Source organism: Microcebus murinus, chromosome 8 (genome assembly GCF_040939455.1).
Source record: "Microcebus murinus isolate Inina chromosome 8, M.murinus_Inina_mat1.0, whole genome shotgun sequence".
NCBI classification, from domain to species: Eukaryota; Metazoa; Chordata; class Mammalia; order Primates; family Cheirogaleidae; genus Microcebus; species Microcebus murinus.
The window spans coordinates 104,580,685-104,685,432 of NC_134111.1; the positions used below are offsets into that span (position 1 = coordinate 104,580,685).

Genomic DNA, 104,748 nt, shown 5'->3' on the forward strand with positions numbered 1-104,748 from the left:
CCGTGGCATCAGCCTAGCTCACAGCAACCTCAATCTCCTGGGCTTGAGCGATCCTGCTGCCTCAGCTTCCTGGGTAGCTGGGACTACAGGCATGCACCACCATACTCGGCTAATTTTTTGTATATATATATTTTTAGTTGGTCAATTACTTTCTTTCTATTTTTAGTAGAGACGGGGTTTCCCTCTCGCTCAGGCTGGTTTCGAACTCCTGACCTTGAGCAATCTGTCCACCTCGGCCTCCCAGAGTGCTAGGATTACAGGCGTGAGCCACTGTGCCCGGCCTGAGTGTCCTCTTTAAAACTGCCTCCCTTACAGCACCCCCGCAGCCCTCCTGCCACCTGCTCAGCGGCTTGCCTGCAAGCAACAGCATCTCCATCCTGCACAGATTACTTATTCGGCAACCTGGTAACACACTCGATGTCGGTGGTCCTGTCCCCTCGTGGCACAACATCCTATCTCTATTCCCAAATCCCTATCAACCTCCATAAGGATGGCCGTGATCACTGTTTTCAATAGTTTGAAAGGCTGACATACGAAAGAAAGATTTGCCTATTTCTGTGTTGTGCCAGTAGCATAGAGAGGGGGCCGACAGTGGAACGAGCATTTGACAAACTTACGTTCAGCACAGGAAAGAAATTTCTAACAATTCTCTGCTGGAGCAAAGAAGAGTCAAGGGCCTAGAGAAGGATGTGGTTTCCAGCTGTCTTGGTGTCAGGGTTGCCTTCCCATGGACACACTTCCAGAGCCCCCCCTACCAGGGTCACCCTGGCTCAGAACTACAAGTCCCGCCCTTGGGGCCATCTCCCCGGATAAGTGGAGAGTGTCCAGCCTAATGTGATCCTCAGCCTGAAGCCGTTTTTATCACACAGGCCAGACTTCATTCCCTGTGAAGCTCTGGCCTGCAAGGGCACGGCCACTGGGCTTGAGCATGTCACAACAACATGCTGCTGCCCTGGCCACCCTCTTCATCCACTAATATTAACTTTAAATGATACAGTGATTTCAAAAATGAAATCCACTGCAGAAGGACAAGACTTACACTTTGAGAGGCACTCCAAGGCACCTTGGATAAGGGCAAGACTTGCCATAAAGTATATTAAGTCGCCCCAAGGTGACTTCGGGTAGACCCATGCTCACTGTTCACTCACTATTCGCCAAGCCCAGCACCTGGTCCCTGGTAGGCCAGTCCGAATCTGTGGAACGAAGGAATGAATGCAGTGCATTTTAGAGGCAGTCTCCCTTGAGGGGACAATTCTGTGGCAAACATAGCTTTACAGCTCCCCCCTCCCTCTGCCACTTATCCAAAGAGCCCTCTCCCTTACTCCTCAGCAGTCAAGCACATGTTGAGGCAAATAAGCAAACAAAGCCATCTGCCTCCCTTCAGGATTCATTTGGTGCAAGTTTAAATTTGCTATCAGGGACGATGAGGCACAAAATATAAGGGGGAGGATGCAAAAAATTCAGTAATCAGATAATTTTTTTTTTTGAGACAGAGTCTCCCTTTGTTGCCCAGGCTAGAGTGAGTGCCGTGGTGTCAGCCTAGCTCACAGCAACCTCAAACTCCTGGGCTCAAGCGATCCTCCTGCCTCAGCCTCCCGAGTAGCTGGGACTACAGGCATGCACCACCATGCCCAGCTAATTTTTTCTGTATATATCAGTTGGCCAATTAATTTCTTTCTATTTATAGTAGAGACAGGGTCTCGCTCTTGCTCAGGCTGGTTTCAAACTCCTGAACTCAAACAATCCGCCCGCCTTGGCCTCCCATAGAGCTAGGATTACAGGTGTGAGCCACCGCACACCGCCTCAGATAATATTTTAATTGCTTAAAAAATCAAAATGCAATAACTCCATGATGAACAAAATAGCCAAATTTTAGATAAGGACGGTGTGCCCTGTAGAGCCATTTAGTCTGAGGCAAGAAAAAAAAAATGGAGTGCTTATTTGGATATTTTGTTCATCTTGGATCTTTTTTTAATTACTTTTGATTTTTTAAAACAATGGCACTACAATATTGTTTATCTTGATTGCTGAGGTTTTTGGCAACCCCTTGAATTTTGCATCCGTGACAAATAAATGCCTCACCTAGTCCCCGGGCCCTGCTAAGGGTCAAAGGACAAGCTCGTCAACACTACGAGGGCGCACGCCGCGCTGGACACAGCCCCGCAAGGAAGCAGGCCAGGCCCCCTCCGGCCACTGAGGGCTGCGGCCCGCCGGGTCCCAGATGCGGGCAGTTTGGCCTGAGCACGTCCCAGCATTGTCACACGGTGGCTTTGCAGAGCCGCGCGGTCCGGATGAGGGTCCTGGGCTGCAGAGCAGGAAAACCTTCGCAGGTGTCTCTGCCCGCGCGCTCGGCCCGCGGACGCAAACGCTCTTCTCCCGCCAAACGTGCAAACTCCAAACAGGCGGCCTCCATCCCGCGCTTTGGCGCTCGAATACCGGGCCAATCACGGTGTCGCCCTGTTCATGAGGACCAATAGGAGCGCTCTTCGTCAGGCGGTGGGCGGGCCGCCGGGAGCCGTTACCCAACGGGCGCCGCGGCAGCGATCGGAGCGCCATTAGCCCTGAGGCGGCTGTGCGGGGTGGACGTAGGGCGTGTGGCGGCGGCGGCGGCGCGGCTCCCGGGGGCGACGGGCGTGGACGCGGGGCGGTAAGCTGGGCAGCGAGGCGGGACGCGGCCGCTGGGCGTGAGCAGGTCGGGGACGGCGAACCCCTGCGTGGCCGGCTAACAGCCGGCGGGGCACGCGGGACGCCCAACGGCGGCGGGGCGAGGCCGGCCAGGTGCGGGAGGGACGCGGCCGTGCGCGTGCCCCACGCGGCCACGGGCTTCCGGGACCTCCGCGCGGCTCCAAGCGGGCTCTTCCCGCTCGGGTTCGCGGGTGCACAGCGACCTGCGCCCCAGAGGCTTGCCCAGCTAAGCCCGAGCCTGCCTTTCCGAGGCAGTTACCGCCCCCGCAGGACGGGGCCCGGCTCCCGTGCGTGCCCGCACCAAGCCGCAGCAGGCCCGGACCGCCGGGCCGAGAAGGGAGGTCGAGCCCCAACCCGAGCGTGGGCCGCAGGGCCGGGCAGGTTTCCCTAAACACGTGGGTGTTCGAGATGAGGGCTGAGCGGGGGCTAAGGGTTGGGCGGGCCGTGCGGGCAGGCGGGAGCACGCACGCGGCCCGGCTTGCGGACGGAAACGCAAAGGCCGGTGTGTGCCTGGAAGACGGGAGTGCCGGCTTTAACGCAGGGTCCAGCCCGCCGCGGGGTCTCACTCACTGAGATGTTAATCTGGAAGCAGTGACAGCCCTTTGCTGAGTTTTAGGCAGTGCAGTGTGACGTGGTCCGATAAGCATTTTGCAAACAGTGCCGTGTTTCCCCGAAAATAAGACAGGGTCTTGTATGTGTTTTTCCTGAAGAAGACACCCGAGGGCTTATTCTCAAGGGATGTGGGTTTTTTGTTGTTTTTTTTTTTTTTTTTAAGTACGGTACAACAATCCACATTTATTCAAATAGAGTTAAGTCGCGTCTTCTGGAACATCATCGTCACTCTCCAAAGCCGGAATCCCGTCCTGAATGCCTTGCGACTCTGTTTCCTTTAGAACCACTGGCCCCAGTCTCTCAGGTCGAGCACTAGAGCTCTCACGGGGCAGGTGAGAAGGGCTGCTCGTCGTCTTTGCCACTCCCCAGCGACATGCATGGGTTGTGCAGCCCGCCACTAGGGCTTATTTTCGGGGTGGGGCTTCTGTTGCGCACATGCTTAGAAATCCTGCTAGGGTTTATTTTATGGGTAGGTCTTATTTTCAGGGAAACATGGTATTTTGGCCAAGTGGGAGATTATTGCCATGATAGCTGTGAGAGTCGAGTGTTAAATTGACAAGACCCGGTGAGGATGAGGGGCGTGTCAAGGGAGTGTCCTACAATTTCTGGCTCGGTTCAGGTGGTACCATTCACTGGGATTGAGAACACTGGAGGAGCTAGTTTGGAAAGTGAGAACTCCAAGAACAATAAAAGTGGGTATGTGTATAGATGTGGAATTGCTGGGTCATGTGGTCATTCTGTATTTTACTTTATGAGGGACTGGCAGACTGTCTTCCAAAGTGGCCACAACATTTTACATTGCTACCAGCAACGGATGGGAGTTTTGAATTCTCCATATCCTTGCCAACACTTCTTATCCATTATTATTATTGCCATGCTAGTGGGTGTGAAGTGGTATCTTGTTGTGCTTTGCATTTCCCTTGTGACTGTGATATATTTTCATGTGTTTCTTGGCCATTTGTATGTCTTTGGAGAAATGTTTATTTAAGAGCAAGACCCTGTCTCCAAAAATTTTTTGTTAAATTACATAAACATAGACATGTAGTCCCAGCTACTTCAGAGGCTAAGGCAAGAGGATTGCTTGAGCTCAGGAGTTTGAGATCCAGTGAACTGTGATGACACCACTGCACTCTAGCCTGGGTGACAACCAGACCCTGTCTCAAAAAGTAAATAAATAAATGCATACATACATATATATGTACATTTGGGGTCGAATACTTCAGTTTAGCTAATTACTAAGCTTCACATCTGTGTATGTATTATAGGCACCTAGAGCTTATGTATAAAAATGAACTCATCATCTCCATTGCTACTCACCCAAAAGCAAAATAACATTAAAAACAGAAAATTGTTTCGCTGTGTAGTTTCCTAGTTCAGTGAATATAAATCAATGATGATTATTTCATTTTTATATAAAAGACATATCTCATTCTATATCATTCCTCCTTTCCTTACCCTTTCTGTCAAAATCAATACTAAAGGAGTCCTTCCTCCTGCGGCTCCCACTTGCTCATCTTTCACATCTGTTTAAATGACATTCTTAAAGGCCTTCAATAACCCTTACACTGTTAAATCTGTGTTTTTATTGAGCACCCCAAGTGATTGTTATGTCGGGTAAGTTTCAAGAAAGGTACTCTTGAAATAATAAGATTTATATGCTTCCTTCTCCTCCTCTCACCCCACTTTTGGAAATTGTATGCCTATTATGCTTCATACAAGCAGAGACTGATCACCTGTATGTCCTGAACATTTAGCAAATAATAGAGGTTCAGTCACTGTTGAATAATATATCAAAGAATGATTCTCCAGAGAAAGGCATTCATTCCTGAAAATGGAAATGTACTTGCTTGGTAATAGGATAGGTATATGTTTAACATCATTGGAAATTTCCAGACAGTTTTCCAAAATGGTTTTAACAATTTGTATTCCCTCTAGCAATGTGTTGAGTCCCACATTGTCCACATCCTCACCAATATTGGGTGCTATCGGACTTTTTTTTTTAAGCTATTCTAACGTGAAGTGGCACCTTGGGTGGTTTAAATTTGCATTTCCCTGATGATTAATGATGTGGAGCACTTTTTCATACACATGGGAGCCATTCATATGTTCTGTGTGTGTTGATGAAATAAATGCTTGAATTTTTCCCTTTAATATTTTTTTAAAAATCTATTTTTGCAAGTTCTTTACATAATCTGAATAAGAGCCTTCTGTTGGATATGGAGAGTGAATATTTTCTCCCAGTGTTTGGCTTGTGTTATCATTTTTTTAATATCTTTTGGTGAGCAGAAGTTTAATTTTTCTGAATCAAAATCAACAACTTTTCTTTTCCAAGACAGGGTCTCCCTCTGTTGCTCAGGCTAGAGTGAAGTGGCATCATCATAGCTCACTGCAACCTCAAACTGCTGGGCTCAAGCAATCCTCCTGCCTCAGGCCCCTGAGTAGCTGGGACTACAGGTGCCTGCCACCATGCTTGGCTAATTTTATTTTATTTTTTTACTTTTTGTAGAGATGGGGTCTCACTATTACCCAGGCTGGTCTTGAACTCCCACCTGGGCTTCCCAAAGTGCTGAGATTACAGGTATGAGCCACCAGGAAATCAGCAACTTTTAAATTAATGCCTTAGTGTTCTAGCTGATAAGTCTTTGCCCACCACCAAATCATAAATATATTCTCCTGTGTTTTGAAAAATGTGATAGGTTTGTTTTTCACATTTAGACTCATCTTGCTTTTATTACTGAGTGTAGTGTGAGATACAGATCTAGGCATTAATTTTCCTCTAGAAAAAAACTACATTGTAAAATCTAGGTGTGCCAGTACCATTTATTGAATATGCCTTATGCCTTCTTTTCCACATTGAATTGAAATTATGACCTTCTCAAAAACTAAGTGACCATATACATGCAGCTCTCTTTCTGGACTCATAATTTGTTACATTATCTTTTTTTTTTTTTGAGAGAGAGTCTCACTTTGTTGCCTAGGCTAGAGTGAGTGCCGTGGCATCACCCTAGCTCACAGCAACCTCAAACTCCTGGGCTCAAGCGATTCTCCTGCCTCAGCCTTCCAAGTAGCTGGGACTCCAGGCATGCGCCACCATGCCTGGCTAATTTTTTTTCTAGATATATTAGTTGGCCAATTAATTTCTTTCCGTTTATAGTAGAGATGGAGTCTCGCTCTTGCTCAGGCTGGTTTTGAACTCCTGACCTCGAGCAATCCGCCCGCCTCGGCCTCCCAGAGTGCTAGGATTATAGGCATGAGCCACGGCGCCCAGCCTGTTACATTAATCTTTTAATCTGACATACTATACTATCAATAGCGGTAGCTTTATAATTGAAATATATGTCATCTAACTTCTAGATTGTTTTCATTATTATAGGTTCGTTGTGTTTCCATATTAACTTGCAATTAATTTGTCAATTTGTCAACTTCTAAAAAAAACAGATCTTAGCAATATTGAGTCTCTTGGTCTGTAAACGTGGTATAGCTCTCCATTTATTTTAGTTCCTCAATTTCATCAGTGTTTTGTAATTTTTAATATAGAAGTCTTGCACATATTGTATTACCTTTAATCACGAAATATTTTGTTGTTATAAATGGTAGGTACTATTCTAAATTTTCATTTTATAATTATTGCTAGAATATAGAAATATAGTTGATTTTTTTGTATATTGACCTTTGTATCCTTCATCCTTACTAAATTGACTTAGTCTGATAATTTCTTTGTATATCTGTTTTTTCTCTGTACATTATGATGTGACCTGTGAATAAATACAGTTTTACCTCTTTTCCTTTATGGCACTGGCTAGGACTTCTGGTATAATAAATATAAGGGGTGAGAGAACAGATTTATTGTTTTTGACAAATTATTCATCATTTCACTACCCAATGTGATATTGGCTATAGGTTTTGGGGTTTTTCTTGTAGATAGCCATTATTAGATTGAGGAAGTTTCCTACTATTCATGATTTGCTGAGAGGTTTTTGTTATGAATGGGTTTTGAGTTTTAACAAATGTTATCAAAATTCTTTTTTTTTTGCATCTATTGAAATGATAATGTGATTTTTCTCCATTCTTTTACTGTGATGAATAACATTGATTTACAAATTTTGGAGGTGATCTTCATCGGGTAAACTCCACCTGATCGAGATAGATTAGCCTATTTTTGCTTTGTAAAGATTAATTTAGCTTATAATAGTCTGTGTATAAAAGGTATTGCTTTTATTTTCTTGGAATGTTCTTTTCAGGTTTTGGTATCAACATTATGGTGGGTCTGTGAAACATACTGAGAAGTCTTCACTCTTCCTCACTTCACTAAAGGAGTTAGTTAAGATTGAATTCTGACTTTATTTCTACCATAATTGATTGATGGATTTCAATGAAACCATCTATGCCTGGCATTTTCCTTGAGCAGGGGAAATTTTTAATTACAGATTTAATTTTCTTAAGAGACGGAACGGTTCATATGATTTATTTCTTCCTGTATCCATCTTGGAAGGTTGTGGCTTTCAAGGAAGTATGTCCATCTGAGTTATAGAATTTATCAGATGAAGTTGTTTGAGTCTCACTGTTGCTGCCATACTGTTTACTTTTTAATATTTCTCAATTTTGTAAGATTGTTAAATCATTTTCATAAATTCTCTAAAATGCCTATTTTTGTTTATAAGTAAACTTAGTTAATATTCTAAAAACAAATCATTAAATAGTTAATCTTTAAATCAAGAGATTTTACTTGTGTCACATAAGAACTGTATTTAAACTTTTAAAAGTAATGATAATGGCAAGCTAAGTAATTAGACCTCCTACCCATTGAAGACAATTCAAAAGCCTAGAAAAATATTTTTAAAATCTTCTTTAGGCCGGGCGCGGTGGCTCATGCCTGTAATCCTAGCTCTCTGGGAGGCCGAGGCGGGCGGATTGCTTGAGGTCAGGAGTTCGAAACCAGCCTGAGCAAGAGTGAGACCCCATCTCTACTATAAATAGAAAGAAATTAATTGGCCAACTAATATATATACAAAAAATTAGCCGGGCATGGTGGCGAATGCCTGTAGTCTCAGCTACTTGGGAGGCTGAGGCAGTAGGATTGCTTGAGCCCAAGGAGTTTGAGGTTGCTGTGAGCTAGGCTGACACCATGGCACTCACTCTAGCCTGGGCAACAAAGCAAGACTCTGTCTCAAAAAAAAAAAGTCTTCTTTAAAGCATCTAAGACAGGGGTCCTCAAACTTTTCAAACAGGGGGACAGTTCACTGTCCCTCAGACCGTTGGAGGACCGGACTATAGTTTTAAAAAAACTATGAACAAATTCCTATGCACACTGCACATATCATATTTTGAAGTAAAAAAACAAATGGGCAGAAACACCCGCATGTGGCCCTCGGGCCGTAGTTTGAGGATGCCTGATCTAAGAACTGGCCAGATAAGGAGAAATCACCAGGCCACAACCTGGGAAAGGATGGTAACCCTGAGAAGTAAGCCTAGCATTAGGAACAACTTCTGCCTTGAAAAGCATAGCCTACTCTCTGTTATAATTTAGAAGAAATAATGGAGAGTACGCTATGCTTTTGACAACCTCCTGGCAATAAAAGGACAAAAATCAGAGTCCTTGGTCTGTCAAAGGTGGAAGCCAGGTAATCTACCCCTTCCAATGTGCTTTACTAGGATTGGATCCCAAAGGGCTGTGTCCTAGAATTGTAAAGGAAACCAGCCCTTCCTTAGACTATAGTTATCTGAGTAGTCTAGAGAAATCTCAAATTTTGGTCAGAATAAAGAGATTCCAGATAACTAATTCCCTGGGGCACCTGGCGGTAAGCAAACAAAAATTCTCTGAGGAAAAGTGACATCATCCTTGGCTTCAAATTATTTATGTGCACAACTTATCAAATACAGGGTCTAGCACTTAATCAAAACATAATTAGGAACCCAAAATGACATCATGAGCCAGAAAACAATAGACAATACAAACAGATCCACAGGGATTCCACTTAATGGAATTATTAAATACAGACTGTAAAACAACTATATTTTCTATCTTTTAGGAAAGAACAGCTAATGTTAAAAACTTTACCACAAACTAGACAACATTAAAAATGGCATAACAGACTTGGAAAAAACTGGGTAAAATTCTAGAACTGGAAAATTCTGGTAAACAAACTTAGAAACTTAATAGACGGATTCCACATCAGAATTAGTTAGAACTGTAGAAAGAATTTGTGAAATGGAAGGTTAAGACACCGTCCAGACTGAAGCATGGGGAAGACAAAGGATGGAAAAATACAGAAGCAAAGAGATGTGATGGATATTGAAAAGGTCTAATAACATGGGTTTAACTGAAATTCCATAAAGGAAAGTACTTCTAAAAATCCTCAGTATTTTATAAACTGTTCCATATTAGTAAATAAAGATCTATCTCTTTTGTTTTTATAAGCTGCATGATAGGTATTCCATTATATTTAAAGGGGTTAGGAGAATTTGAATTGTCATTGTGTATGAGTGTCCATTTCATCACCCTTAATAGTACAACATATGATCTGTCTTTGCCAATTTGATAGGTAAAAGTCCATCCATTTTAATTCCTATTTTTGATAATAATGCATTAATCCATGTTTTTAAAATATATTTGACTCTACAAGTCTTAGGAGTTGTCCAAACATAGCTTTTATATATTTTTGTCATATTACTAGTTTGCAGGAACACTTTATGCATTAGGTCTATGACCTCCTTGTTTGAAATAATTTCCTTAGTTTAACATTTTGTTTAATTTTATCCTTGGTTCTTATTGTTTCAAAGAAATTTTTTAATTTTTCTTGAACCCCCTTTCACATCTCCTTATTTCCCTTTATAGCAAAAACATTTTGAATGGATTGTGTGTACTCATTGTCTCCAGTTCTTGTGAATCTACTCCAAATAGGCATTCATTCCCATCATTTGACCAAATTAGTTTTGCCACCACATCCCGTGATGAGTTCCAGTCTTCATCTGTGATAATCATCCCCTCCTCCTTTACACACCCTCTTCTGTTGTTTGCCACTGTTCCATATCTACATCTACTGGTTTTTCTCCTGCTACACATAACTCTTCCTTCTCAGTCTCTTTGTTGGTTCCTCTTCATCTCTTCAACCTTTCAACTTTGGAATGCCTTAGTCCTTAATCCTTGAGTCTCTTGTCTGTTTCTACAGTCAGTAGGTGATTATATTCAAGTTCATAGACTTAAATCTCCATTCTAATGAATCCCAAATTTACATCACTAACTAGATCAGTGTTATCTAGTGGAAATATAAGCAATATATATGACTTTATATTTTCTAGTAGCCACATTTAGAAAGGTTAAAAGATATGGGTAGAATTAATTTTAATATGTTCTATTTAACCTAGTATATCACATATATATCAACATGTAATGAAATTATGAGATTTTGTATATTTTTTCATATTAAGTCTTTGAAATCTGGTGTGTGTTTTACATTTACAGTACATCTCAATTCAGATTAGCCACATTTCAAGTGCTTAATAGCCACATGTGGCTACTGGACAGTGCAGCTCTAGTTAACATCACTGATTTCCAGACCTCTGTATTTCTATTTGAATGTGTAATATATATCTCAGAATTAATGTGTTTCTCGCATTCATATCCATTTGAACAAAAACAAATCCTTTCAGTTCTAACCTAAATAGATCCAGGATTTAATCAGTTCTTACCTCCTCTGCTGCAGGTACTGTGGTCCTGGCCATCACTATCTCTTGCCTAGATTATTACAGTAGCCTCCTGACTGGTTAGATACCCACATGACTCTCTTCCTCTCCTCCAGTTTTTTCAAGTCTCACCTTATCAGAGAAGTGTTCCTGGACTACCTTATTTGAAGTGCAAACCTGGCTGGGCACAGTGGCTCATGCCTATAATCCCAGAAAATAAAAAAATTTAGCTGGGTGTGGTGGTGTGCACCTGTAGTCTTAGCTACTTGGGAGGCTGAGCCAGGAAGGTTGCTTGAGCCCAGGAGTTTGAGGTTATAGTGAGCTATGATGATGCCACTGCATTCTAGCCCAGGCAACAGAATGAAACTCTGTCTCAAATAAATAAATAATACAAAGTGAAAACCTCTCCTTCTTACACATATCAATACATACCCCGTAAATCAGTATTCCCTTATCCCTTCAATGCTTTATTTATTGTTTTAGGGTTTTTGTTTTTATGGCAGTTTTGCACTCCTGGGTTCAAATGATCCTCCCACCTCAGCTTCCCTAGTAGCTGGGACTACAGGCACCTGCCAGCATGCCCAGCTTAGTTTTTAAAGTAGCCTGTCACTATTTCTCTTTGTTCAAAGAAGGTTTGATAAGAATTGTTACAGGATATATCTTTAGCTTTTTCAGTTCTTTCTATGGTTGATTCTCTGTTCACCTGTTTTTCTGAGTCTTTTTAAAAATTTGTTTTCCTAGAAAATTGCATTTTTTTTGTTTTCAAGTTATCCATCAGAGGTATATATGAAATGGCATCTTAGTACTTCTTTGTCTCTTGTTAAAATGCTTCTTTTCTCATTACTAATTTTTGTTTTAGTCCTCTCTTAGATTTGTCTGGTATTTATCTGCTTCTGTTGTCTTTTAGATGCTATTTTTACTGTTTTTAAATTGGTCACTTCTGTTTTTGCCTTAACTAATTGTATGCTCCACCTTTTTGGTTTATGTTTAGTTCTTTTCTAGATTCTTGAGTTGACGGCTAATTCCAGTTTTATTTAATAACAAGCCTCTAAATCTATGGCTGCTTTTGGTGGTAACTTTGACCATGTCCCATAGGTTTTGGTAGTCTTTGTTCTTATTATCATTAATTATTTTCAGTTATTAAAACCACGTTGCTTATGCAACACCAAAGTCAGGATTCAAAGCGAGATAGGCTGTTTGCATGGAATGAGATCTTCTGCTTTATAATGTCTTCTCATAGTATTATAGAACAGTGAGAGTAGAGTGAACTTGGATGATTTTTTTCAGGATTGTTTATTGAAATAGTTCATTGAGAATTAAAGTCAACTTTTTTTTCCAAACTCATCAGGAACCTTTCTAATACCTGATCACTAGATTTCAATTGAACATACTTCAGCTTTTTGGAAGTATGGACAGTAAAGATAAGTAGGGATAAGAGGCTCAAAATGATTTTGTGAGTTGCCTGAACATTTATCCTATCGGTGTCCTTTGGGACTATTCATGTATCCATTGCAGTGTCTTGGTTTTCCTTTTAGTGACTAGCTTGGGCTTCCTCATCTAAATAGCTTTATTGAGGTATATTTTACTCATTGCAATGACTTTTTTAGTAACTTTATCAAGTGGTGCAAAATCACACCATAGATCAGTTTTAAAACATTTATGTCATCCAAATAGGATCCCTTATGCTCCTTTATAGTTAATTTCTTTTCCCACCTCCTCTTCCATTCCAGGCGGCCACTAACCTACTTTCTCCATAAATTTGCTTTTTCTGGACATTTTATTTAAATGGAATCATGCAGTATGTAACCTCTTTTGTCTGGCTTTCATTCAGCATAATGTTTTTGAGATTAATCTATGAGGTAATGTGTCAGTAGTTCCTTTTGCTGAAACATACTCCATTGTATGGATATACCATGTCACTAGTTTTTAATAATTGTACAATTTGTTTTGAAAATATTTTTTATCTAGATTTGACATAAATAGGGTCACATTATAGTCTTTAAGATTCTGTTTTTTGGTTTTTGACTTTTTTTGGTGACCTAACACATTGGTGGTTTCTTAGATGCTCCTTATAAATTTTAAAAGAATGTCCTTGTTCTCTATGTCACTGTCCATTCATGCTTTTTTAAAAGTTACTCATATGTCCTACCAGTTTGATTTATTAGCCCTCTGATACCAGAATCTTTAACTATAACTGCTACTCTATCCCATTCTTCTTGTATTTCTAATAGTTTTTTAAGAATATGATGTCAAGTATAACAATAGTTTAATATTTATACCTTTTCTAGACTACATACCCTTGAGTGATGCAGGCCAGTGCAGTGGTGGAAGCAGCTTCTGATAAAGGCTACCACAGTAATGGAGGAAACCTCCAAAAAGGTGAGGATCCAGGGCAGTTGCCTTTATTCTGGGTGGGAAGGGGTTATAAATGTAATTATGTCAAACAGTTCCCCTTCCAATGTTGGTACTTTTTAAGCCTTCCTCCCATGAGGTAGTGAGATTCAGTGTGTTTTTAACTGGGCAAATTCACTGAGGTGATTTTTGGTGGATATGGGCAGTGTAGGCAAGACCTTTCAGGGAAAGGGAAGCTTTAGGGAGGGGAAGGTGAGCAGGAAGCAGGGTTTCTGTCCAGCCAGGCTTTCCAGAACTATTGACAGGTACAGTTGCATTTGGGTAATAGGTGGAAAGTGGGCATGTTGCCTTCTGCTGCCTAACAAGTTATATATGTTTTTTTCTTCCCATAAATCTGAAATGTCTTTTTGCTAATGGTAGAAAGAAAATAAGAAATACCAAGAACATAAAAAGCAAGTGACTAAACTTTATGTGCCCATGAATATATGTGCTTAAACGATTTTATTTTTTTTTTAAGATGGTGTCTCGCTCTGTCTCCCAGACTGGAGTGCAGTGGTGCAATCATGGCTCACTGCAGCTCAAGGGATCCTCCCACCTCAGTATCTCGAGTAGCTGGGAATTTAGACACACACCACCTTGCCTGGCTTGTGGTTTAAACTATTAAGAAATATTCTAGGTTAAAACGAAACTCCATCCTATATTGTTCATGAGACACATTTAAAACAGGAAAGAAAGGTTTAAAATAAAAGGGTAGGCAAGTTAAGAAACAAATGAACTTAAAAATCTGGGATGATAGTATTAATATAGTATAATTGATGCAAACAGCATTATAAGAAGATAAAGAGGGCCATTTAAAAGTGGTAAAGTATTATACAATGATATATTATACAATAAAGACATCAGCCAGGAACCCTGATAGAACAAACAGTGTACTTTCTATTGATACATTACATGTTGAAATTAGAGAAAGGTGGTTGGAGATTGAATATGATAATGGTTCTCTCTTTCCCAGTAAATAGCAATAGGATTTTTCACCCAATTCAAAATGTTTCCCAAAAAATGAGTTTAAAAAATTTTATTTGGGGGAGAGAATGTAAAATAAATAAAAAAGTAAGACGCTTAACCTACCAGATATAAATATGTGATACTATAATAATTAAAACAATATAATACTGTTACACAAAAGATAATGAAACAGAATAAATAGAAATAGACTCTTAGAAAATTATGAAACAGATTTCAGAATATGATAAAGATGCTGTTTCAACTCAGAAGGAAAACAATAGATTATTTAGCAAATGGTGTTAGGACAATTGACCATCCATTTTGGAAGGAAATTAAGTTAGATTCCTACCTCATGCTAGAGAGAAAAATAAATTCTACATAATGTAGAAAGGCTAAGTGTTAAACATACAGAAACATGTAGAATTAAAATATAGGAGAATTTTTTTATAATTTGGTAGGGAAGGCCAAAGACACAAAACCCAGAAGTCATAAAAGACCAAGTCATTTCTGTTTCAAAACACTTTTTTTTTTTTTTTTTTTTTTTTTGAGACAGAGTCTCGCTTTCTTGCCTAGGCTAGAGTGAGTGCCGTGGCATCAGCCTAGCTCACAGCAACCTCAAACTCCTGGGCTCAAGTGATCCTCCTGCCCAGCCTCCCAAGTAGCTGGGACTACAGGCACGAGCCACCATGCCCGGCTGATTTTTATATTATATATATTAGTTGGCCAATTAATTTCTTTCTATTTTTATGGTAGAGACGGGGTCTCACTCAGGCTGGTTTTGAACTCCTGACCTTGAGCAATCCGCCCGCCTCGGCCTCCCAGAGTGCTAGGATTACAGGCGTGAGCCACCGCGCCCAGCCTCAAAACACTTTTTAAATAGAAAGTTTCTCTGAAATCTACTACTTCTCAAGCATTTACGTGCTGTGTCAGCACAACTCTGTCAGCACTTTTATCTTTAGTCCATTTTTGTGTGCCTATCTGTGACTCTTAGAAAATCCATAAGCATTTGAAGACAGCACTCATGTTTCTTTTCCTTTGTTTTTACAATGCCTAGGGCTGGCACTAGGAGGCACTCAGATTTATTAAATAATTTTATAAGAAAAAAGTTTCTTATTAGGCCTGCCTACAAACTGAGTGGCTGCCCTATAAATAGTCAACTCCTTGCCATTGAAAATTCAAGCAGAGCAATCTTGGCTATCTTAGTCTTCTCAGGCAACCATAACAAAATACCATAGACTGAGTGGCTAAAACAACAGAAGCTTATTTTCTCATAGTTCTGGAGGCTGGAAGTCTGAGATCAGGGTGCCCCTATGGTCAGGTTCTGGTGAGGGATCTCTTCCTGGCTTGTAGGTGGCTGCATTCTTGCTGTGTCTTCACATGAGAGAGGGGAAGCATGCTCTCTCCTATCTCTTACAAGGGTACTCATCATCTAAACGTAATTACCTCCCAAAGGCCCCACCTCCAAATATCATCACATTGTGGATTAGAGCTTCAGTATATGAATTTGGGAATTGTGGGGGAACACAGTTCAGTCTGTAACAGCTACTTATAAAGGATATTTGTCATGGGTAATATAAAAAGTATTTGTGTACTGGGAAAAGCTTGGAGCAGAAGGTATGTAGGTTTTTTTTTTACTATTTATATAATGTTGCTGTTTTTAACATTTTATCTTTTTTTTTAATCAGAAAAACCTTCTAAAACTAAGAAAGAAAATTTGTTATCTTCGAATGGCTGTAATGCAGTCAAATTGACTTTTCCTGATGATGACTGGGATTCCTTGGCACTAGAGCAAAGAGCTAATGACAAAGAAATTGGCAATATTGACAAAATAGATTTATTGGACCCATCTTTTTCAGTGAGTCAAGATACTAACAGAGAGAGTACTCAGTCTCCGTCAAGTGAGTTTGAAGACAGTACTAACTATGCTTCCTTAAATGAAACATACTCTATTCATTATTCAGAGTCAAAACTAAAGCATGAAAGTCTTATTCTTTTAAGTTCAGAATTAGATCCTGAAATGCAGAAAAGAAAGGAGATGTTTCTTGATATTTTAGAACATCAAGGTAATAAGACTGTTGACTTCGAAAGAATCTACAAGATTTCAGATGGTGAATATAAAGAAACTGCTGAAGATATGCAAAAGCATGATACAGATGAAGACTCACAGCAGGAATATCACAGTGCAGAAGAACAAGAATATATAAATAATCATTTATCTTTTGATCATACAAAAACATTAAGTATATCTAATCTGGAAGTTGTTGAATTAAGAAAGTCGGGTTATGAAGTTAAATGTGCTAGCAATCTAGAAGATAATCATGTTAAGTTGGAAAGTGGTTCCATCTTTTCTTTAGATTCACTTGATGTTTATGGAGAAGAAGATTCACCTCATATCTCCAAATTTCAGAATTCTGTCATGTTAAGAGAATATTATGAACCAAAGCATGAAAGGTGTAAGGAACAAGAGACTAATTTAATGTACCACACAGTATTTGATGACTGTATACTAAGAAGCAGTTCTCTTGGAAACCAGGAATCTCAATCTAAGAGTGGTTTCTTGAACCCTCAAAAAGCATTAAAAACTAAAATTTACACTGAAAAAACAAAATCTCAAATAACTGAAAGTAAAGATTTTTGTGGAAATACAATTGTTGAGAACAAAATATTACAGCACCTTAAAAATTCTAGTGCATTACCACAAGACAAAGCTTTAGAGACATTACTACAACCCTGTAAAGATTGTCAAACTTCCTGGACCTCTGTTTTTGATGATTCAGTAATTTCTTCCTGTGAATATTCACATTATAAAAGCCTACAAAACACCCCTGACCCAGCCTTAGGTTTTTCTATTACACTACCAAGGGATACAGTCAGAGATACTCAGGCAAAAGAAGAAGGTAGCTCCCCAAAAGTTGCCAGTAGCAATGCCACAAATAAAACATGCTTTGACAGTATGGCAGGAATAAATCCTAAATCAGTGACAGATGCAGCAAGTTGTCCAGTCACAATTAATCAGACTGTAGATGTTAGCGCTGATTTTAGGGCTTGTTTCACAACAAGCAGGGCAACAAGTGCAAGATCTTCTGTAGTATCTACATCGAGCAACACAGAGATTACAATGATGAATAAAAAACGGCCTGGTGAATGGCAGAGTGAGCAACAAAGAAGTGTGGCTTGTAATACAGAGTGGTCATGCAGTCAAGACTGTGTAGATGCTCAGGTGGCTATGATAAAAGGATCAGGAAACTCTCCCTCAGTTGACAGTTTAAAACCTAACGGAAATTTTCTAAATAAGGTAAAATCAATATGATTACAAAATTTTATTTGACTTTATAAAGAGACAGTATATGCTAACATAAATGTTTTTGGTTCATTGATTATATTGAGGCTTATGAGAAAATGTTAGATGAGGGGAAAGGGTGTATAGATTATTACCAGCTCTATCTTCTCCTGGCTGCTATTGCCACAAAGTCCACTAGAAGTTGAATTTTACATTTTATTAATACTAGTTTGGAACTCCAGATAGACCATATGTTATTTGTCATATATTTATAATTTAATTTAAAATCATTTTCAGGATTCCCTGGAATTAAGAAAAACATCTGATATCACAGACTTAAAGAAATATCCTGAGAGGTAGGTCAGATGTATGCACTTGGAGATACGTGTGGGGGGGAAATTGAAATAATAATTGTTTTCTGTGTAGAATATTTAACCATACAAAATACTAGCTAAAAGGGACCTTAAGAAATCATCTGCTTCAGCCGTTTGCCTTCAAACAAATAAATAATATAGAATATTAAAGCTCTTCATTTATTGAGATTTCAGTCTCAATTTCTTCAGAAACTCACAGCATCTTACCTGTTCAACCCTAACTCATACTGATTTAATTTTCCATTTTCATTCATTTTATTCCCCGGTAGACAAAAGCAAAAAGTATTTTTTGAAAATGTCATAAATTTGAAGAGGTAAATAGCTACTTTCACTGGTGCATTTGAATGTTGATTTTAATTTATTATATAATTTGCTTTGCATTTATTAAGTACCCTTATAATTCAGAACACAATGAAGAACCAGGAAGTGGTAAGGGAGAGAAACAGGGAGGCGTCTAAGAAGCCAAGTTAGTTATAATGTTCTGAGGTCATTTACTTTTTCCTTCATTCATTCATTCATTCATTCATTCTTCTAAGGAGTTTATTGTGGCATCTCAACTCTATAAAATTAAATGGAGGAGTTGGTTTCCAGAAGCAGAAGTATTGAGAACAGCTGAAAGTGGCAACTGGAAACAAGGGTAGACTTCCAATAGCATTAACACTCACTGTAGTGACTTGGGGCTTTTTGATATATTGTAATAGCACAGCAAAATATTTGCTTAGGTTAATTACTCTTAATTACTACAAAAAATGTAAAATATTTTCTATTAAAAAGATAATATGTTTAAGAACAATTTCTATCCAAAATGCTTATGACTTAAAAAAAATCTTGGCCAGAGTTTGATTTAGGTTGAAAAATACATTGATTCTGGATAAAGTTATTACCTTAGATTGGAATCCTTTTTTGGTAAAAGAAAGTATGAATTTGAGAATCGTTTACTTCCTTGACTTCTAGAAAGAATATATTTAGTTGTGATTCTTGATGTCCTTGTTTTCTGAAGCTGTTATGTGTTCCTATAGCCTGTCTATCTTGAGTAGAATCAATTTAAACTTGACAGGGAATTGCAAGAAATTTAAAATGTTTCTAGAGGCCTGTCATTACTATAGAAAAATGTTTGGAATCTTACCTGATCCTTTCTTTTATTTTAAAGGGAATTTCAACTTTTTAAAGAGATGGAGAATTTGCCGTCAGTGTGCTGTCAGAAAATAATGCAGAGAGCCATGAAAGCAGAGCTGCAGCTTTTAAATGTTCACTATCAGATGTGTCATCGTCATTGTTGTGATATTTACAAACTTGTAATGGAAAATAGGGAGGGATTAAATAGGTGTTTATTGATTTTAAATCTGTATTTTTTTAAGAAATATATCACTACTTTTAATTTTATTCTGGAAAATGTTTTTAATTTTCAATTTTGAAGGGCAGAATGAGGGGTTAATTGTAACTGGGCTTGTTAGCTGACTTAGGGGTAATAGACTTTTCCTAGAAAAAGTAATGTTTGAACTTTATATAAAGTCCAAGTAAGGATGAAGTCAGGGGGTTTTTGCATGACATTCTACCACATTCTCTCGAGTTTATACATTAAGAGTTGTTTGTACTGCCCTAAGAAAAACACACTAATTGTGGTTCACTTTCTTTTGGTCAACATTTGAAAGAAAAAAAAATTTTAAGATCTAGAGAGTTAGAACTAATATATTCATATTAGTGTTAAATGGATGAGTTGGGCCTAAATAGTTTTTTGAATTTAAATTTTAAACAGGAATTTATCAAGTAATTCTGCTAAGAAGGAATTAGGATCGGCACTACTATCTCTTTTGGGAGACTTAAAAGTTAGATATGAGAGTTTGAAAGAAAAAATACACAAGGGCATACCACTGGAAGAGCTGCCTCCACTGTCAGTAGAATCAAAATTGTTATCTACCTTCTCTACTTTTGCTTCCAGGGTATGTATATATGTTTTAGGAATAAAAATTTTACTTTATTTAGAAAACATTTTAAACAGAGATTTTTCTTTTCTGTCTTTACAGCTGATGAAAGAAGAATCACATGTGTGAGTTGATTTCATCTAATTTAGAACTCATTAAATCTTTAAAATCACTTAATCCAGTTAACTTTAAATTTTCTGTTTTGGTCCCTATTTAAAACATTGATGAATTCTTTAATGAAGTGTTTATCTTTTCTACTGATAGTAATATTTGTACATATTTATAGAGGATTCATGTAATATTTTGTTACATGCACTAGATGTATAATAATAAAGTTCAGGATATTTAGGATATCCATCACCGCATATATTTAATATTTATTATTTCTGTGTTGGGAACATTTCAAGTCCTCTCTTCTAGCTATTTTGAAATATAAAATACATTGTTAACTATAGTCTGCTATCAAACTTTAGATCTTATTCCTTCTGAAGTGTTTATCTTTTTAGCTTTTCAGGAGCAGATTCTGAAATAGATAATCAAAGTGCTCAGGATGTTGATGTTTCATCGAACCTAAAAAAGACACTCTCTCAAGTAAGATTTTTAGAAAGTTCATCTGTATAAATCTTTAATTTTATGGCTTACATAAACTATAATTTTCAGAGACTCCGACATCCTTCTTTTCACTCAATTAGCTTACTTTGTATACTACCATTTGAAGGATATAACTAATTAGAAGAAACATAATGGTGTATTTAAGTCCAGTCCTAATCAAACAGATATCAGCAATATATGTTGAGTAGGGTAAACATATAATTTATCATGAAATCAGTAGACTTTTGAGGATGAAAGAGAGTAATGTTAATCATTCACTACAGCAATAGGTATAAATCTGGACTATCCCAGACAAATCCATGATATATAGCCACCATCAAGTTGAGTGAGTATAGTTAAAACTAGTATCTTGCACCTTCATCTCATGAGGTAGAATAAAGTAATATTCCATTTGTTTGGAGCAGGGCAAAGTTTTAATTTCTCTTTTGTTGAAATGATGAAAATAGTTTTTAAATGCCTCTCATAGGTTTTCTCATTCTGTCTTGTTCCCCCAAGGAAATCTTGATCAGATGACAATCAAGAAAGATGATTTAATCTATGTAAGAACATCCCACAAATTATAAAGTGTTATAGTAGCATAAGTTACATTCCATTATCAATTGAGGAGGCAATGGGATAGGAAAGCTGAAGATTATTTCTGCTTTTCTGACTTTGGTCATAACCTTAAGGTTTCATTATTTGAGTGGTCTTAAATCCCCGAAGATGGAGTCCCAAGTCCAAAGGGAAATATTTGATTAATGTATGTTTCTTTCTACTAACATGAATGGTAAAAAATAAATTGCTTTAACAAATTATTCTATTGTTAAATTCTTTTTTTAAAACTCAGTTATCCACAAAGAATTAAGATTCATAACTAGATTTTTATGTACTTAAATGTCTTACATATTAATACTTTGCTTAAACAATTTGTCTATTTAGTACTATATGATGCTTCTTAAGGGTTTTATTTTCATTGTAATGGTACCAATAGTATAACCTGCTTATTTAGGGAGAACAATAAATTTTTAAAAGTAGAAGATGCAGATATAATTTTTATAATCTTAGTTTTGGTTATAAAACAATATCTATTTTAAGTTGGGATTACATTTTAGTCCTTGTCTCATTAAGTTAACCAGTTATGCATGAAAGCCAGTATAGTGTAATATAGTATTTCTATATTTCAGCTATTCATGTACCATCTTCACAATTTACCATAGCCTTATATCACCTATAATGTTAGTTATTCTGTATTTTTCTTTAAATGACTCTCCTTTTTATAAAAATTTTAGTGTAAAGAATAATTCACTGTTACATATAGGAAAGAAATATTACTTCCCATAAATAAAAGATAAACATAAGCATACACTAAATTAACCATGTAATTGTTAAAGGTTAATGTTACCAATATTTATATATACCTCCAAAAATTATCTCAAGTACTTCTGGTATGTATATGTCACATTTTGCAAAATACTAGTGTTAACACATAGTAACTATACACCGACTGGATTCAAATCCTAATTCTTGTTAACTGTGACTTGGCATAATAAGTTTCTTAGTTCATTTTTCCCATCTGTAAAGTCAACTGATGGTTTTACTTTCATAGCGTTCATTATTGTAAGGGCCAAATAATGCCAGTGAAGAGTGCCTGTCACATAGTAAGAGCACAATAATTGTTAGTCCTTATTGTTTTTATTATCTTAATCCTCAGATATCTTTGTTACCTGACAATAGTCATCATATACCAGATATATCACCCAAAAAAGATTGTTTAAAAAATGGTGATATAAATGTAGACTTTGATCAACTGAAACTTGATGATAAAGGTTAGTATAAAAGTATATTATCTTTTATAGTTGCCAGAAAACAAACAAGGTTTAAAATATGTCTAGTGTTTATTCATTAAATCAAAATAAATATTTTTAATTGACTAAAATGGCATCATTCTGATTGTGAATGTTAAGTATGTTCTTATTATTTTTGCTTGACTTTTCTTTAAAGTCACCTAATATATCTGATGATGCTGTATAATAATATGGATTTTTATTCTTCATGTTTTCAATATGAAAACTTTGTGTCTAATTGTATTTATGTAAATTATCTGCATTTTTTAGTTTTGTCCTCTATGAAAAGAGATTATGGTCATTCCAAAAAGATCATTAATTTTAATGATATATAAAGAGTTGCAGCACTATTTAGTCCTTTTAAAGTTTTCTGTTATTCTATATATAAAGATAAAAGTAACAGTTTCCATAAACTGGGAATTAGTATTCATTAAAGGGAAACTAGGAAGCAGTTTCCCATTAAAGGGAAACTAGGAACAGTTTTCAGTTTCACTCAAACTGAAAAGAACTTTTTATTTGGGGACTGCTGAAATGAAATCCCTTCTCACAGAATCTTTATTCTTGGTTCTCTTATTTTGCTGATATTCATCTTTAGATTTATATATAAAACAAGTAATCATAGTGATTCATCAAGTTTTTTACATAACTTTTCAGAGGGTTAAGCATTATAGGTAATTCATAGCTCATTGTTTTCAATTTATTAGACTGTAGAAATTACCAAGAAATAAGTCAAGACTGGTTTGATGCTAAAGAAAACCTGACAGGAGTTGACTTCTCAGGAATACAAGAAAATCAAATAGAACAAGATAGATGGAATCCGAAGTTTACATTAGGTTGGTTTAACAATTTACTAAGAAATCCTAACCTATTTGTAAAATAATGCTTACCTGCTTCTGTGTTGTGTTGGGTGACTGAGCTGTTTTAATATAATATTCCTGTTTGTGGTTTTTCTTTATACAAAATGAGAAATTGGCCGGTTGGAGGTCAATTTTTTAAAGAGCAGAAAATTGCTAAAAGCTTAAATCCAAGATTTAGTTAGTAGATAAACCTGCATTCTTTTCCTCTGAGCCCTCATTGAACACTTTCCTGATGTGGTTACCTGGTAAACAAAACCAACTTCTCAGTTTTCATCAGGTAACCAGTACTAATCTATCAAATTGGTGTTAGTGATGAAAACTATTTGCTTTCCCTCACTTTAGTAATTTCATCTATTTCAGGAATATTTTCATCTTTAGATAGTCTTGAAATGCTTATAATAGTTAGAATTTTCTCTAGTGCCTGTGATTATTCTATCATTTCTTATGATAATTATGCTACCTTCCTTTATTTTTATCTGTATATTTCTGTGGTTTTTAAAATTTTCCATATTAGCATTGTTTTTATTCTGCTTGTATAAATAATGGCTTATTAAAATTTTTAAATAAAATATGAAAATATAAGAAAGTTAAAATTATCTGAAGTTTCTCCAACCTACAGTAAACACTATGAATATTTTAGTGACCACTTCAATGCATTTCTTTATGCATATATTTAATACATATATACAACTTAAAATAATGGTATTATATCATCTGATTTTATTGTAACTATTTTTCCTTTCCTTGCATTATTATTTTTCTCCATATCACTTGTCACAATACTGTATGTTTTACTTACTTGATACTTGATTGATTACTAGGTTGACTGCCTTCCCACCCTTAACATACCAGCTCAGCAAGATCAGGGATTTTTGTTCACTGCCAAGTACAGCATGCAGCCCGTAGAGTATTCACTAGATATTTTGTATTGAATTAGTGAAAGGTTAGGTGATAGGTGTAATGTATACCCTCTGACTCTTTTACTGTTTTATATCTCTTCTTTTTCACTGCAATATAAAAATGTAAAGCTAGGTAGTTTCACTATTTTCTCTGTAGAATACATTTATAATCCAAAGAGATTAACAAATTAAATGAAGTAAGTTAATGAAGAAGGTGAGGTATTAATTACCTAAAGATGAAAGACTCTGCCTGAATTCTAGCACTAATACTTAACAAATTTGTGACCTAAACTCCTATGACCTCAGTATTACCATCTGTAAAATGGAAATAATAATAATAATAGCTACCTTATGGGGCCATTGGGAGAATCATGTGAGATGATGTACATGACGTGCTTAGCATATTGCCTGGAGCAAAGCATTCAATAAGTGTTAGGCTACTCTTATTACTATTATTAATGAAAAAAGTAAAGTTTACAAATTTCCCATTATTTAAAAATTATTAAAACATAAGTAAAAGTACTCATGGATTCATTCAATAGTATTTGCGTACTTCCTATGTGCCAGGTATAGGATTTGCTAGTAATTCAAATCTCAATTTAGTGAATTTTTTAAAATTTCAGACCATGTTCCCTTTACAATATTGACTATGAGATTGCAGTCCAAGAATTTTGAATTTGCCAAACAAGAAAAAATTTATAATCCTAATATTTGTGATTTCCAAAATTATGCCGTCTAACTCAAGTAATTTGTCTCTTTTTTCTTATGTGCTCTTAATATTATCACAAGCTGTAAAATATCTGCTGTTGATATTTGTCTGATTGAAAGGTTTTCTTGGTGTGATGTTTCCCCAGCAAAGGAATGTGTGTAAAGAGATCTCTCAAACCACTAGCTCTAGCCAGCATTAACACTAAGGAGTTAATAAGATCCTATATACATCCAATATTCCTATAGCACTTCTCTGAACCAGGGACAAATGACAGACTCTTTTAGTCATGATGTACAGTCAGCCTATGGGTTCTGTATTCATGAATTCAACCAACTTTCTTGTCATTATTTTCTAAACAATACAGCATAACAACTATTTACATAGAATTTACAATATATTAGGTATTATAAGTAATCTAGAGATAATTTAAAGTATACAGAAGGATGTGTGTAGATTATATGCAAATACCATACCATTTTATATAAGGGACTTGAGCATCCTTGGATTTTGGTATGGAGTCCTAGAACCAAATCCCCCAGGGATACCAAGGGACTGGTGTAACTAATTACTCCGTTTAGATGTAATTTATTCATTTGAGCTATGAGAGACTTAATACCAACTAATCCAACCCATTTATATTTAAGATGATATGATTAAGGCCCAGAAATCTTAACACTATACTGCAGGCTTTTGGTCTTCAGTCTAGTCATGCTGATATTTGCTGATAACCTTATAATAAGCTTTGTGATAGTAAAAATAAACCATGAAATAGTTAGCGGTTTTTCATGTTCTCTTAAACATCTCAATACAATAATGATCATTTCTGTTGTACATTTCTGCTTGTTTTTCTACAAGCAGAAATGAATGTTGAACCCTTACGAAGAGATAAAGGTTATTTGATACATGTTGGTGGTCTCTGCCCTTCAGTATCTGAGGTATGACAAGATTTCTTTTTTGAACTTCATTTTTAAATTTATTAATTGTTCATATTATGATTATTTGTTTTTCTATTTTTCACAAACTTATTTCTCTTTTTTTTAGGCTGATTTAAGATCTCATTTCCAGAGATACCAAGTTTCTGAAATTTCAATTTACGATTCTTCTAATTACAGGTATGTTTCCCAAATTCAGTCAAATGAGCATTACTGTGTGCCTGCTATTCACTAGAGGTTCTGTATCAGACATCGCCACAGTGATGATAAAGTCAAGGGCTATGCCCACAGGAGCTTCCCAGGCTAGTGTAGGGGACACATAGACAAATAGCTGCAGTCATTAGTTCATGCTGTTCTTAATCAGATCTTTCTCTGATTATACTTTGTAGCTTGTTATTGGTGGTATATAGGAGACTTACTGACTTTTGTGTACTTTATCTTGTTACATACTGTTTCGTAAGGAAAGTAGAGTGCCTTAAAGAGAATGGGCTCCAGAAATATATAACTTTGGTTCAATTCCCTGGTCTGTCAGCAACTTGATGAATAAATTTGGGCAAGTTACTTAACCTTTTTGTACCTCAGCCTCTTTGTCTATGAAGTGAGGTTAATAGTACTGCCATAGCATTGGTGTGAAACTATATGAATTAAATATATAAAACACTAGGAGTAAAGCCTGGAACATAGTAGATGCACAGAAAACTGTATTTAATTCTATTATTTCTGATTTTAATTACTTTTTAGATGACACTTTTATACTTTTTAGATTGATAGCTACATCATCTATATATAATTTCTTCCAATATGTGTGTTGCTACTTTCTATTTTGCGACATTGTCAGATCATTCAGAAGTATCAAATCACGATGGGGATGGCTTAATGGAAATCAATTAAGAGAGAATCCTGTTTGTAGTTGGGGTTGAAATTTGTTTAAAAATATATGTTTAATTTTATTTAATTGAATCACCTAAGATTTTATGCTTTTAAAATTTTACTCATTAAAGTAGAATTCATACATTTAATTATATTAAAGTAGTATTATAATCCTATGATTATTACCAGATGTGAAAGATTCTTTTAGTATCTTGTTGAATCCTTAAAAAAAAAACTTTGTGGGTTTTTGCTTAACTATTATACATTCTGTGTGAAAATTTAGAAAATATAGTTAAATGCAAAAATACAAGCAGGTTATAAAAAATCACTCATAGTCCCATCATTTGAAAACAACCACTTTTCAGATTTGGTATATATCCTTCCACTGACACTGTCTAGGTCTGGTGCTTTTATAGGAATAGGTCTTGCCCAGCTTTCTTAATTATGTGGTTAAAATTATGATTAGATTTTATAACTTTTTTTTTTTTGGTCTACATATTTTCCCACTACAAGGGCATAAAAATATTCTCTTAAATATTGTCATAAATGTTTTAAATTTTGACTTTCTCTTGCAAGCCCTTGAGTCCTCTGGAGGTTATGTTTGTATATAGGAATTAGTTTTAATTTTTTTTACTATAAATAACTAGTCCCTAGATCACTAATCTCTGCAACTTTATCATATATCAGCTTTGCAAATGTTTTCCATTAAATTTTAATATAAAATTAATAGATAATTCATAAGAAATGCTTACTATCTTTTATTTCCCATCTTTTATTTAGTTATCCTAAATAAACTTTCTTTCTGATTTCAAGCTAAGTATATCAACCTTTTTATTTTTAAGAGCAGTTATTGTGAAAACTATGTGAGTCAGTGGTTGCACAATTAAGTTTAAGGTAATTTAAAGTCATTAATGAAAAACCTTTTGGTTTTCTGCTTTTCTATTTTAGATATGCATCTCTTGCTTTCAAAAAAAACAGTGATGCAAAGATGGCTGTGAAAGAAATGAATGGGCTAGAAATAAATGGAAAATCAGTAAATGTGCGACTTGTTAAAACTCCTGGAGAATACCCATCACCACTTGCCTCCAAATATGGGAATAAAACTAGTTTGAATAATTTGGAGAAAAGCACCAACAACGAAATCAACTCAGCCATTCCTGTTTCTAGATTGCCCAGAACTCGGGCAAGGCAGCTGGGATCTGAGCAAGATAGCGAGTTTTTTTCTTTTGACCAAAAGGTTAGTTTTCTTGATGGATCCCTTAAATAGTCTTTGTACATTCCATATTGCTATAAGTAGCTTTGTAGAATAAATAACTGCAGTATCAGCAGTCTTGAAGTGGGAATAAGAGCAGTAATCTGAATTGTTTTTAACCTTGGATCACCCTAACCTGCTTTTGTACAACTCCACTTGTTAGGTGACAGATGGGTGAGTGAGCAAAGCTTCATCTGTATTTATAGCTGCTCCCCATCACTTGCATCACTGCCTGAGCTCCTGCCTCCTGTCAGATCAGCGGTGGAATTAGATTCTCATAGGAGCTCCAACCCTACTGTAAACTGTGCAGCAAAAGATCAATAGCAGCGAGGTTTGACTGCACAGAGACCATAATAAATTAATTGTTTGCAGACTACTATCAAAATTCTATCAGTGAGTGGCAAGTGACAATGTAATAATATAGAAATAAAGTGTACAATAAATGCACTTGAATCATCCCCAAACCACCCAGCCATCCACCCCCAATCCTGGTCCATGGGAAAATTGTCTTCCATGAAACCAGTCCCTGGTGTTAAAAAGGTGGAGGACTACTGCTTTATAGTCTATTTTTTTTTCTTTATTCTTGAATAGTACTACTCTATAAGTAACTAATTATGCTTTTATAACTCATTTTTTATAGCTAACTTTATCTCATAATTATTAAAACCATAAAGTTTAGTCATTTTATTTTCCTATGCCCTCATCTGTACCTCATTAAGGTTTTAAACACTATGTGGAAAATGGTGGAAGTTTGCTTTGTTCACTCTTTCCACTACTCAGCAAAATGCCTGGAATCCTATAGGCATTCCACAGATCTTTCTTTTTAATGTACATATAGTAAAATGCACTTTTTAGTGTCCATGTCTTTAGATGAATGCATACAGGCAAGTAACCACAACCATAATCAAGATACAAAACAGTCCATCATTCCAGAAAATTCTCTCATGCTCTGATATATTTTCTGTTCTTATAATTTTACCTTTTTCAGAATGTCATATAAATGAAATCGTACTATGTAGCCCTAATAGTCTGGCTTCTTTCACTTAGCTTAATGCATTTGACATTGATACATGCTGTTGTGTGTATCAGTATTTGATTCCTGTTCATGTTTTGTTCATTTTTATTCAGTTATTTTCTTACTGAGTTTTGAATTCTTTATCAGGTGGGTATGTGATTTGCAAATAATTCTTCTCATCTTGTGCCTTGTGTTTTCATCTTAACAGTGTCTTTCTCAGCAGGAGTTTTAATTTTGTTAAAAGTATCTATTAATTTTGCTTTTATAACTTATACTTTTTAGTATTGTAGCTAAGAGATCTTAGCATAATTCAAGTTCACAAAGGTTTTGAGTTAATTTTTACATATCGTTTCAGGTATGAATTGGTTTTGTTTATTTGCATTTGTTTCTGTTTTGCATATGGAATTGTTCCAGTGTCATTTTTTAAAAAGACTATCTAGTTTCCATTGGATTACCTTTGCTTTGGTTAAAAATCATTTCCCCTATTTATGTGAATCTATTTCTAGACTGTAACTGTTCATTGAACAATTTATCTATTTTTCCACCCATACTACATGGTCTTGATTACTGTAGCTTTATAGTAACTTGAAATCAGGTGGAATGAGTCCTCTAACTTTATTATTTTTTTAAATTGTTGTGGCTGTTCTAATCTCTGTCTTGCTATATAAATTTTATAATTCAACTTGGATTTTTATTGGGGTTACTTTTAATCTACAGATGAGCACAAATGTCCCTTTTTAATAAATGGATGAAAGAATAAATATTCCTTGAATAAATGAATCTAAATTTTTCACTTAATAAAATAAAGGGATCTCTTTTAAATATGTCTGTTTTCCAATCCTTTTCTAATTCCTGGAGTTATCCCATTCCTTTTCTATACCATTAGCAACTCCATTTCCACTCACAGACCTTTGTCTCTACTCAGGTGTCAGGCATAGCCCTCCTTTGTCCTGACAGGATTTTCACTTTTCTTTGCGTTACTTACTATCCTTATCTGTCCTGTGTTTTTATTGCCAAACTTCTCAGTGAAGTGATTTATATCCAATCTCTAAATTTCTTTGGTTGCTTCTCTCCTCTGTCCTAATAATCTGACCTCAGTCTTTAAAATTTCACTTGAACTGCTCTTTCCATTGTCAATGCTGACCTTTTTATTAGTCTTTCCCCCATCTGACTTCTTGACTCCTTGGCCTCTTTAAAATTAGCCATTTCTTTCTTCAAACTATTTTCCTCTCATCTCAGTGACACTTCATGTTTAGGATGGATTTTTTGTTTCCTTCCTTCCACAGTAGGAAGGAAGGAAACAAAGTACAATTAAGTTACCTGGGGACCTAAACAGAAGGTTTGAGAACTGTGGCTTCTCCTCTCCCTTCTCATGTAGCAGTTAATATGGTTTCTTGCCTCTGCATCTCTATACTCATTCTCCTCCTCCTCCTCTCTGCACACTGGTTTTATCTGCTCATGACTGTTTTCTTTCTCCATTTGGCTTTGTTTTACTTAATTCTGACTCTACAGTATTTTCAGTTTGATTAAGTTGCTTCATATTCCAGTGCTACATTCTTTAACAAGAAATCTAATTGATCCAGCCTGTGGTTTTGGTCTTAAATTAGCTCAAAAGACAACATTCTTGGTCCAGTCAGCTGTGGCAGTAGGCTGTGAGGTTGGCAGAGGGAAGGTATAAATAGGGCCCTGTGGGCTATCAGTAGTGGGCTATCTAAGTAGTTTTCTTAGAGTGTATGGTTAGGGAAGCTCCTTTTACCATCTTTGTTAAACTATGCTCCAAGTGCTCTTACCTTTGTAGCAATTTCTTTTTCCCTTTTTCTTTTTCTGATTCTAAACATTCTTTTCATTTGTTTGGAAAATATTTATTATCTACAATGAGAGGCAGAATCATGATGATTAAAAACAACTCTTATATTTATAACCTGGCTCTACCTCCTACTCATCATGTGACTTTGGGAGAGTTACCTAACCTCTCTGAGCTTTTTATCTTAAAATGAGAATAATAGTTCTTACCTCAAATATTTAGAAGTTTAAATGAGCTTAATACAGAAAAATTCTTAGTATAATGTACTGAGCATGTACTCAGTAAGTATAGTTATTATTACAAGCTATTACATACTAGTTAGTAATTTGGCTTTTTCTTGGAGAGCTCATTTTTTCTGTGGTTTCAACTATCACTTTATCGCATTCCTATCTTTTCATTTATTCAACAAATAGTTATTACATACCAACTATGTACATTATTCTAGGTACTGGGATAGCAACAGTGAACAAAATAGATAAAAATATGTGCTCTTATGAAGCTTAAATCTAGTGGGGGAGATATGGCAATAAGTAAAATATGTAATATTATGATATGACAGAGCTAATAATATTTTATGTGTTTTTCCCTGACTTTTCATCTGGGATTTAAAGTCTGAGCCCTTCCTTTGTTGAATTTTTACAGGATTTACAGTGGTTTCCCACAATTCATAGCCTATTTGCATGGTTAATAGTAACTAATTGATCATTTTAATTTTATCTTTTCACAAATGGAGGGGGCTGCACTTTATATTACTAGTTTACCTGCCACGATCTGTGATGTACTTCTGGGCATACAGTTTGTGTTCATTACATACAGTATTTAGTAAATAAAACATAGAATATTTATAATTACTCTTCAGACCAGCCTTTCTAAGTAAGATTGATTAAAAGAATTAAGCTTTAATGCCCTAAGCCTAAAACATTCATTTTATTTAATGGGTTAACCTCTCTCTTGTGCATCTAGAATGGATCTAGTTATGTCTTGTCTTTGGGAGGGTTGAGAAAATAGTTACATAATTTTCTGTGTTCTGTGGTTCAGAGGAGGAATCCCAATTGAAAAAGCTGATGTAGATAGTCTCATAGACTTTATCATTACTATAAAAAAATATGTTAGGTATGTTATTTTAATACATGGCCCTGAACACAGCGGAAGTAAATTTACTTGGTATAAATAATCTTAAAGTAAAATTTTTAGAACATTATTTTATTTATAATTTTAAAATTTATTTGAATTGAATAAGCTGGATTTATCTCTATGTAATGGTTTTAAGAAAACTTTTTAAATGCTTATTTAGGGTGTCAAGAAGAATTGTAAACAGATTGAATCTGCTAAATTATTACCTGATGCACCTATTAGATTCATACCTCCAAATACATTGAACTTGCGTAGCTTCACCAAGATCATGAAGAGACTGGCTGAACTACATCCAGAAGTCAGCAGGTAACAACTAAAATTATATTTTAATTGGTTTTAAGCTTTTTATATAAAAGTATAGTTCAGTAACTTAGCTATAGTCAGAATGTATTACTTTGGAAAAGACAAATGCTCATGTATGTTTTCCTTTTGCCTAGAGACCATATTATAGAAGCTCTTCAGGAAGTAAGAATAAGTCATAAAGGTTTTCTGAATGGCTTATCTATTAATACTATTGTGGAAATGACTTCATCTGTTCTGAAAAATTCTGCTTCCAGTTAGGAATAAAAACAAGAGGTAAAACAATCATTCTTTTTTATTTAAATATTACTTTAAAATTTTAAGCTATTGATTTCATTTTTCATACAAATAATATTAAATTAAAAATAATAGGCCGGGCGCTGTGGCTCACGCCTGTAATCCTAGCTCTTGGGAGGCCGAGGCGGGCGGATTGCTCAAGGTCAGGAGTTCAAAACCAGCCTGAGCAAGAGCGAGACCCCGTCTCTACTATAAATAGAAAGAAATTAATTGGCCAACTGATATATATATAAAAAAATTAGCCGGGCATGATGGCGCATGCCTGTAGTCCCAGCTACTCGGGAGGCTGAGGCAGAAGGATCACTGGAGCCCAGGAGTTTGAGGTTGCTGTGAGCTAGGCTGACGCCACGGCACTCACTCTAGCCTGGACAACAAAGCGAGACTCTGTCTCAAAAAATAAATAAATAAAATAATAATAAAATACAGAATTTTAAAACAAACATAAAACTATTAATATAAAACCATTCACCCCCAAATTGATTAGTTTAACAGTTATCATCTTACCGTTTGCAGATTAAGATTCAAGGGTGACTTAGCTGGGTAGCTTTAGTTTAGACTCTTTCATGTTGTAGTAAAGAAGTTGGCTTGGACTGTAGTCATCCAGAGGCCATGCTGAGCCTGGAGGATCTCCTAAGATGGCTCATTCACATGGCTGTTGGCAAGAGGCCTCAATTCCTTACTACATAGGCCTTTCCATAAGGCTCTTTGAATGTCTTTACATTGTGGCAGCCGGCTTCCCCTGAGCAAGAGAGCAAGATGGAAGCTGCTTTGACCTACCCTCAGGAGTCACAATCCTTCATTTTGCCATATTCTATTAGATGACAGTCACTACATGCAACTCATACTCAAGACGAGGGAATTTAACTCCACCTTTTAAAGAAAGGCATATCGAAGAATTTGTTTATATATTTTAAAATGACCACCGATGAACATATAGACATACACACATTATAGGTGTGTAGATGACTCGAGCCAACTGTCCACCGAGAACAACTAGAAAAGCTGAATAAATATAAAAAACATCTGCTTGAAGGTACTTATGAGCTATCAAGATAATGATGAATTACCACATTATGGTACAAAGAGGAGACTCGAAGTATGCTCAGTGTTTGGGGCCACTTTCCCCCAGTATTATTTGCAGAGGAGAAGCTAGGAGTTCGTGGGCCATTTTGATAGCATTGTAGCCCCAGGGGTATAGGATCTTGGTAAATTCTCAGCGTGGGAATTAGGACCCCAAAGGGCTGTACTTGAGAATAAGTTTGAACTAGTTATACATGTTCCTCAAAAGGGCTATAACTCAGCTTCAGAATTTAGTCCCTAAATTAGATTGAGGTGATCTTGGGTTGTGAGTTCTGCCAGGCACCTGGAAGAAATGAAAGTAAGACTTCTCTGGAAGAAAATAATATTTTAGGCCTCAAATTATTTATGCCTACAATTTTGTATTTGTTAGTTTATTTTATAAATAAGAACATACAATCAAAAATAATAGCCAGCAGGCACAGTGGCTCACACCTGTAATCTCAGCACTTCAAGAGGCTGAGGCAGAAGAATCACTTGAGGCCAGGAGTTTGAGACTGGCATGGGCAACATAGAAAAACCGTATCTCTACAAAAAATGAGGAAGACATCTCAAAAGCTGAGGGAAAGCTAGGCCTCACCAGTTAGCCAAGTTGCGAATGCAAAGGACAAGTTCTTCAAGGAAATCCAAAGTTCCACTCCAGTGAACACATGAATGACAAGAAAGCAAAACAGCTTTATTGCTGATACAGAGAAAGTTTGTGTGGCCTGGATAGATCACACCAACTACAACATTCCCTTAAGCCAAAATCTAATTTAGAGCAGGGTCCTCTCTCCAATTCTGTGAAGATTGAGAGAGGTGAGGAAGCTTCTGAAGAAAAGTATGAAGCTAGCAGATGGTTCATGAGGCTTAAGTAAAGAAGCCATCTCCATAACATAAAAATGCAAGGTGAAGCAGCAAGTGCTAATGGATAAGCTGTAGCAGGTTATCCATGAGAACTAGCTAAGATAATTGATGAAGGTTGATACACTAAACAATAGATTTTTAATGCAGAAGAAATAGCCTTCTATTAGAGGATATCATCTAAGATTTTCATAGCTAGAGAAGTCAATGCCTAGCTTCAAAGAACAGGCTGACTCTTGTAATGAGCTAATATAGCTTGGTGACTTTCAATTGAAGCGATGCTCATTTACCATTCTGACAATTCAAGAGCACTTAGGGATGATACTAATTCGACTCTGCCTGTGCTCTGTAAGTGGAACAACAAAGCCTGGGTGACCACATATCTGTTTACAGCATGATTTACTGAATATTTTTAGCCTGCTCTTGAGACCTATTGCTCAGAAAAAACGATTCCTTTCAAAATATTACTATTTATCGGCCGGGCGCGGTGGCTCACGCCTGTAATCCTAGCACTCTGGGAGGCCGAGGCGGGCGGATTGCTCAAGGTCAGGAGTTCAAAACCAGCCTGAGCGAGACCCCGTCTCTACCATAAAAATAGAAAGAATTTAATTGGCCAACTAATATATATAATATAAAAATCAGCCGGGCATGGTGGCTCGTGCCTGTAGTCCCAGCTACTCGGGAGGCTGAGGCAGGAGGATTGCTTGAGCCCAGGAGTTTGAGGTTGCTGTGAGCTAGGCTGACGCCACGGCACTCACTCTAGCCTAGGCAAGAAAGCGAGACTCTGTCTCAAAAAAAAAAAAAAAAAAAAAAAAAATATTACTATTTATCAACAATGCACCTAGTCACCCAGGAGCTCCAATGGAGATGTACAAGAAGATTAATGTTGTTTTTACGCTTGCTAACACAACATCCATTCTTTAGCCCATGGATCAAGGAGTAATTTTAGCTTTCAAGTCTTACTATTTAAGAAATATATTTCGCATGAAGATTGCTAAGCCCAGGAGTTCAAGGCTGCAGTGAGCTAATTGCACCACTGCACTCCAGCCTAGGTGACAGAGCAAGACCCCATCTCAACAAAAAAAGAAATATATTTCATAAGGCATTAGCTGCTATAGATGCTGATTGCTTTGATGAATCTGGAAAAAGTGAATTGAAAGTTTTCTGTAAAGGATTTATTCTAGATGTCATTAAGAACATTTGTGACTCGTGGGAGGTCAAAATATCAACATTAACAGGTGTTTAGAAGTTGATTTCTACCCTTACGGATGACTTTTAGGGGGTTTAAGACTTAAGTAGAGAAAGTCACTGCACACGTGGCAGAAATAGCAAGAGAACTAGAATTAGAAGTGGAGCCTGAAAGTCACTAAATTGTTGCAATCTCATCATAAAAGTTGGATGAATGAGCATCTGCTTCTTGTGGATGAGTAAAAGTGATTTCCTGAAATGGAACCTACTCCTGGTGAAAATGCTATGAACATTGTTGAAATGGCAACAAGGTATTTATATTATTACATAAACTTAGTTGATAAAGCAGCAGGGTTTGAGAGAATTGACTCCAGTTATGAAAGAAATTCTGTGAGTTAAATGCTATCAAACAGCACTGCATGCTACAGAGAAATCTTGTGAAAGGAAAAGTCGATCGATGTGTCAAACTTCATTATTGTCTTATTTTAAGAACTGCCTCAGCCATCTCAACCTTTAGCAGCGACAACCCTGGTCAGTCAACAGCCATCAACAGTGAAGCAGGACCCTCCACCAGCAAAAAGATTGACTCACCAAAGGCTTACATGATAATTAGCAATAAAATATTTTAAAATTAAGGTAGGTACATTATGTTTTTAGACAATACTATAGCACACTTAATAAACTGTAGTATTTCAGTGTAAACATAACTTTTAATGCACCGAGAAACCAAAAAAGTCACATACCTCACTTTATTGCAGTGGTTTGGAACCAAACCCACAATATTTCCAAAGTATGCCTGTGGTGATTTCTAATATCTGTGTAACTGGAGTTTTAAAACAACAACAAAAAAAAAAGAGAAAAGAAAAAATGTAGCAGATACAATATTTGAAAAAATTATGGCTCACATATTTTGAAAATGGTGAAAAACATCAAGACACAAATTCAATAAAACCTTTTTAAATCCAAAGTAGGAAAAATAAAAACCTCAGTACATCAGAGAAAAACTGCTTAAAAAAATCAAAGCCAAAAAGAAAATCTAAGAAGCAACTAGAGGAAAAAGGCTTAACCTTGAGTGCAGCAATTATACTGAGATCTGATTCTCAACGTAAACTGTCAAATAATTTTATAAACCTCTAGGGTTTTATGCCCCAGGAAAGAGCCTTCAAAAATAAATGTAAAATACATTTTCACACAAATAAAAAAAAACTAATTTGTTACTTTAGAAAAAGACCCACTCTAACGAAAATACTATAGCATTCTCTGAGAAGAAGGAAAGTAATTTTAAATGAAAACCCAAAGGTATAGGAGAAATGAAGATTTAAAAAGTAATTATGTGGTATATCTCAGTATTGACTTATAAAACAAGAATAATGGTGTTGGATGGGGTCTAATTGAAATACATGACAATGCTAGTAATGCTATTCTAAGCACCTTGCAGTTTAGTGAGAGGGTAAAATGTCCTTTTTCGGGGGGGTCACCAAGATCACCCCAGGCTCTGTCATTTGCTACACTACACATGACTTAGTATATTCAAGGCTGTGATTTATTACAAGATGCAAAGCAAAATCGGCAAAGGGAAAAGACATACGGGATCAAGTCTGGAGGAAATAAGCTTCTGAGATTCTTCTCTCAGTGGAGTCACAGAGGGTTTACTGAAATTCCTCCAGTAATCAATTGCGACAGCATCTACAAAATGTTGCCTACCAAGGAAGCTCATTAAAGACTCAGTGCCCAGGAATTTTATTGGAGGTTGCTCATGTATGGACCTCTGCCTAGCACGTACCGAACTTCCAGAATCTTTCAGAAAGCAAGCCACTATTCAGCAGTTTTAAAATGGTAAGGTACTCATCAGTTCTGGAAATGGTGAGAAATGTGCCCCCACCCTCCACCCTGACAAATTGTAGTTTCCAGACATCAATCGAGGGCCCCCCTTGTAAGCAGGTCTTTTGAGAATAGCAGTCTCAGACCTACTATGTTAACTCTCTTTTCCACACATGTACAAGTTGATATCAGACACTGATAACTAAAGAGTGCGTGTTGTAATTTTTGAGGCAACCCTAAAAGAACAGTTTTAAAAAGCACACGAAAAGGTTGGACCTCTACTTACACCATATCTAAAAAATTAACTCAAAGTGGATCAAAAACTTAAACATAAGAGTAAAAACTATAAAACTCTTAGAAGTAAACAGTGAAAAACCTTCACAACATTGGATTTGGCATTGATCTCTTAGATATGACATCAATGCACAGGCAGCAAAATAAAAAATAGACTTTATTAAAATTAAAAGTTTTGAACATCAAAGGACAATATCAGAATGAAAAGGCAACCCATGGATTGAGATAAAATATTTGCAAATTATATTACATTATTAAATATGAAATGTCTGATTTCCTTAAGTATGAATTTGACAGTTGATATCTCTGACACTTCACTTTGACACTTCTTGTTTTATTTTTATTATGAAGGTATATCCTAAGTATGTAAAGCCCACATTTTGGCTTATGATTATCTTTCAAAGTTTTTGGGGGGAGCAATTTTTGTGAAACCATGGATAAGTCAAAAATTCATGTTATTTTCAAATATGAGTTCGTGAACCAATGCAGTACAGACAACTCAAAATATCAATGTAGTGTTTGGGAAGGATATAGCTAGTGAACACCCAGTATTATTGATGATTTGAAGTTTCAATCTGGTGATTTTAATCTAGAAAATGATTCACATGGGCAATCTGAGACCAAGGTGGATAATGATGAGCTAAAAGTTGCAGTGGAAGGGAATCCATCTCAATGGATGGGTGGATTAGCAGCAACATTTGACGTTACTGTTTCAACAACATTAGACCATTTGAAACAAATTGGCAAGGTAAAAAGCTGTATAAATGGGTTCTACATGAATTAAACGAGTGTCAGAAGAGGAATCATCTTGAAGCTTGCCTTTCTTTGCTGTCACAACATAAAGGCAGGCCATTTCTACACCATATTGTTATGTGTGTTGAAAAATGTATTATTTTTGATAATTGCAAGCATTTGATACAATGGTTGGATAAAGATGAAGTGCCAAAACCAAATATTCATCAAAAAAAGCTGATGGTGTCTATTTGGTGGTCCAGTGCTGGTATTATCCACTACAGCTTCATGAACATGGTCAGTTACAGCAGATGTCTACTAAAACCAAGTGGATGAAATGTTGAGGATGCTTGTGATTAAGCAGCTGAGATTGGTCAATAGAGACAGGCCAATCCTCTTGCAAGACAGTGCTCCAACCACACGTTGCACAAACAACGCTGCTATAATTACAGAGGCTGGACTTGGAAACTCTCGGTCATCCACCATATTCACCAGACCTTGCACCAACTGACTACCACTTCTTCCAGGCTTTGGACCACTTCTTGCGAGGAAAAATACTCAATTCTCAACAAGCTGGCGAAAACACCTTTCAAGATTTCATTGCCATTTGCTCTCTGGCTTCTTCACTGCTGGCATAAACAAGCTACTGTTAGGATGGCAAAACTCTATCAGTAGTTTAGGTGCATACTTTGATTAATTGTACTCATTCTTGTTTAAGATATAATAAATCACACTTTTGATTCGAAATCAGACATTTCATATTTAATAACCTAAATATATTCGATAAGGGATTGATAGCCAGAATATTTAAAGAACCACAGCTCAACAACTAGAAAACCACCCAATTAATAAATGGGCTAAGGATTTGAGTAGATATTTCTCCAAGAAGATATACAAATTGCCAATAAGCACACAAAAAGATGTGTTTAATATCACTACTTATTAGGGAAAAACAGTCGAAATTACGATGAGAAGCCAGCACACTGTGGCATGCTCCTTATAGTCCTAGCTACTCGGGAGGATTGCTTGAGCCCAGGAATTCGAAATCAGCCTAGACATCAAGACCCTATCGCAAAACACACACACAATGTGAGATACCCCACTTCTTACCCATTAGGATGGCTATTACCCAAAAAACAGAAGAAAATAATGTTACGGAGAAACTGGAAGCTTTATGTATTGCTGGTGGTAATGTGAAATAGCACCACTGCTGTGGAAAACAATATGGCAGTAACTCAAGACATTAACATAGCATTAATATATAATCCAACAATTCTGTTTCTGAGTATATACCCAAAAGAAGTGAAAGCAACAACTCTAACAAGTATTTGTACTCCCGTGTTCATAGTAGCATTCACAATAGCTAAAAGGTGGAAGCAACCCAAGTGTCCATCGATAGATGAATGGATCAACACAATGTGGTATATACATATAATGGAATATTATTCAACTTTGAAAAGTAATGAAATTCCGATCCATTACACATCATGGAAGAACTTTGAGCATTAAGCTAAGTGAAATAAGTCAGTCACAAAGGATAAATGCAATATGATTCCATTTATACCAGATACTTAAATTCATAGAGACAAAGTATAATGGTGTTTGGAACTGGGAGAAGGGGAGAATAACAAGTTAGTGTTTTATCGGTACAGGGTTTCACTTTGGGATGATGAAAAATTCTGGAGATTGGTGGTAATGGTTGCACAAAAATGTAAATTTACTTAATGCCATGGAACTGTGCCCTTAAAAATGGAAAAGTTTGTTATATATATTTTACCACAAGAAAAAGGGTATAATTGTTATGCTAGTATAGGAGGAGAGAGATGGAGTAATTAAAAAATAGTACAAAAGTAGGTAATAAAGGAAAGTCAGAAAACACATAGAAGAGTCAAGATAAATAGGAAGTACTTAGTAAAATGATGAAAACCTAGTATGTCAGTAAATATAACTATAAATGTAAATGAACTAAATATTACTATAAAAGACTAAGATTATCAGATTGGGTTTTTTAAAAACAAACATATATAGTATCTTTAGAGACATATCTAAAAAAATACCAGGATATCAAAAGATAAAAGCATAGAAAAAGAACATGCCATATTAGTACTAGAGAAAGTAGATTTTAAAGCAATAAAATTATTGAAAGAAATAGTGTACCAGGATTAAATAATAACTCAAAATTGTTTTGCATCTAATAAAACACCTTCAAAATATATGAAACAAATATTTTCAGAACTAGCAAGAGCAATGGCAATTCTGCTATTGTAATGGGAGATTTTAATCATACCTCTTTAACTGATAGAAGCCGCGGACAAATCAGTAATGTAAAACATTTGAACTATCCAAATAATCAGCTTGACTTACTGGACTTATATAGAACATAGTGCACACAAGAACTGCAAAGTCAAATCACTTCAGGTCTCCTGAAATATTTACAGTTTGCCCATGTGCTGGACCATAAAATAAGTCTCAATAAATACCAATGGACTAAAGTTTTCTGACTACAATGCTACTAATCTGGACATCAGTAATGAAAAGTTCTGTTTTGGAAATATATGTCTATATAACCAGTGCATGAAAGAAGTCATAATGAAAATTAGAACATGTTTTAGTGGATGATAATGAAAATGCTCCATGTCAAAACTTGTGGGATATAGTTGAACTGTGCTAACTGAAATGGATAGCTTTAAATGCCTGTGTTACAAAACAAAAATGACTGAAAATTAATAACCAAAATATGTAACTCAGGAAGTTGGGAAAAAACTAGAAAAGTAATAACCCAAAGAAAGTACAAGAAAGGAAATAATTGAAGTGTGGAAACTAATGAAACAAAACCAAATATATAATAAGAAACAAATTCAAAAGTTGATTCCTAAAGAAATATAATAAAATTGATTTTTATATTGATAAATAAAAATTTATTATATTAAATGATATGTGATTAAACTGATTAAGAAAATAATCAAAAGGCACAAATAGCCAAGGTAAAGGATTTTTTCCAAGAAAAGTATGACTACAGACCTCAGAGACATTAAAAAGACAATAGAGGACATTGTGAATGACTTTAATGCCTTTAAAACTTTAGATTAAATGGGCCACTTCCTAGAAAAAATTTAACTTAACAGAAATGACACTAGGTGATATAAAACATATTAGTAGTCCTATATTTATTAAAGAAATTGAATCATAAATAGAATCTCACAAAATAAAATCCAGGCTCAGATGGCTACGTTGATGAATTTCTCTTAAAGGAGAAAGAATATCATTCTAAAAAGTCTTCCAGAGAAATCAGCAGTCTGAACACAAACACCAGATAAAGACATTATAAGAATGAAAAATCATAGGCAATCTCATAGACATAGGTGCAAAAACTTACAAACAAAATATTAGCAAACTTAATTCAGAAATTTATGAAAATAATAATACATTATAGCCAAGTTGACTTCATGAATGCAAGATTGAGCTAACATTTGAAAATCAATGTAAGAGAGGATAATTGTGTTATAATGTTATCAATAGGAACCAAGACCTTTTGTGTACAAGGAAAAGGATATGGGTTAAAAAATAGTGGAGTTTTAAATTCTATACCATTACATTTGAGTTAGAAGTAATATAAACTCATTTTGTATTTTAAAAATACATATTTTAGCATTTCCACAGAAAACACTTAGAAGCAGTGACAACCCATTGTCACTTAGCATAACTAGCATCTAGATTGTCATTTCTAAATACCTTTTCCTACTTATTTTCCTTTTTACAGCCGTACAATTAAATATACTGCTTTATATTTGCTTTCTTAACTATCTTACCTTTCTTGTTTCTATCCCTTTTAATCCAGCCTAATCTTGATAATTTCCAAGTTCTCAAATAATCAGCTAAGTGCTTTTCCTTATTCTTCATACTCCTAAACCAGGTTGTTACATTTAATAGTCTTTATGAGCCATTCCCTTACAATTATTTTAAATTAAGACACAAATACATACAATAAAGAACAGTAATCCAAACTGTACAGCTCAATGAATTTTTACATGTCTGTGCGCAGGTCTGTATAACAGGTCAAGGTATATAAGGTTTCTAGTATCCCGGAAGGTTCCTACATGCCCCTTCTCAGTCATTACCCACACACAACTACCCACAGAAATAAGCCTTATTCTGACTTTCCAGTGCTCAGAATTCAATGAAAACATAAAATTCCTGCCTTCAAAGAACTTACCTTCTAGAAAGGAAAAGGAAATACATCAAGATAATTTCAAATAGTGACAAACATACAAAGAGTAACGGGCTAGAAAATAACTGGAGTGACTTAGGTGCTTCATAGTGAGTAAAGGAGGTTTATCACCTGACTTCAAGTCATTCTCTGTTCAAAACACTGCAGAGTTTTTACCACTTTGACAATTTGGTTTTTTCTTTTAAAACAGTCTGAAAATTCTCTGTATATATAATATCTGGTGGTCTGTTTCTGTTAATTTAGTAAAAAAGTTTAGTGATTTGATTAATCATGAAATAGAGTTTAATGGTAAATGACTATGTGATATTCATGTATGTGATAATGAATTTTATCAAAATGATCTGTTTAATAGAGTATGTGGATAACTAATTATGTACTTTTCTGGAATTTTGGATTTAGCTTAATTGACACATTTATTATTGATTTCTTCTCTTCTTGACCCTATAGGATTTCTTTGGAAAGCATGAGTTTCCTGCTTCAGAGACTGTTCTACTTTTTTGCTAGAAAAAAGTAATAGCAAAATGATATAATTAAATAGGCTCTATAAATGGATGTAGCTGTAAAAATATTCTACTTTATAGCCCTCCTTTAAAATCTAGCAACATTTGCTTCTATAATATTAAGATCTTCTCTTTAAAAAAAATAAAATTTTAATAAGTTACAAAACTTTAATTTGAACTTGTTAGAGACTTCAAGCTGCATATTTTGGATTAGAAAAAATAGTCTTGTCCACTTAAAAAACTTTTATTAAATTGGTTCTTTAAAATATTGACTGAGAAATCAATATTGAAATCATTTGTGAAATGATTTTAATACATTAAAAAAATGTAATTTACCTGAAATTTATGTCTTAGTTACCGTTTTCAGTTGTCTTAAGACTCTTACATTGGACCATAGGATAATAGATAAATAAACTGAATCTATAGATAAACAACATTTTGGAACGTGTATATTTTTAACCTTCCAAGATAATTAAATTACTGCTGTGATAACATTTGATGCATTTTTATGACCTCAGTATAAACCATTCAAGTGTATTATTTTGATTTTCACTGGGAATGATGAACCCATGAGTGCTTTGGTAAAGTACTTAAATTTAAATGGTCGCCATATTGCTTGCATCCATTTTGTGAGAAGCTATGTTGTATTAGGTTAGAGTGTAAATTAGAACAATTTTAAAAGGCTAATTTTGTGCTTTAATAGCAATATTGAATATAAGCTTCTTTAATTGCTTTTTAAAAATAACATACTGTTTAAAGTTGCATTTTTACTAATAGTAAGATTAACATTTAAGTATGCTTTTTCTTCAAATGTTTAAAATGTTTAAAACATCCAATATTTAGTTGGTGTCACTTGATTAAAAATTACCCATTTAACATTTATATTTGATGTATTTATATTTAATAAAGGCAGCTAATTTGTATTGCCACTGTAAATTTAATACTTTCTACAGGTTCAATGGCATTTTCCAAGTATAAATTAACCTACAAGTATGTATGCAGAATATACATGGATGGTAAGGCTATATATCAAACTACTGGATATCAAAATTTTCTTTTTATAGAATTTTTGAGGATAAGGTTTTATTTCATATATAAATTGGTATCCAGTTATTAACACATCTACTCCAATGTCTACCAGGAATTGGGTTCCAAAAAATTAAAATTTAAAAGGACCCTATTTAATGAAACTTGAGAATCATTGGTTTGGGCCATACATCAAATTAGAATCCTAACATTATGGGATTGTTTTCCCCTATATGTATGTTAAATTACATGGTTATTTATATTAAAAGGCTACATTCAGAATTAGCACTGAATAAACCGGCAACATGGAATGGACATTATTTTCAACCTACTAGCAGAAATAAGTATTAGATCAAGCCCAGTTGGGGCTTGATCTAATTACATGAGCAATTACAAATGACCTCTAGTCATTTGTTTCTAGAAGGAATGATAAAGTGAAATTCCCTTTTAATAGTAACATAGAGACAAAATTACTGCATTTGATTTGGGGAAAGTATAGGAAGGGTTATTTTAAATTATAACTTTCAAGTCTTTTGCAATAAAGAAGTACTCTCCAAAAACTGAAGGTAAGGATCAGGCAACTTATGTAAATTAAAGGGCTTTCAGCTGTGACCAGTAAATTGATAGCTGCTCTTAAGCTTCCCTAGTTAAATTTAGAAACTAGAGTTATACTTCATGAATCTTTTGGAACCTCAAGTGAAAAATCATTGCTTATCATACTCTCTGAAATCTCTATTTTGATTATTAGATAATTATGTAAAATTCTTGTAGAATTTAAAGACTGGCCAGATTGTCCCTGTTCGGTACCAAAGAGTACTTAACAATATCAACATACATAGATAGTTATGTTTGGAGATAACCAAAGATCTGAGATGTTATAAATACCCTAAGACCAGGAGTCCTCAAACTTTTTAAACGGGGCCAGTTCACTGTCTCTCAGACCATTGGAGGTCCGGACTATAGTTAAAAAAAAAAAAAACTATGAACAAATTCCTATGCACACTGCACATATCTTATTTTGAAGTAAAAAAAAACAAATGAGCAAAAACACCTGCATGTGGCCCACAAGCCGTAGTTTGAGGATGCCTGCCCTAAGACTGTCAGCAAAAAAAAAGTGGGACTAAAAATTCCTGATTGGCTCTGCCTGATGCCAATACGAATTCTGGTCAAAGGCAAAAATATGTGTGACTGAGAAGCTCAATACAACAGGTAGTTTCAAAGAAATGGTTTTCAGCCAGCAATCGGTATATATTGACTTTTAAGTACTGCTTTTTCACTATCATCCATTGTTACTAATTATCAAATGTATACACGGCACATAATAGTAAAATGTTTAACATGTGGGAAGAACAGTGACCTTCTAAAATGTCCTGTTAATGTATCTTACATGGCAAAGGGAATTAAGGTTGCAGATGTAAGTAATGTTAATCAGCTGACCTTGAAAGGGGGAGATTATTCTGAATTATCCAGCTGGGCTTGATCTAATTACATGAGTCCCTAAAAGTAGTAGAAGAGGCAAAAGAGAGAATGAGAAAAATGGCATTGAGAGAACTCTACCCAGTGGCTGGCTTTGAGGACAGTAGCCAAGGAATGTGGGTGGCCTGTAGAAGCTGGAGCAGGCAAGGAGACAGATGCTCCCTGGAGCCACCAGAGGGAATGCATCCCTGCTGATACCTTGATTTTAGTCCAGTGAGACCTATGTCAGACTTCCGAACTCCAGAAGTACAAATTTAATAATAAATTTGTTATTGCTTAAGTCACCAAGTTTATGGTTATATGTTATATAAGCACTAGAAAACATACAGTTATAATTGTTCTCTCTATAAACTTTCAGGAACAATACAAGATTATTTGTAGATTCTGTGTATCTTTGTCTAAATTTTGACTCCGGTGGGGGGAGTTATGTGTGAATTATGAGTGTTACTTAAGTTTCCGGTTACTAGTATTTACACTGAATTTATATTTTAATAACATCATAATAGTTAAGGGTTGATAGTAATGGTCTCCAGACAGATCAGAAGATGTCTTCCTTATTTATATTATGGTCATTGACTGTTATGAACGGCTTTTACTTTAACTGCCAGGAAGCTGAGAGCCAAACTTGTGGTTCATCCTTAATGGTTAGTGTCTAAGAATGCAGGCTCTGAAGAGTAAAGCCTCACTGCCCTCACAGGGATAAAGTGTTTACCGCTGTATTTGTCCCAGTGTAAGAGTGTCCAATCAAGGTATGCTGCTGCTGGTAGTGCTGTCATCTAGCAGTATATAATGATGCGTCTTTTTGCATATTGACTTTGCCCTGATTTTGTTGGAATTAAATCTGTTTTACTTCATTCTACTTTCTTATTTTGTTTCTCTTCTATGTATGTCTGCAGCCTGCCTCAATATTTCTTACAATAAGGGTGTGGTACCGTGACTCACACCTGTAATCCCAGCACTCTGGGTGGCCGAGGTAGGAGAATCACTTGAGCTCTGGAGTTTGAGACCAACCTGAACAAGAGTGAGATCCTGTCTCTACTAAAAATAGAAAAAATTAGCCAGGTGCAGTGGTGTGCACCTGTAGTCCCAGCTACTCAGGAGGCTGAGGCAGGAGGATTGTTTGAGCCCAGGAGTTTGAGGTTGCTGTGAGCTAGGCTGACGCCACAGCACTCTAGCCATAGCAAGAGTGAGACTCTCTCAAAAAAAAAAAAAAAAAAAGATGTGGTCAGTAAATGTGCTCATTGCTGTTGGAGTTGGTCTTAGGCTCTCAGTAGATATAGCTAAGAAATATGTGTATGTCTATTAATCTATGTGTATAGACACCTGTATTTCTATATTTATAGCTAGTCATGAGTACAGTATATATCTATGTTCATATTGCTACTTTGAATTTCTACCCCTTTTGTTAATTTTCCTTTCACCAATAGTGAGAAACCTAGCTCATAACTGTTTCCATGATACATTTATTTGTGTAATCCCAGTATGTACATAAAATCATTACAGGGCTGCTAAACCATAGCACTGTGAGAAACAGATTTACTAACTGAAATATAGCATTTGTATACAATTCTTTTTGTCTTTAGCTTTATAGTATGCAAAGTACTGTATCCTAAATTTACTTAAGATGTGTCTTTCATTTTCCTCATCCCCCTCAGCGCGGTTATGTTACACATTTGTAATAGAGTCTCTTGGAGGGTGAGGGGTTTCTTCAGTTTATATCTGTGAAATTTTATCTCTTGGTTTTCTACAGCAGCTCTGGGTGGACTTTTCTCTTGTTCATTTTTATGATTTTTTTTTAAACTTTCGTATCTGGAGTGTTCAGATGTCATTTTTCTGGAGATTGTTCCACATCATCTTTAGGCCCCTTCACTCGCCAGCGTCTTCTCTCTCCTTCACAGTTTTCCTCAGTCTGTCTTTGCTCACCTCTAAGCTTATGGCTGGCTATGGGCAGGGCAGGAGTGTGAGGCTGTACAGCGGGGTTTGGTTGGCTTTTTCTCTTACAGTTGCTTTTCAGTCCTAAAATTCTCCAAGTGATGCTGAGGACACAGTTTTGTATAGAATTTGCTTTTTATGTCTTGTGTTTTGTTTCATTTGGGGAGGGCATTGGAGGAATAAGAAGATCCCTTAGGAATAAGAAGTCCTTAGGGGATTTGAAAAACTGATGCTTGATGAAGCTGAGTACCCCAAATCTGTTTCATTAATGTTTATCTAACAAGTGTGCTATTTAAAAACTCACAGAACTACGTTGTTACTGCTTATAAACGCCATCTTCCAAACCGCTCAAGTTTAGCCTCTAAATTGCCAGCCTGATAGAACACCAGCAAAATCTTCCTTCCCCTCTGTATCAGCAAATTATTGAAAAACTGTCTCTAGAACATTTGGTGCTTTTTTCCTTTCAGTACTAAAAGATGTTTTTTTCTGGTTTGCTTTGTTTCTGTGAGAACTCTTTTTGTCACCCTTATCTTTGTTCTTCTATACATAATGTCTTTTTTCTCTGGCTGCCTTTAACGTTTTCTGTTTATTATTGGCTTAAGCAATTTGATTGTGATGTGGCTTAGTTGTATTTTTCTTCATGATCCTTATGCTTGGGGTTTGTTGATGTTCTTGGGTCTATAGGTTCATAGAAACTGTTTCACATAGTTCTTCACATATTTCCCATCCCCTTTCTCCAGAACTCCAATTACACCCCATATTAGGCCACTGGAAGGTGTCTTGTGGGTCTCTGGTGCTTTCTTCTTTTATTTTTTAAAGTCTGTTCTGGAATGTAGTGGCTACTTAGAAATCCTTTGCTCTTGTTAGTTCTTGCTTTTAAGTTTTGTTAGGCAGCACCAGAACAGCCTTTATAATTTTGCCCAACTACTGAGGCTTTACTTTTCTAATTATTCTCTCTGATGGTCTGTGTATTTCCAGGTTTTCCCACTGTGGTTGATGGTACTGGAACTATTCTCAGATGGGTGTGAGCTCTTAGGTTCTATTTCCTGCCTCACGTAGTATCTGTATATTATGTGTGTGCGTGAGACTCAAGGGGCCCTCTGCGGATCTCCTGAGTACGTTCTCCGTGCAGCTCTCTCCTCTCTGGTCCTGTGCCCTGCCAACTCTAGCTCTCTGGCTTCCCCAACTCCGGGTTGCTTCTCCCCTACCTGTGGTCTGGAAACTCCAGGTAGTGAGCAGTCCTAGGGCTCACCTGATTTGTTTTCCTGTTCTCAGGGATCCTTGCACTGTCTGTGGTCCAGTGTGACAACTGTTGTTTCATACATTTTGTCCAGTTTTTGTTTTTCTTAGTTTAAGGCAGAAAGTAAGCCCTTCCCCTATTACTTCATCATGGCTGAAAGCAGAAGTTTTATGTGAATTTGTGTTGATCGGGTCTTGTTGACCTATCTAGATTGTGTCTTTAACCCTGCAGTGTATACAGTGAAGCATTTGGCCATTTCCTCGCCTCTTCTATTGTTTAGCCTTAATGTCCATCTAGATGGAGGTGTCCTGGAAGAGGGCTGATTATCCATGCTACCTACCTATTACCAGTCAGAAACAACACAAATCACGAAGAAACTATGCAGGGATAAAACCAGCTCCTGTGATAATACATATCACTGTAGGGACAAAGACGGGGATACCCGTAGTAGTTACTAAGAAATCTCTTATCCAGACCCAAGATGCAGAAGTGAAAATCATTAGGAGAGAATGTGCCACGGCGTGTATGCCCCCACTTCAGCATTCTTCAGAGAATTGTGGTTTTCCAAAAGCATGTGAACTTGAGAAATATGCTTTGTCTTATTAGGAACATGTGTCTGTCAGAGGTTGTGTGAGAAAATGGAGAGGAGAGGCTTCCCCGCCCTGACTTTGCCTCCTCTAGCAGTTAAGCTTCAAAGAGAAAATGCTGGGAAGGAGGACTCCTGAAAGGAGCCCCAGGTGCCAGCTATAGGAGCACGCACGCCAACAGTGGAAAAGGTAGTTCGAACCCAAGGGGACCCGAGTGTGGGGCGGGAATGACAGCTGCAGAGACATGCAGGTTCTCCCTCACTGGTGACTCGCTGTCACCCAGTGTAGGATGCACAGTACACCTGTCCCAGGGCTGCACTGGCACCAACTCCTTCCTCAATTAGCCGTGCCATTCTTACGTGGCACAGCCTCAGGCCACCAGACCTGTGCTGTCTGCAGTGCCCTGTGCAGTTGTCTCCCACCCAGCCTCAGGACTGCCTAGGGCTGCATTGTCCTAAATTTTCCTTTGTCTTACACTGCAGCTGAGGCTGGTGTCCCTTGTTCCATATGGTTCCTGTATGGTAGCACTCATTGATATTTTTAGAGGTCACCCAATAGACTGATCCGTTGAAGGACAGGGCTTGATTGTTTACCTAGTACACAGTGAGGACTCAATGTGTCCAGTGAATGTAGTGGGGAGGCCAGGGTACTTGATGGGGGGGTATCTTCCTAGGGTTCAAGAAGGGGGCTAATCAAGTCAAGAGAATATGTGCCCTCCCCTGCCGTCTCACCCAGACCTCCAACTCAGGACATGGTGCCCCAAGTGGTAGGCATGCTGCCTGAGTGCCCTCTCAGCTGAGTTCAAAAGGACGAATGAATGACCACCTTGCTATCAGCTGCCACCCTTTCTCTGATCTTACAGCAGGTGGCAGCAGCCTCTTAGCCACAGCTGTCCCCTTTCATTCCTGTTCATGTGAGGAAATGTTGGCTATTCAGCAATATTGTGTGCCCAGTGCTGCACCACGCATGAACCTTTTGCCACTAAGGAGACAGCCGTGGGCACTGCATGAGGGTGGTGATTGCCCCTCCAAGGGCAGTGGCGTATTCCTTAGCACGAACATAACTTTACTCAGTTACTACGAGTTCTTGAGGCAGGATTTGCTGAGAAGGAACCACCACTGCAAGGTGAAATCCAGCTGGTAAAGCCTCGAGAGAGCCCAGGTCAGGCTCCTGCCTCCCAGTTAGCTTCCCCAGCTGATTTCCTGTCACTCCAAGGGGCCCTTCTCGTCACTTTACATAAACTAATGTATACAAGACCCAACCCCCATCCCCAATCAGCTCTCCTTGCAGTTGCCTGGTGACCACGCCCCAAGGCAAGTGCATCCTGTAGTTACAAGCCCCTTGCCCTTAAGTTCAGGGTCAGGACTCTGAGGCGCTCCTAGCCTCCTGCGGGCCTCTTCTCACCTCTCACCACCCATCTTTAGCAAGTCCACCCAGGCCACCTTCAGTCCTTCAGAAGAGCCCTGCTCCCTCTGGCCTTTGTGCGCGCCCGCCCTGCTGTCCTGACTGCCGCCGCTCATCCTGCAGATCTCGGCATTCTAGTTCCTCGTCCGTGGGTGTCCTTTTTTATTACGATGGGTCTCCCCAGGCGAGTGGCTGAGTTTGCCCCCACGGGCTCCTCCAGGGTCTGCACCTGGGCGAGAGGCAGACGCGGAACTTGAGGCAGGCATGGCCACACCTAGGCCACTAAGAGGAAGATGCTCAGATGGAGACCGATCGCGGTGCCGCCTGCCTGCGCGCAGTTGTCTAGGAGGCTCTGGCTCAGCGAACATTTCAGAAGGCTGCTCGCGAAGCCCGGGGTGCCGCCCCCAGGACGGTCCGGAGAGCTCAGCGCGGCGCTCCCAGCCTCTTCCCGCCTCCGAGCGCCCGGGCCGCAGGTGTCCGCCCAGCCCAGGCACCCACCGGGCCCTCCCGCAGAGCCACGGTGGGCCGGGCCAAGGCCGCCGTCCCCGCCCCCGGGCGCGTCTCCTCGAGCCGGCGCCGCGGTTGGCTTAGTCTTCGGCGGGGCGCGCTGCGGCCGGACTCGGCTCGGCTCGGCAGGGCTGCGAGCCATGGCCCGGGGCACGCGCGGCTTCCCGCATCGCGGCCTCTGGCTGCTCCTGGGTGAGTAGGGTCCCCAACGAGCCCCGACTCCCCGCCTGGCGCCCTCGAGGGGAGGGCGGGCCCACGAACTCAATGGCCCCTGCCCTTGAGCGCCAGCGCCGCCGGGCAGTGCGGGTCAGCCGCGGGGAGCGCCCACGCGGCCGCCTGGCAGTGCGGGTCAGCCGCGGGGAGGGTCCACTCGGCCGCCGGGCCGGGAGCGTCGGGCGAGGCTGGTTCCAGGCAGGAGGTTCGCGGCGCAGGGCAGGCGGGGGTTCGCAAGGGGCTGCGCCAACCGTCGGGAGAATGGGCCGCTTTGGGGACGTCAAGAGAGCCAGGCGTTTTGAAAGGCGCGGGGTCCCCCTGCCCCGCACCTCTTCCACCAGCTCAGGCTTCCTTTGGCTATCGGTTAGCTACATCTGAAGCATCCACCTTGCAGATTCAGTACAGTATTCGGGAATCAACCATAGTCCAATAACCATGAAATTGGCCAAAATTGAAAAAACTGACTCTGTGGCATGCAGCGTTGCTTATTTGTAAATGACGTCCTTTGCAGAAATGAGGCCAGCTGTATTCCTTTTTGGGGACGTTTCCACAGCTTTTTTGTTTGCTTGCTTGTTAACTTGGCACTTCTGGCTAATAGAAATTTGAAGGGGGATAGGGGCCCTTGGTGAGCGGGGAGAACATGCTCGGCTTTGTTCTTTGAGCGAGATGATAAACAACCCAGTAGAGAGGCAGTAACCTGCAGTGGATTTACCAAGAAATTGCCCTCCTCACTCCCATTGACAGTGGTATCTTCATGAAATGCAATGGCAAGCCCGTTTCTAGACTGTTTTAGCTATTTCAGGTATTCAGCTACCTTTTCATGGAAACTAAATAAGTTACATGAGTGGGAGAGCCCAGTGCCCATGGAAGGCACCCACAGTGATTCGTGGTACTTGTGGCCTCTCCCCAAGACGGAGGTGTTGGGCAGAGACACCTGCTGCACAGTCCCTCATGCTGCCACTGGTGAAGGGGCGACCAGCAGCTCTGTTTTTGCAGCTGGGGAAGCAGCTTATGGCAAGGTGGCTTGACAGCCGGCGTTACCCAGGCACACCGAGGAGAAGGGCTGAGGGCCTCACAGGAGCCTCGTGGTTCCTGGCCCCTGTTTGTAAACCTCTCTAAGCAGCGTCAGAGCTGCATCAAGGCCTCCGTGGGCTTCAATAGAATATAACCTGAAAATGGATCTTCCCACCTAAGTGTCTACTAAAGTTATATGAAAAGCAGAATCTTATAATCATTTTATTCTCTTCTGTTGTGTTAGGCTCCGTGTGGTTTGACATAGCCTTTACTGTTTTCGTTTCCTAAGAAACAAACATTTCTCTGTTAGCAAGGCGGGGAGCTGGGTTGTGTAATTTTTTAAAAAAAACAGATAAACAAATAAATAAATGTTCTTTACTGGTGTCCAGAGGCTGCACCCTTTAAAGCTTATGTAAATAAAACACTATGTCTGGATCACATATAAAGACCTTCCTTGTTTACCAAGAAAACAATTCATGTTCTGCTGAAAGTCCAAAGTCCTTTAATTTGAACATTATTCTGAGTGGTCTGGCTAATGTTATATCTTGGAAGGACAAATACAACTTTATGAGGTTATCAGTAAATTAATGTCATTGGAGCTCAGCCGTAATTAGTAGAATTACCAAGCACATGCTGTTTCCTTTCCAAGCTGTAGCACTAGCCAGATCTCCTTGGTGATGAAGATTTTGCTACCCAGAATGGCAATGTGGAATTTCTTTTTTCTGAAAGAGTGTGCTAGTCCACAGGTTTAAGAATTTATCTTTGACAATTTTACAGTCAAGATATTTTTCTTATGCAGCTATTAAAATCTCACTGTACATATAATTCTTTTCTCTCTAAGCACCCTGTATAGTCTTCTGTAAACAGAAGACTGATATGACCACATGCATTTTGAAAGTTTTATATATAGCCACTGAAAAGGTTTTCATCAACCAGAAAAGAAGGACATTTCCAGGTGAGCCAGGATTATTTCATGATGACTGCATTGCAAGCGCCTGTTTTTTCGAGCCCATCCTCGCTTGGGGACTGCCCGCTGGTGCTGTCCTGTTTGAACTCCTCCTCAGTCGTCAGTCCTGCCCATGCCTGCCTTAGCTGCCTTGCTGGTGGCTTTGGGGGTTTTCTTGATGACTGCAATATTTATTGAAATATGACTTTGTAACAAATATAAGTAAAACTGGAAATGACTGAGACATCACAAGAAATGCAAGGTATGTGACTGCTTCAGATTGTCATGCACTTTTAAATCTGGACACAGCTCTAATCCTGAAATCCAGATCTGACGACTCTTACTTGCTAATCAACTCAGCGTGTGTGTTTACCCTCTCTCTGTGTTTGGCTACAGGAAGAAGTTTCTGGATTTTTGTCTTCCTTCCGTAGGCACATGCCTATCAGTGTGCGTATTGTCAGGCTGAGGCCAGGGCTATTAAGAAATGTTTATATCCACATCCACAATGGAAATGGTGTTCGGCAGCACAACACGGAATGTTTTAGGTGGAATCCTTACTTGAGGCAAATAGCTAGTTGGAAAAGCTGTTCAGATTCTCCTGGCCCCACCCTAGGTTAAGCGAATTTCACAGCTTCTAATCAGTTAAAGCTGGCATCTGGCAGAGGGTTTGTTGTGGGGGCCATGTGTAGTGTGAATCCCAGTGCTGAGCCCTCCTTCAGGCCCAGAGTTCATCCTTCCTGAAGGTCCATGTGGCATGGTGGGCTGTCCCTCAGTGGGCCCTGACCCAGGCATGACTGTTGGGATTGTCCCGAAGACGAGGTGGGACCCAGGCTGAGCAGTCAGTTTTCTGCTGGAGCCATGGGGAGAAACCGTCTTTTCCCTAGGCTGGATCTGAGCGTGGGCTGCCAGAGTCTGTCCTGCCAGCCACCAGGGAACACCTGTCCATGACATGCACAGAGGGCTCCTGACAGCTTTTGAGCCCCTAGATTGAGCCCGTGGGGGTACCCTTTTCGATCATGTGAGCCCATCACATGTGACGTTTGAGCTGGATGTCAGTCCCCTGGAGGGACAGTGCCCGGTGGACAGCAGGGCTAAGGGGCTCTAATTAGAGCACCTCTGGAGAGCTGTGGGAATCCTGCCCAAGAGCCCCTTACTGCACTGGGGACTCAGAGACCTCCTGAAGGAGGGGACACCGCAGCTGTGAGAAGACAGTAGGAGCCAGGAAGGGGTGACCAAGGCTGCAGGGCCCCTGTGGCCCCAGCACCTGCGTGGGACCTGTGTGCCCACAGCCTCGGCACTCCAGACTCTGTGTGGCAGAGATGATGCCAGCGGGGCTCTGCCCTGCTCCCAGCCCCCTACAGTGGCGTGCCCTCGGCCCTGGCTGCCTGCTCGCCTTCCCCCAGCCCCCGCCACGGAGCCCCTGCGGGGAACCCTGTCCCCAGCGCTCCCCGCTCCAGGGCAGGACAGGCGGGGCTGGGCAGTGTTGCTAGAGGACTTGTTTCTCTTCGGTGAGAAGGATTATGTCCATTTGGCTGCCGCAGGAGGGCTCCTGACCTAAACAAGACCTTATTCATTTAGCATAATGGCATTATTGTTGTTCAGGGAAAAGATTGTTTTTCCTAAGATGGCGTTATTTTAGTATTTGCTTTGACATCCAAGAGACTACACTTTAATCATTGCCTAAGCCACAGATTCCAAGTGGCTTTGTCGGAGCAGGAGCAGAGTGCGTGGGGACCCACTGGTGAGCGTCCCCAGGGGTGCGGGCTCGTGGGCCTGGGTGGCACAGCCAGCTCCGTTTTACATCCTTGCTAGATCTCACGGTGACGCCGTGTTGCTCTGCGAGCGCCTCCCTCCCCCGCACATGCAGTTTCCACAGTGGATTCTCTGGGCCAGACCCCCGCCGCCCACACGCCCCACGCTGCCCAGTGTCTGCTCTGCCCACGCCTGCCAGGGTGGCCCCTTCCCCAGGCGCTGCCCTGCCTCCCTGGAGCCTGCCCTCCCACCCCTCCTGCTGTCGCCGGGGCAGGTGGCCCTTCCGTGTCCTGCATGCCCCCACCAGGGCCCTCATCGTGCCACATTGGCGTCCCCCCCATCACATGCCTCAACCCTGGACAGCGGCTCTGGAGTTGCTGGGAGTTTGCTGACACCGAGGGGGCGGGAGACAGCGGCCCTTGGCCTGGGGCTGGCTCACGCACGGGGCCCAGGCACTGCTGACCTGGGCAGCTCGACCACGTTCCCCGAGACCGTGCACCCCCACACGGGGCTCAGGGAGTCTTGTCCTAAGCCAGGTTCCAGCTCGGGGGAGAAAGCCGGCAATTTGCCCAGCCAAGACATTATTTGCAAAATAATGGCAGCCGTGTTGTCCCCTGTCCAGTCACTGCTGGAATGAAAGCAGCTCCTGTGTCCCGCATCAAAGCCCAGGTTGTGGGGGGCGGAGGTCCAGAAAGCACCGTTCCTTGAGTAGACACGTGACTGATGCCACGGCGGCCCTCACTGCGTGTGTCTTATCCCCTGTAGAGGAGACATTTGGGAGGGGGGAGATGCACTATTTCTCCTGGAAACTTCTGTCACCTACAGGGGTGGTCACATAGGGTCATGACTGGGAAGCGTGGAAGGCAGGATGCCACTGAGCAGCCTCTTGCTGTAGGACGCCCTGGACGGCGTGGGGCCACGTCTAACAGAGAATGGCCTGGCCCCAAACGTCTGTCCCCAGTGCCGAGGCAGGGCAGCCCTGCTCCGTATGCGTGGTGCGAACTCCAGTGCCGCTCCTGCAGAAGGAAACAAAGAGGACACCAGGGGGGCAAAGCCGGAGGTGAGGAGCTTGGAAAGCATGCTCCAGAATACAAGAATGGGTTGTGCAGAGGCCCCAGTTCTTGGAAGTTTCTGGAAGCCCTTTTGACTGAAGCATGGTAGGAAAGAGGGCTCTGAGCCAAGGGCTCATGCTGGAGGAGGAACGGCTCCTCTGGGCGCTCAGATCTCATTCCGAGGGCGGTGGGAAAGCCTGGAAGAAGATTAAAGGAGGTGATGCGATGGGACGTATGGTTTAGGAAAGCCTGGGTGTTGGCCCCCAGCGTGGGCCAGAGGCGCTGGGGTGGAGGGAACCAGGACAGGTTGAGGAAGGGCACCGGGTGTGAGCAAGCTGTGTTAGTGTGAGTAGGCCTCGTGCGATATTTGGGACATACTTACAATAACAAAAAATTGTTTATCTGAAATTCAGACATAACAGGGCAGTCCATGATGTTCTTTGCTGCGTCTGGCAGCCCCATCCACGCAGCCTCGTGGGTTAGGTGTTGCCTGTGGACATTCAGGCGGCGGTGGCAGGTAGGCGTCCGTCCAGATCTAGGGCTCAGAAGACAGGCGTGGCCAGGAGAGAGTTTTGGGCGGCATGGGTGTCCAGGCGGTGTCAAAGCCCTGGGCGGAAAGGCTACCAGTGAGAGCGAGTGGGGCTGGCCCGGCTCTCGGGGAGAGGCCGGGGAGCACAAGGAAGGAGACCAGCCCCAGGCGCCATGGGCGCCTTGGTGGGCTGGCAGGGAGGGCTGGCAGGCGGCAGGCAGGGCCACTCGTGAAAGAAGCGGCAGCGAATAGGACTGGGGTTTCCTCTGCTGCCTACGGTTTGCGATAACAAACCTTTGATTCACCCGGGACTTATCCTGACTGTCAAGCATGTTTGAAGTTCTTTGCTAAATATCTTTTGGGATTTTTAATGGTCATTGCTCTGAATTTGCTCATTGGTCAGGGAAGATTCAATAAAGACCATGTGCTCAAGAAACAGCAGCCTGTTTCTCCTCTCCCATGTCTTCATCCAGCCCGTCCCTGGGAATTTGGTTCCTCCTGCAGATTGCTCGCTCGCTGTCTAGGAATCCGGTGGGTTTTGGGTGCTACTGTGAGTGGGATATTTAGCCGCAGTTTGATCTTTAGCTGGTCATTGCTGGACTGTAGGAAAACCCCTCTCTGTGTTTGTTTTTGACTGTCAAATGACAGTGCTCTTTTTGCTCTCCCTGTGCTCTTTTGGTTTCCAGCAGTGCTTGTTTCTTGTTTTAGAGTTTCTCCCCCTTGGCTGCTTCAGACAGGTCACTAGATCCTCTGTAGCCAGGGGCAATCTCGCCGCTGGCCCAGTGCTGACACACTTTGTTTTGCTTTGTTTTCCAGTCTTGCTGTGGTGAAGCGCAGCTCACTGCCGAGTAGGGGCGTGACGGCAGCTGCCCCCTTCTCTGCAGACGTGGTGGTACAGCTGGCCCTTGAGCAACACGAGGGCTGGGGGGCCCAACCCCCCATCCGATGCAGTAAAAAAGCCGTGTATAACTTTGACTCCCCCAGCACTTAACTGCTAGTAGCCTGCTGTTGACGGGAAGCCTCACCACTAGCATAAGCAGTGGACTAACATGTATCGTGTGTGTGATGTGTATCATATGCCGTGTTCATACCGTAAAGCAAGCTAGAGAAAACAATGTGATGAAGGAAATCGTAAGGAAGAGCAAATGTATTGTTCATTAAGTGGGAGTGGAGCAGCATAAAGCACCTTCATCCTCGTCTTCACGTTGAGTGGACGGCGGAGGAGGAGGGGCAGGTCTTGCTGTCTCGGGCGGCAGAGGCGGAAGAAAACTCACGTGTAAGTGGACCCATGTAGTTCCAGCCCTGTGGGTCAAGGGCCAGCTGTCATGCCTTGAGCCTTCCATCCTCCTCCTTTGGGGCCAGATGCGTGTTTAGTTTGTTTTTGCGGGGCTAGCGTAGCAGAGGGATGGGGAACGAGTCTTCTTTCCGTGTGTAAAGGACGCTTTTATCGTGTCGAGGAAGAACCATCTAATATCACTCACAGCAACTTGCGGAGTTGTGCGTCCCTGGTGGCTGGCGAGTGTTGTCCCTGGTGGGGAGGGGCAGGCGCTGGGGCTCGCCCTGAGTGTCCGGGATAAACGGGCAGCTCCTTACATCCCGGACAGCCTCGAGGGGGACTTGGGAGTCCGCGGATGGGTGTTTACTTCAAGTTTTGCTTCATTAGCCCTGAGAGAGATGGCCCTGCACTTTCTTTTGTGGGTTTTATTTCCAGTACCGAGTTTTCTTCCCGAGAGAAATGTGCGGCTGTTGATTCTTTCCCTCTGTGCGGGGACGGTCAGCTGCTCGAACGAGCAGTCCCGCTGAGCTCTGGAGGGTCCTCCGTCCCGCCCCCGCAAAGCCACGCGGGCCAGGCCCTTCTTGGCAGTGAGGATAATTGGGGCAACCTTCTCAGCATCTTGCACGGTTATTGGTCCACTTGGGTTTTCTCTGTCTTATAGCGAGGTTGCTGTTTTACAAACGTGTCTGCTTTATCCGACGTGTCACTATATACACGGTTATCTTATTTCTAGTCCCTCTGCATTCACGGGCAGTTGCCCTTTGTGTGAATTGCTGTTTTCATGTTGTTTCTTGATCAGCACTCACAGTGACTAATCTCTGTTGCTGGTCCCCACCTCTGCACCACCAAAAGCCCAGTTCTTGAGTTGACTTACTCTGCTTTTTTCCTTGAATGCCTAATCCATTTGTTTTTGTTCTTTCTTGTTTAGGAACGAAACGTGCTTATCAGTCCTCTGCCTGGCATCTTGGCTACATCCCCTGAGTTTTTGTCTATCTTGTGCCCGCTGTTGATATGTTCTGGATTTTCCATGTTTATGGTTTCTATTTCCTCCTTAACACGTGGTTTTTTAGGAGGTAAGGCTTTATATATTCCAGTGGCTCGGGCTTTTTGGTTTCTTTCTCAGTACTCATCGCTGGTTTCATTGCACTGTGGTCAGGGAACAGATCATGGACCACAACTGTACTTAGCCTGTATTATAGGTTCTTTCCTGGTCTTACACATTTTTCCTCGTGTAAATGTCCCGTAAACCCACAGAAAGAGTGTGGAATTTTCATGTGTCACTTCTAGTCGGCATATTAAATTACAACATGTAGCCCTCTGTCTCCTTATTTATTTTGGTCATCCAGATCCATGAGAGTTGTGTCAAAAGCTCACACTGCTTTTGTGATTCTGTCTGTTTTCCCTGTGGTTGGCTCCTATGTGCTTGGTGCAGGGGACACGATAGGGAATATGGCTGCATGGTGACTTTTTTTTTCTGTGGTCCACGCTAGAGTACTGTGGCATCATCACAGCTCACAGCAACCTCAAACTCCTGGGCTCAAGCACTCCTCCCAGTAGCTGGGACTACAGGTGTGCACCACCATGCCTGGCTAAGTTTTCTATTTTTTTTTTTTTTTTTTTTAGTGACAGAGTCTCTCACTCTTGCTCAGGCTGGTCTCGAACTCCTGGCCTCAAGCGATCCTCCCGCCTCGGCCTCCCAGAGTGCTAGGATTATAGGCTTGAGCCACCATGCCTGGTCGACTTTTCATAGCATAATCTTCTCTGTCCCATTCATTGCTTTTTAACTTTGTTTTTTAACTGTGGTAAAGTATATACAATGTAAAGTTTACCATTCTAAGCATTATCCAGGGTACAGTTCAGTGACATTAATACATTCACATTGTTGTGCCACCACCATCACCACCCTCCATCGCTAGAACTCTTTTTGTCCTGCAAAGCTGAAACTCTGTCCGCATTAAACACCACCCTCCGTTCCCCAATCCCCCAGGCCCTGGCACCCACTGTGCTACTTTCTGTCTCTGTGATTTTGACTACCCTAGGGACGTCATGTACGTGGAATCCCACAGCATTTGTCCTTTTGTAACTGGCTTATTTCATTTGGCGTAATGTCCTTAAGATGCATCCACGTTGTAGCACGGGTCAGCATTTCTGTCCTTTTGAAGGACAAATAATATTCCACTGTGTGTGGACGCAGCCTTTGGTTTATCCGTACGCTGCTGTGAACGTGCGTGTGCGGATCTCTCTCTGAGACCCGCCTTTCCCTTCTTGTGGGCGCGCCCAGACGTGGAACCGCCGAATCGAATCGTGCGTAATTCTGCGTCTAACTTTCCAAGGGACCGCCGTGCGGTGACCGAGATGGCCACCCCATGTTACACTCCCGCCAGCAGCACGCAGGGTGTAGATGTCTGCACCTCCGCGCGTGACGACAGCTCGGCCGTGCTGCAGACTCCCAGTGTGCGGTGGGGAGGCAGGCCTTGGAGAGCTGAGCAGGGGGGAAAAAAAGAGAAATTTTTCCATATCCTCAGCAAAACTTGTCATTTTGATAGCAGCCGTCCTGGCAGGTGTGAGGGCCATTCGTGACTTGGTAGAATTTTAGTGCATGGCGGTTGTGGGCAGCACCCAGGCCGGGGAGGGGGATGAGGCAGGTGGTGGGGGCCCCGTGCGCAATGAGGGTCTGTCGCCTGGGGGCGGAGGCGGGAGGCCAGGGCAGAGCCCGCCACGCTGGTCCGGGCATTCTGGGTGGAAGCGGATGGCGAGGACAGGAGGGAGGGCCTCGGAGCTGCGCGCAGGCCGCCATATCCGGCACAGAGCGGGCACCTCCAGCCCGAGCGAGGCCACGGGAGGCTGGAAGGCGGTGCCTCGCCCTGGTCTGCAGCTGGCGGGAGGATGAAAATCAGACGGCAGGAGAATCTGCCTGGTGACACCCTGTGGGGGCTGCAGCTGTGTGAGCAGGAAGTGGCCGGGCCAGGCCATGAGGACCTGCCCCTGCACTCGCTCCCCGCCACTGGCTGTTCAGAGGGTGTCGGCTTGAGAGGCTGGAACGAGAGGTTCTTGCCGGGGATGGAGAACATCTTGGGGGTCGGGGCCAGCCGCCCTCTTGGAGAGACGGGGCCGTGGAGGGAGCAGGGGCAGAGAGAGGGAAAGCCGGAAGCCCCACAGTGGGGAGACGTCCCGGGAGCCAGGTGGGGGACACCAGGCTGTCGTTGGCCCCTCACATAGGCACTGTAGTGCCTGGAACAGACCAGGCGGCCACACGAGAGCTGCAGTCACCAGGGGCTGCACAGATGTCCTGCAGCCCGCCAGGGATGGACGGTGGTGGCCAAAGGGGTCAGGAGAACCCGCCACCAGGGATGCAGGATTGGGTGCTCTGCTGGACTGGGGAGCTCAAGGCTCCTTCACCCTCCCATCCCCCGGGGCCTGGGCACTTTCGTCCTCTGGAAGAGTCGTCCCCAGCCTCTCTCCGTCCTGCCCCACCAGGATCCTGGGCCGGGTGGTCGCAACGGAGCAACATGTCTTCTGGAGTTGGTGTGGACCTGATCTAGAACCGGATCTGGAACCCAACCTGAAATCCAACCTGCACTCCATCCACGCGTACCCACCCTGCTTCCAAAAGGAATACGTGGTGGCTTTCGGTAGAGACACGGGTGTCGAAAGGTGCCAGAATGTGATCACAAGGCACCAAAGCCCACTGAGAGGAGACAAATGAACATTTAGCAGGAACCATCTCAGGAGAGCCCGGCTGAGGAAAGATGAAGGCATCAAGACAAAGCCTTAGAGCTTCCAGAAGCAGAGCAGCGGTGGAAGGTTCCAGAGAGCTGCCCCTGGCTAGGGGTGGGACATCTGGCACGAGGCACAGACCCTGGCATCCCGCACTTGGCCATGTGAAGGGCTCCTGCTCACAGACCTCGGCGGTCACTCAGCTCAGGGGGCCTGTGCTGTGCTAGGCAGAGGAGGCGATGGTTCCTGGGGCCTTGACGGTTCAGTAGGAGTTTTGACTGGACAGATGCCAGTTTTCTTTCAGTTTGTTATTCTTGATTTTTGCTTTCTTTTTTCAGAGCAGGCTGAGGGCAGCCTGTTCGAGCCAAGGCATGTAGTGTCCTGGGGATGTGGCTCCCGACAGGGTGTTGCCAGGGAAGTCCTGGGAAGTGGGTGGTTTTCACTCCGCTGGGCGAGCAGGAAATGACTCAGGGCTGCAGCAAGACCCTGCAGAGCAAAGAGAAGATGTACATGGAGCACAGAGATAATGTTTGCAAACTATGTGCTAGGGTTTTTTAAACTGTGGGACATTCAGAAGAGCTTAAGGCAGAAATAAGGGCCGTGTATGATCTCCACTCAGCCTGCTCTTGACATTGCCTTCCTGTTTATTATTTCTAAACATCTACTGACCTAGAATAAACCGAATAAAGTGTGCCATTTGAAAGGTTCTGACATATGTCTACACCCGTGACACCCTCACCACATTCAAGAAAGTGAACATCTGTTACCTCCAAAAGCATCCTGTGCCCTTGGTCATCTCCCCCTCCCGCCCCCTCCCACTGCCCCTCCCGCCCCCACCCCTCGCTGGCCACCAGGCCAAGTTGCAAGGCCCAGGGCCCGAGTGTCCTGTGAGTTGCTAAGGACGGCTCCCATTGAAAAGCCTGCAGGGACAGGCTGCTGCTTGTGGGTGGGATCAGTCCATGCAGGCGTCCTCTGGAAGCCCCTTTGGCCGGGGAGGTCCCCATTGCACCGGTGAAGAAACCGCTGCTCCAGAGGTGGAGAGGCCTCCTCTGGTCGGGGGCAGCATCCTGGGGTCACCTGGAAGCGGCTGCTCCTGGGCTCTGGCCCAGCAGGGGAGGCCCCGCCGTGCAGGCGAGAGGGCAGCTCTGGCGGGTGGCGGCCCCAGCTGCCCACCTCCACTCAGAGGGGACAGTGGCAAGGCGTGAGAATTTCTCTGCAAATGTGAAATGCGTAACAGCAGGGTCAGCCTCCCCTGCCCGCGGCAGGCACAGGCCAGGCACTCCTGTGAAGTGCGATGGCTGCGTCTGACAACTGCTAGCCGAGCTCGTCTGTGCCCTTCTCCTTAAAAAACCCAGATACCTGGTGGGCAGTGTCCTGGGTCCCCACTGGGGGGCTGGCTGCCCCCTTTCTGGACAGACCCCACCTGTGCTGCAGCTATTTATGGTCTTTTCAGGGCCGGTCCTCTCCTGGGGGAAGAGGGCCCCTTCCCTGAGCAACCCCCCCCCCAGCAGTGAATTCCTAAATTATTCACAACTCGGCTCCTGTCTCCACACGCCCAGGGAGCAAGGCCGCCTCAGCACACAGCTCTTTAAAGACACGAGCTTTGAATGGTTAAATTTATATCACACGAGAATGGAGCCCACCTGGCCCCAAATGGCCAGTTTACAAACTTCTGGCAACTTTATTCAGTTTTGAAGCTGTGATGTTTCCCCTCTCGCCAACGAAAGCAATGCCTGGCTTGCTTAAGGAAAACTGTGTGTTCTTCTCCCGTCTCTAAAAGTGAACCTGGTTTCCAGATTCCTCCCACACGGCTGCCCTGGCCTCATCCCAGCCGCAGGACTCTGGGCTCCCCCAGGGCAGGAAAGAGAGAGGCGGGTGTGACAGGCGGGGCCAGGCACGCCAGGTCCTGCCCCTGGGGAGGCAGAAGAGGCTCAGAGAGACCGGGGATGCAGCACCCGGGGGCGAGGGCCGCAGGGGGCGAGGCTGGGGCAGCTAGAGCTGGCTGGGAGAGACGGGACAGCCACCGAGGGCCCAGCAGGTGTGGGGCAGGCGGCTGTTCTCCACAGCCCAGAGACAGCAGGAGGAGACTGACCTGAGTGCATCGGGGAGGGCGGCCTGAACAGGGAGCACCGTGGCCTGGGGACTTCCCCCTCGGAGCACATCCCAACCAGCTGGAGGGGACAGTGTCATTCTTTGTGGCCCCCAGCACTGCCCTTGTCTGTTGGAGACTCTCCAGAGGAGGAGGCTGGGCCCTGGGGACGGGCTGTGCCGGGCGGCTGTGCAGCTCCTGCTTCCCCTCCCCCCGGGGTCCTCGGGGGCCACGAGGGTCCTGTCCCAGAGTCTTCTGCTGCTCACAGCTGGCTCCTGTCAGAACGTGCAGCCGAGAGCCCTGGCTGGGCGCAGAGATGCACGTTCATCTTCGTGACTCTTCCAGAGAGCATCCATGAAGTTGGGAGTGGCCGCCTTGCTTATTTCTTGGTTCGTGTGACAAATATTAAGGAGCAGAGCTGCTGGACGTAGGCGTGAGTCAGGAAGGAGTGGGAGGGAGAGGGCGGCGCGAGGGCTGCGAGAGAAGAAAGCGTCCACCTGCCCCGGTAGGCTCTGAGGGCCGGGAGGCGTAGTGGGTGGGGACAGCAGGGCCTCTCGGGGAAGGTGGCAGTGGAGAAGGGCAGGTGGGACTGGGGCCTGGGGTTTACTGGGGGAAGGCGTCCCAGGTGGGGAGCAGTGAGGGACAGACGGAGGGACAGCCATCTGGCCGAGGCTGGACAGGAGCTGGAATTCCTCCCATGAGCTGACCAGTCCACGTCCGAGCGCTCCTGAGCTCCCAGCGAGCCCTGGTGCCTCACCTGGCCACAGGAGGTGGCCTTTCTTACGGGTGTGTCGGAAAAAGACCCTTCCCCAAGCCTTCCCTGACGAGAAGCCCCCAGGGTAGGGGGTGTGTCCACAGCTGGCCCCGGTGTACTGGCCGTGCTGGTGTGGACACGGGGGACCCACCTGGGCTGCTGAGGGGTGGCATGAACACAGGTGGGTGCTGAGGCTCCTGAGGGCTCCTGGAGAGCTGGGAGGGAGGCTCTCCTGCCCTCTGGGCTTCCCGGGGACGGGCAACCTGGGCGTAAGGGGCCAGCACTCCAGTGGGGGCTGCTCGTGCCAAAGGTGGGCGACTCTCGCTGGTGTTGACGGATGGGCTGACAGCAGGTCCCTTCCCATGGAGCTCCAAGGACCTTGTCCCCTATGCCAGCCTTTCACTTCGGCCTGTCCCCACCCGCCATTGCGCCCCAGCTTCTCAAGCTAAAAACCCCCCTGTTCTCAGGAGCCCTGGGGTGTCCCAGCCTCCAGTCCTCTTCCTGCTCAACCCCTGGTGCCCTCCACTCTGGGCAAATGACTGTCCTCCGGCCTGGCCCAGACCACTGTCCGCCATGCTCCTGCGGCGTCCTTCCTCAGACGGGACCCGAGTCAGACCCCAGCTTCCAGAGCGCCGGCCCTGCCCAGACCTGGCGGGCGGCTGTGCGTGGGGCCGCCCTCCTGGTGGGTGGGCACAGGACGGCCCCAGACCTGCAGCCTCACCTCTTTCTCCGTATGCTGGGGGCAGGGGGCACAGGTGTTTTGGGTTTTATGTTTTAATTAAACACAGTTTTATTGCTGTGAAATTCCACAGCATCAGCTTTGGCCCATGCGGTCAAGATGTGCACAGCCTGCAGCTGTCTACACATGGGTCACATTCCTGCTCCCGTCTCACTTCCGGGAGCCTGTGGCGGGCAGGGAGGGCCTCTGTGGGGACACAGGATAATTGATGAATAAAGAATGTGGCCGGAGCTGCAGACACCCTCTCCAGGGAGCGCTCGGAGTCCCTGTCGCGGGTGGGCTCGGGGGCGGGAGCCCTGGCTGGGGCCCGGGCCGGCGGTCACGGTCCTGGCACCTCTGTTGCAGGGCATCTCGTCTCGCTGGTCACTGCCTGCCGGGAGGCTGACCTCGGCACCCTCCTCCAGGACCTTTGCCTCCCCCAGTTCAAGGTGGACATGGAGGCTGTCGGGGAGAAGCTGTGGTGCGACTGGGGCAAGACCATCAGGTGAGTCCCTAACCCTGGGCCCGCCTCTGTGACAGGAGCATGGCCTCAGGGACATCCCTGCCAGTTCCCTGGGTCCCCATGGTCAGGCCAAGACTGTCCCCCCCACCCCACCCACAGCCCCTCACCAAGGACACCTTGAGCTGAGCCCTTTCCCTGCGTGGCCGGGCCATGCTGCCAGAGGCCTTTCCCCCCACCCCGTGGGGCTCCCCGGCCAGGCCCAGGCTCTCCAGCTTCTGGACCAGGGATCAGATCGTGGCACGTCCAGTCCTTGTTTCTGCCTCAGTGTGCTGGGGTGGCCCTGCCCCAGTGGGTGAGAAATGGGGTCAGCAGTGGGTGCACATAGCTGGGGGCCACCATCCCCCAGCTGTGGCGGCCCTCGGACAGACCCGTGCACAGGTGCACAGCACGGCTCACGACACACAGTAGGTGCACGGGTCCTCGTGTCTCTAGAGCCTGTGCCCGAGAGAGGGGGAGCCCTGGGGCTGGGCGGGGAGAGTCTCCCAGAGGAAAAGCCTAGCCAGTTCTCACACACAAGCACATGCGGCTTTGGTGTCTCCCAAGGTTCCAGGACACACCTGGGCAAACGCCGTGGGAGTGACAATCTCTGCTTGGAACTCACAGCCCCTCCCCGCTGGGGTGGGGGTGGGGCATGCCCATGGCTGGGCCTTCCACCCATAGCGTCCATGAGGCTGGGCGCTGTGATCGCCCCGCAGAGCCCCCCGACCTGGTGTGTCCTCTCTCGGAGCAGGTGGACCGCTGCCCCGTCTTCCTTCTCCACCTTCCGCGTGCTCCCTGCAGGCCCCTGGGAGGACACAGTTAACCAGGGAGCCCCCACCCGCCCCGGCCCATGGGGTGTTCTGGGGGACCCACAGTGCCCTCGGCGGGGTCACCCGCCCGCCCCCTGCCACACTCAAGGCCTCGTTAAGACTTCAGGGTCTCATTTTCTAAGCAGGGAAATTAATCGGGAGTTAGAAATTGGGGGGCAGGGCTTGTCAAAAATCAGAACAGCCTGTTCTTTAGGCTAATTAGCCTTCCGCCTCAGCTGAGTACTGTGTGTTGAAATTAAAGGGTGCATTTTATTATGATGCGGGGGGCGCAGGGGGAGGAGGCCCTGGAGCACAGCGCCCCCCCTGCTGTCTGAGTGAGCAGGGGTTGCTGTGACTGAGGCACCGACGGAGGCCGAGGGGAAGGCAGCCGGTGACACGAGCCACATGCTCTCAACGCAGCGACGTGCTGTTACCAGAAACGGAGCCCAGGACGGTTTCTGACGGCGCCAGGTGCAGATAGGGACAGTTAGCGCTTGAGCCAAGAGCGCCTCCCGTCCTCAGAGCCCCGTGGCAGCACAGCTGGAAACAGAACGGGGACGGTTGCTAGGGATTTTATTAAAAGAAAAAGGAATAAAAAACTCAAGATGATCTGGTGCAGCATTCTTGCCGAATTTCTTAATTGCTAAGAAATTAAGTTGCTAGTAAGGTCTTTGCATCAGCTGGACGGGGCCCACTCCCACCACCCAGGGTCATCTCCTCACTGAGAGTCCCTGAGTGTAGATGCCACCCACGTCTCCACAACACCTACCCACAGCAACACCTGGGCCCACGCGTGACCGCGCCACTGGGCACTGTGGCCTGGCCAGGGTGACACGCTGCGGTGCTGAAGGTCAGCGCTCTCCACTCAAAGGTGTGCCCAGAGAACGGCGGCTCTGCCCTCCCCTGCCCTCCCACCCGCTTCCTCCCGTGGGCAGCCCTTCTCCTTAGTTTCTGCTCTGTCCTTCCTCTAATTCTCCTGCAGAAACGAGACTGTTCTCACATCCCCTCCTTTCTTACACGAAGGATGGAATACAAACGACACTGTTTCACGCGTCGGTGGGTTTCCCCACTTAACGCTATAGCCCGGAAATCTCTCCTTATCAGGCACAGAGAGCGTCCCCGTCCATCCGTCCATCCTCACAGCTGGACAGTGCTCCACTGTGCAGTTCTCCAGCACTTTCCTATGCGGACGTTAGCATGTTAGCGTCTAGGCTGTTTGCTCCGAGTTTTCCAATTGCAGATAGCCGTGGGGCGAAGGGCCTGGCGCGTACGGACTTCCGGGGTGTTGCAGCCGCACCGCCAGGGTAGACGCCCGGCAGCGGCGTTGCCGGGTCAAAGGGTAGGAGCTTGCGCGGCTTTGCTGTGTGCTGCCTGTCTCCCTCCGGAGGCCTACGCCGGTTCCTCGTCACCAGGGGTGAAAATGGGTGCCCGTGTCCCCAGGCACATGCCGCCTGTCCCCAGACCCGCAGACTGTGCTGTCCTACGGCAGAATTTTCACTGTCTGTAGATGGCGTGTTAATTTGCATTTCTCTAATTACCAGGGAATCTGAACACCTTTCATGCATTGAAGGGCCATTCTTTTATCTTTCTTGTGAATTGTTTCCGTCTTCCCGTTTTCTGTCAGGTTTCTGGGCCTTTTTAAGGAGTTCTTTGTATGTTAGATGAGGCACTGTTGTCTGATATATGTTCGATGTTTTCTCCCAGTTTGCTGGTTGTCTTTCGACTTTGGCGTTTTTGTTGCCATGCAGTTTTTTTAGTGCAGTCAAAACTGTCAAACTTCCATCCCCTCTGGGTTCGAGTCACGGCTGGAAAGCCTTTCTCCACGCCAGGATGGGAGAGGGGCCCACCGCGCTTTCCTCTAGCTTGTCTGGCTCCGTTGGTTGCACCCGAATCCCTGGTCTGTCTGGAGTCTGTTGTTGTGTATGGTGTGAAGTAGGAATCGAATTTCATCTTTCTCCGCGGGGCTACCCAGTTGTCCCATTTATTAAAGAGTCCATCTCTGTCCCCCCAGTGATTGGAGATGCCACCTTCATCACGCGTGAAGTTTCCCTGTGCCCGTACCTGTCTAAATACAGTCCTTTTCTCAGGCCTTCCTCATGTTACCTGCATCTACATTAATTCTTCTCCAGAGCCATCAGCGGGTCCTCACTGCCTACGGAATGTTTAACTATCCCTATCCTCATTCCAAAAAAAGACGGATCATAGCTAGCATTTATCGAACACTTACTACATGCTAGGCTTTGTGCTAAGCACTTAACATGTATTGTCTTATTTAAGTGGCAGCAGTCTGAGGAGGAGGAAGAACTGCTGTAATCCCTGCTTTATCTGCCCCGGCTCTCACACCTGGTAACCAGAGGCTCCCTCCTGGTTCCCAGGGGAGCTGTAGGGATGTCCCGCCTTCGTATCAGTGTGGCTTCCTGGGAGGTGGATGCCAGCTTTCAGGTGCCATCTCGGCTCTGCCAACGTACCATGGGCCTGGAAAAGTCCATTTGCATGGACACGCCAAGCCTGGTGCTCGGGCCGAGGGCAGCCTTTCCAGCATCTCCTGGAATAGTAGGGGTCTGGGGTCCAGGGTGGACAGGCTGTGCAAGTGATTGGGTGGAAGGAGAAAGGAAGAAGGTCGTGGAGAGATCACAGGGGACTCCAAAGGCGAGAGCCACCGGGGCCAGAGCCCCACGCTCCTGCTGCCTGAGGTCATAGCCGTCCTGGGGCCTGGGCTGGGCCTGCAGGTGGCTCTGCATGTGGCAGAGGGAAGCCTCCGGGCTCTCCGAAACCAGAGGAGGTCTAGTTTTTCACCAGCTTTGTGTCAGAGGGAACTTATTTCCCACAAGTGACACAGACAAACGTGAGCCAGGCTTTTGCAGGATGTGCCCACAGGAGCGAGTGGGGAGTATTGGGACGTTCCGTCCCAGCCCCTCCCTGGGCGCTGGCCTGGCGGGTTTGCCTCCTGCATCAAAGCCGATGGAGGACCTCGTGAGCCCGCCTCACTGAGGACACTGGATGGAAGTATCAGATTATTTTAAAAGGACTTCTCAGCCAGGCACAGTGGCTCACACCTGTAATCCTAGCATTCTGGGAGGCCGAGGCGGGAGGATCGCTCAAGGTCAGGAGTTCAAAACCAGCCTGAGCAAGAGCAAGACCCCATCTCTACTAAAAATAGAAAAGAAATTAATTGGCCAACTAAAAATATATAGAAAAAATTAGCTGGGCATGGTGGCGCATGCCTGTAGTCCCAGCTACTTGGGAGGCTGAGGCAGAAGGATCACTTGATCACTTGAGTCTGAGGTTGCTATGAGCTAGGCTGACACCACGGCACTCTACCCTGGGCAACAGAGTGAGACTCTGTCTCAAAAGAAAACAAAATAAAAATAAAAGGACTTCTCGTCACCACTGTGTGTCATTGCTCAAGATAAAAATTTCCCCAATGAAAGCAAAGGGCTGATGAGAACATTCGGGCCGCAGCCCAACCAGAGGGCAGTGGGCGTTCTCGAGTGGCCTGCCTTGGGCCGCGGGCTCGCTTTGCCTTTGCATTTTCAGGGTCTGTGGTGGGTAAAGCTTGGCCTGTGACCACAGCTGCCCGGTGCAGGTCTGCATCAGGTCTGCAGCCCCAGCAGCCCCCACCATGACCGAGCCCCCCCACTCTGCCTCCTGTCCTTTTGATTCGCTACCTGGTCAGATGGTTGTGAGCATGGCTCGGGGCTTGTTCCCCAGCCCCTTCTCCAGTGCTCGGGTGTCTGGGACCCAGCTCAGCTAGGCCACCACTGCCAGGCCGTCATCGCATGAGACCGCAGCCTGGCTTGCTGACGGAGACAGAGCACAGGGCAGCCCACTACTTGGGACTGTCGTCTAACTCGGGAAGGTGTAGGGGACGTGGACAATGTGTCAGAGGAACTCCCACGTCCAGAAACCTTCCTGTGGGTGCTGGGGCAGGGGAGGGAGGGCAGCGGGGAGTGGGGGAGGGGGTCCCCAGCACGCCTGGACTCGGTACAGAGGACTGGTTTTAAGAGGCCACACGTTGGATTTCCCACCCAGGCAAGAAATGCTGGGGACGCCTCTGCCCGTCCCCTTCCTGTACAGCTTCAGGGTCTGAGGCATCACGTGGGCAGGGGGAAGACGTCCGCGGCGGGAGGTGTGGGGACAGGGATAGCGTTGACGGTTGCCGTGCCGGTCATGGGCGCTGAGCAGGCCGCAGGGAAGCCACACTCACCCTCATGCCAGTCGGGCATCTCCCTCCCTCTGCCCTAAAGCCTCCGGGTTTGCAAACGCTGCCTGCGCGGCCTCAGCTCCCAAGAGCTTCAGTGCACAGCCCCGGATCCCAGGGCCTCGGGGTCGCAGCCCCTGTGCTGGGCGAGGAGGGGGCCCTGGCCTGGGGAGCCGCCCCATGATGGGGAAGGGGTCCAGGCCCCGGGGAGGGGCGCAGCCCAGCGTGTTAACTGAAGGACACAGGACAAGCGTTCAGAGCCCGGCGACGGCGCTGTTGCTCAGAACCCGAGCACGGGGTGTGACGCCTGGTTCCAGGGGACAGGGCCAGGCGCTGACCCACCAGGGCCGCCCCTGGGCCTACACGTCTCCAGCTTCACTGCCGGGACAATGCGCTTCCTTTGTGTGTCCCTGTGAAGAGTCAAGGCAGGAAATTCTTCAGAACTCAGCAACCTCCCAACAGCTGCTTTTGTTTTGAATTGCAACAGGAACTGAGAGGGAGGCATCTTCTTAAATCACGAGAGCCCTTCAGGCCAGCGGGGCGTGTCCTCCTCCCCGCAGTTCCTGCTGAGCACTCGTGGCCCATCTCGCCAAGGTCTCGGGACCAGACGTTGCCAGAGCCCTGCTCACAGCGTGGCCCCTGTCCCGAGGCCTGGCATGGGGGCCCGGCCTGAGTCCCTCCCGCACAGCCGGAAGCTTCCAGGGCAGGGCGGGGCTGCCTTCAGTACCTCGGGGCTTGTCCATCAAGGCATCTGCCCCGGAACCTGCGCTGTGCCCGCAAGCCTTTGGGTCCATCTGTGCTTGGCCGGGGGGCTGCGGTGCTGACCTGCCCAGGTGTGCTGAGGGGAGGGTGCGGGTCCTCAGAGAAGGCTGGCCCTAGCCTGGACCACGCAGGTGCCTGGCACAGCCAGGCCTCGGAGGATGGGAGGGCAGGTGCTGCCCCAGCTGAGGCAGGCCACCTCGGGTCTGCACGGGGCACAGAGCCACGTTTTACGGGGGAAGACCTGGCACAGATGCCCACTCCCCCCCCCCCCCACCTGGGTAGGGGGAGCCTTCCGGGTGTGTCCAGAGTATATGCGCGGAAGTCTGCCAACCTGGACCTCTTAGGCCTTCAGGGTGACTGCCAGCCCAGTGGGGAGGTGGAAGGAGCAGGAAGAGGCCCAGGGACCTGAGTCCTCCCAGATGCCAGGCCAGGCCACGGCCTAACGGGGGGGGGGGGGGGGCGGGGGGGGGAATATGCCAAGAAAACCCTCCAGCTCTCCCAGTGACCCCAGGCTGGTTCTGCTGAGGACATCGCCCCTGCCACCAGCACGGGCATCAGCTGGGTTGCTCCGTCCCCACGGGAAGGGGTTACAGACACTGCTCTACAGTGGCTGGGGCAGGGGACACCCTCTGAGGCCCTTCCCAGAGCCTGCGCAGCTGTTCCGTTTACCTTCAGTCGGGTCCCAGGTGCGTGGGCGTGGCGGGGCCGGGAGCACCTTTTGTGGCTGGGTTTCGGCACGGGGCCTCAGACACCACCCCGGGGAGCAGGCGCCTGAGTGCTGAGCCAGGCGATCGCCCAACAGCTCTGTCCGCAGCACCGAGCCGGGGGTTTCAGGCGGGTGGCTGCTGAGGGCCCTGGGCTGCTGGGGGGCTGCGTCTAGCGGCCAACAGCAGAGGGGCGGGCCGTTGTCGGGGCAGGTGGGGTGGGCCGCTGGCCCAGGCCCCCCGCGTGTCCTCAGCCCCCTTTCCTCCAGTGCGCCGAGCCTCTGGCCCTGGGCGGGAGTGCGGATGGAGAGACGCCGCCCCAGCCTCGGTGGTGACTCAGCGTGGAGCGTGGCCTGAGCCACGGTGCCGTCTCTTCCCACCCGGTGACGGACTGCCACGTTTCACGTCCTCCCCAGCCTGGGGATGAAGTCAGGCCCGCATGTCAGCATGGACGAGGTCAGAAATGGGCGACACTAGCAGATCCCGCCGTGAGCGGAAGGGCAGGCGGGTGGGCCGTGTCCCGCCGACGGGGCCTCCCCCGTGACACCTGCTGCGGCCGTGCGGGCTGTGCACACAGGAGTGGCTGTGCTGGGCCACGGGCCAGGCTTGCTCACACCGGGCCTCGCCTGTCATAGGCAGCCTCCCGGGGCCGGCCACGTGGAGGGGCGGGGCAGGTGCACGGTGGGAAGGATGATGACAGTGTGCTCGGTGGGCAACACCTGGGCGGCGGGGCGGGGGATGGTAGCAGGCGTCCCTTCCTAACTCTGACCTTCACCCCACCCCCAGGCCCGGTTAGCCACTTCCCAGGATCCATCCATCCATCATCCAGTTGGTGGACATCTCCCGGGCACGGGCTAGAACAGGGACGTTCTGGGTCCCCTGTCGGGGGTCCCCAGGGAGCAGTGGTTCAGCGTGGCAGCTGGCCTTCCCCGTGCGTATTTCGACAACACTGGGCATCTGTGGGACTCGGCCTTAGGTCTGAGTCTCCTCTTCTCCCAGCTTCCTGTCTCAGTCAAAAAAAGGAGAAGCCACCCTCACTGCCAAGGGCCAGGTGCAGGCAGGAAGGCCATGTGATTGAGCCTCAATTGTAATTCTGCTTATGGAGCCATTTTTAGGTTTCTCTTATTATAAGCTAAGTGATGGCACTGTCAGAATTTGTGTACATATGCCCCCTTTCTGACTAATTTCTCTGCTAAAAATTCCTGGGAGAAATCATTATTGCACGTGGGCTTGCTGCAGCGTGTGCTGTGAACATTCATGGTTCTCGATAGGTTTTGCCCAGTTGCTCTTCTGCAGAACATTACTAAGTCTACCAGCAACTCATGAGAATACGTACTTCCTCATAGGTTCATGGGTAGTGAGTTTGTAGAGATTTCACTGTTATCAAAACCACAAGGGGGGCCAGGCACGGTGGCTCACCCCTGCAATCCTAGCACTCTGGGAGGCCGAGGATGGAGGATGGCTCAAGGTCAGGAGTTCAAAACCAGCCTGAGCAAGAGCGAGACCTTGTCTCTACTACAAATAGAAAGAAATTAATTGGCCAACTAAAAATATATAGAAAAAATTAGACATGGTGGCACATGCCTGTAGTCCTGGCTACTCGGGAGGCTGAGGCAGGAGGATCGTTTGAGCTCAGGAGTCTGAGGTTGCTGTGAGCTAGGCTGATACCACGGCACCCTAGCCGGGCAACAGAGTGAGACTCTGTCTCAAAAAAAAAAAAAAAACAAACACAAGGGGATTTTAGCCGAGGTCCAGCTTTGCTCGTAGCACAAAGATCCAGTTATTGAGACAAGGAGGATTGCCAAGGAAAAAAGGAATTTTTTAATGACAGACACCTTGTCAGGAACAGCTGCCTCCAGTCCGTCTCCAGGACTCACGGGGATCAGAGACGGGGCGCAGCGTGCCCTGGGGAGGCCGTGCTGGGACTAGCAGGGGCCACGTGCTTGGGGAGGCCGTGGGATGGTGAGTCTTGGCATCAGGAGGTCTGTCCAGGGCCTCGAGAATCTCAGCCCTTTGGCAGAAAACCCCCCATTCCTGGGAAGTATCTCAGATGGTCAAGTAGATGGCTAAGGAAGAGGATTATAAAAACATAGGGATTATTAAAATTTGTTCGTGGGGTGAGTGTCTTTACTTTTGCAGGTTTTAATGCAGTTTTCTCTTTGGTTTTAATGTGCACGTCTTTGGCTATTAGGAAGGTTGACCCAGGGCCCTACAGTTACTTGCAATCTGTTTTTTCTCAAGTGTACAAATTACCTCACCGTGACCTTTCCTGTTTGTCCTTTGAGTCATTGGATTTTTGTGTGTGTTTTTTTCCTAAGACTTTATTTTTTAGAGTAGTTTTAGGTTCTTAGCAAAATTGAGAGAGGAGGTCCAGAGATTCGTCACATGTCCAGATATTTTAAAGCTTCCTTTATTTGTCATTATGTTCTAAGTGTTTTCTTGTTTCATTTGCGCTTATTTTGGTGGCGATGATTTTCCGTGTGTCAGTTAATCGGCTGCCACGGAGCCTGGGCTCCCCAGAGGTCTGTACCCGCTTCACTCGGTCCTCTCTGTTCCACGAGCTCTGAGCCACACGGCCACAGTATTCTCTGTTTCTTTGTAGTTTTGTGTTTTGTAATATTTATCTTAACGTAGTATGTGGACATAAATTATTAAAATTTATTTCCTTCCCACCTCAATCATCCTGACATAATTCAATAAATAGTTTTCTACCTCCATTGTCTAACACACAATGCCTCCTTGTATGCATCAGAGTCTGTTCCAGTTAAGTTTTGCTTATATTTTGGAGTCATACTACACCATTTTAATCACTGTGGCTTTATAGTGTCTTCTGCGATTTAGAAGGCCCCTCTGCATGGTTCATTGGCATTCTGTTATACACTGTTTTGCTTTCTTTGATACATTTTTCTCCCTATTTTGCCAAAAGAATTTAGGAATCATTTTGCCAGATTCCATAAAAAGCCATTGGGATTCTGACTGAGATGACAACGTTGATAAGCCGTGATTTTCAATCCGTCAGCTTGGGAATCCCTGCGATGGATTTAAGAGTCCTTGGGCAGGGCTGGGGGTGGGGGTGGGGGTGGGGGCACAGGGTGGGCCTCGGGGTCCTCAGGGTTGTCAGCCAGACTGCTCTGATGGGTTGTTGTCACCTTGTTACTGGAAACTGCTTTTGAGCAATTAGTAGAGAAACCATCAGAGTCTATTCTGACCCAAGTATGAGGACCATGGCCCAGAGCCACACCAAGAAGCCTTGAGCAAGTGGACTTGCTGTGGCCGGGTTACATTTCAAGGAGACAGGAATTACACGTAAAGTCATAGATCAGCACATGAAAGGTGTGCATTGGTTTGGCCCCAAAAGGCAGGACATCTCCAATTGAAGGGCTTATAGGTTACAGGTGGTTTTAAAGATTCTTTGATTTATGATTAGTCAAAGAAATGAAGCTTGGAATGTTTTCAGTAAAGGAAGTCTGCTAATCAGAGACAAAAGACAAGTCACCCAACATAGACTCACGAGATCTGTCGGACAAACTGAGGACCTGCAGGTGTGGTTTCAGCTTTGTCTTGCATGGCCTTCGGCCCGGCAGAGAGTGACAAAGGACATCTCCAAGAAGGGAGGGGGCATGACGAGGCCTGTGTGACCCCCCTGGTCATGCAGCAACTCAGCTTTAGGGTATTTCTGGGGTCCCCTTGGCCAAGAGGGGGTCCACTCAATCAGCTGGGGGGGGGCTTAAGATTTTATTTTAGTTCGCACAACCAGTAATGTTACCTTGTTTTGTTATTTAGCTCTTTCATGCGTCTCTGAATTTGTTTTGTGTACTTGATAATGAAAGTATTAGGTTCTTCAATTATAATCATTCTTTTATCATTTCTACTTTATTTTTCTAGCAGGTATATACATATACAGTTTGCTCTATCTTTAGAGCATTTAGATTCAATGTAATTACGCTGCTATCAACCATGCCTCTTATTATGTCCTCCTTATCACATTTAATAGTTTTTGCTTTGGATGATGTTTTACTTCATGTTAACATTGAAACCCCAAAATTTCACTACTCAAATTTTACTGGTAACTCTTTTAGTCCTCGTATGCATGTCTGTTTTAGTTGTCTCTCTTGCAAACATCTTATTGCTGGATTTTTTTTTTTATCTGGAGAGTGACAGCCTTTTAACAAAGGCAGTTGTATTTGTCCTTTGATTCAGTCTTCAGGCACCCACTTTTTTGTCATCTTGATTTTTATCTTTCTATGCCGATTATTTTTCTTTTCTCCCTATTGTTGAGACCCTATGTGTTTTTTCTTTTAAATGGGATTGAAATATTGGCAAGCTGTTTTTCACTCAACCAGCAGTGAAACGTGAAACAATGTTCTTATTTCGGTATTTATTTCCTTACATTGTCAAGCCGCACACCTTGTCCTCCGCCTGTGAAGAAACAAGAAACTCAGGGTTTGGGGCTTCTTTCTCTCCATCTCTGTGTCTTTCTATCTCTCATTGATTGCAATTAATGTTCTTCCTTTCTGTCCTGTATTTATTGGGGTTTTTCTTTTTCACACTGTGTGTTTTTCTGACAGTTGCACTATTTGCATACTTTTATCGGTAATAACCCTTGCTCTGATAGGGTTCTTGTTGACTTATCTTTGCAAATAGAGCAAATTAACAAATAGAGAATTTGTTCATTTAAGTGTGCTTTATTTTTTAACATCATCGTTCCCTTTTACATGTATCTTTTAAATTCAGGAGATTGTTTGAGGCAGATCCTAGAAATAAGCCTTGTGATTAATATATTCTCAGAATTCAAAAACGTCTAAAGAGCTTTCTGCTGCCTTTGTACAGGAGTGACAGCTTGGCAGGATAATAGGTCTGCAAGGAACAACCTCGTTCTCTGAAGTTCCCGCAGCTGTTGTTCCTTCGTCTCTGGGTGTTTATTATGTCATCGGAGGTGGCAGAAGTGGTTTTGATTTATGTGTATTTTTAAAATATGACACCTCCTTTCTGGTGTGGTTGCTGCCGTGTTCCTTTTAGTTTAAAATTCTTGCAAGAACGTTCTTGGATGGTGGCTTCATTAAACTCGTGGGGGCTTTCTCGTGCACTGCGGTTCCCACCCGGGACTTTCATAGGACGGGCGTTCTCATCGCTCTGTTAGCTCAGGATGCGGAACCTGCTCCTCCAGCGCCCCCCCCAGCGCCTTGGCCCTCGCTGGGATTCCATGCGCTAGTTCAGTCCTTTGTCCCCACCGCTAGTCGCTAGTCGTTACGTCTTCTTTCTGGATACATTTTTCCAGTTACTGTGCTTTTATTCTCCACAGTACAATTTCTGCCTTTTACTCTATTTAAAGCAGTTCCTAATTAGGATATTGCCATTGATACTAATTATAGTGCAATAGGTTAAAGTTTGCTTTATCCCCAAACCTAATGGGCATACTAACCAAGCTCTTTCTGGGAGGCCAGACTCCAGCCACTGTGGGGTGGGGGGGCGGCCTGAGAGGAAGCAGGGGCAGGGCCACCTGTGGAGGGCCCTGTGGGCCGCTCTCAGGCCACGTGTCCTCAGACCCTGGGCAGCCAGGACCACCAGGGAATGTCTCCGTCAGGCAGCACCAGGGCCTGAATCCCCCTCCCCAGCTGGACCTGGGTGGGGGCTGGGACCCCCATGCCAGCCCTCCCTCCCAGAAGCCAGGTGTGTCTGGGCTCTGCGGGTCCCCACCACACTTACTTCTCAGTGTCCTTGTCCTCCCAGTGCACTGGGGCTGCTCCGAGGCTCGTGTCCACCATGGCTTTTGAATTAGGGAGAAGCCCCCGTGGATAGCTGGAAGCTTCTCCCTTGCTGGGGTGACTGCGGCTTCCCGTTGTGCGGCAGCACACCCAGCAACGAAACAGATGGACACGTGTTTGCGGGAGACGGGACAGTGTTGCCAGCCCGGGGAAACAGGCGGCCTGTTGCCGCTGCTATTTGGTCGCAGTTCTCCTTTAACAGGTCAGGTGAGGGCGCCGTGTGGCCTCCAGGACCCAGATGCTTGATTCGGCCCAGCAGCTGTCGCCGAGGACCCAGCAGGACAGGACCTTCTCCCCCTGGAGTCACAGCCCCCAGCACCGTGGCCTCTGGGAGCCCCAACCCTCCCTTGGGGTCACCCCCAAGGTGGGGATTGAAGGTAGGGTCCACACCTCCAGCTGCAACCCAGTGTCAGGGCCGCTGACCTTTGACCACTCCCTGCTCTCCAGCCCAGCCCTGCACCCTCCGCTGTGCCCACCCTCCAGCCAGGCCTCAGCCAGGCGCAGGGGGGACCCTCCAGTGAGCGGGCTTCACCCCAAGCCAAGGTCGGGGTTCCTGCAGGGACAGTGGACACCAGCGGGGCTTCTGCCTCAGTTTCCTGGTTGTCGCTCCAGGCCCTTGGCAGCTCCTATTCCACGTCCCAACCTCGGGTGGTGTCCGGGCTGCCTGGCTGGGTTTACAGCTGGCTTGGGCCAGACTGTGACGTCTTCATGTCTCCCCCACATCAGCCCGGAGTACGGCTCATCTGACAGTACAAGCGGGGCCGTCTGCGTCTCTGGCAGCTTGTTCTGTGCCAGGCCCCGTGACAAGTCCTGCACGTGAATGGTCTCATCTGGGGGTGGGATTCAGTGGCTCTGTTGAGGGTTCTGTGCCAGGCCCCGTGACAAGTCCTGCACGTGAATGGTCTCATCTGGGGGTGGGATTCAGTGGCTGTGTTGAGGGCTCTGTGCCAGGCCCCGTGACAAGTCCTGCACGTGAATGGTCTCATCTGGGGGTGGGTTTCAGTGGCTGTGTTGAGGGTTCTGTGCCAGGCCCCGTGACAAGCTCTGCACGTGAATGGTCTCATCTGGGGGTGGGTTTCAGTGGCTCTGTTGAGGGTTCTGTGCCAGGCCCCGTGACAAGTCCTGCACGTGAATGGTCTCATCTGGGGGTGGGATTCAGTGGCTGTGTTGAGGGTTCTGTGCCAGGCCCCGTGACAAGTCCTGCACGTGAATGGTCTCATCTGAGGGTGGGATTCAGTGGCTCTGTTGAGGGCTCTGTGCCAGGCCCCGTGACAAGTCCTGCACGTGAATGGTCTCATCTGGGGGTGGGATTCAGTGGCTCTGTTGAGGGTTCTGTGCCAGGCCCCGTGACAAGTCCTGCACGTGAATGGTCTCATCTGGGGGTGGGATTCAGTGGCTGTGTTGAGGGTTCTGTGCCAGGCCCCGTGACAAGTCCTGCACGTGAATGGTCTCATCTGAGGGTGGGATTCAGTGGCTCTGTTGAGGGTTCTGTGCCAGGCCCCGTGACAAGTCCTGCACGTGAATGGTCTCATCTGGGGGTGGGATTCAGTGGCTGTGTTGAGGGTTCTGTGCCAGGCCCCGTGACAAGTCCTGCACGTGAATGGTCTCATCTGAGGGTGGGTTTCAGTGGCTGTGTTGAGGGTTCTGTGCCAGGCCCCGTGACAAGTCCTGCACGTGAATGGTCTCATCTGGGGGTGGGATTCAGTGGCTCTGTTGAGGGTTCTGTGCCAGGCCCCGTGACAAGTCCTGCACGTGAATGGTCTCATCTGAGGGTGGGATTCAGTGGCTCTGTTGAGGGCTCTGTGCCAGGCCCCGTGACAAGCTCTGCACGTGAATGGTCTCATCTGGGGGTGGGATTCAGTGGCTGTGTTGAGGGCTCTGTGCCAGGCCCCGTGACAAGCTCTGCACATGAATGGTCTCATCTGGGGGTGGGTTTCAGTGGCTCTGTTGAGGGCTCTGTGCCAGGCCCCGTGACAAGTCCTGCATGTGAATGGTCTCATCTGGGGGTGGGTTTCAGTGGCTCTGTTGAGGGTTCTGTGCCAGGCCCCGTGACAAGCTCTGCACGTGAATGGTCTCATCTGGGGGTGGGTTTCAGTGGCTCTGTTGAGGGTTCTGTGCCAGGCCCCGTGACAAGTCCTGCACGTGAATGGTCTCATCTGGGGGTGGGATTCAGTGGCTGTGTTGAGGGTTCTGTGCCAGGCCCCGTGACAAGTCCTGCACGTGAATGGTCTCATCTGGGGGTGGGATTCAGTGGCTCTGTTGAGGGTTCTGTGCCAGGCCCCGTGACAAGTCCTGCACGTGAATGGTCTCATCTGGGGGTGGGATTCAGTGGCTGTGTTGAGGGTTCTGTGCCAGGCCCCGTGACAAGTCCTGCACGTGAATGGTCTCATCTGGGGGTGGGTTTCAGTGGCTGTGTTGAGGGTTCTGTGCCAGGCCCCGTGACAAGTCCTGCACGTGAATGGTCTCATCTGGGGGTGGGTTTCAGTGGCTCTGTTGAGGCAGGAGGGAACCAGGGTCCACGCATTGCCCACCCGCTCGGGGCTTTCGTGCAGAGGCAGGTGGGCAAGAGTGAGACACTCACGCCAGTGACGTGAGGGGTCCTGGGGAGGGTGTGGAGGGCCCCATCGGAGGACGGTGGTGTGGTGGTCCCCAGGGGGTTCTCATCACACCCTTGCCGTGTGCCAGGGACCACCATACCCATGTTAAGGCTGAAAACCCCAAGGCTCAGTGACTAGTGACAAAGTCCCTCCTATAGTGAATACTCAATTGTGTGGAATGTTCCAGACTCTTCCCTTCTGCCACACCCAGTGCTGCCCCTGAGCTGGGATTGGGGCAGCCTGGACAGACGTAGCCAGTTGCTGGGACTTGTGGGGGGGCTGGCCCAGCAGGAACAGCCCTGCAGGGTCCCCGTGGAGCCCAGGGGGACCGGTGGCATCAGAGAGGCAGTGCACTCCTTGGCACGGCACGGCTTGGAGGGCAGAGTGTGCTTTGGGCCCCTCCAGCCGCCAGCGTGGCTTCAAGGATAAGGATAGCGTCCCCAGGGTGTCAGCATCCAAATATAGCATCCCAGCTGTCATGCCTGATTCCGGGGCTTGGACACGTGTCACACCCATGTCCCCATGAGGTGGGAGCCCTGGGGCCCAGCAGGCCTGGGTGCAGTCCCAGCCCCACCACACATAGCTGTGCAGCCAGGCCTGGGGATCCCCACGGGGGTCCCCAAGATCTGAAAGTTGCCTCGAGGCCGCAGGGCTCACGTGAGCCCAGCCCACTGTCCGCTGTGTTCTCAGACCCTGGGGGCCAGGATCGCTCAGGCTCAGGGCACCCCCCTGCCCGGGCCCCGATACTGGCGCCCACACAGGGCGGTCTGTGACTTCGCCTGGGACCCCAGCTGAATTTTAAAACTGTTTCATCTGGCAGCCCCGGGAGCCGCGTCCCTGCCCGGGCCTGTCCTCAGAGGAGGCTTTATGCCGCACGGCGGGGCCTCCGTGGGGGCCGGGCTTGGCAGCCCCCGCGCTGAGTCTGGTGCCAGCGCCGGCTGCACGGAGCCAGGGATGGGATTAGAAACCTCTCCTTCCTCCCAGCCTTGGCAGAGGCGCCAGATTCCTCCCAGCAGGAGCTGTGGAAGGGGGGGACAAGGTCCTCAGGATGCCCCCTTCCTGGGAGCAACTTCCCGGGGGGTCAGGGGAAGCAGCGGCCTCAGTGGAGGCCAAGCTGGCCCACGTCAGTCCCTGGGCATGTCCCAGTCTGCACGGCCACCTCGGGCCTCCCAGCCACCCCAGCAGGCTGCCTTGTCTGTGCGGGGTGCTCCTTCCCACGAAGGTGGGTCTTAGGGTTTTCTCGGACCTCTGAACAGCAGACGGGCCGGGCCCTGAACCCTCTTGCGGGTGTGATCTGTTGTCCTCAGGGGACACAGCCAGCCACGGGGGCGTGTGGGCCATCTGCCCCAGCCTCAGCGGTCCCCATTTCACTGGACACCCCTATGGAGCACACTCTTAGTCATGGGGTATCCATCAGTTGCTGGGGGCGCACTGGGCCTGACCTCTCCCCAGGGCCAGCGTGCATCTGCCGGCCAGCCTGGGCCTCCCCCGCCCCTCTGTGGCCCTGGGTCCCGAGGGTATGACCCCCCCAGGGTGCAGGGAGGCCCCTCGCTTCTCCCTGAGGCGCCCCCTGCTCCCCCAGCGGTGCTTCTCCGCAGGCGGGCCCAGCCGAGGAAGCCTGCGCTGGGCAAGGACTCGCAAGACCCCTGCCGCCCTCCCAGGAACGGGCAGAGGTTACAGCCTCAATTCTGAACGCACAGACCGCAGACCGTGCTTCTGAGAGGCGTGGGGGTGCCTGGGGGCCCCAAGGCAGCCCAGGCTCACGGGGCCGGTGACCACAGCCACCCCGCTCCAGCCCCAGGCTTGGGAGCAGGGCCCAGGACAGCGTCCTCCAGTGGCACTGGAGGCTCAGGCCCATCAGCCTCATGGTCGTCCCTGTCATCTACTGAGCCCTGCTGTGCGCTTGCAGGAGGGGCGCCAGGCTCCAGCAGGGCACAGCGTGGGCCTCCCTGGCCTCCTGGAGGCCATCGTCCGGGGAGGGAGGCGGCAGCACACAGGCGGCTGCCGTCAGACAAGAGGGACAGGGTCGGGACGCAAGGACTGAGTCGGAGTAAGCACGTCCAAAGGCCCGAGGCTGGTTGCACGGCGCTGGGGCACGGGGCTGGGGACTGCCAGACCAGGCCCCCAGGAGCGGGCAGCAGACTGGGGGTGTCAAGAGAAGAGCAGTGCTTCCGCCCCACCAGCCTCTCCCACGGCCCCGCTGCGACAGCCGCTGCCCCCCAGCAAGGACCCGAGAGGCAGGTCGTCCCAGCGGGGGAGAGACGGGGCACACGCCAGGCCGAGAGTCCCTCCGGCGTCCAGGGCTGCGGTCAGCCCTGGGGCGGACACGTGCTCGAGGCGCGGCGCCGGTGGGAGCGTGGGGTGCTCCTGCGCTGGGAGTCGGGGCGCTCCCCCGGCAGCCTTTCCCACGCCGGCCTGGGCCCAGAAGCCTGCTGCAAAGTTTCCTTTCCGGCATGTTCCGGGCTGGGAGACGCAGGCTCCCTTCAGGCCAGGAAAGGAAGAGACTGACAGGGCCTAAGACAGGGGAGGGGGCCGAAGCCAGGGCCCCAGCGGGCGGTGAGGGGAGCAGCGGCGCGGAGGAGGCCTGGAGGCCTGGTGCCACGTCTGCTTTCCGTGCAAGGCGCGGGGAGGGCCGGCGCCCTCCCGGGTCACCAGTCACCAGCGCGAGCCTGCCGTTTAGTACTAGCGGGTTCCCACGGGCCTGGAGCGTGGCGGGGGGAATCCTTTGCTGCCTCCTACGCAGCAGTGAAAACACTGGCCCGTTTCCATGCCTCTTCCTCGTTACCTTGAACCCTCCCGAGGTTCTTTCTTCTGTGCTTTGTTCATATTTTTCCTTCTCCTAAAAGAGAGAGGCCTTTGTCCTCCTTGCCCAGCAAGCAGCGCCGGTCGGTGGTCGGGGAAATGCAATATTTGGCAGGTAACCAAGGTGTGGGGCGGACTCGCCCTCCGAGACTCGGCAGGTGTCTCGGGAAGCCGGCGGTGGCGCTTTTGTTGTTTATTGACCAGGAGTCTCAGTGGAAACCTTGGTGACGCACGCTCTGCTGGGACATTCCTTGGAGTGCTCCCTGGGAAAACATTTTTGCTGAGATGTCGGAAGTCCCAGTTGTACGACGTAGGCAGATAACCCTATTAGGATCCTGGCAAAGTGTTCATTTGCACGCAGCGGTGACACTCATGCCAGCGATGACATTCCTGGCTGAGCCGTGCAGTAGGCCATGAGCCTGGGCATCCCTGGGCCAGCTCGGATGTGTGAGGGCTCCCCCAGTTTGACTGGGTTCTCTGTGACCCTCCTGGTGTGGGGGCATCTGTGCAGTGTCCGCCGTCCCCTCACTCCTGCCGAGCACAGGGGTGCGGGGCCGCTGCTCCGTGTGCGTGCCGGGTGCGCACGGCGGGCTCGGCCCCTCGGGCCCAGTGCCTGTTCCCAGGATGGTGACGGGGTGCTGCAGCGAAGTGTTGTCAATCAGTCAACAAGTCTTCCTTATACATTCCCCCAGCGCGGAGAGAAACAAAAGATGCCGTGTTTCTCCTGCCTACAGCAGCGCTGGGCAGACACTGCGGGAAGCCGGCCTCACCGGCCCACGCCGCAGCCCAGGCTCCGCAGGGACGAGCCGGCCCGCCTGCTGCTCCCTGCCTGGCGCCCGGCCAGCCCAGCGTGGCTCTGAACACAGGGGAAGTAGCGGTGCGTGGCCAGACTCTCCCTGCCCTGGCTGGGTCCCTCCGTGACTATTTATAGACTCCTGGACGGAAACCACAAGGGAGAAGACAGACCTGACCGCCTAAACCTGAGCGACACCTTTCCTGACTGTCATGAGGTGCCTCCAGGGTCCCCGAGATACATGTGAGGCTCATGATTGAACTGAGAGAGAGAGAGGTTTTTATCACATTAAGAAAAGAGCCTCTGCGCGGTTTTCAAGATTGTGGTGGTTGCTTTCTTTTTTAAGTCAGAAATGAATGTTGAATCAAATGCCGCCTCAGCATGTGTTGAAATGATGTTTTTTTTCCTTTGGCGTGTGGAAGTGTGATGCTGTCATAACAGATTTAAAGCATTGCTGAAATCAGCCGCCTTTAGGGCGTTCTATACAGCTAGATGAGACTCGCTGGCGATTTTATAGACTCTTCTGGGTATGTTTATAAGTGGAAGTGAAGGGCACCTGTTCCCTCCATGGGTGCATGCCCCAGGCACATGGCACGCCTTTGGGTTTGGGACCGGAGTTTGTTAACTTGTTTGCATGAACTGGGAAGCTTGACGTCTTTTTCTGTGATCTTAAGAATTTGGAAGAACTGCTTGGATCTAATACCTTTTGGGGCAGTAATTCTTTAATAACATTTTCCTTTTTTTTTTCCTCAGATTTTCTACTTTTTAGGTCAATACTTGATAGTATATAATTTCCCCCAAAGTATCCCAATTCATCAAGGATTTTCCAATTTTCAACACACTTTTTTTTACATGTTAATAATCTCTTATACTTTTTCTAGTATTCTCCTCTCTGTGGTTTTGTATATTGGTGTTTTCTCTGCTTTTTTTCTAGATTATATTATCCAGAAATGTGTCTATTTCATTGTAGCTATTTTTTCTAAAGAATCATCCATTGGCCAGGCATGGTGGTTCACACCTATAATCCTGGCATTTGGGGAAGCCAAGGTGGGGAGTATCGCCCAGGAGTTCAAGACCAGCCTGGGCAACAACATATCAAGACCCTTTCTCTACAAAAAATAAGAAAGACTTGGCAGGCATAGTGGTGCTGACCTGTAGACCCAGCTATTTGGGAGGCTGAGGCAGGAGGATCCTTTGAGCCCAGGAGTTAAAGGTTACAGTGAGGTACGATTGGGCACTGTACTCCAGCCTGTGCAACAGTGTGACCTTGTCTCTTAAAAAAAAAAATCAGCAATTGAACTTATCCATTTTATTGTTTTCAATATGTCAACAAATATTCATTTTTCATGATTACTGATGAACTTAAATTTTTTGCCTGTTGGAAAGGTTCATTTTGTTCTTTTTAACACATTGACTGCCACACTAGAAAAAAGTATTTTTTCCCTGGGGCCACAGTGTTTTATTAAGACAAAACAATCCTTTCTAATTTGTTATTTTTTATGGTTTTCTGTACATGAGTAATACACAATGCAGTCCATGTGTTTAGAATGAAACTGTCAGTATTAATTGCAACAATAAGAATATCAATAAGTAAGATTTTCAGGAACCAGCTGCAGGTTTTGCTCACAAGGCCCAGGGCTCAAAGCTAGCCTGAGTTAAATACAACTCACATTGCAGTCAGTGTGTTAATGTGTTAAAAATGTCTTGATTTGGTACTTATTTATTTTTATTTCCTTTTGCTTAATTTACAAGTATGAATTTTTCTCGGAATTCAGTTTTGGCCCTATTCCACTAATTTTTACATGTAATATGGCCGTTATTTTCTTAACAGCCTGTAATTGAATTCTTAAATTCTTGTGTGACTCCAAAATGACTTAAATGATCTTTCATTTATGGAGATTCCATCCTTTTTCTTACTGATTTTTAGTTTTTAATATTATAGTCAAAGAATACTGACTTACGATTTCTAGTCTGGGAATTTGCTGGCTTTTCCTTTACAGCCTCATGTGGACCCAGGGACTTCTGAAAAGATTGTTGCTTCTCTGTAGAAAAGAACCTTCATCGTATAGTCTCCGAGCCAAGTTTATTCATTTTATTTTTGATAATCATTTTGTACCACTTCTTATCTGCCTCACCTTGAGCGGCATGTCCACATGAAGCCACTGTCAACTCTGTCTCGTCTTCCTCGCCCTGCCGTGTCGCGGTGCTGTGCTGAGCCTCTCGGTGCCCGTGTCCGTTTGCCACAGTTGCTGTCTTTGCAGCCGGACGCTGCCATGCCTGCTGGGAAGGCTGCCTCCACGCACCTGCCCGCCTCTCCCGGGCACGCCGGGCCCGCTCTCTTCCTTTAGCTTGTGTTTCACTTTGCCCTTGAGGTGACTGCTCTGGACGGCGTATGTGGGACCTTTTCTTCTTGGTTTCCCTGCCCAGATGGGATTTACTGTCTAATTGTTGAGACCAACAGTGAGTGAATAGTCACATGAATAAAGTACAGGTACAAAGTAAGACACACCTGAGAAGGAAAACCCCACTTTACTAGGGGAGCCAAGCATGATTAGAGCGTCAAGAAAGGCCTTTCTGAGGAAGTGACATTTAAATGAGGGATGAGCAGAGGCTGGCCCTGGGATGGTGGGGTTGAGAGCTTTCCAGGTAGAAAGAACAGGACGTGCAAAGGGCCTGAGGCAGAAACACTGGCCAGTGTGGCTCCAGTGTGGCTAATGAGAGGGAGGGGTCCAGCCGACCGTGGAGAGGTGGGGTCAGAGCAAGGCTTTAGACTCCAGCACCACAGGTGCGAGGAGGAGCACTGGCCCCTGATGGTGTGGAGCACGGAGGAGCGGGGTGGGCAGTGGGGGTAGGGCGGCCCCAGGGTGAGGGCTGTGGCCTGGAGCAGTGGTCCCCAACCTTTTTGGCACCAGTTTCATGGAAGACAGCTTTTCCACGGACGAGGGAGTGGGGCACGGGGATGGTTTCAGGATGCTTCAAGCCCGTGACATTTCCTGTGCGATCACACCTCTCTGCTGATGGTCACCTGTATTTGCAGCCCCCACCTCCGATCACCAGGCGTTAGATCCTCATAGGAGTGCGCAACCTACATCCCTCCTATGTGCAGTTTCCAGTAGGGTCCGGGCTCCTGTGGGAATCTAATGCCGCTGATCCGACAGGAGGCGGGGATGCCAGGACGGGAGCGGCTGTAAACGCAGACAAAGTTTCTGTATGGCCGGTTCCTAACAGGCCACGGACACGGTCTTCAGCCTGGTCGGGGACACAAGTCTCGAGGGCCCTTGGCGGGCTGAGCCTGGTGCAGAGAATCCGGGAGGGGCCTGGCAGCTGCTCCGGACTTGGGGTGCGGGAGGCCAGGCCCCCCTACGCCCAGTGGGAAAAGTGGGAGCCGGTGTGTTGTGAGCTGCAGCAACCGATCGGGAGTCACTCGCCTCCCCGGGCACCGCGATGCCGGGGTGGGGGGCCTTGGGGAGGGGAGCCCCTGACCACCAGGAATGGGCCAGGGCTTCAGATGGGGGCGTCATGGTGTCAGACGTCTCAGCCCCGGCCCGGGGAAGGAGCATTGCGGGTGACCATGACGCTGGTGAGGCTGCTCTGGGCCAGGAGGGGCTGGGGGGCTCCGTGGGCATGCAGGCTGCGGGCCGGGGCGGGCGGGGGGGGGGGGGGGGGGGAGGGGAGGAGGAGGAAGAGATGGGGAGGCCGTGGTCCCCGTGGAGGGGGCGCCATCTGGTGGCCTGGGCCGGAGCGGGCTGGGCGAGGAAGTGGGAAGGGGGTCCCACCGCGCATACCTCACTTGCCACCCTCGCCCCGACCCCGGGAATTCCGCATCCAATCCCTGCCACCGCCATCAGGATCCACATTTCGCGCCCCGGGGCCACCAAGACCGTAGAGGCCCGACGCCCTGTCCCCTCTCGGGGAGCGGACCAGGCGGCTGGGGTCCCACGTGCGTCACCACTCGGCGCCCTGCTGCCCAGCCCTGCCCGTCTGAGTCCTGGTCCCAGGCCGGAGCTGTCGCTCAAAGGAGGCACAGCGGCCGCAGATGCAGACACATTGACCTGTGGGCCACTTTCCTAAAATAAGCTATTTAATGTGCTGATAAAAATAACGTATGCTCACTGTAGAAAACTTGGAAAATCTGAAAAAAAGCCGAGATGAGAGAATAAAAGTCCTTCAAATCGGTGTCGTTCCAGCGCTCACAGCCTGTTAGCGTTCCGGTGTTGTCCTCCACGCGGGCCGCTTGACACTGGGCCGCTCTGTGGAACCTGGCCGGACCTGCCGCTGCCTTTGTTCGACTCTAGAACACATTCCCTGCATCTTAAACGTTCTTCCCATATACGACTTTAACAGCTGCACAGCAGAGCCCCTTGACGACAGTCTCTGTCGCAACTGCCCCGTCACAGCGTGTGCAGGTTTCATAACTGTAAATCTGCAGCGGACCCTTCTTCCATCGCTGTTGTCTGCGTTTCACATCATTAACTTGGGGCAATTCCCAAAAATGGAAATATCCGGTCAGAGGGTGTCCGTGATTCTGAAGTTGTTGGGACACACTGCCAAATGGCTGTTCGTACCAACTAATCATCCATGACGTGAGTGCCTGCCCCATTTCCCCGCGCCTTCCCCAGCAGCGAGGAGTATTCTCATTTTTAAGACAAGTGCCGTTGGGATGTTTGATCTTTTCTTTTTTATTAGTGAGGTCAGAAATTTTGTGCAGATGCTTATTAGCATTTCCAAAAGAAACGTTTGGCAAACGCCCCATGGGTGTCCCTCCCTGTCTTGAGGCCACCACACGGGTCCCTATCTGAATACCCCCTTGCCAGTCTGGCTCTTTGGCAGGCTCCTCTGCCAGCCTTGCGGTGGGTCACCTGCTCTGACTGCCAGGAGGCCAGGGGGTGGCACCCCTCCCCACCCGGAGGTGGGGAAACTGCTGGCAGCCACCAGGCTCTGAATGAACCACCCGGGGTGGCGGAGGCAGACCCAGGTGCGGATGGACTGAACCGAAATCCAACAGTGCTTCCTTTCTGAGCATTCAGACACGTGTTGCCTCGTCAATTTTTGCTTGAGTTTATGGATTAAAAATTTATATCTTATGAGCCACACACTAGTTGTCGGGGAAGAGGCAGTGAGAAAACTTCCACGGAGTGGTACCTACTATGAGTTGGGTCCTCTGCCTCTTTTTTTTTTGAGCCAGTCTCACTTTGTTGCCCAGGCTAGAGTGAGTGCTGTGGCATCAGCCTAGCTCACAGCAACCTCCAACTCCTGGGCTCAAGCAATCCTCCTGCCTCAGCCTCCCGAGTAGCTGGGACTACAGGCATGCGCCACCATGCCTGGCTAATTTTTTGTATATATATTTTTTTAGTTGGTCAATTAATTTCTTTCTATTTTTAGTAGAGACGAGGTCTCGCTCAGGCTGGTTTTGAACTCCTCACCTCGAGCAATCTGCCTGCCTCGGCCTCCCAGGATGCTAGGATTACAGGCGTGAGCCACCACGCCTGGCCTTTCTCTGCCTCTTTTAATTTGGCCCACCCTGTCCCCTGTCGGGCGACTGCCTGTCTCTGCACTTTAACGTGAGGAGACCAGGGCTGGAACAGGGGAGACGGGGTCTGCAGAGTAAGCCGTGGAGCTGAGGTTAGAGCCAGGTCCGTGGAGTGCCAGGGCCCAGGCTCAGATACTTCATATTAGGGCTGGTTGGGGGGACAGCCGCAACCACAGGGTGTCCCCAGAGCAGACGACTCACTGTGGGCGTCAGGGGGCATACTTTCTCGCCAGCAAGTAAGCAACCGTGCATCACAGTGCCCGGAGCCTTGACTTGGGAGCCAGATGCTTTGGAAACTCCCACCATGGTATTCCGGAACATTCCAAGTAAAGTTCGCTTACGGTCCCAGAATAGAAAGTCCTAGCCAAAAAAGGATAATTATTCAGTGACATGAGAACGGCAACTTCAGAGAGGTCAAGCCAGAGTATTTTTACGACTATTTAGGGGCCAGAGTATTTTTACGACTGTTTTGGGTCCTTCGGTCAGCACTAGTGCGTTTGTGCAGAAGAATGTTTGCAGTCCCCGGGGAGCTCTTTTATCACATTCCTGCTGACGGAGCTCACGGCATTTATTGAAAGTTTCAGCTGTCACTTCTGTATAAATAAGCAGGATGAAGTGGGCAGCCGAGTGCACACTGGAGATATTTTTAGACGTGAGTGGCTTTTCAGTCTAGAAGCCTGTCGCATCAAGGAGAGGGCGCCGGTCCCAGAACGGCCCCCGCACGCTCAGCCCCGGCGCGGGGTCTGTGGTCACGCGGCTTCCCGAGCCCAGGGCTCCTTCCTGCCCCAGTTGGCCAGAGATGGCAACGGCTCCTTGTATAGACATCCCAGCTCCACCCCTCGGCCCACAGAGGATGGGGGACAATGTTCAGGAGCACCTGTCGCTGGGTCCGCGGAGCTCCAGAAACTGCCCGTGAGTCTGGTGGGTCCCAGGGTCTGAGGTCAGGAAGCCGATGCCCCCTCGAACCCGTGTCCGCTGCCGTGTGGCCCAGCGGTTGGTCAGCAACAGCTGAGAAGGCTGGACTTGGCTTTTCAACGACAACACCTAACGCACGTTGCACTCACCGTGCGCCAGCCACTGGGTAGGCGCTGATTTGTACTTCCTCACGATGAGACCAGCCTGCACGGCTTCCTGCAGCTTTCTCCACCTCCCTTTTCTCCTTGCAGCCTGAGTCCTGCTCACCCGGAGAGGCCACGCATCTGGGTGCCAGCGAGCGGTGGGGATGTCTCCCACACCCTCTGCCTCCCGGCCCGAGCCTCATCCACTTGGCCCTTGCATGGGCTGAGGGAGACCCCGTGCACTTGGCAGTGACCCAGGGGGCAGCCAGGCAGGAAATACAGTGACTGTGTAGTAGGACCTGGGGTAGAGGGGCCCCCACTTTTTCTATGCAGCCTCTTAGAACCCCCTGAGGGCCTCCTCACACTTGATGTGTGGCCTCCGCCCCATTTATTCACATTCTAGATTAAAAATAAGAAAAAGCGCCTTTTAATTATCTTCACTTTTACTATTTCTGGAGCTCGTCATTTCTTTGTGTGGCTCCAAAATTCTTTCTGGTATATTCTTTTGACTGAAGAACTTTCTTGAACATTCCCTGTGGCACAGGTGTGCCGGCAGTGAATTCTCTCGGCTTCTTTTTTTTTCTGAAAGGGTTCTTATTTCAACCTCATGTTTGAAAGGTAGTTTTGCTGGGCATATAATTCTGGGCTGACCAGAGTGTGTCCCCCCACGCTGCCCTCCAGCACTTTAGAGATGTCGCCTGCCGTCTCCCGCCTGCCCGGTCTCCGGGAAGAAGTCTGCTGTAACTCCTGTCACTGCTCCTCAGTGTGTGTCTTTGTTCTCCGAAGGACTTGGAGATTTTTCTTTGTTTTTTGGTAGTTTGGCTTTGATATGTCTACAGGGTTATTTGTTGTTGCTGTTGCCTTGTTTCTTGTCCTGTTTGGGGTTCTTTGAGATTCCTGGATTTGCAATTATGATACCTTTCATTTTTTTCTGGAAAATCTCAGCCATTGTCTTTTCAAATATTTCTTCAGCTCCATTCCTTCTCCCCCTTCTGGGACTCGAATAGTGAGTTGGAGTCAATGCCATTTATAATGTTATTCTGCACAATCTTAGGTGTTCTGTTGTGGTTCTTCCCCACTTTTCTTTCTTTCTGTGTTTCAGTTTGAGTGATTTCTACTGGCCTTTCTTCACTCTTTCCTCAGTTGTCATGTCTGCTGAGCCCATCAAAGCAGTTCTTTCTGATTCCGTGGTTTTTTTCTGGTAAGTGTCCTTGTGTGTTTGACCTAGAGTTTGCATTTCTCTGCTGAAACTCTCCGTCTGCTCTTGCATATTGTCTGCCTTTCCCACCAGACCCTTTATCATACAAACCACTTTAAGTTCCCTGCTGATGGTTACATCTAGGTCATCTCTGAGTCTTATTCTACTGGTCGTTTTGCCTCTTGGCAATGGGTTGGTTGGCTTTTGTTGCATTTAAACAGAACATAATTTTTCGTTGAATGTGTAGGACAGAAGAGATCGAGATAAATAGTATTTACATTGGGAAATGAGTAAGCCTCTTCTGTTCTGTCAGGCTGTCAGCGTGGGGTTTGAGTCAATCTTGTCAAGAACGGAGATGGGTTTGGGACTTCTTGTTGCTATGGTTGCCTTCAGTGCAGCACAGGCCTCCAGTACCGCTAGCAGTGGGCTGCCATCGCCTTGTGCTCAGAGCGGGGGCCGGGGCTCTGGAGGATGCTCCCCAGCGTGGTGCCCCGCCCTCAGCTGTCCGCCGTCCCTTGCCTGCCTGTGCCGCAGCCTGGGTCTCTCCCTACCTTCTCCCAGCGGCAGTTGGCTGCTGCTTGTTATTCTGTGCCAGGGTCGCACTGGGGACACGGGGAAGGGTTCTCTGTGTCCTGATCCAGCTTCCGTTTAGAAAGGCCTGTGCTCTCGGCCTCAGCATTCCTGCCCCTCCTCCCTGTGGTGGCCAAACTCTGCCTTACATCTGCGGGGGGCTTCAGTGAGAGCCTCCTGTCCCTTCCCCGGTGGTAGGAGACCTCCGTTTGGAATCGTGCAGGATCCTAGGCCCAGGACAGTTTCCTGGCGCCCTCCCAAGGGAAGAGAGTTCTTTCTTATCCTCCCCCGGCCATAGTGTGTCTCTGCCTGTGTCCCAGGGGTGGCAGGCTTTGCTGCCCTTCCTTGCGCAGCTTCAGGCGTTTGCTTCCTGGGAGGAGAGCCTGGGACAGTGGGAAGGGCGTTGGGCCGGTCCCCACCCTCTGATGAGCTCCTTTGCGCCTGCGGGCGGGAGGTTTATGCTCTTCCTCCAGGGGCCTGAGGCTCCCTTCTTGCCGAGAAGGGCTCAGGAAACGTCCGGGGTTTGTGCCGCCCCCAGCCTTTCCCACGAGCACCCGGGGGAGCCTCGTGGGAGAGAGTGGCGAGTCTAGGGCAAGTGGAGACGGACCCTCCAGCCCACGCTTGGCCTTGGCAGTTTAGTAGTTAGCAGACTTCCTCCTACCTGTGGGGTGGGCCTGTGCCTCCCCTCCCCCGGCTTTGCCACGGGTGGGACAGTCCCGTGTCGAAATTCGAGTGAGTTCCTTGCCTCGCAGCCTCCGCTCTCCAGCAGACGCCAGCAAAGGCACGATTCGTAGTTTCTCCAGCTGTTCCGTTGTGTTCGGACGGGAGCAACGCTGCCTGCTACGCCCTAAGCAGAAGCAGCGGTGATTCACCTTCTCGAAACCGCATGTCAACTGTTCAAAGTGGCAGAGAAACTGCACCGGCAACCCGGCATTCTCGGGCAATGTGGGGCCCTCCAGACTCCCCGGGTCACAGGCCCCATGGCCACCGGACTCACGCCCACCTCCAGCTGCATGGCGTGTGTCAGACTCGTGCCTCCACAGTTACACGATCCTGGGGCCTTCCTCGGGGGGACCCCAGGTCACCAGAATTGAAACCGACGTCACGGGCTCCGGGCCTTGCTGTGCTGTGGCGCAGAGCTCGGTCTTCCCAGACGCACGACCTCTAAACTGGCGCCGGCAGGGCCCCCGCCAGGCATGCCGGCACCCAGCTGGCACTGCAGGGACGCAGGTGAAGGGCACTGCGCCTGCCCTCGAGGAGCCTGAGCCGCCCCCGGGGCAGACAGGCCTGTGCTGGCCTCAGGGCTCACGGACGCCCAGTGCAGCCTCCACCCGCAGCGAGGGGGATGTGGGCCCAGACAAGGACGTGTCCAAGCTGTGGCTGGATCCACAGCAGGAGGGGACAGTGAGCGGTGAGGTGTGAGGACCCTGCAGCCGGCCCCCGGCACTCGTGCCCCGGCCTTCCCACCGGCAGCTCCGGAACCTTCCTAAACCCCTATTTCTCCTTCTGTAAAATGACAGGTGACAGCAGTGCCTGGGAAAAAATGAGATCACACACAGAACCCGCTGAGCCCGCCGTGCCTGACACGATGAGCACTTAGTGAGTGTTGGCAATGGCAGCAGTTGTCATGGCGATGATGACAACACTGAAGTGCCACCAAGAGCCCCATGAGACCACCAGTCCCTGAGAACAGTCTCCGGGCCCCGCTCAGCCTCCATAAGGGCCTTCCTTCCCTTCGTGGAGTGAGAGTTCCAGGGGAGAAGGCAGGGTTTGGGGACAGCGGGAGCTGGCACAGTCTGGCTCTACCCTGCGAGATGGCGCCATCTCTGCGCCTCAGTTTCCCACGCTGCAATAGGGCACTTGATTCCCACGTCCTGCGTTGACCCCACAGCATGGCCACCTCCACTCCCTGCCCTCCAGCCTGGCTGGTGCTGGTCAAGGCCACACCTGTGGGCTAAGGCACCTGAAGCCACACTCTGGGATAAGGGTTGGGAGAGGCCCGTGCGGAAATCGACACAGGGTCCCACACAGAGAATGACACAGTCACACCCCACACAGGGTCACACCTACAGAATAACACAGTCATACTGCCACACAGGGTCCCACACAGAGAATGACACAGTCACACCCCACACAGGGTCACACCTACAGAATAACAGTCATACTGCCACACAGGGTCCCACATGGAGAATGACACAGTCACACCCCACACAGGGTCACACACACAGGGTCACACCTACAGAATAACACAGTCATACTGCCACACAGGGTCCCACATGGAGAATGACACAGTCACACCCCACACAGGGTCACACCTACAGAATAACAGTCATACTGCCACACAGGGTCCCACATGGAGAATGACACAGTCACACCCCACACAGGGTCACACACACAGGGTCACCCAGAATAACACAATCACACCCCCACACAGGGTCCCACACAGAGAATGACACAGTCACACCCCACACAGGGTCACACCTACAGAATAACAGTCATACTGCCACACAGGGTCCCACACAGAGAATGACACAGTCACACCCCACACAGGGTCACACACACAGGGTCACACCTACAGAATAACACAGTCATACTGCCACACAGGGTCCCACATGGAGAATGACACAGTCACACCCCACACAGGGTCACACCTACAGAATAACAGTCATACTGCCACACAGGGTCCCACACAGAGAATGACACAGTCACACCTCACACAGGGTCTCACACACACAGGGTCACCCAGAATAACACAATCACACCCCCACACAGGGTCCCACACAGAGAATGACACAGTCACACCCCACACAGGGTCACACACACAGGGTCACACCTACAGAATAACAGTCATACTGCCACACAGGGTCCCACATGGAGAATGACACAGTCACACCTCACACAGGGTCACACACACAGGGTCACCCAGAATAACACAATCACACCCCAACACAGGGTCACACACAGAATGACACAGTCACACCCCACACAGGGTCACACACAGAATGACACAGTCACACCCCACACAGGGTCACACACACAGGGTCACCCAGAATAACACAATCACACCCCCACACAGGGTCACACGCAGAATGACATAGTCACACCCCACACAGGGTCACACACAGAATGACATAGTCACACCCCACACAGGGTCACACACAGAATGACATAGTCACACCCCACACAGGGTCGCACACAGAATGACATAGTCACACCCCACACAGGGTCACACACACAGAATGACAGAGTCACACCCCACACAGGGTCACACACACAGAATGACACAGTCACACCCCACACAGGGTCATACACACAGAATGAACAATCACACCCCCACACAGGGTCACACGCAGAATGACATAGTCACACCCCACACAGGGTCACACACAGAATGACATAGTCACACCCCACACAGGGTCACACACACAGAATGACATAGTCACACCCCACACAGGGTCGCACACAGAATGACATAGTCACACCCCACACAGGGTCACACACACAGAATGACAGAGTCACACCCCACACAGGGTCACACACACAGAATGACACAGTCACACCCCACACAGGGTCATACACACAGAATGAACAATCACACCCCCACACAGGGTCACACACACAGAATGACATAGTCACACCCCACACAGGGTCACACACAGAATGACATAGTCACACCCCACACAGGGACACACAAACAGAATGACATAGTCACACCCCACACAGGGTCACACACACAGAATGACACAGTCACACCCCACACAGGGTCATACACACAGAATGAACAATCACACCCCACACAGGGTCACACACACAGAATGACATAGTCACACCCCACACAGGGTCACACACAGAATGACATAGTCACACCCCACACAGGGTCACACAAACAGAATGACATAGTCACACCCCACACAGGGTCACACACAGAATGACACAGTCACACCCCACATAGGGTCACACACACAGAATGACACAGTCACACCCCACACAGGGTCACACACACAAATGACATAGTCACACCTCACACAGGGTCACACACACAGAATGACACAGTCACACCCCACACAGGGTCACACACAGAATGACACAGTCACACCCCAAACAGGGTCACACACACAGAATGACATAGTCACACCCCACACAGGGTCATACACACAGAATGAACAGTCACACCCCACACAGGGTCACACACAGAATGACATAGTCACACTCCACACAGGGTCACACACACAGAATGACATAGTCACACCCCACACAGGGTCACACACAGAATGACATAGTCACACCCCACACAGGGTCACACACAGAATGACATAGTCACACCCCACACAGGGTCACACACACAGAATGACATAGTCACACCCCACACAGGGTCACACACACAGAATGACATAGTCACACCCCACATAGGGTCACCCAGAAACACAATCACACCCCCACACAGGGTCACACACAGAATGACATAGTCACACCCCACACAGGGTCACACACAGAATGACATAGTCACACCCCACACAGGGTCACACACAGAATGACATAGTCACACCCCACACAGGGTCACACACACAGAATGACATAGTCACACCCCACACAGGGTCACACACACAGAATGACATAGTCACACCCCACACAGGGTCACACACAGAATGACACAGTCACACCCCACACAGGGTCACAGACACAGAATGACACAGTCACACCCCACACAGGGTCACACACACAGAATGACACAGTCACACCCCACACAGGGTCACACACACAGAATGACATAGTCACACCCCACACAGGGTCACACACAGAATGACACAGTCACACCCCACATAGGGTCACACACACAGAATGACACAGTCACACCCCACACAGGGTCACACACACAGAATGACACAGTCACACCCCACACAGGGTCACACACACAGAATGACATAGTCACACCCCACACAGGGTCACACACAGAATGTCACAGTCACACCCTGGTCACCCCCACACAGGGTCACACGCACAGAGAATGACACAGCCACACACCCACACAGGGTCACACATGAAAAATAACACAGTCACCCCCCCAAGGCCACACACACTCCCTGGCACGCGCACGCTTGCTGCTGCCCCTCCCTCACTGATACCGGCTGCCCTCGGAGCAGCCTGGCCAGAGACTCAGCTGCTCGTCTCTGAACACCTCCACAGAAGTCCAGGGACTTCATGGGGACCAGCGTGGTCTCCCTGGGGTCCTGCTTGGGTCCTGAGCCAGCCTTCCGCTTCCCCGATGGCGGCCGGGCGGGAGCCGGCTGGGCTGTCTGGCGTCTCTTCGGCGTGTGGGGACAGCAGCGCGGCCGGGAGCCATGCAGGGCTCATGGGACATGACCAGGCACCGCACGGGGCGGCGGCTCAGTTTCCACTGGTGGCCGAGAGTGCAGCGGGCATCATGGCTCCTGGCGCTCTGCGGGGCCACCACGCTGGCTGCCTGCGGATTCTCACTGGCTCCCCAGGCCTGAGGACCCCGGCCTGTGACCTCGCCCAGCGGTCACGCCAGTGCACACAGGGCTGCAAGAGCCCCACGGTCACGCCAGGTGCACACAGGGCTGCAAGAGCCCCACGGTCACGCCAGGTGCACACAGGGCTGCAAGAGCCCCACGGTCACGCCAGGTGCACACAGGGCTGCAAGAGCCCCACGGTCACGCCAGGTGCACACAGGGCTGCAAGAGCCCCACGGTCACGCCAGGTGCACACAGGGCTGCAAGAGCCCCACGGTCACGCCAGGTGCACACAGGGCTGCAAGAGCCCCACGGTCACGCCAGGTGCACACAGGGCTACAAGAGCCCCACGGTCATGCCAGGTGCACACAGGGCTGCAAGAGCCCCCAAGGTCACGCCAGGTGCACACAGGGCTGCAAGAGCCCCACGGTCACGCCAGGTGCACACAGGGCTGCAAGAGCCCCACGGTGCTCCTCACGCGGCCGCAGTCCTCCAGTTCAGGACAGCTGGGCTCCCCTGGGAGCTGCCGGGACCCTCAGCTCCTCCAGCCAGGGCCACTGCCTTGGTGCCAGGGCTTCTGGGGTGCTCTGCCACATGAGTGCGGGGACAGGGAGCCCCCAGCATCGGTCTTGCCTGAGTTCCCCGCCTGCCCGGGGCTGATGCCCTCCCTTTCCGCCCGCAGGAGCTACGGAGAGCTCACTAACTGCACTGGCCTGGCGGCAGGGAAGCTGGGCTGCTTCTGGCCCAACGCGGAAGTGGACAAGTTCTTCATCGCTGTCCACCAGCGCTACTTCCGGAGCTGCCCCGTCTCCGGCAGGGCCGTGCAGGACCCGCCCCACAGCATCCTCTGCCCCTTCATCGTGGTCCCCATCCTGGTGACCCTGCTGGTGACGGCGCTGGTGGTCTGGAGGAGCAAGCGCACCGAGGGCATCGTGTAGGGGCGGCCAGGGCTGCCCTAGCTGCGCTCAGGCTGCAGGGCACGACGCGGAGGGCGTGGCGGGCCGGCGATGGCCCAGCAGGCCCGAGTCCCCTCTTCCAGCCAAGAAGAGCTGGCAGGTCGTGGCCCCTGGCAGTCGTGGCTCAGGCATCCGCCTTGCCGCACCCCAGCTGGTTCACCTCTGCAAAGGGCCCCGGCCCCCCGCACTACCCCAGCATGCCAGACCGCTCACCCCGCAGACGCGTTTGTGGACGAGTAGTATGTGAATAAAACGATGTTCGTGAACGTGGGCAGCGTCGTTGCTTCTGGGTGTCTGTCACTGCGAGTGGAAGGGAGGAGGAGCCCGAGCCCCTGCAGGTCCTGTCCTCTGGCAGGACCCGTCCTCTGGCAGGACCCGCGGGCGCTATGTCACTGAAGCTGCTCCCACGGTCTGGCACCCCCACCGCCCCACCGTCTGGAGCCACCCGCTCAGGGCGCTGAGGGCCGGCCTGGCAGCCCGCGGGGGCAGGTGCTCTTCCCTGTCTGTCCCCAGCTCAGTCCTCTGCACCTCATGCCCCAGCCCCTGCCGTGATTGCTGCCACGCCCCCTACCCACACTGCTTCCTGAGCCCCCGCTTGTAGCTGGGCTTCAGAAGGTTCTGGATCCCCAAAAGGAACCCCCCCAGGTCCTTCCGGATGTCCTCTGAGTTCAGACCCCTCCTCAGGCCCCTGCAGCCCCCAGGCTGCCCCCAGGACCAGTCCCTTCTCCAGACGCCTGGCCGGGTGTCCACCCCCACCCCAGGGGCCGGCCCTCCCTCTGCCCCGCGGGACAGCCCCCTGCGAACCCGGCAGCCCGGTGCCAGATGCCATGAGCTTGTGCACAACTGTTCTGCTTTCGCACACACGGCCACATGGGGTCACCCGCCACTCAGCCCCGGCCAGACGCCCCACCCCCTCAGGGAGGGCCCTGGTGATTGCCAGGGAGGGTGTCATCGTCCCTGCCCTCGTCTCCTCCAGCAGCTGCCCCACAAGAGTGTGCCCTCCACGGGCAGCCGGGCCCCACCCCAGCCAGTGCGGACGGGCAGGCAACACAGCTGCGGGGCCACCGCTGGCCTAGTGGACCTGGGGTCCCCTCTGGGCGGTTCAGCGTGGTGTGGGCGGTCTCCCCGAGACAAGCCCCACACCCAGGCCTTGCCCACGTGTCACGAGCTGACCTTTCCTGAGAGGCCCCATCAGGTGACAGGAGAAGTGGGGGGTGGGGGAAGCTCCTCAGGGGACCTTGACCCAGGGGAGGTGGGGGCCCTCCAGCCACCCTGGGGGCCAGGGCACAGAGGGGGGCTGGGCAGGCCTGGGAGCTTCAGAGGGGCCCCTCCCCTGGGTCAAGGTCACCTGAAGAGCAGGGTGCGTGTGTGCATGTGTGTGTGTGTGCACACGTGCAGAAACAGAAACATTCAAATAGGAGTAGTCCCTCCCATGTTATTGCATTATGGGATGGTCACAGCATGGGTTTTCGTTGGTTAAAGGCACGTCTGCTCTGCTTCTGGCCAGGCACGGGGTGGGCTATACTTTTTGGAAACCACTCTCCTGCCACTCTCTTTTCTACGTGGCCACTCAAATCTGCTGTACCATGGACCTGAGATTAGGTACAGAAGGATTCCAGTTTGGATTAAGGAGAGTCACCTTTTCCAGCACGCAGGGACACTTGTCCTTCACCTCAGTGCCCATGGCCCTAAGGACCATTGACCCGTTAAAAGGACACAGACTAAGGGAAATTGGACACTAAGATTCAGAGGATGGTTTGAAATCGAAGAATGTGTTTTCAGAGCAGTCTAACCTAAAATGTCTAATCTAACATTTTCTCCCAACTTCAGAATGTCGACTATTCTGGAAAAACAACCATGTGGCTATTTTATGACTTGGGAAAGTGTGTTTACTGGCATCAGATCCTTTGAAGAAATAAACCTGACAGAGAAGACCAGGCTTAGCCTCAGAGATGAGACCACGTCTTCCAAACTGTCTGCCTTCCCCACGCCCATCTCTCTGCCTCCATTTCCTCATCCACGAAATGGGGACAATAATAGCACCTTCCTCAAAGGGTACTGTGTTCATTAAGTGAAATGGGTTACTCTGGGTTTTCAGAACGTAGATGCCAGGATGGGACCGCAGGTGCAGGCAGGTGTGAGGGCACCTCCCGTTACAGTTAGGAGCCGGGGAGGGAGGGCTGGGGGGGCCCGACCCAGGCTGCCATGTGGTCCCCGTTCAGCATAGCCATGGGGAAGTCCTTGTGCCAAAGCCATCCGACAAAGGAGTGGGGTAGGGGAGCGGGCCTGCCTTCATCCCATCCCAACCCAGCCTCTGGGGACGGCCCATGTGACATGTGGCCCCGTCTTAAAGCCGTGATGGATTTCAGAGCTGGCATCCGGGGCCCTCGGTCAGCTCTGTGGACTTAGATGAAAGTAGGGTGTTTGCAGATGTGACTAGTTAAGTTAAAATGAGATCACACTGGATTGGGTGGCCCCCAATCCAATATCACCGGTGTCCTTCTAAGAAGAGAAGACAGCTGAGATCGGGGTGACACAGTGAAGAGCCTAAGAGTGCCAAGGGACGTCAGCCACCAACGGGGACAGCGGGGGACAAGGAAGGGTCCTCCCGTAGAGCTTTGGAGGGGCGTGGTGTCCTCAGGGCCGCCTCCCGAAATCACAGCACATGCTAGGTGCTCAGTGCCTTACAGACAGACCAAGCAGTGCACAGTGTCATTGCTTTTAAATTATCCAAGCTAATGGAGAGAGCAGAGGGATCGCTAATTTTTACTATTTAGATTTGAGTTGCACGTGTGTGTTTGCAGGCACATTTGCATATATGGGTACCTGATCTGGAAGTTTCCCTCGAGTGAAATAGTTCTGCTATGCAGGCTTAGGAGGAGCAAGAGAGCTTTCGGGATTCCCTCTTCCCTGTCATGTCACGACGGTCGGCGGGTGAGGTCAGCGGTCATGCCAGCCATGGCTGGGACGCAGGCAAAGCGCCACCCCAGCCCGGGTGTTCTGTCCAGGCCGGGCTTGCGGGCAAATATTTGCTTGTCACAGGGCTGAGGGCAAAGAACAGATGCCAGCAAATAAGGTGGTCAACGAGAGTGTGCGCGAAGGCACCGTCCTTGTTTGGCCTTCCCTGATGGGACAGGGACAGGGAGGCCCACGGCGGGGAGCCTGGAGTTTCTGCCAAGCTAACTGGAAAAAACAAGGACAGTTTTAATTTGAAAAATAAGATTGATTCGCTGTGTTTATATCCTGAGCTGGAGAAATACTCCCTTCTCCAGAGCTTTGTCATGGAAATCTATAGAAAAAAAAATCAGTTAGAAGTCAAAGAGCCCCCAAAAGCCAAGGAAAATGGGGAGTTTAACTTGGGAAGTGGAATTGGCCAAGCATGTTGCTGCCCCCAGACCCGCTGCTATATGTGAGTTCCAGGGATAAAGGCGTCCAGAGGCCGGGCTTCCTGCAAAGCGAGAGGCAGCCCTGAACCCAGGCGGCCTTCGCGGCTAGAACAGCCCTGCTGGACGGCAGCCAGGCAGGTGCGGGCAGCCTGGGACGGGGGGACCGGGCAGGTGCTGCCAGGTGCACCTGGGACGGGAAACGTGTCAGTCCTGCTGGAGAAAAGACCCCGAGTCCCCCAGAAATGGAATCTGCCTGTCGTTCATCAAAACTGAACATTGTCCAGTTTCCCTGCAGGACAAGTTAACAGTATGTTCCGAGAGGCTTAACATGTTTGTTCCCAGGGAGTTCCCCTCTAGGAATTTATCCCAAGGACGTGAAAAGGGACTTGCAGGGAAAGAGCTTCACCCGCTGTTACTAGAAGAGCAGGAGGGCGGAAAGAGCCTCAGAGCCCCAGACTGGAGGACGGTTCAGCCAGATCAAATCCAGATGACACGGAGCCAAAGTCTCCTAAGATCGAGAACGTGGGAAAGTTTCTCACAGTATAGAGTTAATTGGAAACGGCAGATTGTGAAACAGGAAAGCGAGATGGTCTCAGAGTGTGTGCGTGTCTGTGTGTGCATGTGTGTGTGTGTGCACACGCGTGCACGTGTACAGGTTCCCAGGCCACACGGACCTGCGGGAAGAGCCAACAATTCGGCGCACAGACGCGGCAACCACACACTGCCGTTTGGATCTGGCAGCCACATCCCAGTTGCCGGGTGTCACTTCCCGGGAACGGTGGCCATTCGATGACGTGGGTAGGAGTCCCGGCGTCAGGCTCACCAGGTTCTGAGCCCCGACTGGGAGCCCTTTCCCGCCGTGTGACGCTGAGCAGCATCAGCTCTCTGATAATCTCACGTGCAGGGGAAAGACGGCCTGCATGGGTCACCTGCCCTGTCCCAGGGACGGTGTTTGAGCCCCAGAGAGCAGGTAAGTGCCGGGGGATCCACGTGTTTCCGGGCGGTGACGGTGACGGCACGTGCACGAGAGCACGCGTCGCTGGCAGTTTCGCGGAGTGAGAGGTTTTGAGACACCTTTCTCCGTCTTGTGACCATCACTGCCCTTTGGCTCCTCTTAGAACAGATTTAAGAAAGACCTGTCGGGCTTTTCAAGGTCATTTTTGGAGGTGAACTTGGATCTGGCTTTGTTTTTCCCTTCCCGGGACTGTGCTGAGACGGGCCGGGAGGTGCCCGTCTTTACCTGGGTCACGGGAACGTGCCGGGGCAGAGGCAGCGGCAGGCAGAGGGCAGCCCCAGGCAGAGCGCCGTGTGGCCCTCACAACCCTCCCTCCTCGTCACCCACCCCAGGCACAGCCCCCGGGCCTGGGGACAGCCAAGCGGGGCTCCTCCCCGCAAGTGAATCCCCTTCCCGGCCGACACACTGGCAGGAGTCGGGGTGAGCTGGGAACAAGAAGGGGTGTCCTTTCTTAGCAAGACTGTTTTCCGGGAGCGGGGCTGGGGGCAGGCGGAGGTGCCCAGAGGTGGCGTGTGTCCATGGCAGATGGCAGCTGCTTCCCATCCTCAGTGCAGCCTGTCACGATGCCACTCGCAGCCAACACCTGCCCACCCCCAAGGTCACACCAGGATGCCACGCAGCCCCTCACACTGGCAGCTCTTCCTGCAAGAAGCGGTTCTACATTAACAAGCAGTTCTATGTAGCATAGTCATCACATGTTCTTTTTTTTTGAGACAGAATCTCACTCTGTCGTTCCAGGTAGAGTGCAGTGACATCATCATAGCTCACAGCAACCTCAAACTCTTGGGCTCAAGCTATTATCCTGCCTCAGCCTCCCGAGTAGCTGGGACTACAGGCATGCGCCACCATGCCCGGCTCATTTTTTCTGTTTTTCGTAGAGATGAGGTCTCACTCTTGCTTAGGCTGGTCTCAAACTCCAGGCCTCAAGCGATCCTCCTGCCTCGGCCTCCCAGAGTGCTAGGATTACAGGCCTTAGCCACCACACCTGGCCTCTTTCTTTATTTTAATGTCCTCTCAACCTTGCAGACATCACACATGCTTGTTGGGGGAAAATCGAGACTTAATTAGGGAGCCAGGGGTATGGGGGGGTGGGCAGGAAGGTCTCGGGGAACGTTCCCAGAGGATCCCTGGGTTCGTGCATTTGGGGCATTGGCAGTTGGCAGTGCGGGATTTTCATCTTGTTCTCTGACAAATGGACGACTCCCCTCTGCCCTGATGCCTGTGTTCCCTGCAGGATGGGTTTATTTTTTCTTCCTCCTTTTTTTTTTTTTGGGGGGGGGGTGTTGTCCAGAAAGGA

General features: G+C 46.9%; 2 protein-coding genes, 1 long non-coding RNA gene and 1 other non-coding gene across 8 annotated transcripts; 3 read left to right on the forward strand and 1 right to left on the reverse strand.

The window, feature by feature from the left end:
* The first annotated feature begins 2,533 nt into the window (after nt 1-2,533).
* Nucleotides 2,534-46,789, forward strand: RBM44 (RNA binding motif protein 44). 5 transcript variants are annotated; one of them, XM_076006096.1, is made up of 17 exons: nt 2,534-2,647; nt 5,804-5,875; nt 13,269-13,359; nt 16,023-17,632; nt 17,915-17,973; nt 19,142-19,315; nt 19,748-19,931; nt 20,016-20,038; nt 20,420-20,504; nt 22,216-22,330; nt 23,053-23,181; nt 25,672-25,748; nt 25,855-25,925; nt 27,564-27,852; nt 31,981-32,126; nt 32,258-32,396; nt 43,048-46,789. In XM_076006096.1, the coding sequence occupies exons 3-16, from the start codon at nt 13,287-13,289 to the stop codon at nt 32,379-32,381; spliced, it is 3,159 nt and encodes a 1,052-aa protein (XP_075862211.1). In that variant the 5' UTR covers nt 2,534-2,647; nt 5,804-5,875; nt 13,269-13,286; the 3' UTR covers nt 32,382-32,396; nt 43,048-46,789. The 5 variants fall into 5 exon arrangements, with proteins under 5 accessions (XP_075862211.1, XP_075862213.1, XP_012611179.1 ...); XM_076006098.1 differs by lacking the exon at nt 16,023-17,632; XM_012755725.3 differs by lacking the exon at nt 5,804-5,875.
* A 4,509-nt stretch (nt 46,790-51,298) lies between these two features.
* On the forward strand, nt 51,299-99,316 carry RAMP1 (receptor activity modifying protein 1). Its single transcript, XM_012755707.3, has 3 exons — nt 51,299-51,464; nt 65,699-65,837; nt 98,777-99,316. Exons 1-3 carry the CDS (start codon nt 51,413-51,415, stop codon nt 99,030-99,032), a joined length of 447 nt encoding a protein of 148 aa, XP_012611161.2. The 5' UTR covers nt 51,299-51,412; the 3' UTR covers nt 99,033-99,316.
* LOC142872423 (small nucleolar RNA SNORD55/SNORD39) lies at nt 60,469-60,547 on the forward strand. The gene has a single exon (XR_012920683.1). It is a non-coding gene; the product is annotated as a small nucleolar RNA SNORD55/SNORD39 (small nucleolar RNA).
* LOC105866421 (uncharacterized) lies at nt 74,111-78,192 on the reverse strand. The gene is made up of 2 exons (XR_012920661.1): nt 78,017-78,192; nt 74,111-74,376 (listed from the first exon to the last, which is right to left on the reverse strand). It is a non-coding gene; the product is annotated as an uncharacterized LOC105866421 (long non-coding RNA).
* Nucleotides 99,317-104,748: the final 5,432 nt, after the last annotated feature.

Bases quoted from the DNA above. Each gene is read 5' to 3' on its own strand.
- RBM44 (XM_076006096.1), top strand. From the start codon at position 13,287: ATGCAGGCCAGTGCAGTGGTGGAAGCAGCTTCTGATAAAGGCTACCAC. The intron at 13,360-16,022 runs GTGAGGATCCAG...TTTTTTAATCAG, and splicing joins TGGAGGAAACCTCCAAAAAG to AAAAACCTTCTAAAACTAAG. The intron at 23,182-25,671 runs GTTGGTTTAACA...TTCTACAAGCAG, and splicing joins GAATCCGAAGTTTACATTAG to AAATGAATGTTGAACCCTTA.
- RAMP1 (XM_012755707.3), top strand. From the start codon at position 51,413: ATGGCCCGGGGCACGCGCGGCTTCCCGCATCGCGGCCTCTGGCTGCTC. The intron at 51,465-65,698 runs GTGAGTAGGGTC...CCTCTGTTGCAG, and splicing joins CGGCCTCTGGCTGCTCCTGG to GGCATCTCGTCTCGCTGGTC. The intron at 65,838-98,776 runs GTGAGTCCCTAA...TTCCGCCCGCAG, and splicing joins GACTGGGGCAAGACCATCAG to GAGCTACGGAGAGCTCACTA.